General features: G+C 36.3%; 15 protein-coding genes, 2 long non-coding RNA genes, 2 other non-coding genes and 1 pseudogene across 23 annotated transcripts; 12 read left to right on the top strand and 8 right to left on the bottom strand.

The window, feature by feature from the left end:
• Positions 1–9,748: 9,748 nt before the first annotated feature.
• On the top strand, positions 9,749–12,834 carry LOC125204743 (UDP-D-xylose:L-fucose alpha-1,3-D-xylosyltransferase MGP4-like). The gene is made up of 4 exons (XM_048103468.2): positions 9,749–10,353; positions 10,776–10,937; positions 11,306–11,521; positions 12,347–12,834. Exons 1-4 carry the CDS (start codon positions 9,859–9,861, stop codon positions 12,557–12,559), a joined length of 1,086 nt encoding a protein of 361 aa, XP_047959425.1. The 5' UTR covers positions 9,749–9,858; the 3' UTR covers positions 12,560–12,834.
• Positions 12,835–13,319: 485 nt separating this feature from the next.
• On the top strand, positions 13,320–16,237 carry LOC125203704 (protein ABIL1-like). The gene is made up of 9 exons (XM_048102118.2): positions 13,320–13,674; positions 14,171–14,253; positions 14,534–14,684; positions 14,755–14,854; positions 14,953–15,042; positions 15,141–15,225; positions 15,302–15,354; positions 15,455–15,531; positions 15,808–16,237. Exons 1-9 carry the CDS (start codon positions 13,582–13,584, stop codon positions 15,958–15,960), a joined length of 885 nt encoding a protein of 294 aa, XP_047958075.1. The 5' UTR covers positions 13,320–13,581; the 3' UTR covers positions 15,961–16,237.
• Positions 16,238–16,842: 605 nt separating this feature from the next.
• LOC125202117 (uncharacterized) lies at positions 16,843–23,051 on the bottom strand. Of its 2 annotated transcripts, none has more exons than XM_048100461.2 (14): positions 22,427–23,051; positions 22,207–22,293; positions 21,241–21,344; positions 20,773–20,823; positions 20,489–20,660; positions 19,944–20,252; positions 19,592–19,795; positions 19,011–19,490; positions 18,701–18,901; positions 18,421–18,609; positions 18,113–18,276; positions 17,768–17,920; positions 17,603–17,681; positions 16,843–17,516 (listed from the first exon to the last, which is right to left on the bottom strand). In XM_048100461.2, exons 1-14 carry the CDS (start codon positions 22,868–22,870, stop codon positions 17,073–17,075), a joined length of 3,081 nt encoding a protein of 1,026 aa, XP_047956418.1. In that variant the 5' UTR covers positions 22,871–23,051; the 3' UTR covers positions 16,843–17,072. The 2 variants fall into 2 exon arrangements, with proteins under 2 accessions (XP_047956418.1, XP_088921439.1); XM_089065313.1 differs by lacking the exon at positions 22,427–23,051 and adding an exon at positions 21,485–21,612.
• A 5,724-nt stretch (positions 23,052–28,775) lies between these two features.
• On the bottom strand, positions 28,776–30,594 carry LOC125202038 (delta(8)-fatty-acid desaturase-like). The gene has a single exon (XM_048100348.2). It carries the CDS (start codon positions 30,295–30,297, stop codon positions 28,945–28,947), a length of 1,353 nt encoding a protein of 450 aa, XP_047956305.1. The 5' UTR covers positions 30,298–30,594; the 3' UTR covers positions 28,776–28,944.
• A 10,360-nt stretch (positions 30,595–40,954) lies between these two features.
• TRNAL-CAA (transfer RNA leucine (anticodon CAA)) lies at positions 40,955–41,038 on the bottom strand. The gene has a single exon. It is a non-coding gene; the product is annotated as a tRNA-Leu (tRNA).
• A 4,115-nt stretch (positions 41,039–45,153) lies between these two features.
• LOC125202209 (uncharacterized) lies at positions 45,154–45,987 on the bottom strand. Its single transcript, XR_007173056.2, has 2 exons — positions 45,612–45,987; positions 45,154–45,524 (listed from the first exon to the last, which is right to left on the bottom strand). It is a non-coding gene; the product is annotated as an uncharacterized LOC125202209 (long non-coding RNA).
• On the bottom strand, positions 45,383–45,532 carry LOC125202915 (small nucleolar RNA snoR145). The gene has a single exon (XR_007173245.1). It is a non-coding gene; the product is annotated as a small nucleolar RNA snoR145 (small nucleolar RNA).
• A 4,024-nt stretch (positions 45,988–50,011) lies between the features above and the next one.
• On the bottom strand, positions 50,012–51,517 carry LOC125218935 (WRKY transcription factor 22-like). The gene is made up of 3 exons (XM_089063382.1): positions 50,975–51,517; positions 50,778–50,888; positions 50,012–50,572 (listed from the first exon to the last, which is right to left on the bottom strand). The coding sequence occupies exons 1-3, from the start codon at positions 51,334–51,336 to the stop codon at positions 50,293–50,295; spliced, it is 753 nt and encodes a 250-aa protein (XP_088919508.1). The 5' UTR covers positions 51,337–51,517; the 3' UTR covers positions 50,012–50,292.
• A 7,534-nt stretch (positions 51,518–59,051) lies between these two features.
• Positions 59,052–60,419, bottom strand: LOC125201625 (heavy metal-associated isoprenylated plant protein 39-like). Its single transcript, XM_048099814.2, has 3 exons — positions 60,272–60,419; positions 59,958–60,033; positions 59,052–59,586 (listed from the first exon to the last, which is right to left on the bottom strand). Exons 1-3 carry the CDS (start codon positions 60,275–60,277, stop codon positions 59,207–59,209), a joined length of 462 nt encoding a protein of 153 aa, XP_047955771.1. The 5' UTR covers positions 60,278–60,419; the 3' UTR covers positions 59,052–59,206.
• A 1,638-nt stretch (positions 60,420–62,057) lies between these two features.
• Positions 62,058–62,764, top strand: LOC148932840 (uncharacterized; annotated as a pseudogene).
• A 2,288-nt stretch (positions 62,765–65,052) lies between these two features.
• Positions 65,053–66,898, bottom strand: LOC148932839 (uncharacterized). The gene is made up of 2 exons (XM_089065252.1): positions 65,621–66,898; positions 65,053–65,094 (listed from the first exon to the last, which is right to left on the bottom strand). Exons 1-2 carry the CDS (start codon positions 66,896–66,898, stop codon positions 65,053–65,055), a joined length of 1,320 nt encoding a protein of 439 aa, XP_088921378.1.
• Positions 66,899–72,881: 5,983 nt separating this feature from the next.
• LOC125212074 (uncharacterized protein At1g01500-like) lies at positions 72,882–77,923 on the top strand. The gene is made up of 2 exons (XM_048112116.2): positions 72,882–73,778; positions 77,124–77,923. Exons 1-2 carry the CDS (start codon positions 73,095–73,097, stop codon positions 77,352–77,354), a joined length of 915 nt encoding a protein of 304 aa, XP_047968073.1. The 5' UTR covers positions 72,882–73,094; the 3' UTR covers positions 77,355–77,923.
• Positions 77,924–79,096: 1,173 nt separating this feature from the next.
• On the top strand, positions 79,097–81,990 carry LOC125212113 (uncharacterized). The gene is made up of 7 exons (XM_048112179.2): positions 79,097–79,255; positions 80,230–80,322; positions 80,416–80,478; positions 80,557–80,604; positions 80,706–80,759; positions 81,418–81,475; positions 81,762–81,990. Exons 2-7 carry the CDS (start codon positions 80,245–80,247, stop codon positions 81,803–81,805), a joined length of 345 nt encoding a protein of 114 aa, XP_047968136.2. The 5' UTR covers positions 79,097–79,255; positions 80,230–80,244; the 3' UTR covers positions 81,806–81,990.
• Positions 81,991–86,047: 4,057 nt separating this feature from the next.
• LOC148932838 (uncharacterized) lies at positions 86,048–86,843 on the top strand. Its single transcript, XM_089064504.1, has 2 exons — positions 86,048–86,245; positions 86,304–86,843. The coding sequence occupies exons 1-2, from the start codon at positions 86,048–86,050 to the stop codon at positions 86,841–86,843; spliced, it is 738 nt and encodes a 245-aa protein (XP_088920630.1).
• A 2,123-nt stretch (positions 86,844–88,966) lies between these two features.
• LOC125212083 (uncharacterized) lies at positions 88,967–91,096 on the top strand. Its single transcript, XM_089066098.1, has 4 exons — positions 88,967–89,064; positions 90,192–90,284; positions 90,381–90,443; positions 90,518–91,096. The coding sequence occupies exons 2-4, from the start codon at positions 90,207–90,209 to the stop codon at positions 90,683–90,685; spliced, it is 309 nt and encodes a 102-aa protein (XP_088922224.1). The 5' UTR covers positions 88,967–89,064; positions 90,192–90,206; the 3' UTR covers positions 90,686–91,096.
• Positions 91,097–95,312: 4,216 nt separating this feature from the next.
• LOC148932837 (uncharacterized) lies at positions 95,313–98,214 on the top strand. 2 transcript variants are annotated; one of them, XR_016135971.1, is made up of 6 exons: positions 95,313–95,372; positions 96,490–96,582; positions 96,685–96,744; positions 96,820–97,026; positions 97,691–97,748; positions 97,946–98,214. It is a non-coding gene; the product is annotated as an uncharacterized LOC148932837 (long non-coding RNA). The 2 variants fall into 2 exon arrangements; XR_016135970.1 differs by having other exon boundaries at positions 96,682–96,744.
• Positions 98,215–105,140: 6,926 nt separating this feature from the next.
• On the top strand, positions 105,141–108,026 carry LOC125212106 (uncharacterized). Its single transcript, XM_048112165.2, has 7 exons — positions 105,141–105,280; positions 106,270–106,362; positions 106,456–106,518; positions 106,597–106,644; positions 106,746–106,799; positions 107,454–107,511; positions 107,798–108,026. The coding sequence occupies exons 2-7, from the start codon at positions 106,285–106,287 to the stop codon at positions 107,839–107,841; spliced, it is 345 nt and encodes a 114-aa protein (XP_047968122.1). The 5' UTR covers positions 105,141–105,280; positions 106,270–106,284; the 3' UTR covers positions 107,842–108,026.
• An 878-nt stretch (positions 108,027–108,904) lies between these two features.
• On the top strand, positions 108,905–111,794 carry LOC125212099 (uncharacterized). 2 transcript variants are annotated; one of them, XM_089063439.1, is made up of 7 exons: positions 108,905–108,963; positions 110,077–110,169; positions 110,266–110,325; positions 110,401–110,448; positions 110,568–110,605; positions 111,260–111,317; positions 111,517–111,794. In XM_089063439.1, exons 2-7 carry the CDS (start codon positions 110,092–110,094, stop codon positions 111,604–111,606), a joined length of 372 nt encoding a protein of 123 aa, XP_088919565.1. In that variant the 5' UTR covers positions 108,905–108,963; positions 110,077–110,091; the 3' UTR covers positions 111,607–111,794. The 2 variants fall into 2 exon arrangements, with proteins under 2 accessions (XP_088919565.1, XP_088919564.1); XM_089063438.1 differs by having other exon boundaries at positions 110,263–110,325.
• Positions 111,795–112,992: 1,198 nt separating this feature from the next.
• LOC125212064 (C-terminal binding protein AN-like) lies at positions 112,993–116,909 on the top strand. Its single transcript, XM_048112105.2, has 7 exons — positions 112,993–113,774; positions 114,395–114,563; positions 114,648–114,778; positions 115,015–115,800; positions 115,978–116,025; positions 116,291–116,404; positions 116,655–116,909. Exons 1-7 carry the CDS (start codon positions 113,202–113,204, stop codon positions 116,724–116,726), a joined length of 1,893 nt encoding a protein of 630 aa, XP_047968062.1. The 5' UTR covers positions 112,993–113,201; the 3' UTR covers positions 116,727–116,909.
• Positions 116,910–118,441: 1,532 nt separating this feature from the next.
• On the top strand, positions 118,442–121,617 carry LOC125202039 (protein REVEILLE 6-like). Of its 2 annotated transcripts, XM_048100351.2 has the most exons (9): positions 118,807–118,879; positions 119,179–119,236; positions 119,398–119,464; positions 119,844–119,967; positions 120,059–120,229; positions 120,302–120,427; positions 120,629–120,738; positions 120,912–120,971; positions 121,212–121,617. In XM_048100351.2, exons 1-9 carry the CDS (start codon positions 118,852–118,854, stop codon positions 121,281–121,283), a joined length of 816 nt encoding a protein of 271 aa, XP_047956308.1. In that variant the 5' UTR covers positions 118,807–118,851; the 3' UTR covers positions 121,284–121,617. The 2 variants fall into 2 exon arrangements, with proteins under 2 accessions (XP_047956306.1, XP_047956308.1); XM_048100349.2 differs by lacking the exon at positions 119,398–119,464 and having other exon boundaries at positions 118,442–118,879.
• Positions 121,618–123,834: the final 2,217 nt, after the last annotated feature.

Below are 123,834 nucleotides of genomic sequence, written 5' to 3'. Positions count from 1 at the left end.
CAGCACGACCTCATCAGCTGGAGAAGAGGAGGGGAAGAAGAAATGGATTTGGGGTTTTGGAAGCGAGCTCTCTGTTGGAGATCATCCTCAAGTCCAAAGTGAAGTGTTGAATGAAAAAGCATGTAATGCAACATTGCATGAAGATGTACTGATTGATGAGCACGTGAAAGCAAAGGAAGCACGAGACAATGTTGGAGCCGTTGCTAAACCACCAGCTGTGCACTTGGACCACAAGAGGTCTTGGAAGGACGTGGCAGTCCAAGGATTGATGAAGAATAGCTGTTCCTGATTTAGTTTGTTAAAGCAAGAGGGTAGGTGATAGTACAAGTAATTAATGAGTAATTCTAGATGCTTCGACTGGTTTGTATAAGAATGTAACTGTCATCTTGTTCAACGAATCAATGAAACAGTGACATTCAATACTCTTGCTATTTACAGAAAATTCTATCTTTACTTTCTTCATCATGTTTTGGATTGCATCTTTTCATGGTATCAGAGCAGGATCTCTTTGATCCTGTCTCTTTGATCCTGTCTCTTCCTACCTCTTGTTTTGAATTTATTTTCTATCCAAAATGGCAGAATCAAACGATTCAAATGCCAATGCTTTTCCTCTTTCAGCACTGCCAATTTTCTCACAGTTGCCACCCATTTCTGTCAAGCTTACAGATGGTAATTTCTTGATGTGGCAGCAACAAGTTGATGTTGTTGTGTGTGGATATGGTCTGGAGAATTTTCTCACAGGAGATGCCAATCCACCTCCCCAAATGATCCCAGATCCAGCTGAAGGAACCATGGTGTTGAATCCAGCATATATTGCTTGGCAAAGGCAAGATAGAAGAGTTGCTGGGTGGCTGCTCTCTTCTCTTTCAGAGGCTGCTCTTGTTCTTGTGGTTGGCCTCAGATCTGCGAGGGATATTTGGAGTGCTTTAGAGACCAATTTTGCTAGCCGCTCAACTGCAAAAGTGATGCAATATAGGCAACAAATGCAGAACCTCAAGAAGGATTCATTGACTATGAGTGAGTATTTGAGTAAAATGAGATCATACTTTGATCTTCTTGGCTCTGTTGGATGCAGGATATCAGATGGTGAACAAATCTTACACCTCTTAGGTGGTCTTGTTGGATGCAGGATATCAGATGGTGAACAAATCTTACACCTCTTAGGTGGTCTTGGCCAGGATTATGATCCAGCCATGTGTAATGTGACTTCCAGATCTGAGCCATGGTCTATAGCTGATGTGAGCTCTTTTCTTTTGAGCTTTGAATCAAGGATGGAGACTACTAGATCTCATGCTGAGTGTGGAGGGTTCTCAGCCTTCACTAAATCTGATACAACAATCTGGACAAAAGAGAGATTCTTCTTTTTATGGCAACAAATATGATTCAGGTGCAGGTAGAGGAGGCTCAAGAAATCAAAGGGGTGGCCGTGGAGGAAGAGGTTTTGGAAGAGTAGGTGGAAATAAGATCATTTGTCAGTTATGTGAGAAGCCTGGGCACTCAGCTGCAAAGTGTTGGCATAGGTTCGAACAAAACTACACACCTCCTCAACAAATGCAGATCAGATGAAATCCTCCACAGCAACAATCAAGCTATTTTAACCCCTCAGCTCATATGATTCAGTCTGTTCCCAGAGCTCCATCAGCCCCTATATCTGTTGGGAATTCCTCAGAGTACAACTTTGATGCAAGTTCATCTACAAGCTGGTATCCTGACTCAGGAGCGACACACCATGTTTCAAATGATTTGAGCAATCTCAACATCAGCTCAGAGTATTCTGGAGGTAAAAATCTTGTTCTTGGAAATGGTTCTATTGTGTCTATAGCAAATATTGGTGAAACTGTGATTCAATCCCATTCTCCTAAGTTTTCTAGAAAGCTTCATCTTAGGAATCTGCTTCATGTTCCAAATATCACAAAGAACCTGTTGAGTGTGTCCCAATTTGCCAAAGATAATTTTGTTTTCTTTGAATTTCATCCAACTTTCTGTTTTGTTAAGGACCAATGCACCAAGGAAATCGTGCTCAAGGGAACCCTTGACAAAGGCTTATACCATTTTCTCATAGATCATTCACCAATCAAGAGAAGCTATAGCTCCAGACCCATTCCTGCTCCAGATCTTCCAGCTGTTCACTCAGTCGATCTTCAAACTTCCAACTCTAGCAGTAGTTTTGCAAATTGTTCTAGTCTAGATCTTTCCTTGTGGCACAATTGTAACATCCCGGATTTTAGAACCCTAATTTTTTAGCCCTAGAATTTATTGTTGATGACGTGGCATCGAGAATGCTTTTATTTCACGAGGTGATATGGTCGAATTAAGTTTAGGGTTTGTGTGAAAGTTTGAAAAGTCAAACTTATTGACTTGATGATGTGTCATGTGATTTATTTATCTGTGTGAATTATGTGGTAAATTATTTGTTTAAGGGTGAGTGAGAATATTAGAGAAAATTTCCATAAATACCTGTCACCCTAATTCTTGCAATTTTCGAACCCTAGACCCCTTGGAGAAAGAATTTCTATTTTTCCAGAATTTATTTAATCCTTGGGATATTTATCCAAATTAAATTCCAAGAGCCAATTATTTCCTTGTTTAGAGATGTAAAAATCGAGCCCCCTTGTTTTTCTAGTGATTTTCGAAAATCACTTAATTATGGGAAGGAAAGAATTATTTTATTTTAGTTAATTCCTTGTTTGATTCCTTCCATACCTAGAATTTAATTATTCTACCAAATCTTTCCATACTTCAAGAGATCTTGCCTTACTTTATTTTAGTCAATATTCAAGAAATCCATGCCTTATTTAAAGGGCATAGAAATCGGCCCCTACCTTGTTTCATGGAGGATTTTCCTTATTTTATTTTGCTCCATGATATTTTATTCTATATGGAAAAATACCAAAAACAAAACCATGGCTAATTACCTAGCCTAATTTTCGAAAATTAGGAGATATTGCCATCTTCTATTTTTGTTAATTCTTCTTCCCTACTTCACAATATTATTTCATTTATTTATTTAATTGGGAGAATGAGATCTTACCAAATATTCTATTCTTATCTAAAGATCTCATTGGACTCTATAAATAAGAACCAAAACCCCAACCCTAGCCCCCATATTTTCGGCCCCCTCACCCCCATTCACTCTCTCAATTTTCTTCCACTTTACTCCATAAATCCTTCATCTTTTGAGAAGAAATCGAAGTTTAATCCGAGGATATTGAAGAACCAAGTCTCTACTATATTTCTACCGATTGATTTTCTCTAAAAAGGTATTTTTGCTTAAGAGTTATGTTGTTCTTCTTCTACCCCTTCTTTTCTTTTTCTTCCAACCGATTTAATCGGTGTTCTTGAACCTTCATGCATATTAATTGAGTGAAAAAGGGATAAGAAGGGATATGGGAACATGTGTGTGTGTGTGTGTGTGTGTGTGTGCGCCGAGAGTGTGTGAGGTGTGTGTGCCGTGTGTGCGTGTTATGCGTGTGAGTGTGTGTTGTGTAGTGTGTGCTTGATGGCTAAATACTTTTGTATGACATATGATGATAGATCTAGGGTTGAGATACTAAGAAATATATGTAAGCTAAGCGTGATTTGGAATTAGTAATTTATGATGAGTGTGACTTGAAATTATAAGTTATGAAGATTAAGGTGAATCGATGGGAAAGAGGGAAGTAACGAGACATGCATACGTTAAGAGTTATAATTGAACCTAATTTGTGAATATGTGCCTATGTGAATTTAAAGGTGAAACCTCGGTTGCGAAGCCAGATAACGGAAAAGCGAAACTACTTGAAATCTAAGCAGTCGAGGTGGGCTTTACTCTAAAAAAACTCTCTTTTATTTTGTCAAAGATAATTATCGGAGCTATAAGGGTGGTTTAACTGTTATGCCATGCCTATGTTTGTTTTATTGTGAGATTGTGTGCCTGATGCCTAGTTTGTGAGTTCGCTCTATTGGGTTATAGGGCTATGGATATGATATACGAATTCGGGTCTGAGTATGGGCCGCAAACCCTACCAGGCTGTGTACACGAGGGGATCGGGAGCCGTCCTAGCTAGTCGGCCGGTCTCGTGGGCGAAAAGCGTGGCCACGCTTTCGTCGCACCATGGAAAGATTGTGATATGTGATTGTGGAATTTGATGAGAAAATGGGGAGTTATTTTGACTGGCCAGTCTATGGAAAATATTTTGTGATACTCGTGATATTTCTCTTAACTGCTTAAAACTCGAGTTCACTTGGTAAGGGTGGCATAACTTTTGAATAAAATGTTTTGGCAACGAGCTCACTGAGTATTTCAAAATACTCAGCCCTGCATGTGTTTTTCCTATGTGCAGGTTGAATGATGACGAGCGGTGGCGGGTGTTGAGCAGCTCAATTAATTAATGGATATGTTGAACTCTAAGTGTAGTTGTGTCTCCATACATAGCTATGCTTTTTCTCTTGGTCGTTTTCCGCTAAGTTCTAATACTCTGATATTGGTTTGGTTGATTGGCACTCTTCTTCGTTTTTGAGGCCTTATACTTTTCTCGTGACGTTATCTTGAAACCTATGTCATTCTCTTAAGTTTTGATCGTCATTTATAAAACTCCCTTTTGTTTACCTATTTAAGTTTCTAGGTTAAGTTGTTGCATTAAATACTCTGATGTTTCCTTCGTTTCCTTTGGTCGGTACTCTTTGAATGAAATCCTAGCCTATGTATTGATTGCTTGGAGTCGGTTTTGGGTAACAGCCGCCGCATTTATTGTACCCTATGAGGGCGGGCTGTTACAACAATAGACTAGGACATCCTACTCTAGATGTTGTAAAACATGCCTTAAATGGTTGTAATATTCCATTTGTCTCAATGAAGAATCCTTCACTTTGTGAACCTTGCTGTGTTTCTAAGTCTCACAGACTGCCTTACTCTTCTTCCTCTACTGTTATTTACTCACCTCTTGAATTGATACATAGTGATCTTTGGGGTCCATCGCCCATCATTTCAAGAAATGGATTCAGATATTACATCTCTTTTGTGGATACATACTCTAGATTTACATAGACATGTTGTAGAGACAGGTTTAGCCCTTTTATCCCAAGCTTCCCTTCCTCCAAAATTCTGGGATGATGCATTCTTAACTGCAGTGCATCTCATCAATCTTATGCCATCCAAGGTGATCAATAATATCTCCCCTCATGAAAGGCTGTATTCTCAAAAACCAGATTATGCATTCTTGAGAGTCTTTGGTTGCTTGTGCTACCCCTTCACTAGACCTTACAACAAGCATAAACTCAATTTTAGGTCAGTAAGGGCTACTTTCCTAGGATATAGTCCTTTTCATAAAGGCTATAAAGCCTTGCTTCCTGATGGAAAAGTCATAGTCACAAGAGACATCATTTTTGATGAATCTGTTTTTCCTTTCAATTCTTCAGCTGTAAGTTCTGCAGATTCTTCTTCGCACCCTCAACATCAATTCAGTCAGTCTTCCTCTTCTTCTGCTATTTCTCTAAATCCATCATTACATCTGGATTCACCACCACCACCACCTCCTCCATCTCCCACAGCTTCTCCTCTTCTCAACCATGATCCACCATCTCATTCAGCTTCCCCAATTTCAGCTCCTGCACCTGCCTCTGCAGCTCATACCACACCAGATACTCATAGTAATTCTAATCCTACCAGTTCCACTACTTCATCACCTTCACACAATTCAGATTCAACTTCACTTCCTCCCACCACCACCTCCACTCATTCCATGACCACCCGAGCCAGAGCAGGTATATTCAAGCCTAAAGTATATTCCTTAGCCATTTCTCCTCAGTTACTGCCTAGATCAGCTCTTGAAGTTCTTTTAATTCCAGTTTGGAAATCTGCCATGCTAGCAGAATTCATTGCCCTTCTCAAGAATAAAACTTGGATATTAACCAGCTTACCTCCTGGAAAGAACCTCATAGGATGCACATGGGTTTTCAGAATCAAGTTTCACCTTTCAGGAGCTATTGCTAGACACAAAGCAAGACTTGTTGCTCAAGGATTTTCTCAGCAACCTGGTTTTGATTTTAATGAAACATTTAGTCCAGTGGTAAAGCCTACAACTATAAGACTTATTCTCAGTTTGGCTACTTCACTTGATTGGTCTGTCACTCACCTTGATGTCAACAATGCTTTCTTAAATGGGGATTTAAGGGAAGATATTTACATGAGGCAACCTATAGGTTTTGAGCAAGGTGGACCTCACTTGATTTGCAAATTGAACAAGGCAATTTATGGCTTGAAACAAGCTTCAAGAGCATGGTTTCTGACAGTACATTCAGTACTTATTTCTTTGGGATTCTCTCAATCAAAAGCTGATGCTTCTATGTTTTTCAGACACAGAGATGGTGAAGTGATATATCTCCTCATCTATGTAGATGATATGTTAGTTACTGGAAATTCTTCATCTTCAATCAAAAAGGTCATTTCTCAACTCAATTCTCACTTTTCTCTAAAAGATCTTGGGGAGGTGAATCTATTTTTGGGAGTTGGAATTGTCAAAATGGCTGACAATGGATTGCATTTATGCCAATCTTCATACATCAAAGATCTTTTAAAGAAAGCTAACATGCTAGAAGCTAAAGGGTGTCCAACTCCTATGGTTTCATCATGTGAATTGAGCAAAAATATTGGAGAACCAGTTTCTGATCCAAAATTGTATAGAAGCATTGTGGGAGCTCTTCAATATGCAACTATTACACGGCCAGATATTAATTTTGTTGTTAACAAGGTTAGTCAATACATGTCTTCTCCATTGGATACACATTGGAGGGCTGTTAAAAGAATTCTTCGATATCTATCTGGAACCTTGGATTATGGAATTCAAATTCATAAGTCAAATGGTGTTGTGCCTGCCTTCTCTGATTCTGACTGGGCAGCAGATCTTGATGATAGAAGATCAACCAGTGGATACTGCACATACTATGGCAGGAACTTGATATCCTGGTGTGTGAAAAAGCAAACTGTTGTGGCTAGGTCCAACACCGAGGCAGAGTATAGAAGTCTAGCTGCTGCTGCTTCTGAAGTTTCTTGGGTTAATTCTCTGCTTGGTGAGCTAAAGGTTCAAAGGAAGTCAGGCTCGGTTATTTGGGTTGATAATATGAGTGCCATTGCATTGGCATCAAATCCTGTTCTACATGCTAGAACAAAGCACATTGAATTGGATATTCACTTTGTTCGAGACAAGGTCTTGGCTAAGGAGATAGAGCTAAGGCACGTTCCTACAATGGATCAAATAGCTGACATTTTCACAAAGGCGTTGAGTAAGCAATCCTTCATCAAGCTGAGAAACAAACTTGGTTTAGTTTCATTAGCTTCACTCGGATTGAGGGGGCGTGTTGGAGATCATCCTCAAGTCCAAAGTGAAGTGTTGAATGAAAAAGCATGTAATGCAACATTGCATGAAAATGTACTGATTGATGAGCATGTGAAAGCAAAGGAAGCACGAGACAATGTTGGAGCCGTTGCTAAACCACCAGCTGTGCACTTGGACCACAAGAGGTCTTGGAAGGACGTGGCAGTCCAAGGATTGATGAAGAATAGCTGTTCCTGATTTAGTTTGTTAAAGCAAGAGGGTAGGTGATAGTACAAGTAATTAATGAGTAATTCTAGATGCTTCGAATGGTTTGTATAAGAATGTAACTATCATCTTGTTCAACGAATCAATGAAACAGTGACATTCAATACTCTTGCTATTTACAGAAAATTCTATCTTTACTTTCTTCATCATGTTTTGGATTGCATCTTTTCACTCTCGAGTCAAGAGCCTCTCTAATCCAGCCAGGGTTTCTGACACCATCAACACCTCCGCCGCGCCCCACCACCTCCACTGCGGCTTCACCCGGCCGCAGCTGGGAGAGGAAGTGAATTTGCTGAGACCGATTAGGGGAATTCCGGTGTACCAAAACCCTCTTTCTTTCCTCTTCTCACCTCATTATCACCACCATCAACAACACCACCACCACCAACGGCAGCATCATTTGGAATCATCTTATAATCACATCGCAACCGCTCTGTCGGCGCCCTACACCTCCCAAGGCTTTATGCGATCGCGCTTCCTCTCGAGATTTCCGGCTAAGCGGAGCATGAGGGCCCCACGGATGCACTGGACCACAACCCTCCACCACCAATGGATTTAGAATATTTATTAAAATAATTATAGAATTAATCAGGGAGTAAAAAATCAGAATTAAAAGTTTAATTCGGTCAAAATCGGAATTAAACTCGTTGACCGTTAGTTTTTAACGGAAATGTTGACGGAGGACCAAAATGATCAAATTTTCATATGTTCAGAACCAAAAGATCCAAAAGATAATGGTTTAGGACCAAAAACGTAAAATGACCATATGTTTAGGACCAATTTTGGCCTTTACTAAAAAAAAAATTCGAAAGGAACCGTCGTACTATTATATAAACTTGAATTCGGTTGGAATCCAATATTTGTTTGTAGTTTGCATAAAAAAAATGTAATGATCTATTAATAAACTCGGTTGGAATCCAATATCCAATATTGTTTGTGGTTGTATGCAGTGCTGTCAATCTAGCCCGAAACTCACGGGTCGGTCCGAGTTACCCGGTAAAATCATAGGGTTAGGGCCGGAAAATCGCAACCCATATTCAGAAGCGGGCTACACGGGCTAACCCGTTCGGGTCGGCAGGTTATGCAGGCTAGCCCGGGTGGGTTGCGGGTTAGCCCACGGGTTGAGCATTTAATATAAAAATATAATTAAAATTTTGGATTATATACTTATATGAAGTATATTTGGTAATATCAATATTAAATACAACATTGATATTAAGAATATATGGTAATTATATCTTCTCTATCAAATTGAAAGTTTGGGTTATATGAAATGTATGATTTCCATTTAATAGTAGTTAGATTCATGTGTGCTATTAATTAAACGATATGTGTTATCTATTTTGTTTCAATTTTCAATTAGTATTATTTTCTTTCTCTTGATCACTTTGACAATACTTTACTATTTGCGACAATATGCTTTTTAATAATTTAGAATATTGGATTTGATAGAAAGTAACATATAAGATTACTGTCGACCCGAATAGCCCGTGGGTTAGCTTGAAACCCGAAGATTTTGGATTAGGGCCAAAAATTTATAACCCGAAAAATTCACAGCCCGAATAACCCACACCCAAATAGCCCAACAATCCGAGTGGATTGACCCGAATCCGACTGGAGCCCAGTTGACCTCCCTAGTTGTATGTACTAAAAATGTAATGATCTATCAAGAACTATAATCAATATTGTCGATATCAATAATGTTGCCAAATTTATTTTAGTTTTTGATATCGACGGTGCACGTCAAATTTCGGGATAACTACATAATTGGTGTACAAAATATTTCGCATTTATTTTATATTAGTATAAATAGTTTCGCATGCATTTTACTTTAATATATTAATTCTGTTAAACTATAGGTTTCAAACACCATTAACTTTTTATTATAGGGTGAATAAAATATAAAATAATAATAAATTTTTTTATACCAACGTAGAATAATGATGACATATTTTGTACTTCACCTGAACGACGAGTTAACGATATTTAAATCTTTTATTATTCATATAAATTCAAACTTTTTATACTAATACGATTACCGTAGAAATAATTCTATTTACACACATAAAATCTTTTCCCATAAAAGTTCAATGAATAATTTTATTGCTTAATTAGTAAAATAAAAGTAATTTTCCCAATATTTTATTTCTTAATTGCACCGTCGGCAAATTCATTCCTTCTCAACACATCATCTCTCTCTGTCTCTCTTTCACTTTCAGTATGAGAATTGAATTGAATTTGAGTTAAGTTGAAAATCAAAGGGCAATTGATGTGAAGGAAAATGTCTGCATTTCTGCATCAGAGACCACTCTACCCTCTCTCACCGGAATCTCACCATTTGTCCCCTAGATCCCGCCAAGATCACCATAAAACCTCCGCCCTCGCCTTCCTCACCCGCGGCCCTGCGTCGCTCCTTCTCCTCCTCTCGCTGCTCATAATAGTCGGCGTAGTTTTCCCCCACCTACGCTCCCCCGATTCCCTCATTTTCTTCACTTCCAGGAGCTCCGATTCCAAGTGGCGGACCTACACCCTCTCCGATGCGGCTGCCTACGTCGCGAAGAACAATTCGCTGATCGTCTGCGCCGTCAGCGAGGCGTATTTGTCGTTCCTCAACAACTGGCTCATCAGCATCGAACGGCAGAAGCATCACGATCAAGTTTTGGTGATCGCTGAGGACTACGCCACGCTTTTCAAGGTGAATGAGCGCTGGCCAGGGCACGCTGTGTTGGTGCCTCCGGCGTTGGAGGCCGCCGCGGCTCATAAGTTTGGGTCTCAGGTAATTTATGTGGTTTTGTGGCCTTTGAAGTTAGGTGTTTAAAAAATTCTGGTAGATTTTGGTCCATTTCTTATGCTGTGGGGATAAATCTTACTAATAAACTTGATTATGTGCTTTTGATTGCTGATTAACTGAATCTGGTATCATGATTTTGTTCAATTATCAGATTAATATGTGAGATTGTGGTTGTTGATGCAAAAACTAAGGCGTTTTTTGGATTATGAGTGATTGATGGTTGAGTTCCTTACGAGTTTTGGGAATTTGAAAGTATGTCGTAGTTTTGGCTTGCTGAATCTTAAGCTACTGGTTCTTGGCATTCTGCTAGAGTCAGTGATTGGATTTTGAATTTCCTTGAAGTTATGGTGCTCCTGCGTATTTCATTTTACTTTTGTGCCCTAGCTAACATCCTTTGTTGTACACAGGGCTTCTTCAATTTTACAGCTAGAAGACCCCAACACCTCCTGCAAATTTTGGAACTTGGCTATAACGTTATGTACAATGATGTTGACATGGTTTGGTTGGCAGATCCATTTCCGTATTTTGAGGGCGAGCATGATGTGTACTTCATGGATGACATGGCTTATGTAAGAACGCCTGCCTCTTCTTAGTCCATAGTTATCAGTTTTGAAAGCATCCACTATTTTGTTTGCGTCAAGATAACTGGAATTTGGATTTAATCTCTTCTCAGTTGGTCTTGTTTAATACATTCGTACTCCAAGAGTAGGTTTTTTCTCCTTTAAGAATTTGTTTGGAGTCACTCGACATGATCATCAAATCCAAACTTCATCTTATGACAAATCTACGAATAGTTTCCTTATTTTTAAATTGATCAATAGATAATGGAAATATCTTAATAACGATTATTCTAAGGCCATTCTACAATAAATTTGTGTCGAACAGAACTACTTCTATATGTTAATGGTGTTCGTTTTCTTCCCAATGAAACTGCCAGGTGAAACCTCTTAATCATTCTCATGATTTGCCGCCTCCAGGAAAAAAGGGTCGTACATACATCTGTAGCTGCCTGATTTATCTCCGTCCTACTGTTGGAGCAAAATTACTTATGAAGAAGTGGATTGAAGAACTAAAGGACCAACCTTGGTCTAGGGCAAAGAAGGCCAATGACCAGCCAGCCTTTAATTGGGCATTGAATAAAACTGCTGGGCAGGTAAATATGCACTCACTATTACTTCTGCAATTCTACAGGAGCAGGGAGAGTGTAGGGGGCATGACTGACCAATAATTTCTTTAGTGATACATTCCGTTATTACTTATTAGATCTGTTATGGTTATTGGTTAGAAGTGGTAAGAGATATATGTAGAAAATTAATCAAGATGTATCTCTTGTCAGCTCTTACTCTTTTGAGCTTTAGGCATATTGTCAATCTAACTTGTGCTGGGGTAGCGGTCAGAACCATATTACACTTGAAGAAATTAGAGCAGCTACATGTTATCAGTAGCTGCGCTGTTTTACCGAGGTTTAAGATGCTACCTCAGGATCTATGTCCAAGTCAATGTTCTGAAACTGTCTATTAGTCACCTCAGGATACTCTTATAAGAAACCTCTAATCTTATCTCGTTAATGTTACTGATTATCCAATTGCTTGCTTGTTACTTGACTTCATATCTTTATCTATCATCAATTTCTTGTTCTTTAGTTTTGATAATCACTGATCTTTTCAGTGAAGCTTGCCAATTTCGTGAGCATGAAAATGTCATGCACAATGACAACATTGTCGTTGACCTGTCTAGTGCAGATAACACTTTAATCTTTAGTTATTTCTCTTGCTGATTCTCTTGAATCGTGGAGGTCATAGCGACCCTAGCTATTCTTGTCTTCTTGTAGAATTTTGCTGGGTTTAAATACTCATGGATGGATCCTGTTACGTTTTACACCCTTTATTCATACGAACCACTCTTGTAGCTTAGATAGGTACCTATAAAATAATTCATGCTGTGATTGACATATTTATACGGTTTGATCTCATTTCAGGTGGATGTGTACCTTCTGCCTCAAAAAGCATTCCCCACCGGTGGTTTGTACTTCAGAAACAAGACATGGGCACGTGAAACCGAAGGGATGCATGTAATCATTCACAACAACTACATAATTGGTTTTGAGAAGAAGACCAAGCGATTTCGTGACTACGGTCTCTGGTTGGTGGATAAATACGCTGCTGAATCCCCTCTTGGCAGATTAGAGTGAGTTACAAATGAGCTTTCTGGTGGCACATTTAGCAAAAACCGAGCTTGCCTGGCTTGAACCTGTCGCTGGTATTGAGAATTGAGAAGCAGAGGATCCGAAAGATGCCGAGGCCAAAAAGCTCACAGATTGCTCGAACAAGTTCTCCCTTTGTGCTCTGTAGTGTGTGTTTATCGGAAATGGATAGTGTAGCCTTAATTTTCTTGTTCATTAAGAAGATGCATTCATTTATCTGATTATGAAGCACCCCTACACGCCCGCAACAAGTTAATTGTAAATCTATGAATAATTACATGGATTTAATTCGGAATTCAATCCGAATTAATAATATCATAATTTAAATATTCATCAATCATCATGTCTTTATAAATACATAATTGAAGAATAAGACGATCATTTAAAAGTTCATTATTAATGAAATACTTCCACCGTCCCCAATTAAGAGTCACACTTTTCCATTTTGGTCCGTCACTAATTAAGAGTCACACTTCATTTTTACCATAAATAGTAAGTAGGTCACGTATTCCATAACTCAATTTTCTCACATTTTATTATAAAAATAATATTAAAAAATATGTCTCACATTCCACTAACTTTTTCAACGAACTTTTCGTTACATTTCTTAAAATTCGTGCTTGGTCAAATTGTGACTCTTAATCGGGGACGGATGGAGTACAAAATTGAATGCCCCACCGATTGAATTCAACTACCTTTCTTCGTCATCAAATAAATACCAACGACGTCGCTTTCATCCTTTTACCTCTTTCTCTAACTTCCTTCCCAATTTACAACTACACCTCACTCACTTCCCGGGGTTGCTTCACCAAATTTCTCACACTTCACCAAAATTCCATACCTATTTTACTTGTTTCACAAATCATTGCTTAATAATTCAGCATTTCTGTTTCCGGAGTTCTTTTTTGGCGGTGAAAAGGCACTTTTTCTGTGTGTGTGATGGTGTAGCGGATTTATTGATTGAGTTTCAGGAGAAGTCTCTCGAAAGCTGAGTGGAATCTGTGCTGTTAATGGAGGCGGAGGGAGCTCGAGCGGAGAACCGGAGCCTCAGGTTCGACGCGGTGTCCATGGAGAGAAGTAAGAGCTTTGTTACTGCATTACAGGTGAGGTTTTGTTTGTTTCTGAGATTCGGTTCGAGATTGTGAGCTCAGATCTGAGATCAACTGGTTTGCGTTTTTGCTTGGTGATTTCTAGTTGACTTCGTTTTTTTGCGTTTTTTTTTTCGTTTTATTTTGGATCATATGACCTTTTGTAGCAGAGAAGGAGGAGCTAGAAAAATAGGATGAGATGCTATAATCCGGATTGAATCCTGAAATTAAGCTGGAGAAATTTAATATACTGTTTCATTTATTTGAACTTTGATTTCAGCTTTAGTACTTTTGTTTGTTTTTATAAAAATTAGAAGTACGCAGATATGCTGTGCTTTGTAATGATAATTGTTCTTTAAAATTGAAAAGTATAGATGAATTGTTTGAAATTTCTACTTGATTGATTGGCTGGTAGAGAATTGCTCGCAAAAATTCGCTATCCAGGCATCACTCTCTCATGGTTTTACTAAATTTAATGGAGTATTTAAATGTTGTTGTTTGGCCAATGCAGGATCTCAAGAACCTCAGGCCTCAACTATACTCTGCTGCAGAATACTGTGAGAAGTCCTACCTTCACAGTGAGGAAAAACAAATGTGAGTCCATCGCCGTATTATCTAGGTTTGTGTTTGGTTTTGAAGGATTCGAGAATGGATTTAGGAGCTTCATCCATTCATTTCAAATCCAGCATACTTATCTCAATCCATAATTTTCTGATGATTGTAAAGAATGGAGTGCTGATTTTTGTGGTATTCGGTATGAGTTGCTTTGGTTCACAATCAAGAATTGAAAATTTTTCTGTAAAAGCTGTTACCGGGTCTGTGTTTCTATTTGTCATGAATGTTTTAGCTTATAATTAGTATTTTTCTGCATTAGGGTGTTGGACAATCTTAAGGATTATGCTGTACGAGCTCTAGTGAATGCTATCGACCACCTTGGTACTGTTGCTTACAAGCTGGGTGATATCCTGGAACAACAGACATCAGACATCTCATCAATGGAGCTTAAAGTTACTTGTCTAAATCAGGTAGGTCAGATACTAATATTTATTGATCACGAACATGTTATCGAGACTCAGAAATGCGTTTTCTCTGCAGCAACTGCTTACATGCCAAATATATACGGAAAAAGAAGGTCTTAGGCAGCAGCAGTTATTAGCTATCATCCCAAGGCATCACAAACATTATATCTTGCCAAGTAAGACTAAGGATTGTATTGTAGAATGACTATATTTGCTAAGTTTCTATTTCTTTTAATTTTTCCTGTTAATTTTATTTGGCTTTTACCTGAGCCAGATTCTGTGAACAAGAAGGTGCACTTTAACCCACATATACAGACTGATCCTAGGCAACCTGCACTGGCAAGAGCCCGTCTTTATCATGCAGGTGACTGATATGCTCTGCATTTTATTGTTGTTGTTTACATTCAGCTGTGGAATAATACATAATCGCAGGTTAACTTGCCTTATTGCATACTTTGTTAGGTGCTACAGCCGCAAAAACTCTCTCTTGGCATTTAGCATCTGAAACCAAGTCAACTTTGAAAGGCTCTGTACGTAGTATTTTAAGGTTTGTCTTATGATCCGAATCTGAGATACAAATGGTCAAGCACATAATGTTGATAATATATGCTTTTTTTTTTCAGCAATGAAAACTCGCAAACATATGGGAGAACCTCTGGGATACCCAGCATGTCAGGTATGCAAATATTACAGTGGGACTTGTCTTGCTCTGGTTAATGCAACATTATGTCGTTGAAGCAGTATTTAAATTGTCAAACTTTGTCTTGATCGGCTAGATATTGAAGAGAATGCACGGATGAAATCCACACCGGCTTCAAGTGCAGCGATGCAAAAACTGGGTGTTGTACAACAGGTCAAGTTAAAATAACTACAGAATATTCTAAATTTAAGCGTACTTCTCTTTTTCACAAGACACTTGGATATCTCTGTCTTTGGTCTTTTACATTTCTTAAATTTGGGCAATTAGGCCAGCTTGACTTGTGTTAATTCCAGAAAATGTGTCTATATTAAAATATTACATGGACCTTATGGCTTAAAATCAGTAGGCTCTTCATTGAGACAACATCCAGCTGCTGTCGTTGTTGGTTTTTTTGTGTTAAACCTAACAGTTCTTTCCATTCACTTGCAGGATGCTTTTGAGGGCTCGAAACCTCTGACTCCATTCCGGTCATTTGACAATCTTACACAAAGAGAAATAGTTCGACCCCCTGTTCGCAGCAGGAGTGTGCTCTCAGCTTTCTTTGTGAAGCAAAAGACACCAAAGTTGAGGACGGGCGCATAACTCCTCGACCAAACTATAATCTAGATCGTTTCAGATTTTGCATCAGGTTAGAGTCTATGGATATGGACATCCTCTTTCGATCAATCATTAACTAGTAGTTGGCTGTATCTTATCATCCAATCTTTCCCTGTTGTGCATCAATAAACTAGCAGTCAGTCAGGTAGAATGACGAGCCTTTTCTTTTCTTGATTTATATTTTGTAGTATTAATATAAATTTCTGTATTTTCTAAACATTTTGTGTTAATATAAACGTGTCATGAACACATCTCTATGTAATCGTGTCTTGTTGTGTTTGAATTTATTGGTCAAGATGTCATATAAATATTGAAATAAATATATAAACATTTCATTTTAAAAGAAGAATAAAATACTGTAGAAACCATTAACATTTTAACTAAAATTCATTCATGCAACATGTTATCAAATCAGACGAAATTGAAAGTTCATTCAAATAAAAATTTCAATGTTTTGCTTTTGACTTTATATAACTAGATCAAAATCCAATAATCTACAAGCAAATAGTAATTCTTTTATTTATTCTACATATTCTGCTTCTGCATGCTTATCAACATTCTCGTCTCACTAATAATTCTCAAAGCCATAACGCATATTATCAAATGCAATTTTTAAGGCTAAATCAGATCTCCACTTGTTAAAAGTTTAAACATTTTTTAGATTGAGATTATAAATGACATTATTAATATTTAATTGAACGAAGGGAGATGTTACGCATGTTTGGGCCACACGTAGTGGCCCGATGGGCTCAAACTGCAGCCCGACCCAAATCGACCAATTTTAAACCTCTCACGTTATTAAAGGAAATAAAAGCTTAATTTATCAAAATAAAAGAGTACGTTCATCCAAAGAATAAACAGAATTCATTCTTCAAAATTAGGACTTAATATCAATTTTTCTCTAAAGGTACAAGAAGTACCAAATTTTCAAGATGGGGAGTGTTGATGCATAAAATGTAGTTATAGTTTAGAAACTAATCTACCATTTACAATTGACAAAAAAAATGACCAAATAAAAAGGGGAAGGGAAGAAATCTTGATCCTAAAAGAATAGAAACAATGGTTACTCCAAAATAATTAGTATGAACATATTAGTGCTACCTCAAAGCAAGATCCGTGGCATTCGCTTTCGTCGCCTCTGCCACCGGCTTCACATACTTTCCGATCGGTTTCTGACGACTGCCCCGTCTATTCCTCCGGTCCCTCTTAGCCTCACTCTGTTGCCTCTTCTTCTCCTTCTCTCGGTTTTTCCGACTCCTCTCCTTCTCATAGGTACCTTGCCATACTATTTCACCCGTTGATGGCCACAGCCGTCGTCTGTATGAACGATCCGTGTCAGATTCCTCGGCCAAGTCCTCGTCCATGGCTTTAAGAGTGGAGAACTGAAACCACTTGATCCACATCTGACCCCTCCGGCTTTTCAGCCCGTGCTGCTCCTGCATAAAACCCGTCTCTGGGTCTACGTACACCATTCTTCTCGCACTATGGTATGCCCAAACGTTTACGAGCAATTCAAGCAAACGAGAGTAGCAGTGCTTGTCCTGATACATTTCAGATAACATGTATGTTGAGAGGATATTCACAAGAAAAATCTCATCTTTATCGATGATGGTTAAAGGATTAGTACCTTCGATACACCAAGACAGCAGAGCTCGGTCTTTTGGTGATCCTCGTGGAATTGTGCATCAAGTGCATCCACAAAGATTCTATAAATCGACAAAAAAGTAGCTTGTTAAAAGATATGTTTGTCTGTTGGAATCTTATCGGAACAGGATTTTGAAAAAGTTGAAACCTTGAAAACATGACGAACTCCAAGAAGGACTTAGTAGGAAGAGCCCATGAATGCATGACAGACCAAGTGCCATCACTCGATGGCATGACGGGTAAAGAAGTCAAGTTATGTTTTATGCCATACATCTGTTTCAGAGTCTCCAAGAACACAGACCTGATAGCCACGGCAAAAAATATATCAGGTCCAATGCACATACGAACCGAATCTCGTGCCAATACTTTGAGAAAATAGCAAATACTAACGTGGGAGTGATCCGAGACTATACACACTAATCGCATTATTTCTTCTGCCATGTGTGGGATGAAATTGACTTGAAAGTGATAAGATCAACACGAGAATACTTACTGGCAATTCCCGGCATTTATAGCATTGCAGAATGACCAAAAATCCTGTTTCAATGGGTTTCTAGGGTCCTTGTCGAGCCGGGCCCAGAAGTACAAAGTGTCTCCATGCTTTCGTGCTTCTACAGCGTCCAACAATGACTTTTCAGCAGTCTTGGACAGAGATACCTGTTTAATTACTCGAACAATGTTACTTCTATAGATCAAGAAATAAATAATCAACCAAAGTTCTTCAGTTAATCTAGAGTTGAAAAAGATTTGTGACAAAATAAGAGTTAGCCATGTAATGCTTAGAGAGAAGAATAAAGGTACCATGTGTGCTGTAGCTCTCCAGAACTGAAATCCTATCCAAGCATTCTTATGAATGCGGTCAATCCGGTTAGCAATTGCAAAGAAGGCTCCATATTCTCCTAATACATCTCGATAGTAGGCATTATTCAACAAAGAGAGACGAGAAGGCCCATCCACATCATCAGCTCCAGGCCTTCTACCTCTCGTGGACTAGCCAATGCATTCACACATTGCATCAGCCGAATGTTAGTAAGCTGACAGCAAACAGGAAAAATACATGGTGCATGAGTCGAGTACTCACCAGCCCAATCCCTCTATATAATGAAGTGCGGTGCAAGAAGGGCCATGTTCCAGCTCCAAAGTAAGGTTCGTAAATACATAGCGGTTGGCCAGTTCTTTCAAGTTCTCCTTCATCCCTTTCGTGCAACGTACGTTCAACCCTCCTGACACTTCGATATATTTCATCCCATTTGCCTCGAGGCTGATCTGTCCTATCCTTCAACTGCATCAGGTTCACCAAAAGAAATATGACTCAGCAAACTAAAGAAGCCCAAGTACATAATATATCATGCTCGATTTCATAGAGAGTGGCAAAAACCAGGTTTACTTACCTCTGCATCCTCTCTGTTCTTTCTCATGTAAGCAATATCCATGTTCTTTTGCTCTTCCCATATGGAATACAAAAATGTTTCATTCCGTGATATCAACGACACAGAGTTCTCTCCGTTCGTATGATCAAATAGTTTCTCAATCTTGTCTACAGACTCCACAGTGTCTTTGCTAGGAGAATGGATGTCCAAAATAGCTTCGAAAAGAGACCATTGCCATTCAGTTTTCAGTTTGTTGGGAATGCTTTTGGCAGCCAGGGGTAGAGCTACTTCGGATGGAAGCGTAAGGATGTTCTCCAATAGTGAAGCATATCCATCCACACTTCCCGAGACCATTAAGTTTTTAGCTGTATGTTTTCCATTTGATGCAACATTCTGAGCTGAAACTGAGAGTTTACCATTTGAAACCACTTGCAACAAGATACGTATCAGAGCCCTCATATCGTCCTTTGGAAAAAGGTATCCATTTACCTTGTCACTTACCTAAGATATTCATCAATCCATTAAGCAGGGAAATTTAAAAAATAATAAATGTATACTCCGCTAAATTTACCAATCAAGATGATTATGATTATTATGCTTACATATTTCCTTGTAGCAGGTAGATCTGGAGCTACTATAGGTTTCTCGAAACACATAGCTTTCAGCAAAACACCGGGGAACGAATGCTCTTTAAGGAAGGATCCGTACACTACGAGATCAGCTGTGTCTATCACAGTGTCTATGTTTTGGTCCATAGCAACATGCTTCACCGTATCCTTTGGAAATCCAAATTTTAGGGCAATGGTCTGCAGCAAGAAATTCAGTCTATTAGTATAGAAGGATTGAAAAACGGCAGCCTCCCTCCATTTCATCAATTGCATTATCAAAATGTGCTTGCGTCTTGCAAGGTCTCCGTGAATGTGATAGCAGTTTAAAGATAAATTATATTCTCACCTCCACGATACTACTGTAGTTGCTAGTGGAGTCGCCAGTTGAGATTATGATTTTAAGACGGGAGCTTGAATCACCAAAGTCCTTATATAGCGTGTATAAAGCCTTTAAGACAAACGCATGCTCGAGCCACAATCCTCTGTATGATAATTGACTCCCCACAACTGCAACAACAAAATCATCTGGTTCATACTCCACATTCGGTGGTAAATTCTCTTTTACTAAAGCCCTTTGCGTATCAGCTCTCCAAGCTTCTTCAGGGGAGCCCGAAATGACAAAGTAATTTCCAGGATCACACATTGAATACGCTATCTGCATTGTATCTAGGAATTGGTCATGTAAATCACTGTAGCATCCTCTCATTTTCATAGTTACACTCAACAACAATATTCATTCATGAGAACTAAAATTGGCAACAAATTGTTTCAGGCTTTGTATCCCCCTCCATAACCACTCGAAAGGGTAAAACTTTCATGTTTACTCCTAGTAATTATTTAAGAACTCTTTTTTTAGTTGGTAGTAGATTATAACAAGTAAAACGTGCTTACCAGCAGAATATAGTTTGGGAAGACAACAACAGTGGCCCTGCTGAAGTATTTTCTCCACATATCGATCAGCTCACTTTGGCCACTCGAAACATATTGTCTTAATCGGTTTGCTAGTGCTTGTTCATGGATGGTCCATACAACAGGAACATGTTTGAAAGGATCCTGCATAAGACTGTAAGGAGTAAAGCATTTTATGTTATCGGCAAAAAGATATAGTCAACAACAAAACTCAAACTGTCACAAGATAAATTAAAATGGATACAAAATAAAACGGTGTTGCTTACCAAGATAAGAACCCTGCAGCATTAAGAGAATTCACAAGAACAGCATCATAGCTGCAAAAGAAAAAGAAGATTAGAACATCTACCATCATATTTTGGCTTCTTTCCTGAATCCCCGATATCCTAATACAGCCGGAGCTGAATAAGTTCTTGAACCCAAAGTACTTATAAATACATCAAACAACAAAGATAAATTGCAACCTTAGAACTTTATGAAGCGTGAATAATGAAAGAAAACAATTGGAGAAAAAAATCAAATTAAAAATGTAATAGAGAATAGGAATCAATATATAATTTTCCATGACGAATCTCTTTGCCAACTGGACAGCACGGAAATAAGTTATTTTAGAGACATGAGAATGGTGGGCAGGTCCAAGTGTAACTACAGTCATAAATTTCAAATATTATAGCAGTTGAATCCCAAAGATAATGAAGAATTTATTAACATGAAGTCAAGGGAAATATGCATACTCCAGCCAATCTACAGCAAACTTCATATTATTGTCAGCGGTGCCGACAGTAACACTTATATTTCTCCAGATAGCACGTGCTGGACCATTTTCCATTGTGAATACCTGGAAAGACAAAGAGCATATTAATGTCTGTTTCCAGCTCAAGTTCCGACTCAGGTTTAAGGGAAACAACAGCAACAGTGATAAAAACAATCAGATATAAGTCCACAAAACTCAGATTCTGTTTTTGGCATAGTTATCACCTTTATCAAAGTTGCCTCCTAAGCAAGATGATATCCAGCCAAAATTATGATTTTGTACCCAAAATATTGATCCCAAAGATCCACTCCCTCTAACATTAGGCCCGAAAACACAGCTTTAAAGCAAATTCCTGCTAAATTAAAACATAGTACTTCCAAATAATCAATGTTTTCAATGGTATTCTTCTTAATTACTTATCCAAGAAAAGGATTTAGGTATGCACCAAATCCAAAAAATGATAAGCTTCTACAGCTATTAGAGGCTGCAAACATTTAGCACAAAAATATTTATCATACTAGTTCCAATCAAATAGGAAAAGTAGAATAGTAAAGATTTTAAGAAACTTAGTCAACATCATCATATCAAGTCAAGGTTAGGTTAGACTGAATACATTGCAGTGCTATGTAGAGCACCCAAAAAAATACTATCGTTCTTCCCCTCATCTCAGCTCACTATGGTAACTCAAGCAAACATATGCATGTTACTTACAGCGTTTTTCAGAATGCATTGTAGGAACTTACATATAAGTACTTAGCATGATCATATTAGTAAAAAGGTTAAAATTTTGAAATCATCAAAACCAAATGATCTTTGACAACATTGACAAGGCATAGGCACAGAGCCATCTACATTCCATCTTGATTATAACTTTATAACATAGAACTGTGCCCGGTACAATTCGATTACAAGAAATATGAAATGGAAAGAACTAACAAATTATCACCTCAATTTCATATCCAATCTCCATCAAAGCCGTAGCAACAGTAGCCATTAGTATTTGATGCTGATCAACCCATAGATCAGCAAAAACCTACACAAACACACATCCCAAAGCTGTTCATTTCAACTACATTGCTCAGAGATCAACTCTACTAGCTAAATTCACAAAATCCCAAATAAACAGGAATCAAATTCAGTAAAAATCAAATCTTTACAATGCTCACCAAAGCAATCCTCGGTTTTCTGTATCCAAATCTCACAACTCCACTCTCATTCCCAACACCACCTTCCTTCCGAAACTTCTCAATGATATTCAAAGGCTCAAAATTCAAATCTTCACCAAAATCCAACCCTTTCAAAAACGAAAAACCCTCAGAATCAGCTCCAACATTCCTCCCAAACAAATCACGGCCATTATGCCCATCTTCAATCACCGAGCCCGGCAAGAAGAAAATCTGGAAGAAGAAAACGAAGAAGAAGAAAACAGCAACGGAGCAAATCAACTGCAGATAATCCATTTTCTTGAAAAGGACAGCTCTTGCAAATCTTGATCTGCTCCTTTGCCCCGAAAATCCAATGTTATTACTGCTGCTAGAGCTCCTCGATGAAGAGGAACGCTGCAAATTATGATCCCTCTTCAATGCCAATCCAGTTTCAAGTGAACCCATTTACACTCCCATGAAAAGAAACACCAAAAAAATCAAATCTTTATAGCTGAAATCTCTTCCACATCAACATACTCGTTTCAAGAATATTGTTACCCAAAATTTACCCCCATAAATTCGCAGAAATTGGAAAAAGGAAACAGAATTTTGGGATGCTAAATATGATGGATTTGCTGAATTATGTACAGTAATGAGTCCTCTTTTTTCATTTTTGTGAAAAAGATGGTTAAGATTTAATCTGCTGACGTGGCTATATCAGTCATGCTTAGTCCAACGCATACATATGTATAATTTAGTTAGGGTAAGAGAGAAAAATAAGATTATTTTACTTTTTTTCAAATACAAAAAAAAAAAAAAAACAGATCTAGAGATGGGTTTGGTTTTTTTGTAAAGTACGCTGGAATGTTAATTGTTAATTAACTTAATTTTGCAAACAATATATCATGTGTACATATTACGCATGTGGATATACAAACGTGATCAGGATCATTGAAAAATGTCAACAGATCACAAAAAAACATCAACACGAAAATGTCAACAGAATTTCAACGGTAGTCAATGATTGATGTTGTGTTGATATTGTGTTGATACTGCGTTGACATTAAAATCTTGAAATTTTACATTGTGTTGATATTGTATGAAACGGTGTTAAAGTTGCATTGAAGAGTTTTGAGTTTATACAATATATAAGTTTGCATTTTGTCACTATCCGATACCAACAAAATTCAATAAATTCAAAATTTAATTATACTTTATGAATTGACTTCTAAGAGTTAAAAGTAAAAATGGAATGATCTTCGAAATAGTTTGATATATAGACGCACATTGCAATAATGAGTTATACTATTAATAGAAGTGGAAGTAGCTGTACAGAGGTGATATGTAAGAGCATCCGCAGCGGTCAAGAGGACGGTGCTCGTCCGTCCGTGCCGCTGAACACGGTGCCGTCCGTCCGCTGATGGAGCTTGTCCATTCGTGCCAGCGGCACGACGATACTGTTAGCTAAGAGCACGTCCGTGCCGCTGAGCAGCACACGTGGCGACGCCTCATTCGCCAACGGCATAGCCGTTGGCTTATTTAATTTTTCTTTTTTTTTTAAATGCGAAATTAATTGAAAAAAATGATTTTAAATAAAAAAAATCCCACTTCCCAAAAAAAATATATCCGTTTTCTTCCCACTTTTAATTTATTTTTCAATTTTTTTGCCCCAAAATTCACATTTTCATCTATAAATACCCCCACTTCAACACAAAAAAATCACATTCTCATCTATTCTATCATCATCTACATTCTCTCATCTTTTTTCCTCATACTCTCTCACCTAAATTCCCACCACACTACACAATGTCCGGCTCCGGCGATCACCCCTCCGGCAATCGCGGTTGGAACCACGATTGGTTTGACTCCGAGGCCGGATTTAGTCCGAAAATGCAATTTACGGCCCCTCCTCAAACCCAAGGTTCGCAAGCTCCGGGTGGCTACCGTCCTTACCCGGTGCACGACCTAGACGCCTCCGGGTTCGGGTGGGCACCCGAACCCGGATCGGGAGGGAGCAACAGCTCTACTCCTACTCCTACTTCTGTTCCTACTCCTCCTGTTCGTGGCACCCGCACCCCGTACACTCCAGGTGAGATGATGGCGATGTTCAAAGCCTACTTGGCAGTCTCCGAAGATCCGGAAGTTGGCACGAACCAGACCGAGGAAACGTATTGGTGGCGCATCACTCGTCTTTACAATGAAACTCGGCCGGGGGGAACCATCTATTGTAATGATAGTATGGTTCGCAATTGCGTCTACAGATGCAAAGAGGCAATCGGGAAGTTCCAGGGGATTTACCTCCAGGAAGAGCGGTCGGCGGGGAGCGGCACGAGCGATCTCGACATCATCACTTCCGCCTTGGCGACCTACCAACGCACGGAGTTCAAACCGTTCAAGTACCTCGATTGTTGGCAGGAGGGACGCCAACATCCAAAGTATAGAGACGGCATAGTAGCATCCTCCTCTAGCTCCTCCAGCAAACGGTCAAGGTCGGTAGCCCTATCCGACGGAGCCTCCGATGACGTGGCTACCCAGCTTGCCGGAGCTAACTTGGGTAGCCCCGACGCTGGCCCGAGCAATTCCCGCCGGCCGGTCGGAAAGAAGAAGGCGATGACCACCCGCTGCCGCGCCTCGACTCCATCCGCCCCCGCCCCCGCCCCCGCTCCCTTTGTGCCTCCTCCACCCCCGAACAACAGGTTGTGGACCCTCTTGGGTCAATTCTATATGAACGATACGTCTAAGATGACTCCATATCAACTTGCAACACATGAGCAAATGATTCGGGGTCTCAAGAGGCAATTGGGGTTAGAGGACTAGTCTTCCACGTGTGTAATTTTTAATTTGTAGGATTTTAATTATGTATTTTTATATTTTCTACGATTTTAATTTATGTATTTTTATTTTTTAGTATTTTAATTATGTCATTTTTATTTTTTAGGATTTTAATTATGTAATTTTTATTTTTTAATGTATTTTTATAATATAGAAATATTTTTAATAATTGGAGTATTTAAATTGAATAATAGAATGGTGGGACCCTTGAGCTTGTCCTTGGCTAAGAGCACGGATGTGGGTGTTGTGATCTTAGCTAAGGACAAGGAGTAAAAGTGGGTCCGGGCCCACCTCAAGGGTCCCACCATTCTATTATTCAATTTAAATAAAAACATTTCCACAATATTAAAATGCATTAAAAATACCCGGAATAATATTACAAATTATAAAATAATTAAAAATTACATAATTAAAATCCTAAAAATTAAAAATTACATAATTAAAATACTGAAAATAAAAAATTATATAGATGATTTTGAATGGGAGATAATTTGATGTGAGAGAGGAAGATGTATTTGATTTAGTTTGAATGTGAGATAATTTGATGTGAAAAGTGGATGATGAATGTGTGTATTTATAGATGATTTTGGGATTAAAAAAAATAACAAAAATAAAAAAAAAAGTCCAAAAACGGCTCTATTTTTCTGGGAATCCATTTTTTTTATATATTATTTCTAATTATTTATGATTTTTTTTTAAAAAAAAAAGAAAATTCGAATTTGCCAACGGCTAAGCCGTTGGCCAATCAGGACGTGCCACGTAAGGCTGCTCAGCGGCACGGACGGACAGCTCGCAGCGGCGGACGGAAGAGCTTGTGCTCAGCGGCACGGACGGACGGACGCCACCGCCGCGGATACGCTAACTAGAATCTATTTTCCAATGTAAAATATTAATATTATGTTTCCGTTACATGTGCTAAATTATCTATTATTAAAATAATTTATGGTATGAAACAAAATGTTAGTAAATTAATTAGATTAATTAGGTGATTAAGTTAACATAAAATGTATTAATTTATCTATTATTAAAATAATTTATGGTATGAAACAAAATGTTAGTAAATTAATTAGATTAATTAGGTGATTAAGTTAACATAAAATGTATTAATTGAAGGTTTTGTTTTGCACCTCGGAATTCTACGTGCACAAGAAGATATCTTGAATATAAGTGTCAATTTTTGTTTCGAGGTATTGGTAGTTAAATGGTGAAATTTTGAAAGAACTTTTTTGTAAATTTGAACAAAAATTCTGCAATATCAAATTTTGATAAATTGTGAAGAAGAAAAATAGCAACATATCCTAGTACTCCCCTCTTTGTCTATTGCATTTTTAGGTTGATGATAGTGGAAATAAATTAAGGCCATCATCCTCCTGAATTTTACAAAGCATGATTATGATTTATGAAAAGTAGTAGAAATATAGGAAATGGTGAGAGTGAGTTCACATTGTTGTAGTTTCTATTTATTCTCTCTTTCTTGTAGAATCAATCTTTGTTAGAGTTAAATAATTATATGAAAGATTGGATGGCAAAGCTTGGATATTTGGTGATGAAAAATATACTAGTGGAGTACTCCGTAGTAGATTAAGGAAGGGGTGAAAGTGATTTAACAACCAAATTTCCAGTGCCAAACTAATGTTATATGGGTGGATTTGCTCCTAAATATTCAATTTTAATATATCTGGCAGTGCTCTTTAATAGTAACTCGAGAAAAGGATAAATGAAAAGAGAAAACGAAATATATTGATTTCTTATAAAAAAAATCATTCCTTGGAAAGGTTTTTAAGAATATATTAAATTCTTTTAATTTTGAAGATATATATTTACATATTCTTCACGCGCAAAAGTTAGATGACTGGGTACTTTTTTGTCTTTTCTAGTAGTATTACTCTCTTCCCTTAATTCTACTATCATATACTCCCTCCGTCCCAATAAATATGAAACATTTGATTTCTGGCACATGATTTTATGCAGTGTTGTTTTGTGAGTTAATGAAGAGAGAGTAAAGTAAGAGAGAGGAAAAAGTAGAGATAAAGTTATTTCTATTTTAAGGAACGTTTCATTTTTAGTGGGACAACTCAAAAAGAAAAACGTTGCATTTCTAATGGGACATAGGGAGAGTATTTGGCATTTTGATAAGGTAAATGAGCTATACATATTCTCAATTTAAATGAGCAATATATATTCTCGATTTACATCTATTTTGAAAAGGTAAGCTCCATTTATTGACAATGAAACCATATATATTTTTAAATTATTTTATTAGCAAAATTTCTTGAATTAGATCGTTTTGGAATCGATCATAACTTGATTTTTCATGGGAACATGTCAACATATCTTGAAGCAAAGCACTTTGAGACGGGTTGTCTTGGGTTGTCTTAAATTTGAGGCAGTTCAATGCAAAATGCCAGCATAAAAATGGAACCAACAAATTTTATGAAAAAATCACTTCGAGTTGGAAAAGAATATCACTCCCTTTATTTCTTGTTATTTGAATCGTTTCTTTTTAATATGGAGGTTCAAAAAGAGATGTTTAGTAGTAATACTATGTTAAGTAGGAGGGTAAAGTAAGAAGAAAAAATGTGTTACTTTTTGCAAAAATGATTTAATTTTCTTGGAGTGTCTGAAATAGAAAAATGTTTTAATTAATAAAGAACGGATGGAGTAATCAACTGGGAAGCGGTTGCCACTGTGTTTTTGGGGCGCCACTAAGGGTGTAACGTTAATTCTCAGGTTTCGAGTATACCCAATCCCGATCCATAACCCAACATATTTTGAGTACCCGGAATTACAAGTTTAGGTAGCTAATGTAAAAACTTTTTAGATTTTAGATACTCAAAACCCGTATTCGAGTACCCAATTGGTACCCGATTAGTCCGCGTTTATGGATTCATGATAAATATCCGCATTTATGGATTCATGATAAATATTTTTATCTAGAATAGGGTCCAATTATATAAGAATCTTAAAAAGTTTATCTTAATATCTTTGAGTTTCGAATTATGCCAAAAATTTGATATTTCGAAATCGTACTATTATGTTATTTTTAATTATGTTATTTTTAATCGTATACTCATCAAAATATAATTTATATAAATAAAATAAATTTGAAAATAATAATTTCAGGTTTACATGTATTCAATTAGTCGAGTTCAGGTACCCGCATCGGGTATTAGGGTATCCGATTCATATATGGGTCGGGTATTGGATAGGATAATTTAGATATTTCAGGTTCGTGTAACCGAATTTACAGGACTAATCGCCGTGAATGGGGCTGGTGTTCGTGGTAGCCACGCGGCAGCCTCGCACCAGCCGGGTTTTCCGGCGCTATTGTGGATGCTCTATATCATGGCTAGGGAGATTGTTTCAATTTATCCAATGCAAACATCTCAATGGACTTTGACCAACTAATTAAAGTGCAGCAACTCATTCAATTTCAGTATATAGGTTGCCTCCACCACCCCAAAACCAACCTACTTCAGAATTTAAACTTCTTCACCAACAAAACAGTTACTGTAATAAATATGAATAGTGACAGCAGTTGCTCCCAACATAATAGATAAGTATAAATACGCCAATGAACAACTTCAAACACATAAGGTTATCACAAGCTGTTCCAAAGAGTTGATCAAATAATTTCAAAACAGAATAAAGAATAGAAAAACAAAATTAAGGAAGAGTGTGAGAGTGAGAAATGAATTACTCTCATTTCATCCATGGGTGTTGACAGCTTCCCACAGCAAGTTTCTCGGCACCATGGAGAAGTCTCGGGCCTCGATCGCGGCGGCCCTGAGCGTCCGCAGCGTCCACTTGTTCGCCTCCACAAACGTCAAGCTCCGGTATGGCAAGTTGTGCTTCTTGCAGAGGTCTCTGATAATAGGGGAAACCTTCCTCAAATGGCACCTCGGCAGCCTCGGGAAGAGGTGATGCTCCAGCTGAAATTGGAGCCCGCCGAAGAACCAATCCATGTAAGAAGGGCAGTCAATGTCGATTGTTCCGGCGGTTTGTTTCTCGAACCAGTTGTTCCCCTTGGGCGGGCCTACGTAGACGTCGGCGGCGAAGTGGTTGAGGGTGAATTGGATGTGTTGGATTGAGCAGACGCAGAAGCTGGCTAGCACGAAGAGGACTCTCTCGGTCCAATTGGGTAAAAATGAGACGAGGAGAGGGAACCATGTCCAGAACACCATGATTCCTAAAATGTTGAGGCCTCTGTCGGGGACTCTGCGGCTGGAGAGGAGGAGGAGGAATGTTTGGAGGTAGAGATTGACTCTGGCGACGCACATCACGGGGTAGTATGTGAGGTGTTGGTAGCTGATGAAGAATCGCGCGATTGGATCGAATTCGAGCTTCCTGTTGTAGAATTTGGAGGTGAGGTTGGTGAAGAAGCGGTTGGAGACGGCGAGCATCGGGAGGTGCTGGAGATCGGGGTCGTAATCGAGGCTGTTGCAGGCGATGTGGTGCGCGTTGTGCGTCCACTTCCACCACGCAATGCTGATGCCGGTGAGGCAGTTTCCGGTGAGGATCTGCGCCAATTTGTTGAATCTAGGGCTAATCATGATGTTGTAGTGGCCGGAATCGTGCCCTAGGTAGGCGACCTGCATCCAGATTAATCCGAGGAGGCATCCGGAGAGAATGTGGGTGAGGAAACCGTCGCAGCCGAGGACGCCGTAGAAGCAGGCGGCGAGGAGGAAGGAGACGAAGCAGAGGCTGTAGATCACGCCGTGGCCTTTCTTCTCGAACATTCCGGATCTGGCGAACTGCGTCGCGAGGGTGCGGTAATCGCGAGACATTTCCGAGACGTGGAAGTCGCGGAGGTGGTAGCCGGTGAAGAGACTGTCCAGGTGCTTCCAGGCGGAGCCAGGGTGGAAGGCGATGAATGCGTCGGTGACGTCCTGGCCGGCGAGATTGAGGAGAGGAACCTCGCCGCCGGGGTGGCGCTTCGCCCAATCGGTGACGTTGTAGACTTTTCCCTGGATTGAGAGCCACAGATCGCCGGATTTGTTGTGCTTGCTGAGCTCGTCGGAGGTGATGTACTTCTTATCGTCGTCGCCGGCGGCGGCCATGGCCGATCGATGCGCCGCCTCTGTGGTGAGATTGTATAAAACGAGATCTGGAATCAGATAAGCGAGTGGAGATCCGCTTTCTCTCTCCTCCTTCAAATCTGGTAATTTTGAATTCGCAATGCTGAAATCAAACGAATCGAATTGTTAGTATCTTAAGCGGAGAGAGAGGGGAGGAGAGAATGCGCGTTGACAGCGAATTTTCCGGCGAAGCGGTGGTGGAAGATATTTTCTGCAATGCCTCTCACTAATTTAAACAACAATAGATTCCTCTTTGGAATATCACTCTCTTTTGTTGCCTCTTTCGATAAGTGGAAAGGAAAATGCCTTTACAATAAATAAATTATTATTCAATCTGCATTTAAAAATATGGTTTTGGCATATGAAAACCATAAAATAAGAGAAAACTAAAAATAAATAATGATACAAATATTGTTAACAAAAACTAATATCGATCCAACTTACTATAAAATATGTATATACTAGTAATATCGATAACTAAATTTAGATAATGGAAAAGTAATTTTGATATTGAATTATATGAATTTTGAGATAAAATCCATAAAATAAGAAAAATATAAAAATTAAATAGTGATAATAAATATTTTTAATGGAAAATGGCATCCCTGATTTACCTTAAATATATGGTAAATGCTAATTTTAATGAACGTAACAAAAATAGAAAAACAATTTTTTTTAACAGACTAAATACAATAATTGATAAGTTTGGTGATGAGAATCAGTATTCTTTATTTGATTCCAAGCAAAGTTGCACATTAACCTTATTCTCTCTTATATTTCGTTTTCTATTACTATTTCTTTCATATTAATCTTTCTCTATTTAACATATTATCTTTTAATTTTAATTATGGTCTTGACATGAATTGCATCGCTTAAACTGGAACGAAATGAGTGATAAATATTATAAATACTAAAGTCAAATAAATGGATAAACTTTTCAACAAAGCATTTATGTGAATGCTTTGTTTTTTTTGTAACTGATGTGCTGAGCCTGATACATGTCTTTAGAGCACTCCCAATGGAGTTCCCTTATTTCTCCCTTATTTCTCCCTAACTCCTGCCACATCAGCGCCACATCAGCATCACATTTTATCCCCAGTTTTTAGCCAACCCCTACAATGGTTTCTCCCTTATTTCTCCCTTATTTCTCCCTAACTCAACATTTCATTTTTACATCATCACTAATTTAATTGTTTTATTTTTATATATAATAAAGCTAGCTTATTTAATTTATAAAGATAAATCAAATAAATAGTAATAAAGTTCGTTGTATTAAACACGGGTACACATTACAACGAAGAAAATTAAAAAAAAAAAAAGTACACGAATGGAAATAAAAAATCAAAAAAAAAATTCAAAGAAAAAAAAATTCAAGGGCGGTGGGCGCGGTTTCTATTTGCCCACAATTCTTCGATGATATCGTGTTGTAGTGCTTGATGGGCCTCCTTCTGGTGTATGTCCATGAACGCCTGGAACCGTTCATGTTCGTTGTGCGGTACACCCTGGCGGGCGGACTCGGTTGAGACACCGTGACTCGATGATGCAACACTTGGGTCGTTGGTGACGTCGAGGACGCCTTCGTGTTCATCTTCGATGATCATGTTATGCATGATGATGCACGCATACATGATATCGGCAATATCCCCCTGGTAGAAAAAGCGCGTCGGACCCTTTACCAGTGCAAATCGCGATTGGAGCACCCCAAATGCCCTCTCCACATCCTTGCGCGCAGACTCTTGCGCTCGGGCAAAATACCTTCTTCTATCTCCGAGTGGGCATCTGATCGTCTTCAGAAACACGGGCCATTGCGGATAGATGCCGTCAGCCAGGTAGTACCCCATGTTATGCACATTGCCATTGGCCGTGAATTCGATGGAGGGGCCTAATCCGTTGATCCGCTCGTTGAAAAGGGGCGAGGAATTGAGAACATTTAGGTCGTTGTTCGACCCGGCTATACCAAAATAAGCATGCCAAATCCAAAGCCGTTGGTCGGCAACGGCTTCAAGAATGATGGTGGGATGCGTACCTTTGTAGCCGGTAGTAAACTGGCCTCGCCACGCGGTTGGGCAGTTCTTCCACTGCCAGTGCATACAGTCGATGCTGCCGAGCATCCCCGGAAAGCCGTGGGTCCTCCAGTGCCAATCCAGTAGGAACTGGCAGTCAGCTGCGTCCGGCGAGCGAAGGTAGTGCTCCCCAAATATCTCTCGCACGCCCTGACAGAAATTCTTCAGGCACTCGTTGCCAGTCGTCTCGCCGCATTGCAGATACTCATCGAACATGTCGGCGGACCCTCCATATGCCAACTGCCGGATGGCAACAGTGCATTTCTGTAGGGGCGATAGTCCGGGCTTCCCTGCTGCGTCTCGCTGGAGCCGGAACTCGGGGTAACGCGCGGACAACGCATTAACAATGCGCAGGAAGAGGGAGCGGCGCATTCTGAACCGGCGACGAAATACATCTGCCGGATAACGTGGTTCCTCCGCGAAATAATCGGCGAACAGCCGATCGTGCGCACCAGTGTGGTTGCGAGGGATGTATCGGCGCCGCCGGCGGATTGGCCGTTGGGGGGGTGGCTGCTGCATTCGAGCGATCTCGCTTTGTATGCAGCGGGAGATATAGTTGTTGATTGGGTTGTTGGCGAAACCCGCTACATCCCATCCGGTGGGAGCGGGAGGTACCTCTTCTTCGGAAGAAGAATGTGATATTTCCTCGTCGGACTGAGCACGAGACGATGAATCAGAACTCATTTAATAAAGATGGAGAGAAAAAAGATTGAAAATTTGTGTGAATGAAGTTTGTGGGTGATGAATGGAGGAAGAGGATGAAATATTTATAGGGGTGGGATAAAATAGCCGTTCGGCCAAAAAAAAAAAAAAAAATTTTAAAAATCGCCGATTATCGCCGAGCGTCGCCCACAGTGGCCGGCGATCGCTCGGCGATAATCCGGCGATAAATCGCCACTCGGCGAAGCAACGGTAACATTATCGCCGAATTATCGCCGACTTCGCCACAATGGCCGGCGATAATTCGGCGATAATCGGCGATTTATCGCCGAGAATTCGCCACCTCCATTGGGAGTGCTCTTATCCCTATTTGTAAAAGAGTAATTTTATTAATTATTGTTTTCCCAAAATTAATTCTATTTAAGTTTTCACTCCCATAGAAGTTCTGACAATATTAAATAAATTAACCTATATAATTAAGAATGCAATTGATGAGTATTCAAGATCAAATCTGAATAGAGAATGCATGCGATGTTATGTAGTCAATGCGATGTGTAAATATACTTCGTTCCACAATAATTGTCACTCTTTTATATTTCAATGCGTTCCATAATAATGATCACTTCATTTTTACCATAAATAGTAAGTAAGTCTCACATTCCATTAACTCACTCTACTCACATTTTATTATAAAATTAATATAAAAAAGTGGGTCTCACGTTAATTCCACTGACTTTTCCAACCAACTTTTCTTTACATTTCTTAAAACTCGTGTCCATAATAAAAGTGACAATTATTGTGGGACGGAGGAAGTATAAAAGAAGTACTTCCTCCGTCCCAAGATAAGTGACTTGTATTCCTTTTTGGGGTGTCCCACTATAAGTGACCTATTTCCATTTTTAGCAAAAAGTCATCTCTCTTACTTTATTCTCCATCTACTTTATTCTTTCTTCTCTCGCTCTACTTTTCCCTCTCTCATACTTTACTTTCTCCACTTTAACTTATTTAAATACCATTCCTTAAATCTCGTGCCCAAAAGAAGTAGGTCACTTATCTTGGGACGGAGGGAGTATCATTTAAAAATAAATGAATGAGATCTTTGTTGCATGACGAGTCATGCAACGACAGTGGCTCGCACACGGTCAAAGACTTGAGATAAAAGTGCTAGCAATAAGTCATAACTGTTAACGAAAATTTAGACTCAGCTAATAAAATCATGGATTTATCATTAACTGATGTCATGGATTGATTCACTCTCCTTTCTACTCTGTATTCCAATTCCAATACTATTAATTTATGGTAGTGTGAAAATCACTACATATATCATCACAATAAAACGTATAAATGATATACTCCTATCAATTTTTGAAATGTACTTTCTCTATCGAACAAAGTTCTAAGTCCAAAGGTGACAAATTTTTGTTAGATGTTGAAATCAAAATCGTGGCCCTTTGTGCGCCAGTTAGAATATGGAATCGATGAGGTGTTCATGTGGTCTCGTTAAGGCAGGTCATTTTCATTAAAGTTAATGAAACCAAATACATATATCTTTAATTATTTTTCATGACTTCATTCTTTGTCTGTCTTACCAGTTACCACGTCCCAATACTTTTATTCAAGAAAAATATGCTCACTCTTCACTAGCTTTTGGTTAAATCACGATGATGATTAAATATTTCGATTTTTTTTTTTTTTTTGAGAAGATGCTTATATGGAGTACTTTTTATGGATTATTAATCAAATTTAAGATAAATATGGAGTATTATACTCCCTCCTCCATCCACGAAAAATAGACCACATTGTGAATGACATTTTATCGTGGAATTAGTAAAGTAAAAGAGAAGGGAAAAAAGTAAGAAAAAAATAGTGTTAATGAAATGTTGGGTCCATATTATTAGCAGTGTTTAATTGTGTTAGGTAGCAAATGTGAGGTCCTTTTTTAAACTTGGTCTATTTTTTGTGGACAACAAAAAATGACAAATATGGTCATTTTTCGTGGACGGAGAGTATTATATTTGTAAAAAATATGAATTATTTATTAGAATTCTTCAAAGTTATAATAAAAATGATTAATTTTTTAAATTAATAACATTATAACCTGTATGTCGCATATACCAATATTTCGTTATTAATAGTAATAAAACTTCATCTAATGTCATTTCCATTATTTTCTATGCTTTATTTGGTTTAATATGACGTGGCAAGAACAAAATGAATTCATATACACTTATTTTTCGTCGCACAATATTACATCCTATTGTATATGTATCCATCGGTCAAAAAACCATAATCTATTCAAATTTACTATCTTCGTATCTTTTAAATTTTAATGGCTTGTAAATTATGAGAAAATGTTTATGTTCTGAATTCATTAAAATAAAACGCCAAAATCAGTATTCATTTTTTTTTGAATAGTTCCAAATTGAGATTTGCATGTAAAAAGTCGATAGATTCGATGTAATCTAAAGAAGACACATCTTAGGTTAAGAATAGTACTTTTATTTATAGGAGGGGACCTTTATATACATAGTGCTCGTTTCTCAACTAAATTTTGTTAGTTCTTAAACCTTTCCTGGCGTTTAGTGTGCTTTCCAAAACATCGATAGAACCATGTCTCCTCAAAGCAAGTTCAAATTCAAAACTCAACTACTTTAATATACTATTGTATGCACATGGAAATATTCTTTTAATGTGGTGGAACTGAATTTTATACATGGAGAGGTTCAAATAAGACCTCACATTAAAATAAGATCGAAAACCTTTTGCAGTTTTTCGACCATGAAGATTTATAGTGTATACATCTGTCTATAATCTATATACTGTGTTTAAGGATGTTTTGCATAATTCAATTCATGAAATTTGTGCTCGAAGTGCTGTCCAATCAATGCATTGGAGACCAATTTAATTATGTGCCATATTTATGTTATTTAATTTATGATGAATAATTATTAAGTGTCAATGTTTGATTAATTAGTTTCCTACATTGATTAAGATTAAATTGCCACCGTAACAATAGTCCGATATTGACACTACTTAAACCAGCTAAAAGTCGGAAGTCTAAACCGGAACAGTGTCTCAAGGACCTCTAGGACGCTTTAGAACAGGAGACGTCCTAAAAGGATCCTCATCAAAAGTCTAAACATATTTTTTTGTGAGTAGTGATTGGTGCTTGCTAAATATGCTCACCTACTATTATGTAGCGATCACTTAGGTGTTTGGCAAACAGTTTGGTGCTCGTAAAACACCATCTTTTTGCAATGGTGGCTTATTATGTGTTCATCCCAGCTGCACACCCTGTTTTATGAGTGTTGAAGAATCCTTCTTCTAAAGATTTGCAGCATATAAGTCAGCTTCTGATTTTTTAAATATTTTTTTATGAGCAGAATTTCATTGTTTGAAATCTGAATCACGGTCTTGGCTTATTCTGACAGCATCTTGCTTCAATCCTTCCCATAAATCCTCCTGGAAATAATATTTGTTTTAATATGACAACTTCCATATTCTAATGCTATTTTTGGCATAACACCAAACAAGTATGTGTATAATACGATATATAGATTATGTAATTCAATAATCTCATTTCCACTAAAAAAACATGGAATTGACCAACGGATTTTTCCGTGAGTAATTCCGAAAATCGGTTTGTAAGATTGCTCGATGGGTCAACAATATTGGCACAAAGAATGTCAGTAATTTGCTAAGAGCACATACCCGTCTATAAATTTAATTTCAACAACATTAATAAAATTTTAAGGAGTTCAAAAATAATTTCTCAATAGACAAGTCTGCCAGTAGTACATCTATCCGTCAATAAATTCATTTTGACAATCTAAATAAAAAACAACAACAGACAAGTCCATATGTAAATCCTCCGATATGTGGACGTCCATCAATAAATGTGATGATAAATTTGGTGCGAATCATAAGCACCAACATCCGTCTGTCAGGAAATTTACCCAAGGACGATCAGTTAGAAGTCCGTCGATAAGTGTTAAACACTGAATTAAATTGAACTGATATCTTTCGTTTCACTCCTTTATAGAGAATAGTAAAGGATTTTTTTCAAGATATAAATCTAATATCTAGATAATATTCTTCCAAGAATAGATTGATCCTATGTGATCCTTTCTTTGTTAACAATAAATTCATTACTATTAGTGGTTCCCTTTCTCGACCACATAATCTTGACATCATATGACCACGGCCTCTTCATCAAATCCAAAACATCGACAAATTCCCTTTGTCAATTGTCGGTAAAACTACCAAAAATTCCAAATCAACATGCCATGTGTTGTTGTGAACCTCACTATTTATTCAAACATAATTCTTCCTCTTCTTCACAACCAATTCCATTAATGGAAAACTCACAGCCATTACACACAGAGAGCTTCTCTTACAGCTGGTTAACACACAACACTCCACCTCCCAACCTCACACAAATCTACGACAACGACAACGACAACGACTTCTGCTTCGACGTCCCTTCTTCATCCGCTGAGTTTGTGAATGCGGATGAGATCTTCTCGGAGGGGCAAATTGTAGCCAGATCCCCGGGAACGGAGGCAGCCTCCGTTCCCGACAAAAAATGTAATCAAATCGTATCGAAATTGAGGAGATTGATGTTGAAGAAGTGGTTAGTGTTTGTGAGTTGCTGGTCAGGGAAGAGCGGGAAAGTGGATGATCTTCAACGGAAGGTTCTAGAATCTCTAGAAGCTTCGCCGAGGCGAAGCTCCGCGTCTTGTTATGATGTTGATGAGAACTCAATTAGTGAAGCCATTAGTTATTGCAAAAGATCAATAGGTTTGTTTCTTTTTCAGATTGTGTATACATTATTATCTTGAATTTTTTTTTTGTTTGATTATGGTTTTAATTTTTTATATTTTGTTTGATTTTTCAGAAAAATAAGGAGGTGGAGGAGATTTGTGCAAGGATGTGCATGAATCAAGAATTAGGATTTTATTCAAGAGATTGATGTGTAAATTGTTTCAACGTAAAAAAAAACTATGCGTTTTAACAGTGGAATTACCGACAGATATAGTTCAACGATATTAGCAGTGGGCACATGTGAATAACTTTTTTTTTTCCAGAAAATTCTGTATTAATTTTTTCCCACTTGTATCGGATGTAATTGTACAATATTTGGTAGAGGAAATCATCAATTACTTAAACGTTTCATATCACATGGAATAGTATAACTTCTTGGCATTTTTTATGTTAATATACTATTACATTATCTTTATGGTGAAAGGGGTCACATGTTTCAGTTTGTTTCTTTTTTAATGAAAAAAAGGACTCTTTAGTAATCAAATTGGAGAATGAATGATTAGCAAAGCGTAGACTAATGATTTCTAAATCCACATTTAATACAAGATTAATTAATTAGGGTGGTGGAAGAACAAGGACAGGCAAATAGGGTACATGGGTTCATAAATTTTGTATGCATATGCTAGATTTTATTGTCTTTCATTGCAAACGTTTGGCTATAGATTAGGGCAGGACAATTACTAATTAAGAATCTAAGATTTGATGTTTCATGTGTATCTCAACTTAGCTAGCCATGAATGTGACTGGGGGACCAACCCCTTCATTACATCCTACTTGTCCTAGCACTATGATATTACGTCCTTTTCTCACACATGGTGGCCTTATTTTACTCCACATAACAATTACACTATTACAGTATGAAAAATGAAGCAGACAAAGGTAGTCATTTCATTTATCTCCTTGGGCTTGATCATGGCCTCGTTTCGGTCATTGGACGATTTCAACTTTGGCCTCATAGTCATGTCGTCATTCTGTTATAATCCTCTGTTGAAGGCAGTCTTTAACCACGTCTACCAGAGTCCATGTGTTCTCTCAAGTGATAGGAACTTGAAGGCTCACTTCAGTTACTCGTCCAATGCGAATCGATGTGGTTGTAGATGACCCAAAACAAAAAAATATATATACGATTACATATTTTGATTGTACTAGTTAGGGAGGATATATTAGTTAGAATGCCGCATATATATGATTTGAGTTTTGTTTCTAATATTTTTAACAATTAAATACCTAGTGAGCCATTCTCGTATTTCCTAACTAATTTTAGGATGAAACCTCATTAAAAATTTAGTTGGCCCTTCCTAACCAGTAAGAATCTAACTTAACGCTTGGTTCACAACTAATTACTTATTTGGTTTGGATAAGAAATCATGTTGATTATTTTGAGTGTAGGATAGTCTATAACTCTAGAAAATTTGGCAGCTCGTGAGCACAGCCTATATCTTGGCCCAAGCAATATAACTTTACAGATTGTTATTACTACTATTATTTCTAGCTAGGACACATGCTTTGTTCTTGTTTCAATCTATAATGTCAATTTAGAGATAATGTTATTTATCATCCAAGTTTGCATGTTCAACTTTTTTGGAACTTATTGTTTTGTTCTTCGTTCTCTTTTTCTCCCATCTAATTGTCATAAATATTTTTTCAAAATTTTTAAATACAACCTGTTAACATATGAAGGAAACGGATTCATACACATTTGGTTGGGTGTGCAGTGAAGCTTAGACTTGAAAAAAATTGATTAAAATCGCATATAATTAAAACAGTGACAGTAAACATATTAGGGAAGCAATTGTCAAAATCTTGTAACTATAATGAGGTTTCTCTCTAGACCTAAAAATCTCATACCCTCAAATTAGTTATGGCAATAATATTTATCATAAAAATAAAATCCATTTTAATATATAAAAAATTATACACCTTAATTTTGAGTTTATCAATTGTAAGTATTTTTATATAATAAAAGTGACAATAATTCTAACAAAAATAGTTATATACTCTAGTTTGGTACTATAAACTCTAGATCATTAATAGGAGTAATTAAGAAATCCAACTAAAGTGGTACTATAAACATTGAAACAATAGGAAAACTAAAAAGAATATGTGAAAAATAAAGGTGATAGATGAAGTGAGACACAAAAGTGAAACGCTGAATCTCATGCCCTCGGACCTCGTAAGAGAACAAAGACTTAAGTGTGACGCCTTAGACCACTCAGCCATCATGACAAGATAAGATGTAAACTATAGCTATTTTATTTGCACACGAGTTCATGATATTTTTGGCAAAGAAAAACCAAGATTTAATCAAGCCAAGTTGTGGAAAGAAAAAACAAAGTTAACACGTTTGAGTTTGGTGAAAACAAGGACATGTCTTTGGTTAATTAGGGGACCAGAGACAAAGTCGTTGAGCCTTTTGTTTTCTGCGTTTGAAATCAAAACCAAGAGACATTTGGTTTTTGCATTCTCAAGTGAGGCCAATGTAGAAGCAAGAAGATATCATTCATGACATGAATATAGACATACTAGTATCTATGCATCCCATGTCCACTAATTTTGGGACCATATTTCATGGGGTTTGGCAACTTTAATATTGGGGGGGACAGGATTATGTTCTAATCTTGGTGTTTTCACTTGGAGACATTTTATCGTTTTTATACTCGACGAAGATCATATTCACTCGTACTAATGCCTGAAGGAGAGAGAGATATCCGATATACTGATAATTATTTTCCTACTCCTAGACGTGGAGGTACTTCCGTTAATTAGGGCTGGATTTGGGCGTCTAAAGAGTCCGGAGCTAAGACCATTGTGATGCCCCATTTCACCATGCACGCATATACTAAATCAACAATTAAGATAAGCATGGACATTAGAGTCTCTATAAAAATAACTCATTGCTCGTAATTATAGGAAAACAATTTCATCATCATAAACAAAAAAAAAACTAGAGCAAATGTATAATATCCTAGTAAAATAGGTATTCAGGAAATAGAATTACAAAATATTTAATGAAATTGAATCAAATATTCTATAACATTCAACAAAGAGAGATGACAGTTTGGGGACATTTGAAAAATTAATAAAATATATAATGTCAGAAGTGGGATTTGAACCCACGCCCTCGTAAGAGGACCTGAACTTGAGTCTGGCGCCTTAGACCACTTGGCCATCCTGACTCATAAATCTTTGTTCTTAAATATTACTCCCTCTGTCCCACAAAAGATGTCACACTTGTAGGACGACGCGTAATTTTAGAATGTTTTGTTTTGTGTGTTAAATGGAGAGAGAAAATGTAACGACCCGCCATTTTAGGGTATAATAATAATGGCGATCGCTATCTAGGAAGACTTAAATGCAACAAAGATCATAGGCTAGGGTCTCATTTAAAGGTAATTTACCAGAGCATTTAATGAACAATTAAGTAGGAGAAGAATAATGTCTTAGCAATGGAATCCAACAAAAAAGGCTATCACAATAAATGCTCCGAAATAGCAAAGTTCCAAAATAATCTCAACTGTTTCATATCCAAAATACTCCCACGAAATAAAATAATTCAACCCAACCAAAAGATCACAAGTTTTCATGTTTTAGCAGAAGCGACCAAGAGAGAAGTGAAGCTATGTATGGAGACACAACGACACTTAAAGTTTCAACAGATCATGTTATTATTTCCTACTCAACACCGCCGCCCGCTCGTCACCGCTCAACCTGCACATAGGGAAAACACATGCAGGGCTGAGTACTATTATCATACTCAGTGGACTCATTGCCGAAAACAGTTTTATCACAAAAGTAGTTATCATGCCATTTTTAAGTGTCCATCGGGGTTTTATCTTTTGAAAGGCCCGAGGCACCACAATATATATTCTTTATCAAATATCACGGTCGCGCAACCATTTTTCACATCGACGTTTACCATATCCTCATTCTAAATGACAAGGAATTCGGCCGCAATCCAGGTCACTAGACCGGCCAACCCGTACGCCAGCACTCGGTCTAACATTGGTGTACACTAACCCAAGTAGAGTTTGCGGCTCTACGAGGATCCGAATTCGATTAAATCAATAGTGGCATAGCCACGAGGGATAGGCACGACAAAACAAATCAAGGCATGATAACACATATTTCATTCTCATCAACATCAGTTTAGGACAATGTCCTTATTTTAAAAGAAAAGCCCACCTTGTCGGCTTAGCTCGAAAATATTCCCTTCTCCTCGTTTATCACGCTGAGAGCGCGAAGTATCACCTTTAAATTAGGCATATCACAAATTAGTTTTGAACATTGATTCAAAATCATGCATGTTCCCACGTTTCCCTTTTTCCCATCGATAAATCTTTAATATCATCATCCAAAATCAAGGTACCATTAGTATATCATTTTTATTCGAATAACAACTCCAGATTCACCAACAAATCGAGTCACGCATGAGTGTTCTACACACACAACACACGCACACGAACACAACACATGTGCACGCCTTCCGAGGTGTGCACGCACACACACACACTCGGTCACACACACACACTTATCACATGCATCCCAAATTCACCGATTAATTTCCCTTTCGCTCATTCTTAATGCATGTGGACTCAAGAACACCGATTGATCGGTAGAAGAAGAAAGATTAATATAGAAAATACCTTTTCCAATAGAACGAACGGTAAAAACAAGTTATAGCCTTGATTCTTCAACAAAATCTTGAATTGCAGCTTCAATTCTGCTCCAAAAGATGAAGAAATCTTAAAGAAAGTAGAAGAAATTTATGGAGAGAGTGAGAGATGGAGAAAGCGACGTGAAGTAGAGGGGGGGGCGGTTTTTCTGATGCTAGGGTTTTGGGTTCTCACTCTTATTTATAGAGTGCAAGATATAATCCAATAAGTAAATAAATAAAGATTTGGAAAGATTTGTTGGTGAAATTGGCGTGAAGTAGGGGAGAAAAGTATGGAAATTTCGAATCTTAGGCTATTATTTAGCCTATGATTTATTTTTGAATATTTCACGGAGTAGAATAAAATATCACGGAGCAAGAAAAATAATAATAGATCTCCCCAATTTAAAAGGAAAGTGACGTGTAGTTGACCCTTTCAAAAGGGATTTAATAATAATAATCCTAATTAAATTAGGATATGGTAGGATCTTCTTAGATTTGACAAGATATGCTAGGATATTTGAATTTATTTATGGAAGAGAATAAACAAGGGATCAAATAATATAATAAAAATAATCCCTTCTCCCATAATATTAGGGATTTTCGAAAATCACCCTTGAGACAACTATAGGGGTTTCGAAAATTTCATCAATAAATAGGAATAATCGGACTCTGAATTTAATTTGGATATTTATCCCAAGCAATAATTAAATCCAAGAAAAATAGGATTTCTTTCCAATAATAGTGATGGTCGAATATTTCAAATAATTGGGTAGGATATTTATGAAAATCCTATTTAATTTCACTCAACCCTTGGGAAAATAATTCACCACAATTATATTACTCCGCATCAAATATTCACATATTCGAATTTCACTTCCACTTCACATTTTCCACGACTTTGACCATTCCGCGGTCGTGTCATATTTTCCACATCTTTGACTTTTCAACGCCACGTCATATTATCAACAAGTTGACTATTCATCTCAATCTCAACTCTCATACGCAATTAGGTCACAAAGACATCATGTAATTAATCATTCATCAATTAATCCACATATCATAGCATTTAAGGCATTTAATGCAAAAAATTTTATAACCCGAAAATTAGGGTTTGAAAAAGTGGGGCGTTATAGAAAATATAAATTTTATATTCATGTAAGAGAGAATTTTTTCTAAAAAAGGAAATATGACATCTTTAGTGGGACAAACTAAAAAGGAAAGTGTGACATCTTTTGTGGGACTGAGGGAGTAGTATTATACTCCATCCGTCCCACTTAAGATGACACGTTTTCCTTTTTTGTTTGTCCAAACGAATATGATACATTTCTTTTTTTAGAAACTTTCTCTCTCCAATTAATACACTTAACCACTTTTTCTCACCTTTATTAAAATATTCATCTTTCTTTCTCTCCCTATTTTAATACTTCCACCCACCTTTTTCTCTCTCCAATTAAACACATTAACTAATAATTCCTAAAATCCCGTGTCGGCTAAGGAATGTGTCATCTTAGTCGGGACGGAGGGAGTAAGACATTATTCCCTAAAGACATACTCCCTTCGTTCCATAGTAATGGAGACGTTTCTTTTCGGCACGGAGATTAAGAAAAATTGTGTTAGGTGAGTTAAGTAAAGGAAAAGTAAAGTGGAAAATGAAAAAGGTAGAGAGATGAAGAGAGAATAAAGTAAGAGAGAGTAAAGTAGGTGGGGAAAAATGTGTTGACTTTTACTTTAAAGGGAAATGACTATAATTACTATGGAACGTACCAAAATGACAAAATGACTCTATTAAATATGGAACGGATGGAGTAAATGGTAGTAAGAGCAAAACAATTCTTGTTTTGAGCGTATACACATTTGAAGATATACATGAAAGTGATGAAACTATTAACTTCGAGTCTTATTACTTTTTGAAATATTCCAACTTAGATGAGTTAATTTTTCGCTAAGAATAAAATACCTAATTACTTTTACTTTATTTTTATCCTATTGTATTTTATCTTCATCTAAACAATATTTAAACTTTGTGACAAAAAGAAAGACAACTATGTTTGGATGGAGGGAGTATACAGTACAATATGTTTGTCATACTTTCTTGGAATTAAGCTCTGTTTCTCGAATTTAACATTAGTTAGAAAAGGTTAGTACTAATTTATGAACATTGTAATTGTAATAAGCAAAATTAAGAGATTCCAAAATGAATTTCTCACCATATGTAAACTCAAGAAAATATGTTTGCTTTGTCGATTCTAATTCGAGGTAAAACTGTTTATATCATTCGCAAAAGACACTAAAACTTCATAGTTACATTAAGTGCACATTAACAGCAAAAGGAAATCATCAATTTTGCAAGTACTAAGCCAACATTCTTAAATACGCTTTATCCATATCTACATTACTTCTTAAAATCAATTTTGTACACTCTCAAGGTCCAAATCTACGAGGATTTCCAAACTATTTCTAAATAAATCAATATCTTCGCTCCCTCAAGGAGTGTTATGAGACTTTTATTGCTTTAAATCCCCTTCAAATCTCATATTAAGTTCTATCCAGATGAAATAATATCTTTTTGAACATGTATGCTTTAAATAGATTTCCCATTTTATTAGGGATTTAAATCATTGTTTACATATTACATAATTGGGTAACGATAAATTTAATAATTGCAATTTCATTTTCATTCCTGATTACAATAACATGTCACCGTAATTATACTGCGTGAGAGAAATAAAGTTCATGCTATATTTGGGGTTTATAATACACTTGTTCGTCAATTGGAACAAAGCTAAATCAAATTATAAAATACTGATCTCAAGGACATGAAAATGAAAAACTAAGATAATAATGAAAACTATATAGTGTCATTGAGGAAAATATAGCCAAAGGGTTCAAAACGCATCTAAAATCGAAATTTTCAGAAGCGCGTTTAAGATGGCCAATATCCATTTGCGAAGGTGTAAATCATGTGTTAGAGAGGTGTCGTTCAAGACCGCTTCCTCTCCGCTGGGAACCTTCGCGTTTCAATTATCCAATTAAAGAGATATATTTCATAAAAAAGAAGGAATTAAAAAAATATCTGAAGATATGGAGAACCTAACCGAAACTAACAGATCCGGATCGGCGATCAAAATTCAGAACGATATCCATTTGCGAAGGTAAACTTGACTGAATCGGCATTTTCAAATCGCCTCTCGTCTATAGGTCCTTCGTTAGAATCGTTGAAATTTAGAATCGAGATAGGAATTTGCATTCGATTCAGATCGAAAAACAAATCGAATTCAAAATGGAATAAGCATTTGGGGAAAATAAAACAAATTGCTCAGTGAATACGAACCGAATAGAATGATTCACGCTGCAGCACGATGCTGCAATCGGAAAATAGGTAATTCTCTTCATCGCTAGTAACCATTAAAATTTAGGGAGAAAAACGAAGAAAAAATACAGAATAAAAATGAATGACTGCAGAGAAATATTAGGATTGCCTGCTAAACCTAATTGTGAAGGTTCATACTTATAGAGATGGCATAATTAATGGGCCGGGCCGTTAACATCGCCAAACCTGGATTACATATAGTCCAGGCCTTTTAGTTTTGGGTTATGTCGGAGTGGAGTAATGATTTAAATATCGGTATGCTAGTTACTCGTCAAAAATTCAATGTGTGATTTTTAGGGGTGGAAAATCGTGCGGGTTGAGTTGTTATTGGCACAACCTAATAACGACCAAATCCAATAAGACCTAATTTGAATCTGACCTGTTAACGAAACTACAAATTCGAACACGAATCTGGCCTGCTATCCTCAAACTTGAACACGATCCGAACCCGACACGATATAATATGGATTGACACGACACGTTAACGACCTGAATCCAATATTATACGATGATTAGACCTAATTTTAAACTTGATTACATGATAAAAATCAATTTTCCATGATTTAAACTCGATTCACAACAAATTAAAGAACTAAACTAAACTAAACCATTACTCTCTCCGTCCGCCATTAGGAGTCCATTTCTTGGTGGCATGGGTGTTAAAAAATGTTAAGAAAAAATGTGAGGAAAAATGTTAATGGAATAGGGGTCCCACTTGTATATACTCCCTCCGTCCCGGATAATTTGTCTCATTTTTCAATTTCGGTTCGTCCCACATAATTTGTCTCATTTCACTTTTTACCATTTTTGGTAGTGGACCTCATATTCCACTAACTCATTCCAACTCACATTTTATTAGTACAAAACTAATATATAAAAGTAGAACCCACATTTCACTAACTTTTCAACTCACTTTTCATTACATTTCTTAGTACTCGTGTCAGGTCAAAGTGGGACGAATTATTCGGGATGGAGGGAGTATTAGTTTTAAATTAAATGTGAGTGGAATGAGTTAGTGGGAGGTGAGACCCTATTACCATTTATGGTTTAAGTGAACCGGGACTCAGTGGCATATACAAGTGGGAGCAAGAATGTCTAATATTAATATTATATATAGGACATTGGTAGTCCAGTGGCAACCTGCTGAGGCTGTCTATCACTTGATCCGAGTTCGATCCCCATTTGCGCAAATAATTTAATCATTATTCGTTTTTTTATTGGTTTTAATTGTGTTTGAATACTTTTTAATTTCTGTACTCACATTTTCATTTTTATTACATACTTAGGTAATTATTTGTTACTCCTCACATTTTCGTTTTTGTAATGTGCTAGTAGTAATTAATTTTTTTAGTTAGGTACTAATAATTTGCACTCTTATTTTCTTTTCTATATGCTTCAATTATTTTGATTTGCCCTATTATGCTTTTCTAAGTAATGTAACTCGTACTTCAAATAAAGAAAATTCTTAGTTTTTTTTTTATTGTTTTTACTTTTTAATATTAAATTTCTTAATTTCAAAATTTTATGTCTAATATTATTTGTAGTATAACTCATACTTCATATAAAAAAGTTTTTACCGTTTAAATTATTTTTATATTAATTCAATGCTGTTTTATTTATATCATAATTATGGATAGTATAATTTGTACCCCCAAATTAAAAATTCTGGATATGCCACTGTCGGGACTCCTATACACGGACGGACTAAAATGAAAAAACGGGACTCCTATTCGCGGACGGATGGAGTATTTTTTTAAAAAAAATAATACGGAGTAATATTTACTTCTTAATGTGTTATCCGTATCCAACTCGCATCCAACCCGAACCCAACCTGAAATTTCCGAGTTCTTAACGGGTCAACTCATTAAGGTTTGGCCCAAACCCATTATTTTCGTGCGGATCCATATCAGATTATCGTGTCGGATCAAATATTGTCAGCCCTAGTGTTTTTCCTTGAGCATTAAAAGATGACGGTACAGCCACTAAGCGTCTATGTGCATTCTCTAAAATGATGCATACTCCCTCTGTCCCGATCTAATTGAAACGTTTTCATTTTGACACAAGAATTTAAATTGTGGTGTTTAGTTAATTAAATTATAAATAGTAAAATAAGAGAACAAATAAAATAAAAAAGATGCAGATATAATAAAATAAGACTGAGAATAAAGTAATAAAAATAAAGAAAAAGTAAAATAGAAGAAATAATCAAGTAAAGAGATAAGAGGATAATATATAAGAGAGTAGTAAGCCCATTATTATCAAAAAAATAAACGTTTCACTTAAGCTCACTTAAGCTGGAACAAATGGAAAATGATTTTGGACATTCCGATACGTTATCTCAAATTCAAATGGGGTGAAACAACTTTGCATATATTCTGCTAATATAAAACAAGTAGTAACATTTCATTGTTTTTGCCTTATTATTGTATTTAAATTTATTAGTTTACATTTCTGCTAATATAAAACAACTTTGCATATATTCTTGTTATTTCATTGTTTTTGCCATATTATTGTATTTAAATTTATTAGTTTACAAATTTAATTTGGATATTATTTTGAAAATTTTATATTTTATCTTTGATAATTTAATTTTTGATGAATTTTGCATTTTAAATTTGCATACATTTTTTGCCTTTCAATTATGCATAATTTTATGATTCTAGTTATATAATTTTTTAATTTTAATAAATTATAATTTTAATTAATTCTCATATATAATTTTTAAATTTTAATAAATACACGAATTAAAAATTAAAGCATGAGACTCATAAATAATGATGAATGATGGATTGTGATTTGTGATTGCTGTTTAAATAAAAGATAAACTTGATATGCTAACTCTACTAGAGAATGGATAAGTAATTATATGCTGTGAATTTACAAGAGCTTTTTAGAAAGTGCTCACGACGCAAATACTAGAAATATTTGTTGGAAAATCCAGGTGGGGTATTAATTTAGATTTCTTTCCAATTTCATTCCCAAAGTAATCACATAATGTCATTTCTCTCACATGAATATTAATTTTAAAATTTCATTGCGGTACTCATGTAAATTATTATAGTGCAAAGTTAACTTTTAGTTATGCAAAAATTGTATAATAAATATATAAAAAAAATAGTATGCATATGAATTTCGGGGTATCGAGCTAGTTTTTGGCTAAAACAAATTTATCTATGTGACCAAATTTTGTACAATCAAAAACTAGTTTATTTGAAAAAAAATAGGTTTATTTATGCATTTAATTAAAGTATATAGATGCATATATAGTACATGAAAAGTGTATAATATTGTGATAATATATTTATGATTTGTGTATAATTTTTTAATTTTTTTAGAACCATAAATGTAATTAGTGCATACTTTTATTCAAATTTTAAAAAAATAGGAAGGAAATTCAAATATAAAAATAAAAAATGAGGTTAAAGGCTAATAAGTCTTTTTAACTTGTCCACTTACTATATTTATTATTTTAATATATAATAAATACATCAAATTATTAATATAGCCTTATTTTGATTGTACAAAATTTGATTGTTTATCATCTCATTTGTAAAGTAAAATAGAAAAGATACAAGTCCATGTTTCTTGATAAATAAGAATATACTATGAATCTATTACTAGCAAAAAGTCAGTGATAGTAATATAGAGCAAAAAAAGCACGTAAAACAGTTGTAAAGTAGTAATGACATAACAACATACAACTAATAGAAAAAGCAAACATACATCATAAAAACCACTATAATTGCAGAAAAAGCAAAACTCAAAACAAATACTCCGCTCACCGCATAATAAAAGGATCTCTTACGATACCAAGAAAACAATCACGAGAAAAACAATCACGAGAAAACGACAACAATACAGTCAATCCAAATTACGAAAAAAAGACAACAAAGCATTCGAAACCTACCATTTTAACATTGAAAATTTTGACCAAAGAATGACCCTTTTTTATCACCACATATCTATATTAGCCATAGACACCTAAATCATTGCATATCCATACTAATAAGGATTGTCATTTCAAACATGTAGATGCGTGGATTCCATCAAAATCTACTCATGAATCTTTAGTGGATCATCCAATGTATAAATATATGGTTCAAATTCATACAAATGAAGCACGCAAAAGGCTATTAATTATAAATTCGATTTTCGATATTTCAACAAGCAAATAATACGGATAAAGATTCATAATTGATGACCATTTTTCTTTAATAAACATCAACTATGAATCTAAAAAAGCAATCGAATCTACTCTCCTTTTCCTCTAGAAACCCTCTTTATCATACTCAAATTTAAATCTAACTTAATTCTTTTAACGAAAATAAAAAAAGAAAGAAAAGGAGTCTTTGATTTAGTAGATTCTCAACGGATAAAAGTGATGGTGAAGAAAAGCATCATTTCATTCATTCCTCGTCCGCCATCTCCGCCGCCACGTCGGAGAAATCCTCCAATCCGGCGAACAAATCATCTTCGTCCAGCTCCATCTCCACCTCAGCATGAGATTCCTCCTCCGCAGTCTTCCTAGGTGCGCGGATGGTTCCAGCCAGCGAGTTCCGGTGGGTCGGAGGGGAATGGTTGTGGTCGCCAGTGAAGGTGAGGATGAACATGCTCGGATTGGCCTTGTTACGCTCCACTTGCTTCCTCGCATTACACCCCTTCAGCGTGCTGCATCTGTAGTAACCCCTGGTTTTTCATAAAAACAATAAAGTTGAATTCAGTTGGTAAGACGCTTTTAAAATTTAAATTTTAAAAGAAATACAAAATTGAGAAAATTAATAGAATTTGTTTAAACTATGGATACAAAATAAATTTCAGTTCAGTTGATAAGACGCTTATGAAATTAAAGGAAAAACACAAAATTGAGAAAATTAATAAAATTTGTTTAAACCGTGGATACGGGGATCCCTTGATGGGCTTCTGGCCGTATTTCCGCCACGACCACTTGTCGGAAGAGATGCCCTCCATGGGGACATGGCACACGTTCTTAATGTAATGCTTCCTGCAAAAAAAAAAAAAAAATTTAAAATAAAATCATAAAATTGGAAAAATGGATCTATAAGTGGAAAGAGCAAGAATGGGAATTACATTCTCGCAAACCTTTTCTTGATGGTCTTTAGTGGGGAGGGTTTTGGGGGGTTGACGATGGCAAAAGGCAGCTGGTTTTGGGGGGGAAATTGGCTGATTTCTTGATTGGGCGGCGATGGATCTTGCAAAACGGAGAGGGGGGAAATGGGGAGGTTGGTTTGCTGCTTGGAGAAGAAGGGTTTCCATAGCTCATGCAAACCTTCATCCAAGCTGGTTGGTCTCGGTTCAAAAAAGGTGCAATCTTGCACAGTTGGGGTGGGGATTTGCGCCGCCGCGAAGAAGGCGGCGGCGGGGGTGGGGGGGAAGGCGGAGGAGCAGCAGCTTCTGACGACGGCGTTGAGATCCCAGTTATCATCATCCATGGCTGTAGTGAGAGAAGTGGAGGCGCTGACTTGATTGGGAGTGAAGAGAGGGAGAGGGGAGTGAGGGGTTTTATAGGGGGAGAAATGGAGTATGGGTTTGTTGCTTTTTGTGTGATGAAAATCATAAAGAGGGAAAAGGGGGGATTTCGCTCATCCTCACTGGCGATTCTCTCATTTCTCATGTGTTGGGATGGGAAAATGTGGTGGAAATTTTTGGTTTTTTTGCTTAAGTAGGGATAATAGGAGGTTGACTTTAGAAATGTCAAAGGGCAGTTACAACCATATGCGTACGCGGTTTAAATTGTTTGGTGAAGTGGGGCTGCAGACAAAAACCCACTCAGGTAAAGCCACGTAGGACTACTGTCTCTTCACTCTACACTCAAATTCCTGGTTTTCAGTTAAACGAGCCTTGGTCGCAAATCCATTTTCCCTGTCCAAGTATCGAATCATCGTATAATAAGAAAACTATGATTTATCTTTTCTAGTAAAAAGAGAAAAACATTCCTTTTTTCAATTCGCTATTCGAATATAACTTTGTCGTATAGTTGTTCGATATTGATATTTGAGAAAAAAAAAATTCATCGAAAAAGTTAAAATGCGTAATACAAGAATAAATTTATAGTTTTGTCGAACTATTAAATTTCCCTTGTCGATGTTTCGAATCATTGTATAATAAAGAACCATGATTGATTTTCACAAAAGCGAAAAACATTCCTTTTGCCGTTTCGTTATTCGAAATAAATAGCTAGGTCCTACAATCGTTCGACATTGGATAAGTCGAGATTTTTTTCAACGAAAAAGGTCAAAACACGTAAAACAAGACTAAATTTATAGTTTTGTCCAATTATTATGTTTCCAGTGTCGGTGTTTCGAATCATCGTATATTAATGAGCCATGATTGATTTTGTACGGAAAGCAAAAATTATTCCTTTTTCCGTTTGATTATTCGGAATAAATAACTTTGTCCTATAATTGTTCGATATTGAATTAGTCTGAGATATTTTTATCGAAAAAGGTCAAGCCACATAAAATAAGAATAATTTTATAGTGATGTCCGATATCAGACTATATTTACTCAACCGACCGACATTCGTAAAACTCAATCTTACATGTAGTGATCGGTTTAATGAATTAGTTGTGTGTTATAAATGTTATTCGCAATACTGAATCTTACTTATAGTATTCCGGAACAAATTAAACACAAAATTTGAACACGCTACTCTATAATAGTACTCCATATGTCCCATAAAAATATATGCATTTTAAATGGCACGAAAATTAATACACAATTGGTAAAGTAATAATGATCAGAACGCTAGTTTAAGTATTGTTAGTAGATAGTGAGAACCGCATTATTATTAGTGTTTTAATAATAGACCCTAGTGATATAAGTTGTAAATAAATTATTGCATGTGGGTAATGAGTTCAAGACAATTTTCCATTTCATAAATGGAAATGCTTATATTTTGATGGGATGGACGGATTGGAAATTGAACATATTTTTGTGGAAAGAAATGAGTATGGTATTAGAATTTCAAATATTATTTTATTTATGTTAGTTAATTTATTGAATAAATAGGAGTTTAAATCTGATAAGCAAAACAATATCAGGTAAATGAAAAATAATCAATAGTCCAATGTGTAACAATACGTGTTGTATTTGTAATTAATATAATTACACTTTTATTCACAAAAAAATTAACTTTTTTTGTGCGTCCATCAAAATACTGCCCAATGTATTTATGAAAACTTTCTCACAATTTAATATTTATTACTTTTATACATCAATTTATCTACATTCAATTTTTATACATCAAATTATCTGCATTTTGTACCTATGTGACTCCTTATTATATTCAATCACTTTCTCTTTTTCCCTTTCATATCTCAATCATGTTTTCTATTCTTTAGTATATCTTGAGTTATCTGTTATCAAACGAGTAGTATACAGCAGTAGTATTTTTTTATGGATTTATACTAAATAAATTGTTATATTTTGTTTATCCCTCGAAAAATCTCGAATGTTTTATATGTTTCCATTAAATTGGCATCAACTGATTTAATATATCTTTACTTTAGTTTGGGCATTTTTGTATATTTTTATTAAATAGGATAATTTTCAATGATAATTCATGAAACAAAACACTTACTCATTAACACCTTATTATATATACTAGTACTTAGTATTTTTCAATGATAATTTATCAGTGTAGGTTTGACGACTTAGAAAAAGCGATGAAGCTAGAATTAATCTATACTAGTAATATTCATAGATCTCAATAATTGAACTTTAATCTTATACTATAGTATAAGATACATTTTGAAGTTATCATTCTAATGCTCGAAAATGAAATGAAAAATTATTTAAGCTAGATTTAGTTGATACAAAGTACAAATTCACGTAAACTAGCCGATAAGTCACATCCATTAATCTAATCCATTAATCTACTCGAAATCAATACTCCCTCCGTCTCAGATAATTCGTCCCAATTTTTCATTTCGGTCCGTCCCACATATTTTATCTCATTTCACTTTTACCATTTTTGGTAGTGAACCTCATATTCCACAAACTCATTTCTACTCACATTTTATTATAAAAGTAATATATAAACGTAGGACCCACATTCCACTAACTTTTTCAACCTACTTTTCATTACAATTCTTAAAACCCGTGCCCGGTTAAAGTGACCCGAATTATTCGGGACGGAGGGAGTAATATTTTGGTGGACAATCATAGTAGTTTAATATTTTGTTATGGATAATTTCATAAATTATTAATGTGGATAAGTAGTGGGACGCCATTGTATATTTTTTTTCTTTGTAACTTTTGTTTTAGTGGCAATGTTAAAAGGTGGTAATAGTCGCTTGCGTATTCTATTTGTATATAATAAGGTCCAATCTTTTTATTATTATTTATAACATGTGACATCGAGGTACATGAAATACACGCTATACCTGGACTTTTATATACTACTCCCACCTTTGCCAAAATCTGTCACATTTCGCTATTTTAGACTAATCATCATTTAAAGATATTTTTTTATTTTTTTTATTTTTAGCATATAGACTTCATATTCTACTAAGTAATTCATTACTCCCACATTCTAATTAATATCTAAAAGTGGGATTCATACTATACTAATTTTTTTATTCATTTCTTTTATAGAGTTAAACAATTTTTTTTAATTTAAATTGAGTTAAAACATGTCTTTACATAGCAGATAGATGAAATATAATGTTTTAAATTAATTAAATAAATATGGATTGGAAAGAATGAAATGAAATGAATTAATATTCAATTATCCAGCGAAGGCTGATGTTGCTATAAACAATAAAAAAAAATCCTTTCGAAGTCCATTTTATTTATCACTGAAAAAAAATACTCCTATTCATTTTATTCACCATTTCATGAGTCGCGAATCACGATTTTTTTACTTAAATAATACATCTCACTATTTTCTTAAATAGTAGTACTATTTGTTTATAGAAGAGTATTATGCAAAAGAAATAAATTTAATTTGTTTGAAAAGAACACCATACAATTATATCATAATTTAACATTTTTTTTCTTACTAGTAATTTGTATTTGGAGAAAATTTATATGATGTGGAAGCCAAAATCCATGGTAGATTAGAAGTATAATTTTCAAATCATACATAATTTAATCGAACAACTAAAAATTATCAAAATTATAATATAATTAATTAATTTTAAAAATGATAAGATTCACTAGATTTTGACCATATTTTAAAGACTTAAAGTTTTATGGTAATTTGCCATTGATATAAATAAATTTGCCTCTAATGAATTTGATTCATAGTTATCGGCCATGAAATGCATGTGACCTCGCCGTCGTTTTGCACACGTCATACCGCCTAATTCTTATCTCATGGGCCCTACCGTTTCTCATAAAGTGAAAAACACCAAAATTGAATTAATCCTATAGTAAAAGTAATTGTCCATCTTAATTTAATTGTGCCCATAGTTATTTGTTGCTGGTATAGTAGAATGGCAGTTTTATGCATTTTTTCTTGAAAGGAAAAATATATTAATTGCTTAGTGAAATCAAAGTGTGCAATCTCCCCAAGTTAATCCCAAAAACTCTTCATTTATATTGACCAACATATATATATGGATAAAATGATTTGATGTGTATCTTTGCATGTATTGATTATAGGGTAAATTGTGGTGAAATAATGAAAGAATGAATTTTCCAATCTGTCTCTGTTACTTATTCTAAATTTGAATATGCTGCACTTATTTGTTTTTTAAAGAAAGAAACTTAATTCAAAGCGGCATGCATTAAGCATATATATGTGAAATAGGGGTGGCGAAACGGGTTACCCGCGGGTATCCGCACCCGACAAGTCGGGTACCCGTACCCTATTTTAGCTAAATTGGTTATCCCAAAATACCCGCCCCGTGATATACCGGGATTATCCGATACCCGTGTCGGGTATCCCGTACCCGCCGACATCCCGTACCCGGCATTGCGGGTACCCGTACCCGACCCGAAATTCGAATAAAAAATTTGAAAATCGTAATAATCGTCAATGTTCCTTAATTTACTTAATTAATATTGATGGTAAACTTTGAATAGATTAAGAATAAAAGTGAGGGGACTCTATAGCTAGTTCCGATGAGTTTTCAATTGTATGTTCGTCGGAATATAAAAATGTTTCAAAAGAACTCTTAGAAACATTTCATTTTCTTCACTCATTTTGGAAAAACAATAATATAAATACTATTCTCTACATTATTATCTCTCTTACTTTATTTTTTCTTCATTCTAACTATTTATTTTTAATTTTTCAAAATGAATGTGTATATGGCTATTATTATTTAACTATTTATTTTTTTTCTAATTTAACTATTTTAAACGCCTCTATTAATATGGAATGGAGGGAGTATTAAAAACGATATATGACTCTAATACTAATAACAACGGGTATTAACGGGACTAACGGGTATACCCGTATGGGTAGTGGGTATATCCGCTACCTGCAAAACTCTAAAACACACTACCCAATCCCGCCCCATTTCCCGTTATCGTCGGATATCGGGTACCCGATACCCGGCGGATAGCGGGTTGAGATGGGAATTACCCATTACCCGCTACCCATTTTTGCCAACCCTAATGTGAAATAAATTAATAGTAGTTGGGCAGAATATATGACGAGTAGGAGTACTATATTTTTCTAAGATGGATGATATTATATATAATGCTAATTAGTAGGTGACAAAGAATAATATTATCAATGTCCCAATATACACAATAGAATAAATAGAGTACAGTTTGGTTTTAGACTTATATGTCATTTAACTATTTGTTCCGTTCTCTTACCATTAATTAAGATCAATGTAGAGAGTTAGAAATCCCCTTAATTACCTTTCGCCTAAATAGGAATAAATAATTAGACATTTGAAAATTTTAGTAGTAGTATTATTTTTATTTCAATTCCTCTTTTTTAACTAAGCAATTTGGTTGAGTCATTCTTATACATTAGACTGAATGACCTATAATGGAAACGAGAAAAAAGAGCAAATCTAGCTTGTTCGACTCTTTAAATCCGAAAAAAGACGAAAGCAAACTTCAACTATTGATCTTAAGTTGGTCATGGAATAGCTACGCGAGGAAGGAAGTCTCTAGCATTGGACTTTGTAAAACAAAAGGTTTGCACGCAAAAGAAAAGAAGAACATTGATTATAGCTAGCGATAACTTATAAGCTTCACTGCTTTTGTTCAAGTAAGAGTTCGAGTTCCGTAATGAATCTACTATCCTAACATAAGTGGAGTATAAGTTTAGTGTGAAATACACGAATAAAAATATTAGAACTCTACATTGACTAACATGAGTGTTTTGTTTAGTATCCAACTTATTAAAAAAACTATTTTGGTCAAAAGAAGTATATTAACCAATTTTTAAAAAGTCATGTACTTATTGAAATAAATTTAACAAAATCAAATAGTTACTACTCGTAGTTTTATAATATGCTAGTTCTATAGTGTAATGGAGTACGCCCTTTCTCATATATAAAAATATATAGGAGTATTAAAATAATGTCTCTCATACGGAGACATAAATTCTGAAGATGTCATTAATCAAAAAAAATTCTTATGACTTATTACCTACTTATAAATATTACAAAGTCAAATTCATGATATTTCATTACTGGAGTATATGTTATTCCTATATAAACGAGCCTGAGTATAAGTTGGATAAGAGAACCATACTAGTTTCTGTTGCATATGAAACAATATCTCAGCCCATTTATTAACAAGTTAGGCCCAAGCCCATATTCATACTCTGCCTAGTTGAGGACTTGAATATTGATTATCCCTTGATTGATAATTTTCAATAGGATACGAACAAGCACGATAATTTTATCATGTTCGGATTCGTATCAGATTGAACCAATAAAAATATGATAATTTTTTATTAGTTTCAGATCAGATTAATGTAATAGATCATGTTCAGGTTTATATATACCAAACTAGTTTATTATTGGAATTGATGATCTTTTGAATATACCAAATCCGGATTTGAGGTCAACAACTTAAGTTAATATTATGTCGACCCAATAACGATTCAGTCGCCAGAGAGCCATAGTTATAAACTTATGATGCCTAACTGAAATCACATATATTGTTGCTATCAGTGGCAGACACACCATGGAGAAACAAATAAGGAGGCTCCTATTAGTATTAAATAAAAATAATACTTGAGTTATTATAATTTTGATAATTCATGTGAATTGTTAAGGAAAGTCTTTATCATCATTATCACGAATTCACGATGATATAGTGTAACATTATTAGTCTAAAATTGTGAACTAAGTATATACTCAATTCCTATCAAAACAAATGTTTGTATTCATTCATCCGCTGGTTGTCATTATAATGTGGCACACGTAATTCAACCATGCATGTCTCTCTTTATTTGGATTTAATGTATCCGAAGTGAATCTAATGTCATTTTCACTTTATTGGAAATTTCATTTCAAAATACAAATGTCATATTCTAATTATCAACTTGATTGAACAATGACTACCTAAAATCTCACAACCAATAATTATTTTTTCCCTTTGGTATGACCTACTTAACCGACCATCTGCGTACTCCACGCTAATTACTTTATGTTTGAGGATAGGAAGAGACCATGTTTTCAATTTGTTATACTAGTATTTATTTAAATATATATTGTTTGATTACCATTTAATCGTAAACTATGTCCATTTTTATTTTTGAAGCGACAATAAAATTATGTTATATACGTGCTACATATTTTTTTTTTTCTTCTCCCCTTTCCGAAACATTACAAAATGAAAATGAAATATGCAAACATAGAAATCAGTTTTTTGTAGTAGGAATTCATCTCTTAACCCCATCATATTTTAATTATTTTATCAAACCGATCACATATAATGTTTATTATAATTAATAAACATTACTTTCACTTTTTTTTGTTCATAGAACAAATTTGAAATCTTGGAAAACCATACCTTTACAATTTATTATTTACAAAATAAAGCTGTTGTAGCTAGATATAAATGTAAAAATTTGGCAACCACATTATTTAGGCTTTTTTTCCTAGTCGATTTGTCAAACATCAATGAGACGTCACCACCCATTTCTCTATAAAATTTTGTCTGCATCAAAAAATATAACACAACTTTACAGCAAGGACATCAACTGTGGAGCACTCCAATGAAATTATGTGCATGATAATAATCAATTTTTATAGTTCAAAAAAACATTATTACAATTATATATATACATTACAAAATATTGAAAAGACCATTATACCCTTATAAATTATAAACAGAGTTGCTCTGTTTTTTCAAGAAGGGAAAACAGGGCAAATTCACTTAAGAGATCACACATGCATTTGGATTCTCTTCCATGCTGTGATTAGCATAATAGTATGTGTTCATCGGCGGATAAAACTGTCGGAACGGCATCACCGTTCCGACAACGGGCTCAGGTTCAGCCTTCTTCTCCTCGTCTTTCTTGGCCTCCTCCTTCTTCTCGCCTTCTTTTCCAGGCTCCTCTTTTTTGCCCTCCTCCTCCTTCTTCGCCTCGTCTTTCTTTGCCTCCTCCTTCTTCTCAGGCTCCTTGGGCGGGCCCACAGAGACGATGCCGACTTCCCAGTTTTTCTTGCGCAGCTTGCTTACAACTTTCACCGGATCAACTGTCCCGACTACCATTATCGTCTTTCCCTTCATGTCGATGGTGATCTCGTCGATTCCTACAATAAAAAGGGGCATATATGTAAATTGAAGTACATCACTGTATCAACATCTGTAACATGCACTTGATACAGAGTGAACGGCGGCCGATCATCGCTCTTATTGTGAATGCCCTTATAAACATGATAAATAATGAAGAAACTATTGGAACATGAAATTAAATATATCTCCATAAGACTAAGATACAATGCTCCTAAACAAACACAATAAAAATAGATGAACTAAACTTTATTTTCAAACGCTTCAAAACTTGGGAACAAATATTTTTTTGTAAGACTATGATATTCACTTGAATAATGCTCTAAAAGAAAAACAGTTAAATTATTGATTTTATCATAGAGTTTTATAACAAATTTTTTTACAACCAAACCTGAAAGAGTAGCCACAGTTTTGAGAGCCCTTCTTTTGTCTCTGTCTTCTTCCAGATTTAGTTTCAAAACAAGAATCTGCAGAAACACAACATTAATCTCCACAAATATATAAACTAAAATCTTGCAAATACAATTTTTTTTTACAAAAACACTCACAATCTTCTCTTTTTTGGCAAAAGATGAATAAAGCAACAATCTTTCTTGAAACAAACACACACACGGAAGAAATTCTTGGGTTCCACAAAGGGAACAATCATTGAACAAATAAAAAATTAGATAATCACAAAAAAATGGCTAAAAGAATTAATCCAACCTTCATTTTTGGTAGAGATGCTGAAAAAGAGAGACTGGAAATGTAAGGAGAATGTGATGAGATGAGTAATTAAGAGAGGAAAAATGGAATCAAAATCACTAGTGTTCAAAAACTTAAATATAAGAGGGAGATGACAGAAAGAGAAAAGTGATGGTGGGAGATAGGGACATATGGTGAATTATGGGCTATTTGAAAATAAAAGACAAGATTGTGATTCACACAATCAAGAATTCCTCTAACTAAAAACCAAAATATTGCAGGAGATAAAATGTAGTGCAACTGTCCATCTCCCTATATCTCTAAAATGGGAGGGAATGAAATAGTTAGATGGGAATGAGTGCACGTTTCTCCAAAGAAATGGGAGGGGCGCACCGGTGTTAGAGCATCCGCTACAATAATAGACAGAGTGCGCGCACAGAGTGAAAACGGGCGTTTTAGGGTGTGGTGCACAGGTGATTGCACTCACTAGTGGTGCGGTAAAATGCCCGCAATAATGTCATTCTTTTTAATTTTCTCGATTAAGTGGATTATAACATCGGATAATTATTTGAATTCGTTTTCATTTATAAATACAAGTTGTTATAATGATCGATTAAATGTCACAATAACGACCTGAACATTACACAACAAATATTAACAATAAATAAAAGAGTAAAGGCCAAAATTAGTCCTGGACATATGATCATTTTATGTTTTTGGTCATAAACATTATCTTTTGAATTTTTTGGTCCTGGACATATGAAAATTTGATCATTTTGGTCCTCCGTCAACATTTCCGTTTAAAACTAACGGTCAACGGGTTTAATCTCGATTTTGACCAAATTAAACTTTTAGTTCTAAATTTTTTTACTCCCTAATTATTTTTTAAATATCCCCCTTCAAATTTTTTACTCCCGATATGTATATTTATATCTCTTCTTCCAATTAAGCCCCAGTTCACCTTGATGAGCATAACAAAAGTAATGAAAGTGATGTCAATCTGTTAAAACCGAATGTGTTTGTGCATAAGTAAGACTAGTAGTGATGGCAAGGTGTGGGTGAAGAGGAGAGGGAATAGTGGCCGTTCCAGATGTCGGTGAAGGCGCGGACGATAATCTCGTGATAATAAGGGCAATTGAGCTGCAGGAAGCAGTTGAGGAGGTGCTTGAGCTCATCTTTGGAGTAAATCTCCTTCTCCAAAATCATCTGCAGCATCGGCTGCCGGAAATCCAGATACGGATCGTCCGACTCCTTCTCCACTGCCATGCGAGGAGACAGCAGCGGCGATGGCTGGCGAGGGCTAACCCCGCGAGCTGAGACAGCAGCGAGGAGGAAGGCGACGGAGTTTGGGTTTCTCTTGGAGAATTTGTGAAGAAGGAGAGTGAGGGAGGCGGAAATACCGAGAGGGAGAAGAGAGTATATTTTGGTGGACTCCACCAATTAAAGACATCATATAATTAGGAGAATATTTATAAAAATAATTAGAGAATTAATTAGGGAGTAAAAAGTCAGAATTAAAAGTTTAATTTGGTCAAAATCGGGATTAAACCTGTTGACTACGTTAGTTTTTAACGGAAATGTTGACGGTGGACTAAAATGATCAAATTTCCATATATTCGGGATAAAAAAATTCAAAAGATAATGTTTAAGACCAAAAACGTAAAAATGATCATATATTCATTAATTACTACTTATTTTCTAGGAAATGATACACTAATTATTGAAATAGCATTTACCAATTTGTTGGTAACTGATACTAGCCGTTTGGCTGTAATTCTTGACACTCCCCTCAAGTTGAGCAATTGTATCTCCGATGTTCAACTTGCCCAAAATTTCTTTGAAGCTTCTTGGATTCACTGCTTTGGTTAAAATATCTGCCAATTGCTCCTCTGATCGGACAAATGGAAACTCGATAATTTCTCCTTCTAATTTCTCTTTAATGAAGTGGCGATCGACCTCGACATGTTTGGTTCTATCATGTTGTACAGGATTTTCTGATATGCTGATCGCAGCTTTATTATCACAGAAGAGTTTACTCTTTCGTCTTGGGGAAAAGCCGATCTCAGTTAGTAGTCTTCTCAGCCACATGATTTCCATAAGCCCACTCCTAATGCCTCGGAACTCTGCTTCTGCACTTGATAGAGCTACAACCTTTTGCTTCTTGCTTCTCCAGGTAACTAGGTTGCCTCCAATAAATGTGAAGTATCCGCCGGTTGATTTTCTATCGACTGGATTGCTTGCCCAATCAGCATCTGTGTATCCGTCAACCTCAAGATCCTCTCCTTTTTTCAAGAACACCCCATAGTTTGTTGTGCCCTTCAGGTACCTCACAATCCTTAGAGCTGCATCCATATGCTCTTCTTGGGGTTGGTGCATGAACTGACTGACGACTCCAACTGCATATGTGATGTCTGGTCTGGTATGTGAGAGATAGATTAATTTCCCTACTAATCTTTGGTACTTCTCCCGGTCTGTAGATTTAGCTCCATCGACTATCTTCAACCCGTGATTTGAAATCATTGGCGTTTCAGCAGGCTTGCAGTCTAAGAGACCAGTCTCTGCCAGAAGGTCGAGCACATATTTTCTCTGCCTCAGAAATATTCCATGCCTTGATCTTAATACTTCAATCCCTAAGAAGTATTTCAGGGTCCCGAGATCTTTCATGTCGAATTCTTTGAACAAGTTGGACTTGAGGCTGCCGATTTATTCTATATCATCTCCTGTGATAATCATATCGTCTACATAGATGATAAGACATGTTACCTTGTCTCCCCTCCTTTTTGTGAAGAGAGTATGGTCTGAAAGACTCTGTTTGAACCCATGCCTGATCATTGCTTGACAAAACCTTCCAAACCATATTCTTGGAGACTGTTTCAGTCCGTATAAAGTTTTCTTCAATTTGCACACCTGTCCGGGATTGAATTCACCATCAAATCCTGGTGGGACTGCCATGTAGACATCTTTATCTTTTTCTAATTCTCCATGGAGGAAAGCATTTGTCACATCAAATTGATGTAACGGTCAGTCTCTACACGCTGCCACTGATAATAGTTCTCGGATCGTGTTCAATTTGGCAACCGCGGAGAAGGTCTCATCATAGTCGATCCCATACACTTGAGTGTATCCTTTCGCCACCAATCGCGCCTTGTATCTCTCGATTGAACCATCTGCACGCCTTTTAATGGTGAAAACCCATCTACATCCGACTGGTTTCTTCCCCTTGGGTAGAGTGCATTTTTCCCACGTTCCATTTTTTATTAAAGCATCAATCTCCTTCTTCATGGCTTCTCTCCAATGTTTGTGCTTAACTGCTTCTTCAAATGACTGGGGAACTTCTTATTCTTCATATAGGGCAGCCTCAAATGCTCGAGCCATCTCTATAAGGTTTGCTTGGGCTAGGTTCGCCATTGAATATCTTGTTTTTCGCCCTTTCCAGTCTGGAGAGTATCTTTTGGGAGGAATTCCCCTTGTGCTTCTGTGTGGTAGTTCATATTGACCTGTACTTTCAGTTTTACCGCTGGTTTCACTTTCTCCGCGCCCCCTGTCAGTGTCAGTGGTATCAAAAGAGACTAAACTTTTTTCAGAGTCATTTACCTCAGGATTTGAAGATGGGTTAGACGGTTGGTCAATGTCCCCAAACTCTGCGACCTGTCTAGTGGAATAGCTAACTTCCTCTGTTGGACCAACTTCTGTGACAAGATTGGGTTCTTCCCTTGACTCATTTTTCTCTGGGTCAGTTTCAGCTTGTGTATATTCTGACGGATGGGCTGTTTCTCCTGGGACGTATAGCCAATTTAGTGGGTCGCTAATCGGACTAATTGTGTGGCTCTCCCCCTGACCGCTAGATTGGCTATAGTAGTACTCATTCTCAACGAAGTCGCAGTTCATGGTGGTTTGCATGTGTTTCGTTATGGGGTCGTAGCAACGATACCCTTTCTGATTAACCCCATACCCAAGGAAGACACATTTAACTGCACATGGGGAAAACTTGGTACGATCATGTTTTGGAATATGGACAAAGACAGTGCATCCGAAGATTTTTGGATCAAGGGTGAGAGAAGTTGGTTTCTGTATGGTTGTATGGTTGATGAAAGTATCAATGGGAGTTTTGAAGTTAAGGATTCCTGTTGGGAGACGGTTCATGAGGTACACAGCTGTAGCAACTGCTTCTGGCCAAAAAGATGTCGGGATTTTAGATTCAATGAGGAGAGCTCGGGTGATTTCTAGGATATACCTATTTTTCCGTTCTGCTACCCCATTTTGTTCTGGTGTATAGGCACATGAGGTTTGGTGAACTAGCCCTTTCTCAGCAAAGAAGGTTTTCATGTTGCTATTTAAATATTCCCCACATTGTCGGATCGAAGAATCTGGATATTCTGCTTATATTGGGTTTGAACTAGACTGTAGAATTGAGTGAATTTTTCAAAAACTTCTGATTTATTTTTTAAAAAATATACCCAAGTCATACGAGAATAGTCATCTATAAACAGAAGAGAATAACGAAGACCTTGACCCCCATTGATTGGGGCAGGACCCCAAACATCTGAGTGAACTAACGAAAAAGGAGTAGGAACTCGAGTATTATTCAACTTAAAAGAGTGACGATGGCTCTTGGCCAGATGACAAGGTTCACAATCAAGAGAGTGCACATTGGAAGATAACTTAGGGAACATTAATCGGAGATATCCTATGGAAGGATGCCCTAACCGACGATGTAAGAGCCAAGTCTGCTTGTCAGTTGGTCCATGAGTAAGCAATGCCGTAGTTTGTTGGGTGATTTCACCCACATAGTACAGACCGCTTCATTCAGTGCCACGCCCAACTATCATCCCCGTCTTGATATCCTGTAACATGCAGAAACGAGGTTGCATCAGTAATTTACAATTTAGCTCCTTCGTCACATGGCTAACTGATAATAATTTATGAGATAAAGTAGGGACGAAGAGGCAGTTGGAGAGGCGGAGAGTTGGTGAAATATTAATGGCGCCCGCCCCCTCTACTCGAGCTAAATCCCCACTGGTCGTTTGGACGTATGATTTAGTGGGTTTGGAAATGTGAAGGAAATCCGAGGGGTCAAACGAGATTGTGTCGGTAGCACCACAGTCAAAATCCACATTTTTTCTTTTTCTGCAATATTGGTGGACGAGGAATAGGCTAAGGCTTTGAACGAATTTTTACACGGAATAGTGGGCTGAAAACGAAGATTTATTATTTTTCTAGGGTCAATTTCAGAATTTTCGGAAGGATTGGGGGTTTTCTTGGAAATGTTGGTGGGATGGGGTTTAGAGTGGGATTTAGGGAAGTTTTGGGGGGCATTTTATATTTAAGAAAGAAGGGAGTATTTAATTGAAAAACCCCCCCTTTTCTAACCCTAGATCGCGCCTCCCTCTCTTCCTCCTCTCCAACCCTAACTTCCGCCTCCCTTTCAGCCGCCGTGCAATCGCTGCCGGTGGTCGTCGGTGCCGGGTTACCTTCTGACCAAACCCTAGCCACCGAGACCGATGCGACGGCTTTCTTCTCCTCGCTTCCGTTTTTTCCGTTGAGCTGGCCGCTGCCGTTCCCCGCCGCATTGGACTGACCGACGCTGCCCACCGAGTTGTCGGTGTTGGTAACTCGGTCCCCAACGGTCACCGCTGCTGTAGCTCTGCCTCCTCCGCTCCGATTCCGGTCCCGCCTGTTCTTCTTTATATCTTCCCACCAATCGGGGAACCCGTGGAGGTGGAAGCAGGTATCTGCTGTATGCTTCTTCCCACCACAGTGGCTACACGTTAGCCGGCTTTTGTCCGGATTTGTGGAGAATTTGGGCGGCGGTGGTGGCTTGCTCCGGTCGATTGCTGCCAAGCCGATACCGATTCCGGTAGATTGCGAGTCGCCTGGGGGTTTGAGTACTCTTTCATTGGCAGATTCGCGCCTCATTAGGCCATAGGCACTTCTCACAGTTGGTAATGGATCTTTATTCAAGATCTCTCTCTTGATTGTGTCGTATCTGTCGTCCAACGCCCATAGGAATTGATATAACCTATGTCTCTGAGTGATTTGATTGTATTTCTCAATTGTTGATGGAGTATCCATTGGATTTGGATCCCTTGCATCTATAGAGATCCAGAGGTCTTGGAATTTATTCCATAGACTTTCGAGGCTCATGCTTCCTTGCTTCATGTTGTAGGCTTGTCTGTGGAGATCGGATACTTGGAATGGGTCGGCTCCGCTCCCGTATGTGACGGCCAGACCCTCCCATAGGTCTCGCGCCGTCTCATACTGTGAAACTTCATTCACTAAGTTGGCTTCAATGTTGTTTATAATCCAGTTGAAACACCAATGGTCTCTCTGTTGCCATTTTGGAAAAGTTGGGTCGCTGCTCGGAGGAGGGTCTGTAACTCCATCGATGTGAGATAACAGACCCTTCCCTCCAATTGCTCGTTTCATCAGTTTTGTCCAGACGGAGTAGTTGTCCCCGTTGAGCTTGCTCTGAACATGGACCTCCCCCAATGATTCTGGTTGGTTTGAGGGTGGAGGTGGTGGCTGATTTTGAGTTTTTGGTTGGGCATTAATCTGCTTGAGGAACTCGGCCAATTGGGCAGCGAATTCTCCTGGGAAGTTCATCAATGGCTGGTTGGTGTTTGTAGTTTCTGAGTCAGATTCTGACATGGCTATTTTGTTTGTGCAGGTTTAAAAGGGGCCGAGAAGGGTATATGTGGGACGATGATGATAGTTTTCTGAGTCCCCCACCGTCGCAACCTGCTCTGATACCATCTTAAAGATGGTAATCGAGAGAGGCGGTGTATAGAAGATAAACCATGGTGGCTAAAGTTTGTAGAGAGGAAAAGAATTTTGCTTGTATTTTCTGTTATACATTTCGAATGTCAATAGGAGTCCCTTTTATAGGGTTGATACAACATGGAAAACAACTCCCTTTACTCTAGGAACTACCAACCATTAATTGCTACTTATTTTCTAGGAAATGCTACACTAATTATTGAAATAGCATTTACCAATTTGTTGGTAACTGATACTAGCCGTTTGGCTGTAATTCTTGACAAAAATGACAATTTTTTTCGATTTTTGGGGCGACGTCGAGGCAAACGGAGGGGGCGGACATGGTAATTTTATGTCCGGATAAGAAGAAATTAGTCGCACGGAGGGGGCGACCCCCCCCCCCTATAGATCCGCCACTGCATCATATCTCAAATCTCACTTTAGATGGACCTAGTTGGTGTCGACCAGCCCCACCGGAGAACTTCAAAATCGACCTACGATCAAGTGCAACTCGACCTCCTAGTCCACGACAGCTCCGCCACCGACATAAGAAGAGCTAGGAAGAATAAGAGTGATCAAGGAGGGGCAGGATGGAAGTTTTAAGATTATGATGGTTGGAAAGAAGAGTTAGGAATCATTTTTTTAGTTTGTTTGCATTAGTTAGGTGATGAAAAATCTTTGGGCCTATTTTATTTTAAAAAGTTGGGCTCATTGATATAAAAATGTTGGTGGACATTCAATTACATATAGGTTTGATAGAGTATAGATTGATTAATATTTTCACCGTTTTCATTTTATCTACTATAGCGACATTCTATTTTTATTTCATTTGCTGATTAAAAAAAATCAGTAAAAAATGTTTAATACAAAGAATTTGAGATAATTTTTTTATATAGGAGTATGTTTAAGATTCATTTATCACACACACCGGGTGATAGTTATTTTAATTGCAAAGTTTTTTTAATAATTATTTTACTATTATTTATGATAATTTTAAGTTATGTTCGATCGAAATTTTTTTATTTTCTGGATCTATCATGTCTCTATCACAAATCTTAAAAGAATGAGGTTGCATTCTGATAATCATCTCATTTCATGGCTGGAAGATTGAAATTGGATCCTTAGAGCATCCTCATCCGTGCTCTTAGCTAAGAGCACAGAAGTGGGCCCGGACCCACTTTTATTACTTGTCCTTAGCTAAGAGCACAACACTGCTAAGAGCACAACACCCACATCACATCCGTGCTCTTAGCTAAGGACAAGTTCAAGGGTCCCACCATTCTATTATTCAATTTAAATAAAAAACATTTCCACAATATTAAAATGCATTAAAAATATCTGAAATACTATTACAAATTACAAAATAATTAAAAATTACATAATTACAATCCTAAAAATTAAAAATTACATAATTAAAATCCTAAAAATTACATAATTAAACATTTCGGCAACGAGCCTTTCATGGGCTCCCTCTCGATCACGAGGGATGTAGCGACCTTTTGCTCTAGTTGGTTGAGGAGGAGGGGCGGGGGTATTGGCGGCGACCGGGGGTATTGGCGGCGACATAGGCTTCATAGGCGGCACGATATTGTTCATAATATTCTTGTTCTTCGCGCTCCGCTTCCGCAATGAGATTGGTGAAATCCATTTTTCAATTTTTTGGAGAGAGTTTGGGTGAGAGAGGAAGATGTAGATGATTTAGTATGAAAAAGTATGAATGAGAGATAATTTGATGTGAAAAGTGGATGATGAATGTGTGTATTTATAGATGATTTTGGGATTAAAAAAAAAATCACAAAAATCCAAAAAAAAACGTCATTAAACGGCTCTATTTTTTTGGGAATCCAAAAATATTTTTATTTTTATTTTTTGGTATTATTTTGAATTATTTATGAATTTTTTTTTAAAAAAAATAAAAATCAAATTTGCCAACGGCTATGCCGTTGGCCAATAAGAAGACGCCACGTATGGCTGCTCAGCGCACGGACGTGCTCTTAGCTAAGAGCAGCGCCGTGCCCAGGGGCGGAGCCACGGTGGGGCCAGGGGGGCCCTTGGGCCCTCACCCATTTTTAGAATTACTATATATATATATTTGTATGCTGGTTATAACATATAAACATTCTAGTGCAGTTGGTCTAACTTTCGGTCACTTGCTTCCGCGGTGCTGGGTTCGACCCTCTCCAGCACCAGTTTTCATATTTAATTAATATATGCTCCTTCCAACTTTGAATCATCATTTAGTAAGATTTATGCTTGCAGTTCATTTGCTTTTCTTTCTTCTCAAATTAGTATTTTTGTTTACTTTCTCATATTCATTTATACTCATTTTCTTACATTAAAAACTTTTGTTAATTTTTTTTCATCTGTAATTTTGTATAAATCATTTTAAATTGTAATAGTAAGAGATGGTTTTCAAAATTTAAGAGTAGAAAATAATTCTTTTGACTATAAATATTTTTACTATTAATAAAATCAATTTTAATATTATTTCCTTTATTATAAAAAATTTGGAATAATAACTCTTTGATCTAATAAATATATAAAATCATATTTAATTAGTAAAATTGGTATTATACTCTAAAAAAATTCATCATCCATTTTTCACGCTTGGCTTTTTATATTGCTTATGTCCGAGTTGTTTTCGTGTCATTAGCACTGAAAACAATCAACAAATTTTAATGCTCGTATGGGCCCCCCACAGTAAAATTTCTGGCTCCGCCACTGGCCGTGCCGCTGGCACGGACGGACAACTCGTAGCGGAGGACGGACGAGCTTGTGCTCAGCGGCACGGACAGACGGACGGCAAAACTCCACCACTGCGGATGCTCTTATCATCGTCTTGCATCATTTTTTCTGAATCTTGAAATACCATGAATAACTAATTAGGAATATCATCTCATCTAAAGGTGGACCTGCCACCTTTAATTTTGAGATCATCTCATTTAAAGATTGAGATACTAAAACTAATTTATGATCATCATCGTCTCATATAAATTTAAAATAATTACTAGTATGATTAAAATACACATATCACATTGTCTGAAATATATAAGATTGGAGCTGAATGATTAATTAGCATAATATCAATAAACAGAACAATTATTTATTACCGGAATCTTGGACCACAAAGTTAACTGAATTTTTCATAAAGAAAATGTTTAAGGTACCTATAAAACGATTAAAACGATAATGGAGTCGTATTTGGTTATTCTTGTTAGTGATAATGATGCCATAAGACTGAATGATCGATGATGTGGAATATTTTAAAAAAAACATATAAACTCCTATATATTGGATGATTGTTATATGATCCATCATCTCCAATATTAATTAATTAATTTATTTACGAAATAAATGACAAATTTTAAAAGTAATTATTATCTGAAATATCGAATTAAAAGGAATAATGTAGAATTAGGTTAAGCATTAAGACTTGGTAGGCAAAGGCGCAAAGTCAATTAATATTTTTTTATTTTAGGTAACTAACTATAGCAAGATTAGAAAAAGGATTATAATATAAACATTGAGATTCAAGATAAATAAGAATGTTAAAATATGGTAATATAAAAATAAATAAGGTAAATAAATATTGACTCTTGATATAAGTCAAACTCAAGAAATGGTTGCACATTTTCGTTTTAGTTTCATACTGATTCTCCATTTCCAACAAAAATTTAAATGAGTCAATCGCTTACTAGTCCTATTTTATTCAAATGATTTCAATGTGGAAACGAGATATTCGCATTCATGGCTGTAGACTTATACCTTTTCAAACAGTTTTAAACACAAGTGGAAATTATAACAAGAAGCCTAACTTGCAATTAAGTTGGACAAACAATTCACATGATCCTACCTATAATGAGTCAAATTATACTCCAAAACTGAACCACAACCACAATTTCCTTTTCAAAAAGTTTTAAACACAAGTGGAATTATAACAAGAAGCCTAACATGCAATTAAATTGGATAAACAATTCACATGAGCCTACCTATAACGAGTCGATTATACTCCAAAAATGAACCACTAACCACAATTTCCTTTTACTGTTACGATTCTAATTTCTTTAAATTAAAATCATACGTTGCTCTGAATGAAAACTAACGATATTCCTATTACGAGGTAGAAGTGATGTGATATCCTCCTCACATTATTTAATTTGTATTCTATTTTGAATGTTATTCGACGTTATCTAAATCATTTCCCTTTATAATAATAAAAGTGAACTTTAAAAATGGTCCATAGAATATGAGTTTATCTCGAAAATGGTCCCTGGATTTTAAAAATATCATCAGTAGTATCTGGACTAAGGATTAATATAAAAAACAGTTCTTTTGCACTGTTTCGAGATGAAGATACCCTTTTGAGGGGTTTTGGGGGTTGGGCAATTTGGTCTTTTTTACACTTTTAACATTTTAATTCTGATATTATTTCGGTTATGTACTAAATCTGATATTACTTCAAAATTTTCATTCTTCTTCCCTTTTGTCATCCTTTATTTTGTTTCTTTATTTCAATATTAGATTTAATTTATAAAATTAAATTTTAAATTTTGATTTTTAAATATCAATAAATTTTTTTAATTAAAAACTGATATTTAAAAATTTAGTTTTGTAAAATTAAATCTAATATTGAAATAAAGAAACAAAGTGAAGGATGACAAAAGGGAAGAAGAATGATAATTTTGAAATAATATCAGATTTAGTACATAACTGAAATAATATCAGATTTAAAATGTTAAAAGTGTAAAAAGACAAAATTACCCAAATCCCCAAAAACCCCTCAAAAGGGCATTTTCGTCTCAAAACAGTGCAAAAGGATCGTTTTTTTTATTAACCCTTAATCCAGAGACTACTAATGATATTTTTAAAGTCCAAGACCCATTTTCGAGATAAACTCATAGTCCATGGACCATTTTTGAAGTTCAATCTAATAATAAAATATCATATTGCTCTTATTTTATTCTTTTTTCAACTATATATTTTTATCATTTTTTTACTTAATAATTAATACTCACTCCGTCCCAAGATAAGTGACTTGTATTCCTTTTTTGGGGTGTCCTACTATAAGTGACTTATTTCCATTTTTAGCAAAAAGTCATCTCTCTTACTTTATTCTCCACCTATTTTATTCTCTCTTCTGTCCTCTACTTTTCCCTCTATCATACTTTACTCTCTTCACTTTAACTTATTTAAATACCATTCCTTAATTCTCGTGCCCAAAAGAAATAGGTCACTTAGAGCATCTCCAAGGGAAGAGGTAGATGGAGAGGTAAACTAATATAACTACCATATTTACCTTTTTTTCGTGAAAAATCATTCTCCAAGGAGAAAAGTATTTGAGAATGTATTATTCATTTTCCCATTTTGAAGAGGTATTTTTACCTCTCCATTGATGGAGAGGTAAAATCATATAACCACCATATTTACCTTCCTTTCATAAAAAATCATTCTCCAAGGGGAAAGACTATATTTACCTTCTTTTCATAAAAAATCATTCTCCAAAGGGAAAGGTATTTGAGAAGATATTATACTTTATATTTTTTTAATGTTTTTGTACTATTTTATTTTTTTAAATGATATACCTTTCTATATACCTTTTATTTTTGGAGTTGATAAATTTTTAGAAAGATATATTGCACATTTTGAGAAGATATAAACATGATGTACCATTTTCATTTATTTTCTCCGGTTGAAGTTGATCTTATATTGGGACGGCGAAATATCATTTGTAAATTTAGTGATCTATAAATAGTGAGGTCAAATATTGACTAGAGTCCGAAAAACCATAGCACCCAATATGGGCCCCACAGGGGGGCGTGTATAGATTTTCCCTCATTCTTGTCAGATTCCACTCGCGATCAGCGCGTCTGTTGATCACGCTCACTTGTCCTCGTGTCTCTCTCTCTCCCTTTTCTCCCTATTGTTCTTATTTTCGTTTCATTTTCCCCAATCTCAAATCACCCTCGGAAAAGAACCCTAAATTCCACAACAATTTGATCACCCCTTGAATTCCTCAATGAACCGAATACTGTGATTTCTATTCGAGAATTTCAGAATTAGATTGTTCGAATCTTAGGGTTTTGGGAGAATGGGCAAAAACGAGGACGATTTGCAGCTATCGATTTACAGGCCGCTGAAATTCACCGGCGGGTGTTTGGAAATCCGCCTCTTCTACGTCCGAATCGCCTCCTGCGCGGTGGAAAACCTCCCGGACCAGCTGAAGCTCCGCCACCTCCGGCGGGAGGTGGGCGTTTCCTTGGAAATCAACGGCAAGCGTATCCCCTCTTCCGACGCCGTCTCCATCACTCTCCGCCGCGATCGCGTCAACAAGGACTCGTCCGAGGTGACCTACGTGAGCACCGATAGCGTCAGGATATCGGGCCCCGCGGAATTCGAGGTGTGCGAGGAGAGGGATGATTTGGATTTGATTCTATGTGGCTCGTTGGAGAAGGCTGATGCGTGGAGCAATGAGAGCGCGTTGGATAACGATTCGAAATCGGGGTGGAGTATCGAGTGCTATGCTGCGACGCCTATCACGAATAAGAGCTCGGCGCTCCTGCAGCCGAGGAAAGGGGGATGCTCCCCATCCATCGAGGTTTACGTAGCCGGGTGTTGTTCGGGAACGCCTGTGATTTTGATGAAGACGGTGTTGGTTAGCCCGCGGAGGAAGGCGCGGCAAGGACTGATGCTTGATGCAATTCCCGAGGATGAGGAGATGGGCAAGGAACAAGGGAGTTTGAGTAATGGGCTGGTCAGACAGCGAAAACTGCAGGTAATTTTGGATTTAGGCGTAATGTTTGGTGTTGAGAGTCTCTTTTTTTTTTTTTTTTTAAAAAAAAAAAAAATAAATTTAAATGGGTATTTTAGCTAAGATTGGTATGCTGGTCACTTAATTTATGCTTAGAGCTAGGATATCTGAAAGAGGTTGAATATGGTAGGCTGGAGCTGAAGCAATTAGTTGCGGAGGGATATAAGCAAAAACTAAATTAGTTTGTGCTATTATGAATGCGTAGTGTGTGATTTAGGACTGCAGATTGATAGATATCCCGCAATTAGGTTATAAATCGTGTACCTAATGAAACTGAATCTTAGTTTTAGGCTGAGCATAGAGCCGATTTATTTTGATGATACCATGATACTGGCGGCATTTTTTGGATATTCTCTCGATTGAAAATCTTATCATTCATAGTTACTCCTTATTTTATGTGATGTTAGTATTATAGGAAAACTATGACTCAAGTTCACGATCCATCAGATAAGTCCTACTTTTGGCATAGGGGGGAGCGTACTTTGGTGATAGCATGGATAGATAAAAATAGTATAGGCTAATCCATCACATACTTTGATGGATTGAAGAACTTTGGGTATGTTGGATCATGCAATCATTCAAACACTAAATCCTATGCATTGTAAACCCGAGCTGCCATCGAAAGTGAGCATCCTTTTGATGAATATAGGAAATCATCCCAGTCAAATGATCATATATTAAAAAAGATGATATACTTGAGGCTTGTTGCCAGTAGTTGTACATTTTTCATTAATATGATGTGGGGATTCTCCTGAAGTTTTACTCCTAAAAGAACAGTATCAGTAAGGTACTCCGTATTAAATTCCAGTCATCTCCTTTGAATCTCCAAACTAAGGACGTTTCCTGTTAATGATAATTCTCCTTCATGTACTATCTTCCATTCTGGTTTGTACTTTGCGTTGCTGGGTCCTTAGATCTGCCAAGGATAGGTGCCTTAGGCTTATTGAGGCACCGAGCAGCCCTTGCTTTTTTCCAAATTGTCTCCGCCTGAACTTTCCTGGGATGCTTATCCCTAGCTTCTCACTAGCAACTTTTAGAACATTTCCTTTTAGAGTGAACTACGGCCCCTGTAGGAAATTATCATTTGGGTATCCTTTTATATAGTGTAATGTTATTTGACTGTCTTTTTCACTGTTTCGCTTTATTTTATGAGCAAAACGCCCTTCCACCCTGAAGGGATAGTTTAGTCACTCTCCCCTCTCTCTCTCCCCCATCTTTCACGTCAATGGCTGGCTGGCATTTCTTCTCTCTCTCTCTCTCTATCCCCTCTTTCTCGTTCTTTCCCCTCTCATATCTTCTTCTTCCTTTTTCTTTCAGTTCATTTTGTTCTTTATTTTTATTTTTATTGTCCACCACTTTCATGGCATAGACCGCCCTTCCTCAGCTGAGATGGCAAAGGTAAACCCTCCCGATATAGCCACTGCTGATCTGCCGCACGAAGCCGAAGTTGTGGAAGCTGGCATCAGGCGGATTGCAATGAACTATAATTAACATAATTTTAATTTGAAGTTTTGTGGTGTGGACGTGTGGTAGAGTTGAAATAGGAATGTGTGGGGATGATCATGAAGTTGAAATAGGAATGTGTGGGGATGATCATGAATAAACTGTGGAAAAAGGTGACAAAGAACATGCGTGTATTCAAAATTTAGGCAGAAGGGAGTGAGATAAGGCTCAAGCTAAGTAAGAATATACTATTAATGAAGCTTTTTTTGAAAGTAGGGGAATTGGTTGAAGGGAAACAAACTTTTTCCTATGTATATTTAGTTAACAGCGAATAAGGTTTCCGTGCTCTCACATAAAACACAGATGTGTGTGTTTTTATGTTTTTAGTGAGAGACTGAGAAAGGGGGGAGGGAGAGAGAGAAAGATGGGGAAAGGGGGTGAATATTGAAAGTTTAGGAGGAATGCAGGAGCAAATCGAAAAGAAATCAAGCTAAAAAGTCCTTCAAATGATATTAACCCATTGTAAAAAGTACAAATCCAAATGATATTTTGTATAAGGGATAAATGATCAATCCCCATAGCATAGGGATATTGGATAATTTAAGCAACAACTAGTTCTAATGCAGAAACCTGCATGTATAAACCTTCTATTTTGGGCATTGTAACATCCTAGAAAACATGGATGATTACAGATTGATTTAAGGAAAGTACCATGGCTAGCTGCAAAAGTTGAACACCATCTTTCAATTTCCAATCGATTGCACTAGTTGCAGAAGGCAAACCTAGAAAATGAACTTTGGTTGAGGAGAGTTGATAGGGTTGTGTTGATTTTATGAAAAAGGTAAAGTCTAATTTCCGGTTCATGTGAATACTCATGCTCTAGGCTCATCTCCCACTACAACTGAGATGTATAAAAGTTTTAGTGTAGGCTTTGCACTTCCTCTTTTTAATTTAAATATCAGATTTTCCAAATGATTTGAGGAGCCCTTTGGCTTTACTTCCCAAGTTCCCATCAAGATTCAAGAGTATGGTTGAGGATGCACTATAGCTTATTAAATGTAATATATCTTCAACACCTCACTGTGTCAAGATTCCAAATCCAATTTCACCTTGCGTGGGGTTTAATTCTAAATCAGGGCACACAAGTTTTGCTTCTATGTACTTGGTACCTTTTTTCTTGTAGTGGTTCTACACTGGCCATTCCTTGACAGGGGAGTAGTTTCTGGGTGATAATTCCTATTTTTTTAAGTGAGTCTTATTTTGTAATTCTAAATTAGAAAGCAAGAGTATGAATCTGGGTATGCAGTCTACTGTAAAAAGCAGACCATCCATGTAAGGTAACCACTAACTAGATGTATATTGTAGAACAGTTCTCTTTACTGTTTGGAATGTCCCATGCTTTCTCATTCACATAGAACAATGACATCAAATGTCCCATGAGTTTGACCATGAATTTTGTTTGGAAGGAACATGAGAAATCTGATTCCTTGTAGGCTAATGATAGTTAACTCGTAAAATTTAGAATTTGTGCACTTGGACTCTTGGAGTATCTCCCGAAGATATCACATGTCCAGTGGAAATATTAGTGAGTGGATCCTGTTAAATTAAATCTAGGAAATAACAGAATCATGCAAATGACTTTGTGGAGAGCTTTAAGACGTACTTTGGCTCTTTGCTCCACTTGTTACCATTTTGGCATTATGCTGCAGAACAGAAAAAAATGTTGTCATACGTTGTTTTGCTGGTAAGCCTATCCAGCTATGCTTCACAGGGTATCCCATTTTCAGAGTGGGTGTTGAAAGAGATTTAACTCTTAGTGTCTTGATGTTAAGTTCTCTTGTTCAATCGGTTGGTTTTCTTCTGCAGTTAATGCCGGCTGATATGGATGATGATGAGTCGGAGGGGAAAGCTGCATACAGCTATTACTCTGAAGATATGTATCCTGGTGAAGACGGGCAGCTCTCGTGGTTCAATGCTGGTGTAAGGGTTGGTGTTGGGATAGGGCTAGGTATGTGCCTCGGTGTTGGAATTGGTGTCGGGCTGCTGATGCGATCCTACCAAGCCACAACCAGGGGTTTCAGGAGGAGGTTCTTCTAATCCAGTCATCCCCACTTAGAGAAAAAACGTAGGAGATCACATTGGAGATGGAAGCATACCACCACACCATAACGCAGCTACAGAAGTGAGAGGCTCTATTGTATATAGCATACCAGGGGGTTGTTCACAAGTTGTCTCTCATAAAAATGGTGCTGGTGCTGCCTTGAGGGAGGGTGTCGTCGTCTTACAGTGTGTGTGCCACGGGGGGAATGTTTGTGATATTATTGGCCTTGTGTGAAGTACTCTTCTTGTGTATCTTCCCTTTTACATGTATATCCTCTATTTTCCCCCAAAAGATCATTTTTGTGTAGTTCTTTTCTTTTTTTTCCCTTTTCACTCAGAAAGTCCAGAGATGTTAAGCCAATTTTGTTTCCTTCACTGTCCGAATAAGTAGTAGCCAATGCTGCTTTTGGTGTAGAGTTGTATATTTGTAACGCATTGCTGTAGAGAGTTGGATTGTGTTGTTCGAGATCAATGCCTTCTCACTTTCTAAGGACGGTATATCATTCTCTCTATCTTTGTAAGTTATTGCAATATGATATTGAAGCGCTGTGTACAGTTAATTGTCATTACTTTGTCTTTGAATAAACATTCTCAAGTCTCAACTGTCATTTTTTGCTTTTTAGAAATTGGATGAAAAGAAAATGGATAATGTTACTCTCCTGGTTAATTGGTTGCACTGAAAATCAATAGCTACATTATTTGCATAAAATACAAGGATAAGTGGAGAGTTTGATGCTACTTCCTATATTCCAACGTGAAATTGGATACTTACCTGTTACCATATCAAAAAATTCAAAAAAATATGTTTATTCGTATATCGGTCTAGGATTGCGATATGTTCAAAATTCAACTTTATCTCAGAATACAAAATTAAAATACGGAAGTCATTTTAGATAACACATGGAGTATGTTATTTTTAGCTTATTTTAGATGACTTAAAACAATCGAAAAATGATTTTCGTATTTTTCTAATCCGAATTTTCTAAATTAACTAAAAACGATCTAAAAGCAGCATCCCTTTTGTCGAAACTAATGATTTTATACTTCGTTTGATAAGTTAGTAATGCCTAGATATAGATACTTATATGACTATTTCTAAGTGCTTGATATCATAGTTAGCCTATTATGTCAGCCCGTGATTTTCTCTATGGCCCATCCGAGCCTGCAAATTTTTCCTTAAAATACAAAGATATGTATCTCACAAATTTGGTCGGATAGCATTTCTACCTCATTTATTATGATTTATTAATATAAAATCTAGATAATATCTTGTCTACCAAACAATAATGAAAAAACCTTCATCCGAGCTTATCTTGACACGAAACCCGCATTTCCTATCTTATTTAACAAATCTTGTTATATCTCATCTTTCTTATCAAACGAGCCCTTGAACTATAAGATAGGATTAAATTTTGTTCCCACTATTCGACCAACCATAACTTATGTCGATATTTTGGTATATATTGGTAAACTAACTAGTAACAAGTTTTATACTATGACTATTTTCTTACTCTATAAATAAATAAAACAAAGCAAATAAATGTAAATTAGTATTACGATGCCATGTGGGAAAAAACGCGTAACAGTATATTTAACTGAAATTTTATTGAACATAGTACCAAATAGATATATTTACTTCCTGTTATCATGAAATATTTATTTAAATGGGGAATGAAATAAAATTTGAAGCAATCATTTTGTAAAAAAATATTCGTTCTAGATAAGTACGGCATGAGGGGAATTTCAGTATCTACCCCTAATTGATTCCCTCTGTTTTTATTCATTCATTTTCCCTTTGGCCTTTGCTCATTGAAACAGAGAAACCCGCCCGCACGCCCGCACGCCCGCACGCGATCGATCCACAGTTGAAACAGCTTTGAACTAGCTGCCTTACTTAGGTAACTCCAGATCGCCAATTATTTTTGTGGATTTTGTTCTACTTTAATTCGCTTGCAACCCCAATCGATCTTAGTTACTTGTTATATGCTATTGCTTCAATTTTTAGTGTTTCAGCGTTTTTTGTAGCATGTTTGTATTTCAGTTTGATCCATCATTCATAGAAGCTTAATTTAGTTGTTTGGATGTATTGAAATGGAGGTGGAAAGATTTCGAGATTTATGAATTTATTTTTTTGGATCAGAGTCAGAAAATGTTTATTGATTTAGATCCTGCGCAGTAGGATAATTTATTTGAAAGGTGAACGATTGATAATTTATTTAGATCCTCAAGTAGTTTTTTTGTTCCACTGTTTATTCAGATGTTGAAAATTCTGGCACTTATTTGCAGAATTCTCATATTTATATTAGACTTTTGATTTGAAACAGTAGACTTGATATAGACTTTTAGTCATTAGAGTTTTATCTTGAGTTTGTTGGAAACCTTCGTTGACGAATTATAGGGAAAGTGACGAACTGGTTATACTAAAATGGACTCAGATTTGTGCTTGGAAGTGATTTTCATCTGAGGTGTATGGTGCAGTACAAGTGATGCTAAAAATGAGTCGTTGAATCGTATGACTAAAGCTTTAGGTATTGTACGAATAATGATGTATGCAATGTTGATGTTATACAATTTGGATATAGTGTCTTACTTGAACAGTGTCAGCAATGATTACTTTTCCTAACGAATATCTTAAATTGAGATGTTGGATTCATCGAGTTTGTGTGGTGTGGATATTGTGCATACATATCTATTATAATGTGATAAATCTGTGTAAAAGATATGATGTGTGATGCGATTCTTTCTAATTTAAGGGAAGTGGAAAATCATGTTCTTTCTATTTTGAGTGGTCGGTTATATTGATTAGTCCTTTCAAGGCTTGGACAATTGATGAAATTGGTGATGCTGTATACTGCTGGTATTCTCTGTGCAGTGTTGTGGCAAGGATATGTCAGGTACTGAAAGAGAACAAGGGGAGATTGTCATGGAGGATGCTGAAAAGTCCCTGCCAACAGCACAGCAGGAAGTTGTGTCCAGATCACGTTCTTTTTGCATATTGATAAATGCAGTCGATGTTCATATTGTAATAGTAGCTCTTTTATGTGTTCCTCTTTTTCAGGAGGCAGTTGTCAAGAAAAAATATGGAGGAATGATGCCAAAGAAACCACCACTTATTTCTAAGGTATTGTCTGATGTCTCCTTCCGTGCTTTTGTCGTTTATCCTGAGGTTTCTTTCTGAAGTTGCTCCATTTGATGTCAGGATCATGAACGGGCCTATTTTGACTCAGCTGATTGGGCATTGGGAAAGGTAGCCGTTTATGGAATTCGCACCATATATGCTTTTGTAACTTGTGGTAGTGGAAACTGATATGTTAATCTCGTTGCATCACCAATGTTTTATGGTCATAGCAAGGTGCAGGGAAGCCTAAAGGACCACTTGAGGCTCTCCGGCCAAAGTTACAGGTGACTAGATCTACTTTATATATGTAGCCTGTTAAGTTCACATGAATTGTATCTATTCATTTGCTGAGAATTTTGAATTTATTATGGCTTCTCCACCATGTTGGTTTACAATATTACTTTTGGCCTTTCCCTTAAAGGGGTCATCGGTATCAATTAGTATCTGATGTGTTCTTGCTTCAAGATATTTTACTAATAGAAGCTTCCCGTTTCATTCGCAACCACCCGAAGTTCTCCTTGCAATTGCTATTCTTATACTACTCCGTATAATACTGTGCCCCATTCATGTGGATGGGATTTTCATTGGTTTTGCCTGTGCATGGTTTATTCTAGCTTCAGGTGTTCTCTTCCTGGACTGTTATTAGCTATTTTGGTAGGGTATACTATAATTTTGGACCTATAGAGATCACATTGAAATTAATGATGCTATGCACCAATTTCTTTCATTCTATTGATATTTAAAATTGAATGAAAGCGTTCAATATTTGTACATCACTCTCTATGATATTTGCAGTTTTTGAGTAGCAAACTTGGACAAAGTAATACTTGTATATAGATGGTATCTAGTGGATAATGAAAATTGGGTAGCCACTTCATGTGTTTGTTTCTTCCCTTTTTCCTGTGTCATGACATTTTTCTCCTTTGGATATTTGTTTCCTAGCCTACACAACAGCAGACACGTTACCGCAAGTCTCCCTATGCACCAGCAGAAGGTGAAGGTATGCCTGGTTCTCTATCTTTCTTTATTTCTTGAAGATAAAACATTCTATAAATCATTTTATTAAGCTTGAAATTGCTTAATGTCTGTAAATAACTTTGTTTCTGTATTCTAATCCTCCCTACAAAGAAGTCTAAAACGTAGCAGTTAGTTTTTTCCATAAGAAGCAGCTCACCAGCCTCATGAGTCATGATCCGTCTGACCCCTCACCAATAGGGTGTTTTGAGGGGGAAAAAAAATCTTAGTTGCTCGCGGAGGTGGTTAACAAAATCTACTATCTTGTGTAGAAGGACATACACCGCCATCGGAAGATGCAAGTGCAAATGAATGAGAAGCAAATGCTAATCCATCTGGTCGGAAAGTTCCTCCAACATTACCTGCATCCCATCAATTAGTGAAATAAAATGTGAAAACATGTTATTCTGAAGAGATGAATTGCTTGCTGCTGTAATTTGATGCTTTCCTGATCTGTGACTGCTGTCAGACTATTTTAGCTATCAATTCTAAATTTCTAAAGTCCCTAGTGAGTTCAGAGCTTTATAATACAAACTCAATTTACTTCTGTGTATTTATTGCTATCCCAAATATCAATTTTATTAAGGGTAGTGATAAATTAACAAAAATTGTATATACAAAATTGGACATTTTAGATATTTTACCTTCACAATAGTTAATACATTACATATTTACCCTTTTATAACTATTTATGGAAGGGTGAGTTTCTAAGTTTAATACCTGCACATTTACTAAAGATAATTCAATCTATTATAAAGCCACATAGTTATAGCTAAATCAAAATTAAAAAGATAAATTTACCAAGTTCTTCACCATGCATTATTATAAATATTGGACAAGTATTTGAAGAATATTAAATTTATTCTATTTTCTCAACACTCAAATACGTATACCTTATGCAATAAAATCTAATGAATAAATTGACATATAAAATGTTAGTAGTCAATAGAAAAAAGTCACATAATAGTATTGTTATCCAATTAGTTAAATATTGTTATTTTTATATTTAGTATTACAATCCAACTAATAGAAAATTATTATTACGATTAATCAGTAATAAAAAAATAAACTAAAATAATAATAGTTATTCAAAACAAACTACTTCATTGCGTAGTAGAAATTACATAAATTATAAAAATAACTTGTAATATACTTAATTAATTAGTATTACCATCCAACTAATTAAATATCATTCCATCAATTTTTTTGGGTATTGTATATCTTTACTCGAAAATTATGAAATGAATATAAAACAGTAAAAAATGAATATTAACAAATAACAGTCATTTATATCCAACAATTTTAATACTCTTATTAGTAAATATTAAAATTGTAAATTATTAAACAACCACCGTTTACTTAATTTGTTAGTACTGTCATCAAACTAATTGATGATCATTTAATCGATTTTTTTTATATTCAATATTTTGACTCAAAACCATGAAAAATAAAATAATTATCATTAAGTTGATTTCATTGTATTCTCAACATCCAGAATAAAAAATCATGCAATGAAATTAAAATTGACATGATATTTAAAAAATAATTTAAATAATTTTTATTTGCATCGAACTATTTCATGATGGAACAATTCTAAAAATTATAAATACAAATGCAACTACTTGTATATGTACTTAATTTCTACTACTATAAACACCCTTCATTTTAATTTTTAGCATTACCGTCCAACTAGTTGAAAATTATTATTTTGATTAATCGGTAATAAAAAAATAAACTAAAACAATAATAGTTATTAAAAACAAACTTTTTCATTGTGTAATAAAAATTACATAAATTATAAAAATAATTATTTGTAAATATACTTAATTAATTAATATCTCATCCAACTAAATTACGTCGATTTCTTTGAGTATTGTATATTACTCAAAATTTTGAAATGAACATAAAATAGTAAAAAATAAATATTAACAAATGACAGTCATTCGTATCCAACTATATTAATACTCTATTAGTAAATTTTAAAATTGTAAGTTATAAAACAACCATTATGTATCTTTACCTAATTTCCTAATATTATCATCACACTAACTGATAATGATTATATCAATTTTTTTGTATATTCAATATCTTGACTCAAAAACCATGAAACAAATTAAATTTGTTGTAAAATAATAACAATAATCATTCATATCCGACTAATAGTTCAACTATTTTAAAATTGTAAATTATAAAATAACTACGATAAAAACTGTGTAAACTATAAAAATGATAGTAAAAGAATATGTATTTAACTTATGAGTACCCTCATTCAACAAATTAATCATCATTAAGTCGAACTCATTTTATTCGATGCATCCAGAATAAAAAAATCATGCAATGAAATCAAAATTAATACAATTTAAAAAATAAGTTAAAAAATTATTTTCCTCGAACTATTTCATGATTGAATGTTCTAAAAATTATAAATATAAATGCAAGTATGCAACTAGTATTTAATTTCTACTATAAACACCCTTCATGTTAATTAAAAAAGAAATAATAATTAATATTTCCTTAATATAAAAATACTCATAACTAAAAGTAAATGAAAATAAAAAGTATTCATATATATGCTTTTGGATATATAATGAAAAAGGGAACAAGCTAAGGAAAAATAGCATTAAAGGAAAATAACACAAAAATAAAAAAGATATTGCAAGAAATGTTAAATCATTATGGCTATAATATTTTCTCATTTAGTCCACATATCAAATATAGAAATGCTTTACTGCTATAATTTATTTTTTTCATATATTAAATTATTATATTGTCACAACATTGATGATTTATATCGTATGATAATTTGAAATAAAAAATTAACAAAAAATAATCAAAAAACTTATGAAAAATAATATGAATGACAAAAAACTAGATACTAAAGTATAAATGATCAAATATGAATTTCTTTCAAAAATATTTACGTTACTATATTAAATTATATAGTACTACTAGTAATTATTTTATAATTAAATATAGTACTTTAATTATGTAGTGTGTTAATTAGTATTACCATAATTAATTCATAATCTAAATCAATGATGCGTTTCTAAACTAAAATAAGGATAAATTAGTCATAAAATTATATCTTAAAAGATAGAACTAAATTAAAGGGTATATTGTATATACAATTTTTGTTAATTTATCTTTTTCCTTTTTTAAATTTTGAATTCTTAAGCTGTACATTGGTTAGTTTTAGAAGCGAGATAAATCGAAACGAACAACGCTAAACGTGTGTCGAACGAGAGTGGTGCTCACATAAGGAGCCCACATAAGGTGATATTACGTTGAACTTACTATTAACCGGCCTTGGATATGAATATGATATTTTATAATCTTATTTATTTTCGATAAATGATTATTTCAATATTTTTATTTAGAAACTTGAAATTTATACTTCAAAAAACAGATGATTTATAACTCTATAATAAACAATAAATATTACTACAACATCAAATTTACTACTCCCTCCGTCCACGAAAATTCATCCCAGTTTAAAGGGTCCCACATTGATGCTATTCTTTTATTCAATTCTTTTAACTTGAGGTGTAAAGGATATACTCAAAGTTTTTTACATCCATTTTTTTTTTACAATTAACATCTACACTTAAAACAATTTTCTGAAATTAAATTGAGATTACCGAAATTACTTGAAAATTGATTAAATACAACAAATATTGCTCAATGACACAACTCCAAATAGGCCTTTGTTTCAAAAAATAGGTGCTGCCACCCTAATTCCATACATTTTGAGAGGGAATTTTCCAACAACCTACCACACTTAGGAGGGAAATTAATTCAAACTAATGGAGGGAACACCATTTCATACACACAACAATGGAGGAAAATTCAAGCTACACCTATCTATACCTATCTATAAAAGGAATAGATACAACTACAAATGGAGATTTTTAGAACTAGTGCCCTCAGAAAAATTTCATCACTGGGCTATGGAGGAGCCTGCTCGAAGAGACTCACGCATAATACCAAACACCACCAAAAATCTGCTAGCTCAAAGTCTGTTGCAATCGAGCCAGGCAGGAGAAGTACCATATGGAGCTATTGAAAAGGCAGCAAAACAGTTTGGAGTCAGCCGGAAGACAGTCCACCGAATATGGGCAGAGGCAAAACTTCAAATTCAGAGGGTGTACATGTACACATAAGAGAAAGAGTTAAGGGCTATGAGCACAAAGACAAATACCAGCTTGATGCTGCCAAGTATAGAGATCTTTCAGTCCTTGAGAGATCTAACATCCGTAAGATTGTTTCAAAACTTGATGTAAGCAAGAGCACAATGGCTAGGTTTGTGAAAGAAGAGAAAATCAAGCCACACACAAATGCTATAAAGCCCCTACTTACTGCTGCCAACATGATAGCAAGTTTTGAAAATATCACACTATGCACTCATAGTCAATGGTATGCTAAAATATCACACTATGCACAATGTAGTGCACATAGATGAAAAATGGTTTTACATGACTAAGACATCGGATAGATACTACCTGCTTCCAGATGAGAGCCATATAGAGCATGTAAGTCAAAGAGGTTCATCACAAAGGTGATGTTTATGTGTGCTGTGTGTAGACCTCAGATTGCAGGAGATGGAGAAGTAACTTTTGATGGAAAAATAGGCATTTTTCCATTCACCACTATGGAGCCAGCAAAGAGGAAATCAAAGAACATGCCAAAGGGTACTATGGAAACAAAGCCCATTCAATCAGTCAACAAAGAAGTGATGAAAGATTGCCTAATTCATAAGGTACACTTTTTTTCCCATAATTCATTTAATCACATAGTAACAGATCATATATGTGTAGATCATACCAGCAATCAAGGCAAAATGGCCAGAGCATATAAGCAAAGAGATATTCATTCAGCAAGACAATGCCAAGCCTCATATAAATCACAATGATGCTGATTTTCTGGCAGCTGCATCCACAGATGGTTTCAAGTTTCATCTTAGGTGCCAACCACCACAATCCCCAGATTGTAATGTGTTGGATTTGGGATATTTCAGAGCAATCCAATCTCTACAAGATGATAAAGTGGCTAAGGGAATGGATGAGTTGTTGAGGAATGTGCACAGTTCTTTTGAAGAACTTAATCCATATGCACTCAACAATGTTTTCCTTACTCTACAATCTTGTCTAACTGAGATACTTAAGGTGCAAGGGGGAAATGGCTACAAAACTCCACACATGAATAAAGAGAGATTAACAAGGATGGGGACACTGCCAGATGCAATAGAGGTGGAAGAAGAAGTTGTGAAGGCTGCTGTGGCATACCTCCAACAGCCAGAAAATGATGTGGGCAGAAATTATGACATCTCAGGTGTCACTGAAGCTATAGGCTTCTAGTTCAGCATGTAGGAATCATACTTTTTGTCAGTTGGGTGTGTAAGCCTCAGAATTAGGTGTGGCTTATGCTATTCAACTGTTTTTTTGTCATTTTGTAAAGCCTCCAAACCTGTACAGGGGTGGCTTCTAAAATCCTAATCCCTTAGAAAGATTTCATCATAGGGCAGCCCCCAAACCTTGTAAGGGGTGGCTTCTAAGGGTGCCTATCTCACATAACAGCCTCCTAACGTTGTACATGGGTGACTTGTAATGTGGAAATGTTTCTATAATGAATTTGTATAGTTTTTAAAGCCTAATCCCTCAGATAGCATGGTTAAATCATGGACAAACAAGCCTCCTAACCTAAGAACAGGGGTGGCTTATTAATCAGACAAATCAACAACAAGCAACACAAACAAATTCATCACAGGGATCACAACAATATCATTAAACCATACAAAATCATCATAGGAACAGATCAATATGATCAACACAATCATCATAAGGAATAACTCAACATCAGCAATTATCACAACCACAACATCCAGATAAAACAACAACCAAGTCATCCAAACCCACATCAGCCAAACACATCCAAACCCACATCCTCCTGATCAAACAAGAACCACAACATCCAAACCCACAGCCTCAAAACCCATCCACACCCCAGCCTCCAGATCAAACAACAACCACAACATCCAAACCCACATCCACAGCCTCAAAACCCATCCACGCCTCCAAAATAAACAACATACAGAAACCCTAAATCAATCCAAACCCCCAGCCTCCAAACCCTTCAAACAACCAAGCCTCCAATCCATCGAACTACCACAGCCTCCAAACCCACATCATCCAAACCCGAAAGATAGAAATTTGAGGGACAACATACTTAGATTAGTTTAGATCCAAAAGCAGCAATATTGCAAACATTTCCTTCTCCACATCCAAATACACGATGAGGGAGGCTTGAGGTATGTCGACGGAGGTGGCTGGTGGTGGTGGGGTTTCTGGTGGCGGTGGACCATAGAATGGGCTTTCACCCCCAAAGTACTCAAACATCTCACATTTGGGGAGGAATTCGGGTTCCGTTTCAGAGACAACGGTGTCGGTCAAGTTTCCGACTGGATAGGGTGCTCGGACAGGATAGCGGCCGAAGATGGAGGGATGGGAGGGCCATAGATGCTCTGGTGTGTCTGGGACGACGAGGTCGTTCAGATCGTCGAAGGAAAAATAAGGACAGGAGTCGGGATCTTCCGGCATCGCAAACCTACCAAAATTAGGGTTTTGGGAAGGGGATAAAGGCAGTGGGTAGTGACCGAAATTAATTCATGGAGGGAGGCGGTGGATTGGAGAGTTTAATGAGGCTATGGTGGGTGGGAGAGTTTAATGGAGTGAGGCTTTGGTGGGTGGGTGAATTCAATGGAAGGAGGTGGACGGTTGGTGGAGGTGAGAAGATGGCGTGGAAAATAAATTTTCAAATGGAGTGGGGATGGCAATATAGTGTAAATAAATTAAATATGGAGGAGATTTTTATTGTCCATATTTAGTAAGTTTGAAGTGGGACAAATTTTCAGGGACGGACTGAAATGGTAAACTGGGACAAATTTTCGTGGACGGAGGGAGTATTAACCGGCCTTGGATGTAACAATTTGGGATGCCACACATATTCGAACATAAGTTTCTGTAATTACAAATTAAAATCGCTTTGAATATACAATTGATAACACCATCAATTTGACTATAACATAAATTAAAATATGAAAAGTTGATACCAACCGATTGAAAGAAAGAGAGCCAATAATTAAAAATAGAATGGAATTTTAATAACACATATTGCCCAGACAACGAAATGTAAAAAACAAGCAGAAAAAATGAAATTTGAAAGAGAAAAATATCGAATTTTCCGTGGCTTTATTCGACCGCAATATTAAATTAAAAATTAATTCAATAGGATAGTAATTAAAATATTCGTAATATGGAGTAGTATTTTCTAAATTGAAAAAATGCAGGAGAATCTTTAAATTAAATATACTTTGAATTTATTTAATTCTAGAAGTCCGGATAATATTTCAAGGGCATAAAAGGAATTTCGGTATACACGCTAAATTCCCTGCGTAATTTTATTCACTGCTCACATTCACAGACTCACAGTAATATCATTTCTTAATAAACACACGCACGCACACGATCGATCAATCTCCATCGATCTCAAGTGGAAAGAGAGTTGAATCAGCTGGTTTAGGTAACTCCATCTCACCGATTTTGTTTTTCTAGAATTTTACTTCTATTTTAATTTGCTTGCAAATTTGCAATCCCAACTTTTTTAGCTCAATTCGTGTAAGTAAACTGTTAACTCTCTCGTGCTTTAATATTCAATGATCTAGCTCGGATACGTTTGATTGTATTTCAATTTATTTGCTATAAGCTTAATTTAGTTGTTTATGTAAAGATCTCTTCAGGATCTAGGCTGTATTGAAATGGATGTAGAATAATTTCGAGATTTCGGAATTTTTTTGACGCTCTATTATTTGGATCAGATAGTCAAAACACATAGCTCGATTGATTTATTTTTTAACTTGATGTGTTGATATTAAGCGCTGGAACTATGATCTTTTGAAACACGAATTTTTTGGTTTATCTTACTATCATTTATTGGGTTAGATTGAGGCCGAAGCATGAATTGGCACTGCGCTTGTAGTTTGGTGAACATTAGGATAATTTGTTTGCTTAAGTTAGTAAATTTCTCACTGTTCCTAAATATTAGTAAAAAAATTCGAACTTACCGGCAGATTTCAGAATACATGTTTTTGGATGCAGTAGGTATTTTCAGTAATTAAGTTTATCTTGAGTTCATTGGAAACCTTCATTGGTGAATTATAAGGAAACTGAAGCACCAAGTATTCTAAGATGTATTTGATGTGACACTAAGAATGCGTTACTGAATTTCTTAACCATGTTTTCTTATTTTAAGACTAGCTTTAAGATTGAATGACTAGTGCTTTTCTACAATGTTTATGCCACAGTAATTGGATAAAGAGTCGTATTAGGCTGTGCCAACAAGATTATCTGTCAATTCATACAACAACATCAGCTGTTCTTAGATCAATTGAAATGCTTGGATTCATTAAATTGTGTGATTTGGATTTCATGTATAAACATCTAAGATAAACGTGATAAATTGGTGTTGAGGGCTCACCAATATTATGCTCGTTTAATGTCTTTCTTGTGTTGTTCTTGCAGAACTAAACAATTGAAATTTTTTGTTCTTTTTACCTCAAATAGTCTGTTATTTCTCAAAAGTTGTATCATCAAGGGTTGAACTAACTATGAAATTGCTGATGCCATATAATGATGGTGTTCTTTGTGCAGTGTTGTGGCAAGAATATGTCAGGTGCTGAAAAAGACCAAGGGGAGATTATCATGGAGGATGCTGAAAAGTCCTCACCAACACCACAACAGGAAGTAGTGTCCAGATCTTGTTCTATTTGCATATTGTAAAAATGCAGTCCATGTCCATATTGTAATAGGTTCATCATGTGTTCCCCCCCTTTTTTTTAGGAGGCCGTTGTCAAGAAAAAATATGGAGGAATGATGTCCAAGAAACCACCACTTATTTCTAAGGTATTGCTTTCTCACTTCCATGCTTTTGTCCATTACCCTGAGTTTCATTCTAAAATTTTCTTATATGATGTCAGGATCATGAACGAGCCTATTTTGACTCTGCTGATTGGTCCTTGGGAAAGGTAGCCCCTCTTGGGATTCACATCATATATCCTTTTCGCTCAATGATCATTTCACTATTTTTATTTAGACACTTAATTATTCAAAAAACAAATAATTTAGAACATTATAATAAACAATAAATATTACTATTTCAAAATTACTATTAACCGGCTCTGGATGCAACACCACCATACGTCGTCCAACCCATCGGATATGGCCGAGTCAAGGTACAGGTTCCAGCGATGGCGGCGGCTCGCGAGATTAACGATTTAGTTACGTTTTCTGTAGGTGACATCGCTTCGTATAGTCACCAACAAAGCAAAACCGACATGGGTGAAGCTTTACTTTGCATGTGAGAGCAAGGAATGTTATTTCTTCAAGTGGTGCGAGCCAATTCATGAAGTCGAAGGCTGTTCTTCGTCAACCTCAGTGGGTGGTTCCGATTTTGAGGGTTTAGCACTGAAATTATCCGAAATAAAAGATAAAATTGAGAAATTGGTGAATGTTGTGTCTTATTGTTTATGGTTTGTTGTTTTTGTAACTTGTTTGTGTATTCAAGTAATTTGATGAATTTGAATGCAAAAATCCTTATTTTGAATGATGAATTATGGATTTTTGATGTTATTTTGAATCTGAATTGATTTTGAATATGCTACATACCATTATGGGATGTATTTTTGAATTTCGATTAGCAAATCTGAATGGATTTTGTGAATCTGAATCAGAAAACATACAACTTCGTAAACGTCAAAGTAGTCCATGATATTCATAATCAAGATCAAGTCGATCCTGAACATTTTACAATTGAATTCAAGGTCAGTAGTGTATGATGTCAAAAAACAAGTTTCTATGTCACTGGCACAATCAAAATATCATCAAAGTCAAGTATTCACCAGCAAACAACAAGTACCTACCATAAAAAACCAGTATACACCATCGACATAATAAACTACAATCTAGTCCTTGATATTCATAATCATGATCAAATACATCCTGAACATTTTACAACTGAAATCAAGGCCTGTGCCGAATAATGTAAAAAAACAAGTTTGTATGGCATGGCACAGTCAAAACCACCATACAAAAACAACTACCAACCATACAAAAACCAGTACACACCATCATCAAACAAGTAGCCACCAACAAAAACAAGTATTTAGAGTATTCATTACAACACAACCATCTTCGCTAATAGACAACATAACAATGATAAACACCCTTCCATTAATTCTACTTCTTCTTCAGTGAGGCAGATGTTGAGGCATCAACTTCTTAAGTGGCTGGATCCTTATAGATGTCCGCAATCGAACTTGTGCAAGTTGTCCTTCTGTGGCCGGGTTGGTGGCACAACGTACAAGCTGGTCATTCTTCATCGATTACACTTCTTCTTAGTTGTTGGCCCTACAAAAATTATGAGTAAACATTAGTATTGTTTAGAGTTTATATTTGAATGAAGTAGTATGTTTTAAAAGACAGCTATACCTTTCGATTGACCCAATTGAATGCCTTGGGGGCATCTCCTTTTGTTGTGACCTTTTTCACCACAAAGTCCACACGTATACTCCGACATCAACCCCTTTCTCGACATTCTCTTGCCACCATCATCCTCATCCTGGACTTCAACAACAAACGCGATGGGAAAAATCTGATCATTTGGATCTAAACCAATGACAGTGAACAATATGCCCTTAGCTTGTCCTTGGAGATGACACACATCCAACCCTACGATGCGCCTGGAATGCTTATTGAAGGAAGTCTTGCTTGCTTCATAGGCGATGTATATCGCCTTGAACTTATCCGTACCATTTGACAAACGTTGGGTCGATAGGACAACGGTGCTCCCGGGATTGGCCCTCAAAATCTCTGCCTTGTAATCATGCAGCCTCTTGTACTGCTTGATTAGATCCCCCTCGAGCAGATTTCACGCACGGGCCATGGCACGCTTCGCCTTCCAGAAGATATAGTGATATTCATCTAAGAATGAACCTTATCGATGAGCTGATCTACTGTCATCCCCGGAAAGACCCTTATATCCTCCTTATATAATTGACTAAGGTACTTGGCGTTAGCACATACATGGTTGAATGAAGCACCTCTACACTTGTGAAAATTTCTGAGTTTTGAAATTTGCCAACAACCAAGACCACTCCTATAAGTAAGGTTGATCAATCAAGGACAGTCTGCCTTGGTCTTCTTGCTTCTCAACACTCATTGACAGTAGACAGTACACCTTATGTTATCGTTCTTCTTTAGTCTCAACTTCTTCCCTAACTTCACACCTTGATGCCGAACAAGTTCGGTGAATTCTTGCTTTGTGTTGAACCGCAATCCTACTTCCCATTTTGGATCATTGAGATCCGTGGAAGCCTTGTACCTACGGCTCACAATAGAGGGAACTTCATTGTCATGGTCGCCCAAGTCCCATTCGGGCTCCGTACCTAAGCTAGGTGAGTCGCTGGGAAGATTATCACTGTCTTCATCATCACCCGAACCATCACCTATGGTTCGCATGGAGTTTACTACATTCTTCCATCCCTCCACTTGCGCAACTATTATTTCATCTTCTTCCTTGTCACTGAGATCATAGTCACTATCCACAAAAGTAGGATCAGCCTCATTGTCATCTTCAACCATAGCATTTCCTTTGTCTTTATCCTTTCCCGCAGCTTTTTCCTTCCCTCTACCCCTTTCTCTTCTTGTCTGTCCCCTCAGCATTACCCTTCCTATTCCTTTTAACCTTGCCCTTCCCTTTAGCATTTCCCTTTCCTTTAGCCTTTCCAATCGCTTTAGACTTTCCCTTGATGGCCACTGCTCCCTCATCCTCTAACTCTTCATCCTTAGACCTTAAACTCTCATCCTCTAACTCATCTATATCTTCACCCTCTACTGACAACTTATCTTCACCCTCCAAATCCTCACCATCAAAACCAATAGTATAAAGCCAATCATCTTCACTGTAATAACCTTCATCCCTCTGATTTTTTTCACCAGACCCATCATCTATTTCTTCACTGTCATCTTCACTCGTTGTCAAACCATCTTCACGTCCTTCAAATCTCAGTTCCCTAGATACATTATCTCTACCTGAACTTTCAATATGCTCTTGAGTTAGCTGACTAACAACCTCCTGGGTTGCATCAATGACCACAACCCCACTTGAATTGCATAAACATCAATCACCCCATAACGAACGCCCAACTCTGCCATCTCCAATGCGGACTTGTTGTCAAAAAGCCGCACCAGTCCGTCCTCCAAGCTCATCCTCAGCTTCAGGTAGAAGTAGTCTAGCCTAGTGACATCAATCCCTAGCTTCTCCAACACGTCATCAACCTCCAGCTTCGACCATTTTTCTGGATCGCACTTGTGAATGTATTCCAGCTCCCCATTCAGATACTGCCTCCTACACCCTTCCTCGGCCTCAATTACACCATTGTAGTGCACCCTCGTAGTGAAGGTCTCATCTTCATTCATAACAAAAAGCAAATCAACTATTCAGAACAAATAGGTCCAATATATTTGATAAATAAACCAGCTTAGTCCTAAACATTTACAGACATAACAAAAGGTCCCATTGTCGTCTAATTCCCTACAACCAAACCACGTGTTCCCCACAACCAACCAACACATCCATTGAATTCTCCATTCAATGTAGACAAATTGACCCCACATAAGACCCAATACACACCATTCCAAAACATTTGCATATCCCCAAATCAGTTCCAAATCATATGGAAACCCTAATCATGTAAATGGACCACTTCACAAATAAAGACAACACAAAAAGAACAAAATTCAATTATACAGTAGAATTTTTCGACAAAGACAACACAGACAACACAAAAAGATATAAATCTCATGAAACCCTAATAACGAATCTCAGTTTTTTGACAGAGACAACATAAGAAGCACCAAAATTCTAACCTTCGCGATTTCGAGTTGGACGAATTGGATGTGGAAGTGAACGGTCGCATCTAGCCTTCGTCCTCTCCTCAAAAGAGGCAACATTTCCCTTTTCTTTGGTTTTTGAGGCTGCAGAAGCGGACGATCTTGTCGGTGCTTAGTCCTCCTCTCAAAATTCTCTTCGATTTCTGGAAAATTGAACGGCGGACCTCCACGGTCATGATCGGAAGAACTAGGGTTCGTCATCGTCCTCCCTGCGTCGTCTTCTTCCTCAAGGCCAACAAGATAGAATCAGTGGCTTCGACGGCGTTGTGGGTCGGAATCGAACTTAGGGTTTTTGTGTGGAGAGAAAGATGAGAGATAGATAGAAGAGAGAGTTGGGAAATAGGGTTTTGTCTTTGTGTCGATTCATGTACAAGTATGTTTGAATTAGAAATAGAAAAGAAATTTAAAAAAGTCTTGAAAAACAATTTAATTAGAAAAATAATTAGCAAAATAATTAGATGACTAATAAGCTGAGATTAAGCTTAATCGGGTCAAAATTGTGTTATGGTTGACTGAAAAAAATTGACGGCACCGTAAAAAATGGACGTAAATGACACGAATTTAGTGGACCCCTTTTTCAAAAAGTGAATGTTTTGGACCAAATTGGTATTTCAGCCATATATTTAGGACCAAAATTGATCTTTACTCTTTTCTAAATGGTAAATGTAGCAGAATCATTAAATTAAATATACTTTGAATTTATTTAATTCTAGAAGTCCAGATTATTTCACGGGCATAAAAGGAATATCGGTATGCACGCTAAATTTCCTATTGTAATTTTATTCATTGTTTAATAGCATTTCTTTATAAGCACACGCACGCGTAAGATCGATCAATCTCCACCGATCTCAAGTGGAAAGAGTGTTGATTTAGCTGGTTTAGGTAACTCCAGCTCGCCGATTTTGTTTTTCTGGAATTTTACTTCTATTTTAATTTGCTTGCAATCCCAACCTTTTTAGCTCAATCCGTGTAAGTAAACTGCTAACTGTCTCATGCTTTAATATTTAATGATCTAGCTCGGATGATACGTTTGATTGTATTTCAATTTATTTACCGTAAGCTTAATTTAGTTATTTATGTAAAGATCTCTTCAGGATCTAGGCTATATTGAAATGGATGTAGAATAATTTTGAGATTTCGGAATTTGTTTGACGCTCTATTATTTGGATCAGATAGTCGAACACGTAGCTCGATTGATTTGTTTTTTAACTTGATGTGTTGATATTAAGCGGTGGAACTATGATCTTTTGAAACACGAATATTTTGGTTTATCTTACTATCATTAATTGGGTTAGATTCAGGCCGAAGCATGAATTGGCACTGCGCTTGTAGTTTGGTGAACATTAGGATAATTTGTTTGCTTAAGTTAGTAAATTTCTGGCGGTTCTTATGTCTATAAAAAATTGAACTTATTGGCAGAATTCATAATATATGTTTCTAGATGCAGTAGGTATTTTTCAGTAATTAAAGTTTATCTTGAGTTCATCGAAACCTTTATTGGTGAATTATAAGGAAACTGAAGCACCGGGTATCCTAAGATGTATTTGATGTGACACTAAGAATGAGTTACTGAATTTCTTAACCATGTTTTCTTATTTTAAGACTAGCTTTAAGATTGAATGACTACTGCTTTTATACAATGTTCATGCCACAGTAATTGGATAAAGTGTCTTACTAGGCTGTGCCAACAAGATTATCTGGCAATACATACAACAGCATCAACTATTACTAGATCAATTGAAATGTTTGGATTCATTGAATTGTATGATTTGGATTTCATGTATAAACATCTAATATAACGTGATAAATTGGTGTCGAGGACTCGCCAATATTATGCTCATTCAATGTCTTTCTTATGTTATTCTTGCAGAACTAAACAATTGAACTTTTTTTTTCTTTTTACCTCAAATAGTCTGTTATTTCTTAGAAGTTGTATCATCAAGGGTTGAACCAACTAAGAAATTGCTGAGGCCATGTAATGACGGTGTTCTTTGTGCAGTGTTGTGGCAAGAATATTTCAGGTGCTGAAAGAGAGCAAGGGCAGATTGTCATGGAGGATGCTGAAAAGTCCTCACCAACACCATAACAGGAAGTTGTGTCCAGATCTTGTTCTCTTTGCATATTGTAAAAATGCAATCCTTGTCCATATTGTAATAGGTTCATCATGTGTTCCTTTTTTTTTTTTTTCCAGGAGGTCGTTGTCATGAAAAAATATGGAGGAATGATGCCCAAGAAACCACCACTTATTTCTAAGGTATTGCTTTCCCACTTCCATGCTTTTGTCCATTACCCTGAGGTTTCTTTCTAAAATTTCCCTATATGATGTCAGGATCATGAACGAGCCTATTTTGACTCTGCTGATCGGGCCTTGGGAAAGCTAGCCACTTTTTGGATTCACACCATATATCATTTTTTAAACTTGTGATGGTGGAATTTGATATGTAAACCTAGTTGACGGTCGCCATTGTTTTCATGATCACAGCAAGGTGCATCGAAGCCTAAAGGACCACTTGAGGCTCTGCGGCCAAAGTTACAGGTGACTAGGCCTACTTTTTGTGTTCTTGGTGTTAAATTCACAGGATTTTATATCCATGCTTGTAATGAGAATTTTGAATTTATTATGACTTCGCCATCACGTTAGATTCTACTGCTTGTATTTATAGTATAACTACAATATTACTTTGGGATTTTTTCAGGGGACTTCAGTTTTGTGAACTATGTAATGTACCATTAGTCTATTACTAGCTTTCTTTAGCTCCATGATATTGTGCACACTAGAATAGAGGCTTTTTAAATTGTTTAGTGATGGATAAAGATCTCTCTTTTTGCAGTCATCCAATTAGATACTAGAATATTGTTTTTCTCTGCTCAAAGCTAAGATTTCCCTTTAGGTGTTTGAACTGTTGCTAGCAGATACATCATACATATGTCAGTAGCTATTTTGGTGGCTCGATTGATAGTTTGGACCTTACCTGATATACATTGAAATTAATGATGCCATGGACCAATTTCTTTCATGTAATTAATCTATAAAATTGAATGGAAGTGTTGTACTGTTTGTATTACCTTTGATATTTACAATTTTCGAGTAGCAAAGTGGGGTAAACTAGTACTCCACTTTGTAATGACACTTGATGTGTTTGTTTCTTCTCTTCGGCATGTGTCATGACATATTCTTCTCACCATATTTTTTGCTCTAGCCTTCACAGCAGCAGACCTGGTACCGCAAGTCTCAGTATGCACCATCAAAAGGAGAAGGTATGCTTGATTTTTATTATGTTTATTTATATATTTTTTATATTCTTGTAGATAAATCTTTTCTAGGTCAATTTTCTTTCTAAATTTATACTCGACAAAATATTATGCTTTGACATGTATGTAGTTTTTGTCCCGAGAATTAGCTCCCGTTGTAGTTGCACATGCAGTTCGTTAACTAAATTTGTTATCTTATGCAGAGGGTCATACACCACAATTATAAGATGCAACAACAAACGAATGAGAAGCAATTGGTAATCCTCAAGTCGGGAAGTCCCTCCAAACATTAACTGCATTCCTCACTAGTGAAATAAAATACGAAAACATATTATTCTAAAGAGAGAATGCATGACGCATCTAACATAGCTTGCTGCTGTAATTTGAGGTCTTCCTGATCCGTAACTGTTGTAGCCTATATTTCCTTTTAACTCTCTGTCACCGATGAGCTACAATATATTGCAAAACTTAACTTTCGTTTGCTATTTGTGCCATTGTTATTGTTGTCTTTTTAGTGTTTAAGCACATCAATGTTGTTGAAGTTTACCTGTCTTTCATGCTTGTGTGTCTAATTGTGCTTTTAATATTTTACCCTAATCGTAGGTAATATACATACATAGATGTATAATATTGAAATTTGAGCATGGCTAAGTGGTTGTGTTTTATCATCCATACATCCTATCTTATAATCTTATATGATTTATGTTATGTGATTACAATTCCATCTTTCCTATGTTTGTCTACTTTTGAAAGTAAGCTTTCTGAAATGTAGTCTTTCAAAGTCTCAAATTTAAATGAAAGGTACTTTAAAAGAGAAGAGAATAGCCATGACCCAAATGAAAAGCATCTTGCTCAGGCAATGCCATCTGTAAAAATGAAAATTGATGATATTTCTTGAAAGAGAATCAAGAAAATACATAAGGTTGTAACTTGTAAACATTATTTCCTCCCACCCAAACAAAAGTTTGGTGAGAAGAGAGAGAAACTAAAGAGAAAATAGTTGGTGCACTTTTAACTTCAATTTGGTGTGGTTTCATGCAAATTGGAGTAGGTGTATCCGTCTAAGAAATAGTTACGATACATTATTTTGCGACTCTGTCCCTCCGAAATCAACTGCGCTGTCTCTGTGGACAGAAATAGTTATAGTATAGGAACATACATTGGTGGAGCAAGATTCTGATGTTGGGAGCCTAATAAGAAAAATACATTGTTAATAGTTATGATGAGTTAAATATGAAAAATACACTGTTAATAGTTATGATGAGTCAAAATTGATGGTACCTTTTAGGCTACGCGAGAAGGATGGGTAATGAGAGAGATGTGAGAATTACAAGACGAGCGAGAGTAATTAGAGATCCATACGATGATTGGAGATGGTAAGTGGTTATGTTTGAGTTTGGCGTAAATGGTTGGAGATGGTAAGTGGTTATGTTTTTATCATCCATCCATCCATCTTATAATCTTTTGTGATATTTATGTTATGTGATTACAACTCCATCTTTCCTATGTTCGTCTACTTTTGAAAGTAAGTTTTTAGAAATGTAATCTTTCAAAGTCTCAAATTTGAATGGAAGGTACTTTAAAAGAGAATAAAATAGTCAGTGACTCAAATGAAAAGCCTCTTGCTCAGGCAATGCCATTTGGAAAAGGGAAAATTGATGATATTTCTTGAAAGAGAATCAAGAAAATACATAAGGTTGTAACTTGTAAAGACTATTTCCTGCCCACCCAAACAACTGTGTAGGGTGAGGGAATTTGCAAAGAGGTTTAAAAGTTTGGTGAGAGATTATAGAAAAAATAGTTGGTGCACTTCTAACTTCAATTTGGTGTGGTTTCATGCAAATGGTAGCAGTTGGGCTACCCGAGAGAGATGGGTAATGAGGGAGAGGAAAGAATTATAAGATGAGAGTGAGTAGATATCTATCTATAGGATGATTATAGAGAAAAACAGCATCATCGTCAAAAGAACCAACAATGTGAAAGAAGTGATAGTGGCACTGTTGATAATAAGTTACGAGGCCATACACGTGGAGAAACAGACTGAGACATACTGATGCATAGAGAGACTCTTACAAAGAAAACGAAGACGACATAGGTATTAATGAACAGATAGAAGAATTAGGGAACATTCTAATTTGAAGCAATACTTAAAGAATGGAGGTGGTGATGCTCAATTGCATTGAGGACAAGCTTCTCGAGGAGGAATGCCTCGGCAGCATCGCGGAGGTGGAGCACGTCTCTCTCAGCCGGCTGGAGGACTCGCGGATCGAATCTGCGGCGGCGGTGCTCATCCACTCGTTCTCGTTCCTCCCACGCGCCGCCTCCGCCCGTGGTAGCTGATCCTCTCCCTCGGATCGACCGACCGCGCCGAGGAGCTCGGGCTGAACCGGCTGATCCACGTGGACGTCAGTCGAGCTGAGGAGGTGGCGAACACTGTGATGGCTGCTGTGGCGAACGCATCTGCTCTCCCAGCACGCGCTAATAGGAGCTTAGCGTATAAGATAGTGTGTTGTACTTTGATGTGCAAGACGTATGCTAATTAGTAAGTAATCTGAAGAAACATATGCTTTATACTTTTTGTATTGTTATTCGTTCGTGCTGAAATTACTTCTACCCATAGTTTGTGAATTGTGGTGCTATTTTAAGATTCTTGACACGGTGAACTAATAAAAAATTCGTGCTTCTTTCTAGAAAATGTTTGTATGATTGTTTTCCATCTGATCCTGCTAATAAGTTAAACTATATGTTCTACGGTTGTGTGTCTGTTTTTTCTCATTAGTTGTATCTACATTATTGCAAGCGGTAGTTCATGATGCTCGTATCATGCTATTGGTTTTGTCACTGATTTCCATGATTCTGTTGTTTTTAATTAGCATAAATCCATAAATTCTTTTGGTTTTGTCACTGATTTTCATGATCAATAATCCGATCTTCTTAAATAAAAAAAATATTTTCCCACTTCCCAAAAAATTATATCCGTTTTCTACCGACTTTTAATTTATTTTTTAATTTTTTTCCCCCAAAATTCACATTTTCATCTATAAATACCCTCACTTTAACACAAAAAAGTTCACATTCTCATCTATTCTATCATCTACATTCTCTCATCATTTTTCTTCATCTACATTCTCTCATCATTTTTCTCATATTCTCTCATCTAAATTCTCACCACACTACACAATGTCCGGCTTTGGCGATCACCCCTCCGGCAATCGCGGTTGGAACCACGATTGGTTCGACTCCGAGCCAATCCCTAGTCCGGAAACGCAATTTTCGCCCCCTCCTCAAACCCAAAGTTCTCAAGTTCTGGGTGGCTACCGCCCTTACCCGGTGGACGACCATAATGCCTCCGGGTTCGGGTGCCCACCCGAACCCGGATCGGGAGGGAGCGGTAGCTCTACTCCTACTCCTACTCCTACTTCTATTCGTACTCCTGCTCCTCCTATTCGTGGTACCCGCACCCCGTACACTCCGAAGATCCGAAAGTTGGCACGAACCAGCCTGGGGAAACGTATTGGTGGCGCATCACTCGTCTTACAATGAAAACTGGCCGGAGGGAACCATCTATCGCAATGATAGTATGGTGCACAATTGCATCTTCAGATGCAACGAGGCAATCCGTAAGTTTCAGGGGTATTACCTCCAGGAAGAGCGGTCGGCGAGGAGCGGCACGAGCGAGCTCGACATCATCAGTGCCGCCTTGGCGACCTACCAACGCCTCGAGTTGAAACCGTTCAAGTACCTCAGTTGTTGGCAGGAGGGGCGCCAACATCCGAAGTATAGGGGTGGCGTAGTAACATCCTCCTCCAGCTCCTTAAGCAAAATGTCGAGGTCGGTAGCCCTATCCGGCGGCGCCTCCAATGATGTGGCTACCCAGCTTGCCGGAACTAACTTGAGTAGCCCCAACACTGGCCCGAGCAGTTCCCGCCGGCCGCAAGAAAGGAAGAAGGCGACGGACAACCGTCGTCGCGCCCCGACTCCATCCGCCCCTGCTCCCGCTCCCTTTGTGCCACCTCCACCCCCCGACCAACTCGTTGTGCACCCTCTTGGGTCAACTCAATACGGCCGATAGGTCGAACATGACTCTCGACCAACTTGAAACACATGTGGCAATGATACGGGGTCTCAAGAGAACATTGGGGGTGGAGGACTAGTCTTCCGCGGGTGTATTTTTTCGTATTTAATATGTAATTTTTAATTTTTAGGATTTTAATTATGTATTTTTTTATTTTTTAGGATTTTAATAATGTATTTTATTTTTTAGAATTTTAATTATGTAATTTTTATTTTTTGGATTTAATTATGTAATTTTTATATTTTAATGTATTTTTATAATGTAGAAATGTTTTTAGTAGTTTAAGTATTTAAATTGAATAATAGAATGGTGGAACCCTGAGCTTGTCCTTAGCTAAGAGCACGGATGTGGGTATTGTGCTCTTAGCTAAGGACAAGGAGTAAAAGTAGATCCGGACCCACTTCCGTGCGCTTATTTAAGAGATGGATAGGGATGCTCTGGTAACCATCTCATTTGGTGGATTGAAATTGAATTCTTAGCATCGTCCTGCATCATTTTGCCAAAGATCATAAATAAATTAGGAACATCATCTCATCTAAAGTTCGACATGCCATCTTTAATTTTGAGATCATCTCATTTGTAGATTGAGATAATAAAACTAATTTATGACCATCATCTAATTTAAAAAGAAATAAGCTAAACTATCATCTCATATAAATTTAAAATTTACTAAGTATAACTTAAATACACGTATCATTTTGTCTGAAATATAAATGATTGGAGCTGAATGATTAATTAGCATAATATCAATAAACAAAATTGAAAAAAAGATAAATATATATAAATTGTACATGTACATAATATCCAAATTTTAAATTTAATTGAATTTAATTAAAAATGTGTTATTTTTGTATTATATATATATATATATATATATATCAATAAGAAAGAAGTGATATAGAAACTTTATGTTAAATTGTAACATGATTTCGAATTTGATTCAAATTAATTATAAATATTTAATTAAAAATTTTTTTTCTTAAATATACAAATATTTAAGTTAAGATTTCAATTTTTTTGAAGTGTTGTAAAGTGATTAATATGAAAATTATTTTAAGTCCATTAATGTAATTTTCAGTGTAAAATGTTAAAAAAATTTGATTATGTACATACAATTATGTACATTTATCACTTTCCAAATTATTTATTAACGAAATCTTGGACCACACAGTTAATTAATTTTTTCAGAAAGAAAACGTTAAGTAGCTATAAAACGATTAAAACGAAATGGACTAGTATTTGGTTATTCTTGTTAGTGATAATGTGGAATTATTTTTTAAAAACCATATTACTATGTATTAGATGATTGTTAATTTGTAATATGATCCATCATCTGCAATATTAATTAATTTATTTATTTACGAAATAAATGAGAAACTTTAAAAGTAATTATTATCTGAAATATCGAATTAAAAGGAATAATGTAGAATTAGGTTAAGCCATTAAGACTTGGTAGGCAAAGGCGCAAAGTCAATTAATATTTTTTTTAATTTAGGTACTATAGCAAGATTAATATCAACGTGCGACAAGAGTATCTATAATAGAAAAAGGATTATAATATAAACCATTGAGATTCAAGATAAATAGGAATATTAAAATATGGTAATATAAAAATAAATAAGGTAAACAAATATGGACTCTTGATATAAGTCAAACTCAAGAAATGGTTGCACATTTTCGTTTTAGTTTCATACTAATTCTCCATTTCCAACTAAGATTTAAATGAGTCAAAATCATCGCTTACTTGTCCAATTTTATTCAAATTATTTCAATGTGGAAATGAGATATTCACATTCATGGCTGTAGACTCATATCTTTTCAAAATGTTTTAAACACAATGGAAATTATAACAAGAAGCCTAACTTGCAATTAAGTTGGACACACAATTCACATGATCCGACCTTACCTATAATGAATAAATTATACTCCAAAAATGAACCACAACCACAATTTCCTTTTCAAAAAGTTTTAAACACAAGTGGAAATTATAATAAGAAGCTTAACTTGCAATTAAGTTGGATAAACAATTCACATGATCCTACCTATAATGAGTCAATTATACTCCAAAAATGAACCACAACCACAATTTCCTTTTACTGTTACGGTTTTAATTTCTTTAAATTAAAATTCTATGCTGCTCTGAATGAAAACTACTATCTACATTCCTATCACGAGGTGGGGGTGATGTAATATCCTCCATTCCTCCTCCACGTTATTTAATACATGAAATTATAAGAAAAATACATACCATAAACATAAATTATTCAAAAAATTTAATATTAATTGAATTAAATTTATGCAAAATTAATAGTACTAATAAAATAAACTAAGTCAAAAAAGCATTTCAAATTTTTAAAACATAAACTATAAACTATTACATAAATATATTACAAATCATATAACTATGAATTTTTTTTAAACTTATTAAATACACCTTATACACAATTAGATGGCCAAACACAATTAAAAAAATTCATACTTATTACATATTCATAATACGCACCTAAATAACCCAACACATTAATAAGAAAAATACATACCATAAACTTATAATTAACTTATAAACTAATTAAAAAAATAAAAATTATCAATTAAAATAAATTTTAATATTTTTATATAAATATCAAACAAAAATGTTAGATAATAATTAGAAAATGTTATATTGGCCCAACAAATTGAAAAACAATACCCAAAAACAAAAATTATTAAAACCCAAAACGATTTTTAACTTAGGCCCAATAATTTTGAACCGAAGCCCAATTCTTATATAAAATACAGTACATTATTGGGGAATTAATTAAGATTTCTAAACTATAGATTAATATTAATTAACACACTTAAAGATTAAAACAATACCTTAAAAAATATATACATACATTTTCGAGAATGAAAATGTCGGCGCCTAAGAGAAAACCCTAGTTCACAACCATCTCCTCCGGCGGAAGACGGCGTCTTCTCCTCTCAATCGGTGCTGACCAGACACCATAATACCTTATCGACTACATACCACAACTAATCTCCAGATTTGCAACTAAAATCTACCAAAACAGCCCCAAAATCTACAAAATCGACACCGAAAAAAAATCGCCAACAATTTCTTCGCCGGCTGCTAAGCGTCGCCTCCGTTATCGGTTCAAGAATTGCGGCAGAACGGCAGACCACAGATCGAAATCGGAATCTATTACAGGTATATTCCAACAAAATTTCGCGAATATACCAAAATAGTCGAAGATTAGATCTATTCTAACTTTATTAAAAAAAAAATGTTTTATTCATACATTGGTCTAGGATTGTGATATGTTCAAACTTCAACTTTATCGCAGAATACAGAATTAAAATACGGAAGTCATTTAAGATAACACATGGAGTATGTTATTTTTAGTCCCTTTGCTCATTGAAACAGAGAAACACACACGCGATCAATCCATAGTTGAAACAGTTTTGAACTAGCTGCCTTACTTAGGTAACTCCAGATCGCCAATTATTTTTGTGGATTTTGTTCTACTTTAATTCGCTTGCAACCCCAATCGATCTTAGTTACTTGTTATATGCTATTGCTTCAATTTTTAGTGTTTCAGCGTTTTTGTAGCATGTTTGTATTTCAGTTTGATTCATCATTCATAGAAGCTTAGTTTAGTTGTTTGTGTTAAGATCGGCTGATGTATTTAAATGGAGGTGGAAAGATTTCGAGATTTATGAATTTATTTTTTTGGATCAGAGTCAGAAAATGTTTATTGATTTAGATCCTGCGGAGTAGGATAATTTATTTGAAAGGTGAACGATTGATAATTTATTTAGATCCTCAAGTTAGTTTTTTTGTTCCACTGTTTATTCAGATGTTGAAAATTCTGGCACTTATTTGCAGAATTCTCATATTTATATTAGACTTTTGATTTGAAACAGTAGACTTGATATAGACTTTTAGTCATTAGAGTTTTATCTTGAGTTTGTTGGAAACCTTCATTGACGAATTATAGGGAAAGTGACGAACTGGTTATACTAAAATGGACTCAGATTTGTGCTTGGAAGTGATTTTCATCTGAGCGGTGTATGGTGCAGTACAAGTGATGCTAAAAATGAGTCGTTGAATCGTATGACTAAAGCTTTAGGTATTGTACGAATAATGATGTATGCAATGTTGATGTTATACAATTTGGATATAGTGTCTTACTTGACAGTGTCAGCAATGATTACTTTTCCTAACGAGTATCTTAAATTGAGATGTTGGATTCATCGAGTTTGTGTGGTGTGGATATTGTGCATACATATCTGTTATAATGTGATAAATCTGTGTCAACGATATGATGTGTGATGCGATTCTTTCTAATTTAAGGGAAGTGGAAAATCATGTTCTTTCTATTTTGAGTGGTCGGTTATATTGATTAGTCCTTTCAAGGCTTGGACAATTGATGAAATTGGTGATGCTGTATACTGCTGGTATTCTCTGTGCAGTGTTGTGGCAAGGATATGTCAGGTACTGAAAGAGAACAAGGGGAGATTGTCATGGAGGATGCTGAAAAGTCCCTGCCAACAGCACAGCAGGAAGTTGTGTCCAGATCATGTTCTTTTTGCATATTGATAATTGCAGTCAATATTCATATTGTAATAGTAGCTCTTTTATGTGTTCCTCTTTTTCAGGAGGCAGTTGTCAAGAAAAAATATGGAGGAATGATGCCAAAGAAACCACCACTTATTTCTAAGGTATTGTCTGATGTCTCCTTCCGTGCTTTTGTCGTTTATCCTGAGGTTTCTTTCTGAAGTTGCCCCATTTGATGTCAGGATCATGAACGGGCCTATTTTGACTCAGCTGATTGGGCATTGGGAAAGGTAGCCGTTTATGGAATTCGCACCATATATGCTTTTGTAACTTGTGGTAGTGGAAACTGATATGTTAATCTCGTTGCATCACCAATGTTTTATGGTCATAGCAAGGTGCAGGGAAGCCTAAAGGACCACTTGAGGCTCTCCGGCCAAAGTTACAGGTGACTAGATCTACTTTATATATGTAGCCTGTTAAGTTCACATGAATTGTATCTATTCATTTGCTGAGAATTTTGAATTTATTATGGCTTCTCCACCATGTTGGTTTACAATATTACTTTTGGCCTTTCCCTTAAAGGGGTCATCGGTATCAATTAGTATCTGATGTGTTCTTGCTTCAAGATATTTTACTAATAGAAGCTTCCCGTTTCATTCGCAACCACCCGAAGTTCTCCTTGCCATTGCTATTCTTATACTAGTATAATACTGTGCCCCATTCCTGTGGATGGGATTTTCATTGGTTTTGCCTGTGCATGGTGTATTCTAGCTTCAGGTGTTCTCTTCCTGGACTGTTAGTAGCTATTTTGGTAGGGTATACTATAATTTTGGACCTATAGAGATCACATTGAAATTAATGATGCTATGCACCAATTTCTTTCATTCTACTGATATTTAAAATTGAATGAAAGCGTTCAATATTTGTACATCACTCTCTTTGATATTTACAGTTTTTGAGTAGCAAACTTGGACAAAGTAATACTTGTATATAGATGGTATCTAGTGGATAATGAAAATTGGGTAGCCACTTCATGTGTTTGTTTCTTCCCTTTTTCCTGTGTCATGACATTTTTCTCCTTTGGATATTTGTTTCCTAGCCTACACAACAGCAGACACGTTACCGCAAGTCTCCCTATGCACCAGCAGAAGGTGAAGGTATGCCTGGTTCTCTATCTTTCTTTATTTCTTGAAGATAAAACATTCTATAAATCATTTTATTAAGCTTGAAATTGCTTAATGTCTGTAAATAACTTTGTTTCTGTATTCTAATCCTCCCTACAAAGAAGTCTAAAACGTAGCAGTTAGTTTTTTCCATAAGAAGCAGCTCACCAGCCTCATGAGTCATGATCCGTCTGACCCCTCACCAATAGGGTGTTTTGAGGGGGAAAAAAAATCTTAGTTGCTCGCGGAGGTGGTTAACAAAATCTACTATCTTGTGTAGAAGGACATACACCGCCATCGGAAGATGCAAGTGCAAATGAATGAGAAGCAAATGCTAATCCATCTGGTCGGAAAGTTCCTCCAACATTACCTGCATCCCATCAATTAGTGAAATAAAATGTGAAAACATGTTATTCTGAAGAGATGAATTGCTTGCTGCTGTAATTTGATGCTTTCCTGATCTGTGACTGCTGTCACACTATTTTAGCTATCAATTCTAAATTTCTAAAGTCCCTAGTGAGTTCAGAGCTTTATAATACAAACTCAATTTACTTCTGTGTATTTATTGCTATCCCAAATATCAATTTTAATAAATTTTGAATTCTTAAGCTGTACATTGGTTAGTTTCAGAAGACTATTTGGATTATACAAATGACAAAATAACCTCTTCACATAATTAATTGTTTAGAATCTTAGTAATAAATATTGCGTTGAACTTACTATTAACCGGGCTTGGATATGATATTTTAGAATCTTACTATTAAGCGGGCTTGGATATGATATTTTATAACCTTATTTAATTTCGATAAATGATTATTTCACTATTTTTGTTTAGATATTAGTGAGTGGATCCTGTTAAATTACTATTGACCGGCCCTGGATGTAACAAGTTGCGATGCCATACTAATTATTCATTACTCATAGTCATATTCGAACATAAGTTTCTGTAATTACAAATTAAAATTGCTTTGAATATACAATTGATAACACCGTCAATTTGATAATAACATAAATTAAAATATGAAAAGTTGATACCAACCGATAGAAAGAAAGAGAGCCAATAATTGAAAATAGAATGAAATTTTAATAACACATATTGCCCAGTCAATGAAATGTAAAAAACAAGCAGAAAAAATGAAATTTGAAAGAGAAAAATATCGAATTTTCTGTGGCTTTATTCGTCGCAATATTAAATTAAAAATTAATCCAATAGGATAGTAATTAAAATATTCGTAATATGGAGTAGTATTTTCTAAATTGAAAATATGTAGGAGAATCCTTAAATTAAATATACTTTGAATTTATTTAATTCTAGAAGTTTGGATAATATTTCAAGGGCATAAAAGGAATTTCGGTATACACGCTAAATTCCCTGCGTAATTTTATTCACTGATCGATCAATCTCCATCGATCTCAAGTGGAAAGAGAGTTGAATCAGTTGTTTAGGTAACTCCAGCTCGCCGATTTTGTTTTTCTGGAATTTTACTTCTATTTTAATTTGCTTGCAAATTTGCAATCCCAACTTTTTTAGCTCAATCCGTGTAAGTAAACTGTTATCTCTCATGCTTTAATATTCAATGATCTAGCTCGGATGATACGTTTGATTGTATTTCAATTTATTTGCTATAAGCTTAATTTAGTTGTTTATGTAAAGATCTCTTCAGGATCTAGGCTATATTGAAATGGATGTAGAATAATTTCGAGATTTCGGAATTTGTTTTGACGTTCTATTATTTGGATCAGATAGTCGAAACACGTAGCTCGATTGATTTGTTTTTTAACTTGATGTGTTGATATTAAGCGGTGGAACTATGATCTTTTGAAACACGAATTTTTTGGTTTATCTTACTATCATTTATTGGGTTAGATTGAGGTCGAAGCATGAATTGGCACTGCGCTTGTAGTTTGGTGAACATTAGGATAATTTGTTTGCTTAAGTTAGTAAATTTCTCACTATTCCTAAATATTAGTAAAAAAATTCGAACTTGCTGGCATATTTCAGAATACATGTTTTTGGATGCAGTAGGTATTTTCAGTAATTAAAGTTTATCTTGAGTTCATTGGAAACCTTCATTGGTGAATTATAAGGAAACAGAAGCATTAGGTATTCTAAGATGTATTTGATGTGACACTAAGAATAAGTTACTGAATTTCTTAACCATGTTTTCTTATTTTAAGACTAGCTTTAAGATTGAATGACTAGTGCTTTTATACAATGTTTATGCCACAGTAATTGGATAAAGAGTCTTACTAGGCTGTGCCAACAAGATTATCTGTCAATTCATACAACAGCATCAGCTGTTCTTAGATCAATTGAAATGCTTGGATTCGTGTGATTTGGATTTCATGTATAAACATCCAAGATAAACGTGATAAATTGGTGTCGAGGGCTCACCAATATTATCGTTCAATGTCTTTCTTGTGTTGTTCTTGCAGAATTAAACAATTGAAATTTTTTGTTCTTTTTACCTCAAACAGTCTGTTATTTCTCAAAAGTTTCAAGGGTTGAACTAACTATGAAATTGCTGATGCCATATAATGATGGTGTTCTTTGTGCAGTGTTGTGGCAAGAATATGTCAGGTGCTGAAAGAAACCGAGGGGAGATTGTCATGGAGGATGCTGAAAAGTCCTCACCAATACCACAACAGGAAGTTGTGTCCAGATCTTGTTCTCTTTGCATATTGTAAAAATGAAGTCTCTGTCCATATTGTAATCGGTTCATCATGTGTTCTCTTTTTTTTAAGGAGGCCGTTGTCAAGAAAAAATATGGAGGAATGATGCCCAAGAAACCTCTACTTATTTCTAAGGTATTACTTTCTCACTTCCATGCTTTTGTCCATTACCCCGAGGTTTCTTTCTAAAATTTTCGTATATGATGTCAGGATCATGAACGAGCCTATTTTGACTCTGCTGATTGGGCCTTGGGAAAGGTAGCCCCTTTTGGGATTCACATCATATATCCTTTTTAAACTTGTGATGGTGGAATTTGATATGTAAACCTAGTTGACAGTTGCCATTGTTTTCATGATCACAACATGGTGCATCGAAGCCTAAAGGACCACTTGAGGCTCTGCGCCAAAGTTACAGGTGACTAGACCTACTTCTGTGCTTGGTGTTAAATTCACAGAATTTATATACATGCTTGTAATGAGAATTTTGAATTTATTATGGCTTCGCCACCATGTTAGATTCTACTGCTTATATTTATTGTGTAAGTACAATATTACTTTGGTTTTTTTTCTAAGGGACTTCAGTTTTGTGAACTATGTGATGTATTACTAGCTTTCTATAACTCCATGATATTGTGCACAATAGAATAGAGGCTTTTTGAATTGTTTAGTGATGGATAAAGATCTCCTCTCTTTTTACAATCATCTAATTAGATACTAGAATATTGTTTTTCTCTACTCATAGCTAAGAGATCCCATTAGGTGTTTTGAACTGTTGCTAGCAGATACATCATACATATGTCAGTAGCTATTTTGGTGGCTCGATTTATAGTTTGGACCTTACCTAATATTGCATTGAAATTATAAAGCTATGGACCAATTTCTTTCATGTAATTAATCTATAAAATTGAATGGAAGTGTTGTACTGTTTGTATTGCCTTTGATATTTACAATTTTCGAGTGGCAAAGTGGGGTAAACTAGTACTCCACTTTGCAATGACACTTGATGTGTTTGTTTCTTCTCTTCTGTCTGTGTCATGACATATTCTTCTCACCATATTTTTTGCTCTAGCCTTCACAGCAGCAGACCCAGTACCGCAAGTCTCAGTATGCACCATCGGAAGGAGAATGTATGCTTGATTTTTATTCTGTTTATTTATATATTTTTTATATTCTTGTAGATAAACCTTTTCTAGGTCAATTTTCTTTGCCTAAAGTTATGCTCGACAAAATATTATGCTTTGAAATGTATGTAGTTTTTGTCCCTAGAAGTAGCTCCCTTTGTAGTTGCACATGCAGTTCGTTAACTAAATCTATTATTTTCTGCAGAGGGACATACACCACTATCGAAAGATGGAACTACAAACGAATGAGAAGCAACTGGTAATCCTCAAGTCGGGAAGTCCCTCCAAACATTAACTGCATTCTTCACTAGTGAAATAAAATACGAAAACATATTATTCTAAAGAGGGAATGCATGACGCATCTAACATAGCTTGCTGCTGTATTTTGAGGTCTTCCTGATCCGTAACTGTTGTAGCCTATATTTCCTTTTAACTCTCTGTCACGATGAGCTACAATATATGTTGCAAAACTTAACTTTCGTTTGTTATTTGTGTCATTGTTATTGTTGTCTGTCTAGTGTTTAAGCACATCGATGTTTTTTGAAGTTTACCTGTCTTTCATGCTTGAGTGTCTAATTGTGCTTTTGACATTTTACCCTCACGTAATATACATAATATACATACATAGATGTATAATATTGCAATTTGAGCATGGCTAAGTGGTTGTGTTTTATCATCAATCTTATAATCTTCTGTGATCTTTCCTATGTTTGTCTACTTTTGAAAGTAAGTTTTTTGAAATGTAGTCTTTCAAAGTCTCAAATTTGAGTGAAAGGTACTTTAAACGAGAAGAGAATAGTCTGTGACCCAAATGAAAAGTCTCTTGATCAGGCAACGCCATTTGGAAAAGGGAAAATTGATGATATTTCTTGTAAGAGAGTCAAGAAAATACATAAGCTTGTAGTAACTTGTGAAGACTATTTTCTCCTCACCCAAACAATTGTGTAGGGTGAGGGAATTTGCAAAGAGGTTTAAAAGTTTGGTGAGAAGAGAGATTATAAAGAAATAGTTGGTGCACTTCTAACTTCAATTTGGTGTGGTTGCATACAAATGGTACCAGTTGGGCTACCCGAGAGAGATGGGTAATAAGGGAGAGGAGAGAATTATAAGATGAGCTAGAGTAAGTAGATATATATTCATATGAGATTATAGGTAATAAGTTACTAGGCAATACATGTGAAGAAATAGAGTGAGATAGAGTAATACTACAAAGAAAGACTATTACCAAAACAACAAAGATGATGTAGGTATTAACGAACGGATAGATGAATTAGGGAACATTCTAATTCAAAGCAATACTCAAAGAATGGAACATCATAAAATTAAATAGAAATTATTAAACTTATTATTTATAGATAGCTCTTTTAAAGAGAACATATACATGCAGCTAAAAAATTGAGAAAACCAAGTTTGAATTTAGTTTAACAACCGCAAATAATACTTCTCATTTGGTATAATTCTTTGTATAAAAAGTAACACGACAATTATAGAAAATGGCACTGATCGATCTTGTTTGTTTAATTGTCGCAGAAATTTAAATAGTTATTCAGTTGTTTTAATATGGGTTTGAAAACTCAATTTAATGGCAGCAAATTGATTGACTAGTTGAATAAGAGAATAAAATAAAGAATTATTCCCATAAAAGATACCTGACATAGGCGAGAGTCGAAAAACACAATACATACAGTAAAGGTGAAAATACACGCAGATGGAGTGACAGTAGTATTGTTGAGCACTCGGCTATTTTCATTTTATTTTTCACTTTCGTCGTCCAAAAACAAGTACTCCAATTGCTCAATTCCAAAAATTTCAAAAAAAATTATCTGAAACAGTGATTTCTGCGCCGGATTCACTGCTTGTGTGTGAAATCGAGAGAGATCTCCAGCAGCAATGCCTCAAAGCGGCACCGCAGCCGCCCAATCGCAGCCGCTTCCGCTTGTGGTGACGCTCAATTGCATCGAGGACACGCTTCTCGAGGAGGAATGCCTCGGCGGCGTCGCGGAGGTGGAGCACGTCTCTCTCAGCCGGCTGGCGGACTCGCGGATCGAATCTGCGGCGGCGGTGCTCATCCACTCGCTCTCGTTCCTCCCACGCGCCGCGCAGCGCCGCCTCCGCCCGTGGCAGCTGATCCTCTGCCTCGGATCGACCGACCGCGCCGTGGATTCGGCGCTGGCCGAGGAGCTCGGGCTGAACCGGCTGATCCACGTCGACGTCAGCCGAGCTGAGGAAGTGGCGGACACTGTGATGGCGCTGGTCTTGGGGCTGCTTAGGCGTACGCATCTGCTCTCCAGGCACGCGCTATCGGCGTCAGGATGGCTCGGCTCGGTGCAGCCGCTGTGCCGTGGAATGCGGCGGTGTCGCGGTTTGGTGTTGGGGATTGTTGGTAGATCTGCCTCTGCGACGTCGTTGGCTAATAGGAGCTTGGCGTTTAAGATGAGTGTGTTGTACTTTGATGTGCAAGAGGTATGCTATTAGTAAGTAATCTGAAGAAACATATGCTTTATACTTTCTGTGTTGTTTGCATACAAATGGATTTTGGAAGATTGTTAAAAAATCGTGCTGAAATATGCTACTTATATGTATACTTGGAGGTTTTGTGTGATTCAGGTTTTGAATTATGGAAATTTTAGTTACTTTTGCTCTACTTCTACCCCTAGTTTGTGAGCTGTGGTGCTATTTTAAGATTCTTGACATTGTCAACTAATCGAAATGTTCCGTGTTTCTTTCTAGATAATGTTTGTTTGTTTGTTCTCCATCTGATACTACATCGTCTTCCTGCTACTAAGTTATACTATATGTTCTACGGTTGTGTGACTGTTTTATCTCATCAGTTTTATCTACAATGTTGCAAGTGTTAGTTCATGATACTTGTATCATGCTATTGGTTTTGTCACTGATTTCCATGATCGATAATCCGATTTGCTTAGACAATGTACAACATATTATATGGAGTCTCAAAGCTTTCTATTCCATTCTGTTTATGTTTAATTGAATACATTGGTAGTAATTTGGACAAGTTTTCTGTGGTATAATGCATATGGTTTGGATATTTGACAGCTTCTGTTCCTGACATATGTATGTAGGGAAATGGTAAAATAAGTAGATCCTCCTTAAGATTTCCGGCAGCTGCAAGAAGAATGGATACACTTAATGACTTGCTTGCTGCAAGTGACCTAATATCTTTGCACTGTGCTTTGACTAATGATACGGTTCAAATTATCAATGCAGATTGTTTACAGCATATAAAGCCTGGTAAACTATTAAATTTTCGTGCATGGTGATTTTTCAGTGCTTCGTTTTCTGAATCTCTCTCTTATGAGTTGATGCTCTTTGAAGGGGCATTTCTTATAAATACCGGGAGCAGCCAGCTGTTGGATGATTGTGCTGTGAAACAACTTTTGATCGATGGCACGCTTGCAGGCTGTGCCCTTGATGGTGCTGAAGGTCCGCAATGGATGGAAGCCTGGGTAAGTGATGTATAGTGTTAGGGTAATTTAGAAGTTGACTACACTCTGCTTGCTTGCTTGTTTGCTTTTAGTACAATCCCTCTTTCTTTCAATGATCTCATCTCCATTTTCTTGTACTCCTATGTGTTTATGTTGATAAAAATGACATTCCAAGATCCTAACATTACTTGGGACCTCACTTTTACCGTGTTTTCTCTGTGTGTGTCCAAACTGACACTACTATGATCTTATTTCAGCTAAGGGAGATGCCCAATGTTCTGTTACTTCCTCGCAGTGCTGACTACAGTGAAGAAGTATGGATGGAGATTAGGGAAAAGGCCATTTTCATACTACAGCAATTCCTCATTGATAATGTCATTCCAAAGAATGCTGTATCTGATGAGGAAGACGAGGAGGAAAGGGAGTTGGAAAGTAAGAATGAACACAGTCACATGCTAGAGAGTGAGACTTCGTACCTAGGTTCAGTGAATGATAGACTGGCTGAAAATGTTGAGTTGGTGGCAGAAAGTTCCCAGAAAAAAGTCTTAAATCAGTCAAAAGAAACTTCTAGCCAGAATCAAACTTCTGTTTTGTCTCAAAGTACATCAAATAGATCTGAAACAAAGCGAAACAGATCAAGTAAGAAGGCTAAGAAGAGACATGGCCGGCAAAAGTCTCAGAATAAAGCAGATGATCCCTCGACATTTGAGAAAGAAAGCTCTTCATATAGAGAAGACGATGCTAATATGAGTGGCACAGATCAAGTTCTGAGTTCTAGTGAAGATTCAAGGAATAGGAAAACACCAGTTGATTTAAAAACAGAATTAACCCCAGAGCTGCCGCTAAATTCAAGCCGAGAACTTCTGAAAAATTCGGGTGAACTGCTGAAAGATGGTTATATTGTATCTTTACATGCAAGGGACCATCCTGCACTTCATGTCTCGAGGCAAAGGGTCCAAGGTGGTGGTTGGTTCCTGGATACATTGTCAAATGTCACAAAAAGAGACCCTGCAGCACAGTTCCTGGTTGTGTATAGAAGCAAGGTACTGAGATACGAAGCTACATGTTATTTGACTTTGTCCCCATTTATCAATTGTTATTGGCTTTGTTAAGATACGTTCGTGGATAAAAAGGGGAAGTAGTGCTAGTCCTAGGTTTATACAGGTGAGAAAATAACACAGAGATAGCTACTGAGTGTCCTCTTTTGCTCTTAATTGCAGGATACAATCGGGTTTAGATCATTTACTGCTGGGGGAAAGTTATTACAGGTAAGCTCCTTGATATGTCTTCCACTTTCTTTTGGTGGGTTGTTGTTTTTAACTGAAAGGGTTTAAGAGAGAAATATGTTCATGTTTTGTTTTTGGTGCATGTGCTCAAGTTTGAATGTTGGGTTCCACAGTATTGTTATTTAACTGATGTGCTTTTGTTGTTTTAATTAAATAAGCCAAATATACTCCCCCGTTAATGTATTGGCAACACGTTTGGTCAATAGTGACAGTTTCTGTTGCCTCAGCTTTACCATTGACTTTGCAGATAAATAGAAGGATGGAATTCGTATTCGCCAGTCATAGTTTTGACGTCTGGGAGAGTTGGACGCTTGAGGGTTCTCTCCAAAAGTGCAGGCTGGTGAACTGCAGAAACCCTCTGGTACGCCCAATCTAGCTCGTATGATTAGATTTATTAATCGTTGCTACGTAGACCCCTTGGTTAATAGTGTTTGTGCCATAACTGCAACGTTCAACACACAAGGCTATTTAGTGAGCTTATTGAACAAACTCATGCTTAAAAAGTTTCTACTTAATCCCACAAGAAAACAATGCGAGAAACTATCAAACCTGGTTCAACTCTCTCTCTCTCTCTCTCTCTGAGATATATGGCTACTTTGGTAAATATGCAGGCTGTGCTGGATGTACGCATTGAAATTGTCGCTGCTCTAGGTGAAGACGGCATCACTCGCTGGCTCGACTAATTGTTGGAGGTACGAATGTTAAAATCCTTGTAACACATGAAAGACACATTTATTTACTGTCTCACGGCCAAGACATCATATTTTGTAAAGATTTCTATTGAAAACATGGATGCATTCAAGTCTCATGTGTTTGATGTGTTAAATATTCAAATTACTAAATCTCATTTGATTTTTTTCGTGACATATACATAGTTGATATACAGAGTGAAATTTATTGCAAAAAGGTTTCAGTATCCTGCCGTACACAAATACCAATTCTTGTTAATGTGTAGTATTTGTTTATTTGTAAGGATCAAGGGAGTTTGGTATTCAACCAAACATGTGACATTAATTGCTTCTCATGGATGATTATTCAAAGCAGTCCTAAGGTTTAATTTAATTACAAAAATACCTTATAATACTTCTTTGACTACAACTCTACAAATACCCTTCAAAGATTTTTACTACAAATAGCTTGCTTAGTAGCATTATTTGCAACGTATTGAGATTCTGAGATCTACTCCTTTTGTGCATTTGATTCTATTGCTAGATTTGCAACTTTATTGAGAAATGCATAACGTGGAATACATTACAATTGAAGCAACGCAGCCAGTAAAAATGACACACAGTTCGTTCAACGACACGCAGTTTGTTCAATAGTTTGTTATCAATTTTTTTTACAATTTCTTCTACATAATGATATACTGTATATTTGATCCAAACAAACATGATTATTTGATGTAGTATTTCAACAAATAATACAAACAACTCAATAAAAGGTAATGCCATCGATGTCACATGAGAGCATTGGCGATGGGGGCCAATCTCATGGGCCTATGATCGGCCCCTCTCACTCACCCCAAGTGGCCGTTCCTATGGACATCGTTGATCACCATAGGGCCATGATCGGTCCACCAATCAAATTATTTTTTTCAAAAATATTTTTATATTCTATATATACAGTCATATCTTATTATTTACATTGGATTCACCCATTCATTCTCACTCTATACCTCTTTTTATCTCTTTAAACAATGAACTACGACAATTCTTCGCATAATTCCGGCGATGGAAAGCAGTATTTCGGTAGAACCCAATTTCCCGCCCGGAATTATTTTACTTTACCAATTTTTCATTAAAACTCGTGTCGTCCATAAATGGGATTATATTTTAGACGGTGGGAGTATCATTTAACTCATTGGTTACTACGTCCACATATAATATCATGAGTGTCGTATCAAACGAACAATTTCAAACTGAATGATTTTTTCGCTTAAATTTTCATAATAACATAATTCACCAAGTTCCATTATTTTTTCACAGGTTAATTAATCATTATGATATCGTGCATCCGATACAATTTACATGGATAATCGCGTTGCACACCGCGTTGGAGCACTATACAACAATGTAAAATATTACACGTTGCCATATCACCCTGTCGTCGTAAACTTTCCTTGGAAAGCTTGTAATAAAAGTAATAATTTTTCTGAAAGTTAGGTCTTCAAAGATGAGATAAGATCAAAAAAAATCATATGCAGAATTTTTTAAAATAGAAACACAAGCAGTTTGAATAAGAGACAGAGTTTCAAATAACGAGCAATAGAAGAGTGACACCTCACCCTGCCTAAATATAACTACTATCACCCATCTCACGACACGTGTTCGGCTCAGATCTCTTCCCTCTTCTCCCCAACACAGAGTCGGTTATTTTCCATAAACCCGTCGCTTTCCATTTCTTCCCTCACCAAAAAACCCAATTTCAATTTTCGCGAACCCAAATTCAATCCGATTTCCCCAAACACAGATTGGATTTCTCCTTCTATACTCTACACGCTACTCACACCTGCTTACCTTTGCTTGATTCATTATTTTGATTCCGCGTCTCTGAATTGGAGGAGCTGAATTTGAAGTGTTTGATCATACATGGTGTCGGTGTACCGGAGTCCACCGCCGGATCAGGATTTTTCGCATTTTCGCGGTTTTTACATGAGCGGCGATCCCTCGAAAATGCCGGCGGCGGATGGAGGTAAAGGTATTCTGCTTCCGATGGCACCGGAAGCGAATGCGGCCGATGATGCGAATAAGAAGATCCGGAAGCCTTACACGATCACGAAATCTAGAGAGAGCTGGAGTGAGCAGGAGCATGATAAATTTCTCGAAGCGCTTCAGCTGTAAGTGTTCTTTCCCTGTATAATTTGATTTGTCATAGATACTTTGGCCAGCTGATAGCAATGGCGATAATTGATTGCTTATCTGCTGTAGTGAGGATAATGAGGCTTAGTAAGGAAATTTTGTTTGATTTTTTAGCTTGATAATGTTTTAATTTTGAAATTATTTGCTATCGTCGAAGATCATTTGAAGCTAGACTGAGGATGAATTGGGAAATGAGATTTTGACAATCGAATTTTTGCTATCTTTGTTGATTTGGTGCTATTACTTGTTTTCTGATTTTTACTTTCTTCAATTTTAGATTTGATCGTGACTGGAAAAAGATTGAAGCATTTATTGGGTCAAAGACAGTTATCCAGGTTATTTACTTATTTACGCTGTAGCTGATGTGATGCTAGAAGTAGTAACTATAGTTTTAATTTAGAACGCGTTAAGAATGGAACTAGGTAATCTCTTAAATTCATTGTGGAGGTGATGAAATAATCATTCTGACCTAGTTATAATATGTCTATTTTAACAGAGTCAGGATGTGTGGAATATTGTGTGTCATGGTAGATATGGTCAATTTGAGCAAGTTCCTGGATGAGGCATGTGGTTCATCCCTTCAGTTTATACAAAGATATACTATGATTTATTTATCTGTATCTTCTACTTGGGTTCATTTTTGTATTGTTATTTATCTGTTTCTATTATAAGCTGATTGAATTGTTTTTTTGCTCTCATTTCTCTTTTTCCTCTTAGTTACTAAGGTTTCTCTTTATATATGCCAACTTTAATATTTAGTTCATCAAGTTTTGAAACTTGTTCCTCAGATAATTGATTATTTTTAGTTATTGTATAATAACTTCCGCTCGAATGGTAGATATGGTCAATTTTTAGTTATTTTGAAACATAGGAGACTCCTTTTAAAAAGGAGGTTGTGCCCGTTACTTTGTTTCCTGAAACTGAACAAAGGTCGTCTTGCAGATACGCAGCCATGCTCAGAAGTATTTTCTAAAAGTCCAGAAGAATGGTACAAGCGAGCATGTACCTCCTCCACGTCCAAAGAGAAAAGCTGCCCATCCTTATCCACAGAAGGCAACGAAAAATGGTTGGCTGCCTTTGATTTTTCGTTTATTCTTTCGTTTTCTTTTTGAGTATATCCATTGACATTCTATTGTTTTTTCTTTCGTTTTGTGTAGTTGTACCTCGAACTGCAGGTCCTGGGCAATCTTCAGTTGCTCAAGTGGAGACCGGGTATGCTGTAAGACGCGATCCGTTTTCAGTTCCCAGTAATCCTATCAGCAGTTCACCATTGTCTTCTTGGAGTTACAATGTTGTACCGGCAGGATGTCTGCCAAATGTTGCAAAAGGTAATTTTCTACTCCTGACCTGACTTGACATTTGTTTTAAGATGTCACTGATGAATTGTCTTGGTGGTTTAGACAATGTTGGATTAGCTAGTGTTGCCAATAATTATAGCAGTAGCAGCAATGATAGCACTCCACGTGTATGGAAATCTAATGAGATGGATCATGAAGTAAAAGTGAAGCAATGCAACACAACAAAAGGTCTGTTCCCTACCATCTTTAGTTTTATTCGTTAGTTTCAGATTTTAGTTATGCGGCATGAAGGTCAGACATACGCAGCGTTATTATTTTTTGTTAGATGGATAAATGGCTATGCATCAATATTCTAACCATAGAATTATCTATTTTCTGACTATGTTGATGGCATAAATAAAACTTATCACTAGCTTTTTGTTTGTGCAGATATGCCAGATTTTGCTCAAGTCTATGGTTTCATTGGTAGTGTCTTTGATCCAACTGCAACTGATCACTTGCGAAGACTAAGGAAAATGGAGCCTATAAATGTTGAGACGGTGGGTTGAACCTTTCTGTGACTGAATAAGTACCTTGGACATAGCCTTTCTCTACTGATTTGAATGTTCAAGTGGTTATCAATTATATCTACTGACAAAAAAATCAGTAATTAGGCGTGCATCCTCACTCTGATCCACTCAGATACATAATTTAATAACTGTTAGTCTTGCAGGTGCTCATGTTGATGAAGAACCTGTGTGTCAATTTGGCTACCCCTGAATTTGAGGATCATGTGAGTGTGTTGTTCTCTATTTTTGTTTCATAATTTTCAGCTTTTGTGTAGGGAGAACCATTTTGGGACTAGTTTTTCCCTCACTCTCGATATGCATACGAGTACATCGTATGTCTTGATAACCCACAATGATCTGGTAGCTTAGTCTGAATGATGTCTTCCAGTCTCATATATTACCTGCCAATTTGTGGTTTTTGTTTAACATGTCCTTAACCATTGCATCACCTTGATTTTTGACAGAGAAAGTTGCTCTCTTCATATAAAGTGGCAACCGAAAATGTCAGTGCTGGGAGTGAAATCCAGTCTGCATAGAGTCCTTGAAAGCATTATCTGAATCTGAACCTCAAGAGCTCGCTATCATCCAAAATTGATGGAGATGTTTCTACTTGTTGCTTTATGGTGGTGGCGATAGTTGCAGCCATGGATGATGGTGTTGTTGAAGCACTTCCTTGTACCGTCTCGATAGCCATGGTATTATCCCAGAAGTTTGTTAGCTTGAGAGAGAGTGATGATTTGAGTGGTGTGTGTGATCAAGTGTTGGGAGTAGGTTTATCTGTTCATGTACAGTCTTGGCTTTTTCTCATGATTTCTTCATGAGTTCATGCAATGTTTTGGTGTTAGTAATTTAATAGTTGCATGTTAGAAAGTGTTGGAATTAGTAGTTTATACGTTCCAAGACATTGGAAGGGTACTTTTATCTTCTCTAGGGAATATGTCATTAGTAGAGTATGTTTCCAAGTATCTATTTCCTAGGTACATTTAAGTAGTCTTCTCCTATATATAGGAGTGTATTTTGTACTCTAAAATAATGAATACAAAAACAATGAAATACAATTCCTAGTTCAACATGGTATCAAGAGCAGCTTTTCGATCCAAACAATCCAAAATTTTCTTTTGAACTCAGATTTTTGAAATCATCATCGTTCTACCCTTCTCAAACCTTTCAACCAAAATCCGGCAAAAGTCCGATCAAATTCAGCCTCTCCTACAGCCAAAAACAGTCAGCCAAAATCAAGTGAGCATCAAAAAATGTCCAAAACAATCGAAACAGTAAACATAGGGATCAAACTCGATGGGAGAAACTTCCCAGTTTGGTCTCGGCTTATGAAAGCAGCCATAGGAAGCCGGGAGAAGCTGGAACACATCGAGGGGGACTCACAGCCGCCTCCCGACGACCTGAAATTCAAGCAATGGCAGACCGACGATTACACAGTATACTCTTGGCTTATTCAAAATATGGAGCCAAAATTAGTGATGCAATTCGCCCAACATCAAACAGCGAAAGGTGTATGGAAAAGCCTCACAACAACGTTCGAGGTCAGAGCAGATCCGCTCCAAGTATACGACCTCGACACCAAAGTAAGCAGATTTTCTCAGAACGATCAAACATTGGAAGACTACTGGAGTGAGATGCAAAGCTTATGGGTAAACATTGAAACAAGAAAGCCATGTCCATACACATGCTGCGATAAGGGAGTCGCAACTTACCAACGGGAGAACGAGAAGAGAAAGCTATACCAGTTTCTATCTGGCTTGAATGACAAACATGATAGGCTTCGACGGGAATTACTCAAGGAATCCCCGGAGCCAACCGCAGAAACAGCGTTCGCCGCCATCAAACAAGAGGAGAATCGCACTCAGATCTGGAAACCGGCGACTCAGGAGTCGGGTTTCTCCGATATCGGGTCGGGATTCGGCGCTAGGAACAGCGGAACACCGCAATTTTCCCGACCGAACAGGGGACCCCCACCACCGCCGCACAAAGCAACACCACCATCAAATCGGACCGGAGCAAAAATCGACAAGTCAAGACTCGTCTGCTCTCACTGTGGCATGACAAAGCACACACGGGAGACATGCTTCCACCTCATTGGCTTCCCGGAGTGGTGGGAAGATGGCCACAAAGAGAATCGGAACTCAAAAGCGAAAGGAAATATGGTAATCGTAAGACAGGAGGCACCTCAAGACTCAAAATCTCCGGCGGCCAACCAGGAGGTTGCCTACGCCGGAGGAATCAACGGGAGAACAGAGGCGGCTCCGAGGTGGTGGGCCGCTCAAGTACAGACGGAAGGAGGAGAAGGAGGAGAGAAAATGAAGGAGGCGGCGGATGAAGAAGGTAAAGGGTTTAGGTTTTTTAACCTAAACCCTTCTCTTTTTCCTATATATCAAAACGACCCCCAAGATATTAAAATTGCTCCTATCATCCCCGAAAATTGTGATTTCTTAAAAATTACCCTCCTCGAAAAAAGGCATACTGATATTCTCTGCAAAAATCATTTTTCTGTACTTGAAAATGACCCTACCATTGCGATTTCGTGTCAAGTAAGAGAAATCAGTAGACATAAAGATAGGAGATGGATTTTTGATTGTGGAGCTACTGACACTATGACATTTGACAAGTCCGATTTTGAGTCTTTTCATAAATCCCGAAGGACACATGTTGAAACAGCTAATGGAGAAATCTCACCAGTCGAAGGAGCTGGCACGGTCCAAATATCCCCAAATTTGAAAATCTCAAATTGCTTATATGTTCCATCTTTGACTCAAAAACTAATGTCTGTCAGTCAAGTTACGAAAGAACTAAACTGTGCTCTCCTAATCCAGTCTAAATTTTGTGTTCTTCAGGATATTCGGACCGGGACGATTATTGGGCGTGGCACTGAACGTCACGGGTTGTACTACGTGGACGAGGAAGCTCAAACTGGCAGGGTGATGTTGACTCACGGAGCTACAGAACGGGATGCATGGCTGTGGCATAGGCGGTTAGGACACCCGTCATTTAGCTATCTGCACACTTTATTTCCCTCATTTTCTAAACTTGAGCATCTTAATTGTGAAACATGTGTGTTGGCAAAAAGTCATA

Source organism: Salvia hispanica, chromosome 2 (assembly GCF_029641045.1).
Source record: "Salvia hispanica isolate PSC_SH4W2 chromosome 2, Shi_PSC_v1, whole genome shotgun sequence".
Lineage (NCBI taxonomy): Eukaryota > Viridiplantae > Streptophyta > Magnoliopsida > Lamiales > Lamiaceae > Salvia > Salvia hispanica.
This window is presented reverse-complemented; position numbering and strand designations above follow the sequence as displayed.

Excerpts from the sequence above, each read along its gene's own strand:
- LOC125202038 (XM_048100348.2), bottom strand. The coding sequence starts at position 30,297 with ATGGCCGCCGCCGGCGACGACGATAAGAAGTACATCACCTCCGACGAG.
- LOC125218935 (XM_089063382.1), bottom strand. The coding sequence starts at position 51,336 with ATGGATGATGATAACTGGGATCTCAACGCCGTCGTCAGAAGCTGCTGC. Across the intron at positions 50,889-50,974 it reads AAGAAAAGGTTTGCGAGAAT|GAAGCATTACATTAAGAACG; the intron begins GTAATTCCCATT and ends TTTTTTTTGCAG. Across the intron at positions 50,573-50,777 it reads AAGGGATCCCCGTATCCACG|GGGTTACTACAGATGCAGCA; the intron begins GTTTAAACAAAT and ends ATGAAAAACCAG.
- LOC125212064 (XM_048112105.2), top strand. The coding sequence starts at position 113,202 with ATGCCTCAAAGCGGCACCGCAGCCGCCCAATCGCAGCCGCTTCCGCTT. Across the intron at positions 113,775-114,394 it reads TGTACTTTGATGTGCAAGAG|GGAAATGGTAAAATAAGTAG; the intron begins GTATGCTATTAG and ends ATATGTATGTAG. Across the intron at positions 116,026-116,290 it reads CTGGGGGAAAGTTATTACAG|ATAAATAGAAGGATGGAATT; the intron begins GTAAGCTCCTTG and ends TTGACTTTGCAG.
- LOC125203704 (XM_048102118.2), top strand. The coding sequence starts at position 13,582 with ATGGAGGCGGAGGGAGCTCGAGCGGAGAACCGGAGCCTCAGGTTCGAC. Across the intron at positions 14,254-14,533 it reads CACAGTGAGGAAAAACAAAT|GGTGTTGGACAATCTTAAGG; the intron begins GTGAGTCCATCG and ends TTTCTGCATTAG. Across the intron at positions 14,685-14,754 it reads AAGTTACTTGTCTAAATCAG|CAACTGCTTACATGCCAAAT; the intron begins GTAGGTCAGATA and ends TTTTCTCTGCAG.
- LOC125212113 (XM_048112179.2), top strand. The coding sequence starts at position 80,245 with ATGTCAGGTACTGAAAGAGAACAAGGGGAGATTGTCATGGAGGATGCT. Across the intron at positions 80,323-80,415 it reads TGCCAACAGCACAGCAGGAA|GAGGCAGTTGTCAAGAAAAA; the intron begins GTTGTGTCCAGA and ends CCTCTTTTTCAG. Across the intron at positions 80,479-80,556 it reads AACCACCACTTATTTCTAAG|GATCATGAACGGGCCTATTT; the intron begins GTATTGTCTGAT and ends ATTTGATGTCAG.
- LOC125212099 (XM_089063438.1), top strand. The coding sequence starts at position 110,092 with ATGTCAGGTGCTGAAAGAAACCGAGGGGAGATTGTCATGGAGGATGCT. Across the intron at positions 110,326-110,400 it reads AACCTCTACTTATTTCTAAG|GATCATGAACGAGCCTATTT; the intron begins GTATTACTTTCT and ends ATATGATGTCAG. Across the intron at positions 110,606-111,259 it reads GCTCTGCGCCAAAGTTACAG|CCTTCACAGCAGCAGACCCA; the intron begins GTGACTAGACCT and ends TTTTTGCTCTAG.
- LOC125212083 (XM_089066098.1), top strand. The coding sequence starts at position 90,207 with ATGTCAGGTGCTGAAAAAGACCAAGGGGAGATTATCATGGAGGATGCT. Across the intron at positions 90,285-90,380 it reads CACCAACACCACAACAGGAA|GAGGCCGTTGTCAAGAAAAA; the intron begins GTAGTGTCCAGA and ends CCTTTTTTTTAG. Across the intron at positions 90,444-90,517 it reads AACCACCACTTATTTCTAAG|GATCATGAACGAGCCTATTT; the intron begins GTATTGCTTTCT and ends ATATGATGTCAG.
- LOC148932838 (XM_089064504.1), top strand. The coding sequence starts at position 86,048 with ATGTTTATGTGTGCTGTGTGTAGACCTCAGATTGCAGGAGATGGAGAA. Across the intron at positions 86,246-86,303 it reads AAGATTGCCTAATTCATAAG|ATCATACCAGCAATCAAGGC; the intron begins GTACACTTTTTT and ends ATATATGTGTAG.
- LOC125201625 (XM_048099814.2), bottom strand. Across the intron at positions 59,587-59,957 it reads AACTGTGGCTACTCTTTCAG|GAATCGACGAGATCACCATC; the intron begins GTTTGGTTGTAA and ends TTTTTATTGTAG.
- LOC125202117 (XM_048100461.2), bottom strand. The coding sequence starts at position 22,870 with ATGGGTTCACTTGAAACTGGATTGGCATTGAAGAGGGATCATAATTTG. Across the intron at positions 18,277-18,420 it reads GGAGAGCTACAGCACACATG|GTATCTCTGTCCAAGACTGC; the intron begins GTACCTTTATTC and ends GTAATTAAACAG. Across the intron at positions 17,517-17,602 it reads GCTGTCTTGGTGTATCGAAG|GACAAGCACTGCTACTCTCG; the intron begins GTACTAATCCTT and ends GAAATGTATCAG.
- LOC125212074 (XM_048112116.2), top strand. The coding sequence starts at position 73,095 with ATGGGCAAAAACGAGGACGATTTGCAGCTATCGATTTACAGGCCGCTG. Across the intron at positions 73,779-77,123 it reads TCAGACAGCGAAAACTGCAG|TTAATGCCGGCTGATATGGA; the intron begins GTAATTTTGGAT and ends TTTCTTCTGCAG.
- LOC125202039 (XM_048100349.2), top strand. The coding sequence starts at position 118,632 with ATGGTGTCGGTGTACCGGAGTCCACCGCCGGATCAGGATTTTTCGCAT. Across the intron at positions 120,230-120,301 it reads TCTGCCAAATGTTGCAAAAG|ACAATGTTGGATTAGCTAGT; the intron begins GTAATTTTCTAC and ends TTGGTGGTTTAG. Across the intron at positions 120,428-120,628 it reads GCAATGCAACACAACAAAAG|ATATGCCAGATTTTGCTCAA; the intron begins GTCTGTTCCCTA and ends TTGTTTGTGCAG.
- LOC125212106 (XM_048112165.2), top strand. The coding sequence starts at position 106,285 with ATGTCAGGTACTGAAAGAGAACAAGGGGAGATTGTCATGGAGGATGCT. Across the intron at positions 106,363-106,455 it reads TGCCAACAGCACAGCAGGAA|GAGGCAGTTGTCAAGAAAAA; the intron begins GTTGTGTCCAGA and ends CCTCTTTTTCAG. Across the intron at positions 107,512-107,797 it reads TGCACCAGCAGAAGGTGAAG|AAGGACATACACCGCCATCG; the intron begins GTATGCCTGGTT and ends TATCTTGTGTAG.
- LOC125204743 (XM_048103468.2), top strand. The coding sequence starts at position 9,859 with ATGTCTGCATTTCTGCATCAGAGACCACTCTACCCTCTCTCACCGGAA. Across the intron at positions 10,354-10,775 it reads CTCATAAGTTTGGGTCTCAG|GGCTTCTTCAATTTTACAGC; the intron begins GTAATTTATGTG and ends TGTTGTACACAG. Across the intron at positions 11,522-12,346 it reads TGAATAAAACTGCTGGGCAG|GTGGATGTGTACCTTCTGCC; the intron begins GTAAATATGCAC and ends ATCTCATTTCAG.
- LOC148932839 (XM_089065252.1), bottom strand. The coding sequence starts at position 66,898 with ATGTCAGAATCTGACTCAGAAACTACAAACACCAACCAGCCATTGATG. Across the intron at positions 65,095-65,620 it reads AGAGGGAGGCGCGATCTAGG|GATATCAAGACGGGGATGAT; the intron begins GTTAGAAAAGGG and ends TGCATGTTACAG.